This window comes from Callionymus lyra, chromosome 7 (genome assembly GCF_982586985.1).
Source record: "Callionymus lyra chromosome 7, fCalLyr1.hap1.1, whole genome shotgun sequence".
NCBI lineage: Eukaryota > Metazoa > Chordata > Actinopteri > Syngnathiformes > Callionymidae > Callionymus > Callionymus lyra.
In genome coordinates, this window is record NC_141824.1 from 28,332,227 (window position 1) to 28,476,405 (window position 144,179).

Below are 144,179 nucleotides of genomic sequence, written 5' to 3' on the forward strand. Positions count from 1 at the left end.
TAAGATTAATAATGAGTCAATTGACTTTTGGACCAAAGATTGCCTTGAAGATAACCTTTTAGAGAATAATACACTTGAGCCTGCCTCTGTAATTTATTATTATGTTAAAATCATCACAAGAAATTGAAATTCTGTGTTAAATTTTCAAAGCCCATTAAAATAGTTGCTCAAGGTTAAAGTTTATACAAAGCGCGCCATCTAGTAGGCTATGAGAAATGGAAAATCAAGAATGCTTGTCAAGGGTCTGCCCTCTCTAAGTGCTTTATTGTTTTTGAATTTCAGAATAAAGATGAACACAAAAGACAACAGGAATAATTGAAAAAAAAAAACGGTTGACTACAAGATAGGATTTTTTTTTAAGACCTTTGTTCCAGATCTGAACAAAAGTGAGTGCTGACCCTCTTTGATCACCTCAGCTTTGAACTCTACTTTCTCCCTCAGTCCAGCTGGTTCTGAACCCCCTCTGTGTCTTTTTTTGTGTTTAGCCTCCAGCTGTTTTTAGGCCAGCCCTGCAGGTTCTGGGTCAAAACCATGCAAGTGCCGCCAGATGTTGTGATCCTGTCTCTTCTCATGATCTATTGGTGGACTCTTTTCTCCTCTAATGTCCTCATTAAAGGTTATCTGTGGCCATGAGTTGTTCAGAATAAGCCTGAGGGAACTCATCAAAAGTCTCAATCTGTGTTGACTTCTCCACTCGTAACCATTTTCATGTAAAATATGCTATTTAGGGCTTGAATTATTTGTCCACACATCCCATTTTACTCTTCATCCATCACCTTATTGATCAAGCTTTGTGGAACATTAGAGCGCTCTGCGTCTCCCCAGCATTATGATTCCTCGGGGAGAATTAGTTTGGTTTGACTAAGCTTTGAGAGACCATTACAGCGACAGGGATTAAAAGATTACCACACTGGTCTGACTCATTGTTTAAATCTTAGGGGATTACTCACACCTTCCTAAATATTGAATAAAGTAATTGCTTTTGGACGCCATCACAACGATTTGTTCGTTGCTAAATTAAAAGAATAATTGCTTTCAGTTCCATCCGTTTTACAGCAGAACCTCACTCAGAGAATCCATTTTTAAAGACAATGAAAAATAAGTGGGTGTATAAAGGAGGTCCCCTCAATTCTGCTCTCATCAAGCATGGAAATGAAAAATACAGTAATCTGCATTTTATAATGAATTCTCAGCGACCAGTTACATTCCCAACCATGTGGGACAAATAACGGAATATCTTATCTTTAATTGTGTTTTTTAAAATAGCAGAGAGCTGGATGCAGAAAAGTAGTTGCTTTGTCTGCTTTTTGAAGTATTTAGGAAAAATAAAACACAATGTTCTGAAGTTAAAAACATCCTCAAAGCCTGTATATATAAATGATAAACTTATTTCACACATAAACACTGAAATAACAAGAATTCTTTTTTTACACACGTATCTGCTGTATCTATTCCAATCCTCAAATCTGTGGGCTTCTGATGAGATGCTTTTGCAGAACTCCTCAAGAAGAGGGCACAAATATAACTCATAGAAACAATTCATTAGCTACTTGATAAGTTGACATATTGATCCAAACACTGACCCTTGAGGGACAACATTCAAAAACACAATATTGGAGAACAATTTACAAGACATGCTGTAAATTACATAATTTTCTTTTTTTTTACTTTGATCGTTAACTAAACAACTGCAGAAACTAGAATAGTAAAGAAACCTTTGGGATAATCGTGAGATTAATTAGTAAATCTGAAACATTTACATGTCACCATGATGAACAAATTGGTTTAAATAAATGATTGTTGTTTCATGATTAATATACATAATTTCTGTGTTAGTGCAATTAAATAATTGTGATTGATTGTATATTAATCAATCAATTAAATAACTGGCATTGCTTGGGGTGTGAAGCGGATTTGAAGAAAGATAGACTCATAATAACCGTCCTTGCCACACATTTGCTTTCATCAATCCTCCTCAGTGGGCCGAGACATCTCGAGGAATCCCTGTGAGAAGCATCAAAGCTCTGCCGGCTGTGGAGAAGGGTCTTATACAGATGCTGGTCCCCCTAAGGGGCGGCTGACTGAATTACCTCGTTGGGAGGAACTATTTCTCTGTCCTCTGAGGCGGGTGTGGGCGGGAGAATGTGTGCAGACTATCATGTAATTCCTCACAGTGATCTTCCTGTTGTTCTTCGTCTTCAGCACAGCAATATCAGTGTTGGTTTTCTTGCAAAGAGAAAGACACATAAAAATGCAAAGATGTTCTGGACATTTAACCTTTAAAAAGTGGGCGGATGACTAACAGATACTTAGGCTTCTGATCCACGATGCAATTTCTAATATTTTATTTAAGTTTGACCTTGCCGGAGAAGGTCCGTGACGACTCACAAGCATTTAGCTGCAAAAATGTAAGTACAAAACTTTTCAGCCAAGGCTCTGCACCTGGATACCAGATGCAAATGAGGTTATGAAGTCTTTCAATTCTCCTTGTAGATTCCAATTACAGCTGCAAACACTGGGAGTTTTAGATTCTACTCACATTTTCTCTCCCAAACTTTAATTATATCCAGCCATCATTTCCTGTTTGATGATAAACCAGACTGAGGTGACCTCCTGCATTTTGTGGGATAAAAATGTTTCTGTTACACAGCGATCACATGCATGGATTCATGTTGAGACTTCCATGGGTTACCTCTCAATCCTGCTCTGCAGTAGCAGGACAAGATGCAATCGAGCTCCTAATATAAAGCTGTTTTTTTTAATTGTTTTTTGCAGTAGATATTTTAGGACCGAGGACAGTTTGCTCTGCGAGGAGGAGCAGCATGACCTTTCTTTTGCTTTTAAACAATTATCAGTCTGAGGTACAATTCTACAACCATTAAAGTTGATGTGGCACAAAGTGGGTTGCATTCATTTGTCTGCTCTAATTCCGCCATTATAATCCATGTTTATGCAAAAAAGATCAATGAATTAAAACTAAATCTATAATATCCTAAGTTTCCATGCCATTTACCCTTGTAATATTCTCAAGGTCAATGTTACCTGAAGCAACACAAAGGATACCACAAATACAGTTGTTTTTGGGCCTTCAGGTCACCTTGACCCTGAAATAACACAAGGGTGAAAACCAATCAACCCATCTCTATAATATTTATTAAATCAGAATTAGAACATTTAAGACTAGAATTTCATATTTACATTAGTGATTTCGATACATCATTAAAGTTTGGTTTAACATTGATTACTAGCATCACACATATAACCAATATTTGCTGAATCTAAATCAAGGGAAAACAACTCTTTCTACATTCTGCCCCTTGTAGACAGGATCTAAATGTGTGTGTCGTGACAATAAGGTGGAGACAAAGTGAAGAAATATAAATCGTTTTTTATACATTTACAAAACAAAACAACAGACGAAAAGCAGAACCAAAGCTGTCACCAAACCAAACAAATGATCGGAAAACGAGGGATAAAGCAGAAACAGAACAGGAAATCGGAACAATCATGGAAGAAAACAGAAGAAAACACAAAAAGACTTTATAAAATGAAGAAAACAACAAATACTGTGATGTCTAGACAAGTTTTAGGCAGAAAAGAAGAAACTGTAGTAGGAAACTGAAAACGTTTGTAACACACTCATGGATTTAACCCAGAAAAGCTCATAGGCACCAGGGATAAGGGACAAGCTTTTCTCTTCATTGGTTTTGTAAAATCTGAAAGTTTTGGGGCAACCTGGTGTTGTCACTGGGGTCATGATGAATGCTGTATATGGATTCCTGGCAGAGCTCTCTAATGGCTGCTCCAATTCCAGATGGATATTCTGGCAACAGGCACTTTGCTCTATCAATATTCATTTGTGTGGATGCCAAGCGATGCTTGAACCGTCCAGCTGGGAGGTCATATGTGGCCGTGGTTAAGTTTGTGAGGGAGCGACGGATGTAAGAGGTGCTCTGGCTCTTCCATGATCAAACGTGTGATGCTTAAGTAAAGAAGGATTGAGGGAAGTATTGGATCATGATGTCAATAATGAGCAGGAGATTGACACAGTAGGGAGTTATTAATATGAAATATGTCTGGTTTGATGAGAAGTGAATGAAAGAAAAGGAGGAATGTTGGAACTGTAAATTGAAATGGAGTTCATGACTGTGCATAAGAATGTTAAAAGATGGTTTTGCTGATAGTGATTAGACTTTAAATAATATTCAACACACTTTTCTGAAGTTACTTATATAGCTAGATATGTCCATCAAATACAGATAAAAAACACTTGCTGTCCCTCTTTTCCTGCTTTAAATCTGCACAGAAGACATCTGTGAGATGGGCAAACATATTTGACCAGACATCCTAAGGAGATACTAAAATATAACCTAGGAACTGGGTCATCTAATATGAGCGATTTGTAGGAGCCAATTAGTCAAATTTTTGAACAAAATCATTATAAAATGCATTTTTGATCCTCATAGTTAAACAAATAATGCACAAATTATACTTATCCTTTTTTTCCCAAAGTAGTTTTGTTACTGTTTGAGGCATGAAAAACGAATAATTGTTTTTTAACACTTTGAGCAGCCATTTTCCTTATGACTTTAATGTCCACTAAGATGGACAATTTCCTTTAACAATTGAGCGATAAATTAGCAATGACCTTTTCTTTGGCCCTTTGTTTTTTTTAGGGAGGACTCAGAAAACCATGCAAATCATTGTTGTAGAGTAAAAATGCTAAGCAAAGGTCGATAAGAATATGTACATTGTAAGGCAGGCGTATGAAACTCAATCACATAAGGGCCAAAATCTTGAGCACAGTCCAACGGGCCGGTTAACAAAATGTATATTTATCATTTCCTTTGAGTGAAACTCCTTTAACAGAAAATATATGTCTATGAAATGTAATTCTCTTAATCATTGAGGCTAAACTGATCACCATTACCCTTATTTATCAAAGGAATTAACTCCGGGATTTAATAAAATAATATCTCATCTTATTGGTACCACATCTTTTACGAAGCAAAAACACCTAATTAAACTCTTATCAAAGCATAAACATACTCGTCACATTGATTTATTTCATATTTACAACAGATTATCTGTTTTTCGATTTATAATTGCCATTGATTCTTTAGCTAATTTACTGTTCAGTCAACTATCATGCCACATTATGGGACTTGTTTAATTCTAGCTATTGTTTTCTTATGCCCTTTTGACAGAAAAAAAACCTGGACCTTTAGAAATCATCATTAATACATCACTAATTCATTATACATGAATAATGCAAAGAGTGTGTGGTAGAGTTCAGTTTTATTTATATTGATATTCTCATTTATTTGCTCTTTACTAACATTGTGACTGATATCCCTCTAGAGACCAACTAAAATTTGAAAAAAAATGATGCCTTTTTTCTCCAATTATCCCAAACATGTTGTGCAACCGACTTAACTAACAGATGAAATCTTTGCCTCTGTATCTCAGCTCTTATCCCATTAGCTCGCACAAAGAGTCACCTCACATGACCTGTGCTCCTTCAGCTGCTCTGTTTAGTGAATGCAGGTGAAGCTCTTTTAATGATGTACTGCACAATGTTTTCTTTAATCCTATGACCATGTTCCAGTCCCCAGGTCAATTTACATTTCTGTGTCTTCATCAATAATATATAGAACATTCTAAACCAGACCTCGGCTCCTGTATGGGTTGACTACTTCCTGTGAATCAATGGTTAAATTGTAATTAGTACTGGAAACTTTCCTGACTGGTAAAATGACTTTAAAATGTAGGTTTTTTATTTACAATAACATTAAAAGACACATTCGGTACTAGAAAAAAACTAAAGACACCTTTTACACAGATTTTGAATTTCTGTCATGTTCAAATTGCAAATTGACACAGTAGTTAAAGGGATAAACATTGATCACAATGCGTTTGTGTCTTCTCGCCTGGACTACTGCAACAGTTTATTTTCATGTCTTAACAAGAAGGATCTGTCTCGCCTGCAGTTGATTCAGAACTCTGCAGCGAGAATTCTAACCCGCTCAAGTAGAAGAACTCACATTTCTCCAATCCTTAAAACTCTTCACTGGCTTCCAGTTTCTTTCAGGATCAACTTTAAAATTCTGGTTCTTACTTTCAGATCTATTCATGGTGCATGGTCAGGCTCCTCCTTACATCACTGATCTGATCCAGCCTTACACCCCAGCTCGGGCTCTGAGGTCTGTGGATCAGAATCTACTGATAATGGTTCCACGCACACGGTTCAGGACCAGAGGAGAGAAATCCTTCCAGACTGTTGCTCCTAAGCTTTGGAACGATCTTCCTCTCTCTTTGCACTTGATGGAGTCTACTGACTCCTTTAAGAAACATCTTAAGACGTTTTTATTTGTTCAGGCTTTTCCTTGATTTTCTGGAACTCCTGTTGTGTTATCAGTTTTATCTTGATCTTTAAAATATATACTTTATTGAATATTGTTTTGAGTGTTTAAGCGCTTTGTGACCCTGGTCTGGAAAAGCGCTATACAAATAAAAATGACTTACTTACTTACAATCTTATTACACCATCACCCAGCATGCACCCCGCCAACCCTATATAACCTTGTGTATATATATATACACAAGGTTATATATAATGTAATCGTAGCAACAGGACGACTTTGTTGCCAAGTCTGTGCCCTTGAATATTTATTTTCATTTTCCTCCTCCACTTGATCAACTCAGTCGATCTCTCCGTGTTCTTGCTGGCGTTTTTATTTCATACAAGACGGTTTGAAACTCCAGTGCCCTTGAGCAGACGCGGTCGCTGACACCACTGGAGGCAGCAGACTGTCCGCCAGTATCTTCAGCACCAGCTCGGACCAGGCGGACTGAGATCCGTCGCTATGTGAGCCAGTCTTCGGAGGCAACAACACAAGCGAGAGAGAGTGTGTGTGTCAGGGGCACAGGGGCGGGTCCAGAGACCGAACTTGACTCAGGTGTACCGGAGCGCAGCGGAACACTTGGCTGTGGTGAGCGGACACCGACGCGGCGGCTGCAGCTTCCTCTCTATCCGCCGGAGACAACCGGAGAAGCCGCGGCTGCTTCACCCACCATCACCGCTGGGATTGAATCTTTGGAAACAGCATCATGTCTGCGGAGGCGAGGGGGAAAGGTAAGAGGACATGCTAACAGGTAGACACTCGGGTGGATGGATGCATGCGCGCACAGCTGCGGAGACTCTGGAGGAATGTGGTGGTCCAGAGGTCTCCCCCCTCCATGTGCGCCCTCCTCACAAGCCCGGGCGTCCACGCACGCCGCGTGCATGTCAGGTCCTCGTACGAGTGAGCAAAAATATTGACGCCAGATGTTGCGGGAACTACAACCGGACGCACCACAGGCCCCTTTGGTCAGTGATTGTGTTGATGTTCAGCGTGTGGAGCTCCAACACGAACACGAATCTATTTTTAGAAAGCTGCCATTCAAACTTCAGCGTGAAGAGGGAAAAAAAACCTGCAAATTTTGGTTCTCAACTCATCTCACTTACTTCTTTGGGACCCACCATCACTATCAATACCCAGATGTGACACACATGAATGCAGATGATCAATCTATTTATTAGATGTTAAATATGGGTCCTTTCCAAAAAAACAGTAGCTGTTGTGTCATCTCTCTAATATGTAAAAATTTGTCAAAAATCGAGATAGATCTTGAAGTTAATGTTTTGGGTTATACTGTATAATAGGGGTCATCATGTTCACGGACCGACCTTCCGATTAAAAGAGTAAAAATAAATCGAATAGAGAGTTTGTGTTTCACTCATTTTCACGAGATTACAGGTTCATTTTTTAAATAAACTTGACTCCTAATCTTACGTAACACCCGATACTCTAACTGTCATCAACAAAGACAGCACAGGCAGGAGCCAAGGTTCCTGCACAATTCTAAAATGACCTTTTTTCTTCTGTAATCTACAGTGAAGGACATTTTAAGCGAGTGGCTTATATTCACAGCTGCAAACTACTACCTTGTAAGTCTCCAAATCATCAATTCACAAAACTGTAGTATCTTAAATTGAATAGGATTGGAAAATGGAAAAATATTTTGTTGCTCGTTTGCATAATAAGTAATGGGGATTTCTTCAAAATGTTCCCCCCCCTGAATTAGTTATTTAAAAAAAGAATAGAAATGCCAGCAATTGCCATTAGTTTGAGATATAATTTAAAAAGTTTAACCTTATTAATAGCATAACGTGGAAGACAGTAAATGCTGAAAAAGCACAACTTGTGTAAACATATTGTGCCCCATCTTAAGCCCACTGAACACAGTAAGAAATATAAGTCCTCTGCGAGCTGTCTTGTGCAGAAAATGTTTTCCTCTAAGTCGCCATGCCACACTTTAACGAATAAAACTGTCTGAAGATTCATCATTTGAAATGTTATCTATTTTCTTTTTTATTCAGTTTACAGTTTTTTCCAACACCCCCCATTACTAATCAACTATGGTATCATATAGCTTTCATTCTACAGGATTTCCCTGAAGAAAGCCTCTATTGCACACAGTAATGAGAACTTTTCAAAATAGCTTTGAGCTAAATCATGTGCCTGACCCAGCTTTACCTCTTTCCCCCCCTGGTGTTGGCGCTGACCTTTTCCACCACATGCTGATGGTGGAAGCAACCTGTGGGGATTCATAAAATACGATGCTGTTAGTATTATTATTATTCTCAGTTGAGATCGAGGTGTAAACATTATTCTCTCTTGTGTGCTCTGGTGTTTAAATACCTCTGCAGCGAAGTAAAAGTGTGTTTTGACACATGGTTCTGTTTTATAACCTTGTTACCTCCCCTTATTTGACGACCCTATTATCAAACAAAATAATGTTTTCTAACGTACACGTCTGTCTGAAACACCTCATTCATTAGTTAAAAGAGAATCTAATGTGTGGATTTAAGTGTCTCTTAAATTGATCTTAAATAAAAAATCTCTTATAATTAAAATATTTACATTTAGAAACATTTGTTTTTCTGGAAATTAAATCTCCCTTACCCAAACCATGCCCACTCTGCTGTGATTGGTCAACATCGAGGTTTGCTACTATACATTATCAATCCCAGAAGTCTCCACCTCCAAAGGACAAAGTATTAACTAAGCAGACGTGATTACAGCTGGCTAGAGGAGGAGTGAGGCCCATTATTACGTCATTATGGGCTTCACTTCTCGTAACCTCTCATTTGCCGAGATTTCAGACGGAAGAAAACATTATAAAGGGGAGAGGAATACTTAAAGTTTTGAAAAAAATTAGTTGCCCTTTAAAATATCTGATTTTTCTGAAGAGGGTTTACAGATGTTTGAATATATTAAAAATATTGAAAAAAGCCAATGAAAACACTTTTTCTCGTCGTACCATAAGAAGTCAGATGACCATTTCATTTTCAACCAAACAAATGGGTGCTTCTCGCTTAATCGTTTTTTTTTTAATTTTATTAAATAAAACTCCCCAATTCAAGTTCATCTAAAAATGTAGATCAATCTGCAGAGGGCGGGTTTAAAGATAGTCAAAATTGTGGATGTAGAAGTACCAGAAAGACTAATGTTTTTGGGGAGATTAGATTAAGCCAGTTACCCTATACTCTTCACGACAAATGGTGTCAGAACTTTGATGGAAATGAATGTGCATGAATTCTGAATGAGTGAAGGACACAAGAATAGTCGAGAAATGTGGCATCATAGTGGAATGTGCGTATACACCAGAGGTTTGGGGTTAGGTGGGATGTGAAGTGACAGTCACAGTGAGTGTGAGGGAGCTACAAAGAATAATTGAACCCGAGATGAAGTATGCGGCCTGTGATTGAGAAGTACAGTGTAAAGGTCAGTGGTTCGAATGAAGCACATGGGTGGAGAAACTGATGGACCGTGCTGATAGACTGTCACACCAATGAGCTGGCTGTGTTGTCTTGGTGGAGAAGATGTGGTCTGGTCAAGTATTATCTATTTCTACTGCCAATGGTGTGAAAGATGGAAGCTTTAGGTGAGAGGAGACAATGGATGTGGCTAATGAGCGCATGAAGAAGATGATCAACATCAGTTAAGGTGGGTCTACTGAGGCAACATTTGATGGAAAGCACACACCGACGTAGATCATTTTCTGCATTAGCGAATTAAAGCAGCTGAATGTTTCTGAAAGGAGAAGCTAGAGTGAGTAAGTTAATTGCCTGCTTATGTAAATCACTTAAAGCTATGAGCTGTGCTTAAAAATACTCTTCTCAGCACATCTTTATGTTGGTGAGTCTCTGGAAGAAGACTGGAATATTTTGGGCTGCAGGCTATTAACTGCAAATGAAATTCTCGTCATGAACATTTTGTTAGTAGAAACCAGAACCCATTTTCCTTTCCTCACACATGAAACCAGATATCTAGAGAACATTTTTTTTTTACATGTGGCTAAATTACATTATGATAATTGATTTTGTTCACAGCTTCTCTTCGTGCTGTGTTAGAAACAGTGCTGTAGGATGTTGCTCTCTTGAATACTGATTTCCATATTCTCTCTCATATGAGACCATAAGTGTGCAACTACCAGATGAAGGCTGAGAAAATGTGCTGTATGTTTAGTGTCAGTGTGTCACTGAAGACAGTGTTTATGGTTGGAGTCTGATGGTTTACAGCATCTTTTATAGGGAGTGCAACAACATGGCTCGGAGCCCAGAATCTGCTTGAACACAAACGAAGGAGCGAAACGTTGTAAATATTTAGAGGTCATTTAAAAGCTTTTAGGGTTTTGATAGCTGTGGTACAAAATGGGTCAATAATAGAAGTATGAAGTTACTAATTAATATGCAGTTTTACAATGTGTTGAATTTAAACTCTGAACGACCGAAGATAACACCAACATGAACGTAGTTTATAAAAATCAGTTCACTTTATAACATTTCAAGTCTTTAAGTTATTCAAACTCAACTGTGGTGCAGTATTTGAGGGGTATTTGATGAAGATCGTTCCAAAGCGTGTGCACAGAACCATCAGTAGATTCTGATCCACAGACCTAAGAGTCCGAGCTGGGGTGTAAGACTGGATCAGATCACTGATGTAAGGAGGAGTCTGAACATGAATTAAAGGAAACTGGCAGCCAGTGAAGATTTTTAAGGATCAGGGAAATGTGAGTACTTCTACCAGAGCGGGTCAGTATTCTCGCTGCAGAGTTTTGTATTTACAGCAGGTGAGACAGCTCTTTCTTGTTCAGACACAAAAATAAACTATTATAATGGTCTAAACGAGAAGACAAACGCATGGATTATAAATTCCAGATCGTGTTGTGACATCATTTACATTTTTTAATTTGTATTTATCTATTAGCAGACCTTCCCCAGTTACAAATAGATAAGAAATACAAATAACAATTACAGGGTATAATACTATTTTGTTCATCCTGTAGTGAGGTATCCATTGTCCAACAACAGTTTTTCATAGATAGCAAATTTAATACTTAGTGGTTTTTGTAGTTCATTTAATATTTGACCTGATAGAACCAGATCTGCACAGCCTACATTTATATGTGTATAAGTGGGTATTCTTTGTATTATTTACAATTATAATCTGTGGATTCATGGTTTATTATTTACATTGTTAGTTTTAGAAGAGTTGCTCACCAATTTCTCTCTTTTGTGCTGAGATAATCCACCTGCCTTGTTTGATTTTAATTTCACTCCTTACCTTCCTTAACACCTTGTTAATGTTTCCCTGAATATTCTGCAGCAGCTTTAATGCAGTCTGTGACCCCTATTACAGTATTGGATCACAGCAAACATTGTTCATTTAAATCTAATAGCTGTTTGTCATGAGGAGGCACACAAAGACCTTGTCAGGCAGCAGAGATTTAGAGAGCACACACAGCAGCTGGCTCGCTGATATTTAGGGTCAGAGAAGATTGCAGACTAGACTTCAGAAAGCACTAAATAGGAGGTTACAAATCAAAAACATTTTCTTTTCATTTATGAGGGATACCTACATCTCATAAGAACACAAAAAGAGCAAATGAAAAGTAGAAAAGTAGAAGATGGAGTCCTAAAGTCATATATTATTAGTTATCTGATAGGACGTTCTTTGTGACCTAGTTTTGAAGTTTTTCTCTGACCTCCTGAGGGCCTATAACAACAGACTAAGGGCTAAATGTGGTCCCCAGGCCACCCTTTAATACAGAGTCAAATAATTTAATAGTTTTTGGTTTAAACATGTTTACAAAGAAACATGAGTTCTGGCACATTTACGGTGAATGGTAAAGGATACATATACATTTTGTTTCTCTGATATATTTTTTACTATATCTTGGAAGATGCAAGTTGTTCTTATCAATTTGTAAGCACTCCTTATTTTGAATTGAATTTGCTTACATTACATAAATATGTGTCTGTAGTTTTTAGAATGACTTGACTGATCCACACACACGTCTGTGATTCCCATCTCTACATGTATGTCCCACTTGTGGAGAACCTAATTTCCTCTTTTTCCTTTGTCCGCAAGAATTTGGATTTCCTTTTGACTTATAAGATATCGTTCTCAGATGTTGTGGCATCCTCAGCTTTTTTCAGCAGAGCTGTGTCACAGGAAATGATCCAAGTCTTTCTGCTTGCTTCCTTTTCCGTTAGTTTCTATGATTTCTCTCTAGTGTCTCGTCTGGAAACAGCTGGAAAGTCAGTCAGTGTGCATTTATGTTTGGAAATAACTGTTATCTTACACATTCTAAGTGCTCTCAATTTTTGTTGGTTCTTAAAGATCATTCAAGGAAGAAAAATTGTTTCAACAAATCCCTTTCCTACAGCACTTTACTTTCCACGCTCCAGCTTATAATGATAGATGAAGCGAGGGCGCCATCTTGACTTGTACGCATGGCTAGCTGTCACCAAGTGATCGCTTCAGATTTTTTATATTCCCTCCGAATGATTGACGAAACCCTTGAGTGCAGTAAAGAAGCTCCATCACCAGAGTTGTTAGATTTTCATCAGCTACTTACACAGCGATTGGACTGCAGAAGATTGTGATAGTGCAATAAGGAAATCGGGGATTATTTAGCGGGATCACACGGCCCTGCTTAATGAAAAACATGAGGAGTTGTTACCATCTGGGGGGGAGGCAATGAAAAATCAAACATCTCACGCTGCAGAAATGAGTTTTTAATACATTGATGTGCTCCAGCGCAGTAGCGGTAGATTTATTATCTATTGTGCGGCACGCTCTCCTCGATGTCATCCGGCGACAACAGTCGGATTCAAGAAGGGCACGGCGTCGTCACGGGAGACGTGTGGACGCAGCGTCTTTTTGAGAAATCTGCTGCACGGATTCCACGGCGACTGCTTGATGAGGCACACCAATGCAGTGGGAAACTTGGCAAGATAATGGAAGACAGCTTTTGAAACGCGGTCAACCTTTCGAACTGTGCTTGTTAAATACCGCTACGTACCCACGGAGGCTCCACAATAGTTACCTTTAACACAGTAATGAGCTTTGCTGAGATTAATTTGACTAAGCAGCTGCTGTAATTGTACATTCCAAGGTCAGATGTCATCTTGATAACTGTGCAACAGGGGAAATATATGTTCTCGGTCAGAGATTGATAAGTTCAATTATGAATCCACTCCAAATGCTTGGTTTTTGCCTCTGACCCGCCACCCTGGTCCAATCCATAACAACGATTTTCATTAACAGCTGCTACCTGAGCAGAATAAATGTGCATTAGTCTTTTGTTTTCCTTTTCATACACAGTCACAGACAAAAGTATGGGGACCCCTGGTGTTGCAATTGCAATTGCAAAATTGTTTTGGTACACACATGTTTCTTTACTTGAAGTACAATTGGATAACACAAAAAAAGAAGAAGAAAAAAACAAAATTGTACATCATTTTACACAAAAGGAAAAAATTGGGTCGGACCAAATCATTGGCACCCTCAACTTAATATTTAGTTGCACATCCTTTGGAGAAAATAACTGAAACCCATCACTTACTTTAACCATCAACAAGTTTCCTACACCTCTAAACTGGAATTTTGAACCACTGTTTGCAAACAGCTCGAGGTCTCTCAGATTTGAAGGGTGCCTTCTCGCAACATCATTTTCAGATCTTTTCATAGATGCTCTATGGAATTTAGATCCGGACTCATTGATGGCCACTTTAGATTCAATTCTCGGCTCCTCTGTGAGTCAAGTTTTATACACTCTAACTGTCTTCAGTTTGATTTATATATTGCCAGCACTTGTCACCTGCCACAGGTGTGTTTAAACGAAGATCATGCTTGAAATGAAATTATTTACCCACAGTTTTAATAAGGTATCAATGATTTCTAGCTTTTTTCGTCTTCTATTTTGTCTTGTCTCAATGCAGTTAAAGCAAATCCAGTGAATGTGTATACCAAAATATTTGTAATTGCAACACTTTTCTGGGAGAAGTTGTGCCAATACTTTCGTCCATGACTGTTTCTGAGTTCATAATGATATAGCATTTTTCATATTGTAGTATAATACTTCATATTGTCTTCTGAACTGTTTTTCATAATACTTAATAAAAGTTTCAGATTATGATTTTAAATTTTTTTGTCATAAACACTTTAATTAGCTTATTTTAAAATACAATAAAAAATGTAAGTTGATCAAGTTCTTTACATGTCAAATGAAAAGAAGGCTCAGAAGACTCAAGTAAACAAAGTATTGAATATAGTTTTGTGTGTTTTTTAAGGAAATATACACTATACTTGAATTTTGGTGAATTTTAATAGATTAAAAATAGGTGAGGTATGTGTGACCTAACTTCGTATGAGTTTGTGATGATGAAACAAAACATGATTAAGATGAGCAAAGATCAGCTGTGTTTGGAGAATATTGTGACATTTTTGAGTTATTACTAAACATTGAAGATTATTGCAATGCAATATTGAAATACACCACCCACAATCAAATATGTAACTGAATTATTTGGTTTAAAGCCTGATTCCAAGTGCTGCTCTTTTAAGATTTCCGAGGTGATGCACAGCAAGAAAACAATCCTCCCAGTACACTCACTGAAGACTGGCAGGTAAAATGGAATTGTCAGTTTCACCAGTTCAAAAGCACCTGCTGTAAGTGAGTTTAAAATACCTGTGAGTGGGTATTAGATGTGGTGGGATTGAACATGTGACTTGGATGAGGCTTGGGAGATGGGGTAGACAAAGGAGCCTACTTGGTTACTGAGAGGTTAGTGGGTAGGTTGTGCTACAACTTTCGTTTGTTTGACAGTAAAAAACAAATATTCTGGCCTCTTGTACTGAGGTCGACTTCAATGTCTTTCATAATGTTGTTATCATTGTTTTTCTTGATGCTGTCAGCAAGCACATGATCAGATCCACTGATAGTGTGAAGCACTGGGAGTGGGATTAAGCGCCTCTTTAGATTGGTTCTCACTTGTTGAAAAGCCACTCCAGGAAGAGGACAGGATTTATAGATTTTGGAATCCAAGCAGGAGAGAAGAGATTGATTTGTTTGTTTTATAATGAAATTAGGCTGAAGGGAACATTACCCAAAATGTCACTCTCATAAACCATGACTAATATATTATAAAGTCTATAACCCTTTGAAGAATTGGCGGTAGAATGGAATAAGACGTCCTGTGACAGGAAATGTCATGTGGCTGAAGAACCCACATTTTAGTAGCCACTTGGACCACAAGGTGTTCATATTTATTTAATAAAATGTACATGATCAGAAACAAAAAGGAAAATCCCTATGGTACCTGTCATTACACAGTTTCTGGGAAATGTTCAACGCCCTCTAACCAAGCTTAGTTACTTATCAATGAGGCATGAAATCTCAGTAAACTTGCTACCCAAATTTGTGAAGCCCACCATGCTCCCTAAAGGGTACGTGTTGCACTTCCTCCTATTGAAACTCAGCCCCTAAGGGCGGGCATCTGCGCAACATGGTTATAAGGCTTTGCACTATCTGTTCAAACTAGGTCACAATTGGTAATCGTGGGGTTCTATATCCGACTGAATTTCACTTCTAGACAACATCAAAGACACCGGGTCTACAGTATATACCCATAAGAGAGCACCATTCATGCTGACAGCAAATCCACTTAGGTTGTAGGCCACGGTAAGCTAGACAGCATCAGCTACAACCCCTATCGCCACATAGAGGAGGTATGCTCTAATCAAGGGCCAGGAAGCTCAGATATGTAAGCCCCCATAAAAGGACCACTGACATAGACACACGAAGGGGGTATTACCCACTGCATATCCTGCATTTCCTCCACCCAGAGATGGAAACTCCATTCTGCAACTTAGACTCGCACTTCGGTCGCATCGATCAGCGATTCGACTTTGACTTGTGATATGAGATTCGAGACTCTTCACGGACTACTTGTTTGTGACCTGTTCAGAATTTTAAGGATTATATGTTTATATCCTGATCTCCTGGCAGCTTGACACTGTTTTGCATATTGCCAAACAGTTAGCCACCAAGTGATCCAATCTATTGTTGCTTTGAACCACTGTCTGTAAAACAGATTACCTGATCCTGGAAAGGAGAATCGAGATTTCTAAATCCAGATAATTTTAACTGGATCTAGCCTGTATTTATCTTTGTATGGAATCAAAAGCCAACTAACAAACTAGTGTTTGGTTAATTATTTTAGAGAGTGAAGTTTGCTTGTTTATCAATTTTCCCTGACAAACAAATTGTTTTTATTAATAGCTATAAGCAACAAAAAAAAGTGTTGTAGTCCATAACACACTTACTATTAGTAAGCAATATAGTTAGATTGTAGTTTAGATTTATAATTTTTTTTTTTACATTTTATTTATTTAAATTTTAAATTTAAAAAAGCATATAAAAGGTTATAAAAGGTTAACTGCAATTAACCTTTTATAAGTGAGCCAGTAATGTTCAAAGGAATGCTTTTAAATATTTAAAACAAAATGAAATTGCATGCAAGTGGTATCTTAAAGTAAAATATTGAAAAAAAGGACTGCTGCCCATGGTAACTGGACTGGTGACCAAATACTTGAGACTTTCTTGTCACTTGCCAACCTAACTTTGATTGCCATTTCATCTTTTCATCTTTGTTTCCCCTGGTCGTCCAAGCTTTCTGTGCTGAACAAGCGTGCTTTGGCTCTGATTTTCTTTTTTAAATGACAATTTCAGCACTTCAAGAGAACTATCTTCAACAAGAGTACTTTACTAAATCCCTTTTGAACCGCACTCTTGAATCAATCTCATTCAGAAACACAGCAAGCTGTCCAGGTTCAGATACTTGTGTTCACCGACACCACTTTAAAGTAATGTCTTTTCTGGATTTCTTCTCTGCTGTGACACTTGAAAGGGAATCTACTCCCACCCGAGTCGCTGCACTCTGCCAACACCTTCCATGGAAAAAGTCAAAAGTCAGACTGAATATGAATCACTTACATGTGCGTAATGTCATCGACTGTTCTGACCGCCTTTCTCTCTGTTACTCTGACCTGCAGGTTCATCCCGAAAGCACAGTGGAACTCACTGGTGTCTGCAGAATATCGCACAAGAATCTGTTGACAGCTCAGATGAAGAGTTCTTTGATGCCAGAGGTAAGAATATTATTTATCTTATCATGAATGTTTTCACTCTGACTGGCTTTTGTTATTTTCATTTTCTAACTTGGCTTCAACTGGAGCTGAATTCTCAAAACATACCGATTTTAAACATTGTCTAAGAAAAGAGAAATACTCTTTTAGTGTTCAAAAATAATTTAAAAAAAATCCGAAATTTGCAGAATAATTTGATTTAAACTAACGAACATACAGTGAATTGCTAACTCAAAATGTACCTTGGGTGGGGCCTGTTGGTTACTGACTCTTACCCTAAATAGCTGGGACACGGCTCAGTCTACCTTGGAACTCCTTAAGGTAATAAACTGAAGATTATGGAGTGTAAATAATGATTGTCATCACATAACAGCTGTATTTTATTTGTGCAGGCTTTTCCTTGATTTTCTGGAACTCCTGTGTTGTTCTCAGTATTATCTTGACCTTTAAATAAATATATATTTTATTGAGTATTGTTTTGATTGTTTAAGCGCCTTGTGACTCTGGTCTAGAAAAGCGCTATATAAATACAAATTACTTACTTACTAGAGGCCTTTCACTCTCTCAGGTTGTCGGTCTCTTGATCCGTATTTTCAGATGGAGTTCAAACTATAATCCATAAAAAGGGTAATCTCTTCAGTTGAAATCAAGTCAGACAAACCCCACAAATTCAGTGTCCACACAAATGTGCCCCGATACCCCTGAAGAAATAAGACAGCTGTCGAATGATAGAAATCAGCTGTATGTTTCTTTTAGCACAACTAGGCCCTTTATTGTTATTTAGAATATAGAGACTTGGAATGCAGTGGGCAATGTAAGTAAATGTCAGTTGCTGAGAAATGAGTCAACAATCATTCTGTTCTGATTCAGTTGAGCTGGTTTGGTTTTCTGGGGCTTATCCTGGGGAGTAGAAAAAACAAGGTCAACAAAAGTTTTTTTATAATGATGAAATGCAGCTTTTGTTGGTAGAAATGCATAGCAAGTGGAACATGTCTGAATGACTCAATACTGTTATAGTCCAAAGGTGGGATTCACTGTACATCTTAGGCATTTGTGGAGCCCACAGTGTCACTTTTATTTAAAGCAGAGGACAACAAATACATTTTTTTACTCATTTTCTACTCACCTCATGTCGACCAAGGGTTTCAGAGTAATACATTCCCTTTTAGAATTGTAGGCAAAAATGTATGTTCATTTTAATGTAGGGACCAGGACTTGGTTGTCGTCTTCCTCATCCAAAAAGAGACACTTAAAAACATCCATATAACTTTGTCGTGCTTGTCTGTTAGTTCCCTCTTGTATTGAAGCATTGACATGAGAATCAAGACATAGACCTTTCCTCCAAAAAGGAACTGATTGCTCTCAAAGAAATCCCAACGCTTTCTTTATAAAAGTAAAAATTTGAATAGGAGGTAAGTCAAAAAAGAAGTAGCCCTGATGACTAATAGTCCAAACCCGAATTTAAACAAACAGGAACAGAGGAGGGTCAGTGGTGCTCCAGGGAGAGCCAAAGAAAATAAAATGACAAAAGAATAACTTATAACTGAAAACACTGGCACCACCAAAGAATAAACAGTAGGTAAATCAGCATAAGTTTTAGAGTTAGTTACCAAGTCATGAGATGTTATTCTCTGGCACTAAGTCAGGGATCTTCGGTCCTAAAAGAGTTTTGCTCAGCGCTGATTGTGAGATTGCCTGCATCTGCTGCTCCCCAACCTCTATAAAGAGATTCCAAACAAACACAAGAAGCGAAACTACAAAATAAAACACTAAGAACAAAACTACAAGAAAATGGGGGAATTTTGAGTGAACCCTTTAAGTTGAAAAATCGCTGCCAATCAGAACCCAGATTACGCAGTGAGGTATGAGCATAAGCTAATGATTAAATTGAATGCCAGTGTGGCATGTCAGGCATCATACATACCGTAGGTTGAACCCTCCAAAAGACCAATATTAGTTCAATAACCAGTTGTTTCCTCAAACATTACCATCAGTATTGGCTCTAGAGTGCCGCCACTTACCTCTGGCTTTTTCCCTTCCCAAATATTTAGACCAATAGTTCTGCTGTGCATCTGCACAATAGGATATCGATATGTACTTCTTTTGGGTCCTTCTATATACTGCCACTAAGTCTACTTTGAATACCACAATAAAGGAGCAGAGAAGCCACATCAAAAACTGACAATATCTTAATGACAACTGCAATGGCTTATGTTGTTCCAACCATAGCTGATATGGGTGATAGTGTTTGTACACTAGATGTGCATCTATTTGTTTGAGGTTGGAAGAAATAGAAAAGGGGAGGACGATTACCAGTTCTTCAATTCTCATGAAGATACAATTATTGTTTTAGCTTTTAGAAGGGTTTCTGCCATATCCATGTAAGATATGGGAATTTATTCTTCTCCTTATTATTATTATTATTCCATTCATGCCTGTTAAGACTTTAACAGGCATTTCAAATATAGTCCCTAAAGATGTAAGAATGTCTGTCACAGCTGTCAAGTTTCTGCTGTGATTTCACCGTCTCGAAGGTGAGGAAGTTTTGCTTCTCACAAAATGATCTGAGTCAGTGTGTGTTATATTTTTTCATGGAACTACATACTGTACAACATACACATTTTTCTCTCCCTTCATTTGAAAGCATCATTAAACACAATTGATACAGCTGTAAAGTATTGCAATAACTTAAAATAAACACAACATTTTTTTTAGCTGTAACTTGTAGTGCAGACAGAGCCAAGCATCATATAATTATCCAAGATAAAAGAGGCAGAAGTCTTAAAATAAAATAAATTAAACATTGAAGTCTCTAACCCTGTAGAGCAGTTGTCCTTAACCTTTTCCAACTCAGGGCCCACTTTTAAGTCTATTAAACCTCTGCGGCCCGCCTCCGAAGACATAAATACGTTATATTATTATAATTATAATACATTCTCAGACCGCGCGGCCCACAGGTTGAGCAAAGCAAGACCAGCAATAATACATTTCCAAAGCAACTGTCCAAATGTATTAAGGCAATAACCATTATAACTTGGTTATAATCAACAAAAAGGAACATGGTCAAAAAATAGGATAATTTGTAAAATGAATGAACAATTCACAGGATATTTTATGCAATCCCTTTTGTGGTTCATCTGCAAGTGAATCTGTTTGTAGGAAATAACTAAAAAACAATATTTTTAATTGACTGTATTTAAACATAAAATGTACGGCAATAAAATTGGGTCAAACATAGGCAGAGGTCTTTGCTCTCTGAGTGAATCTGAAGTTTCTTATCTTTTATGTTTCTTCTTGGCAGTCCATTGTATCTCTATATCTATATCTATTATTATCGCTCTTCTGGTGTCTGGCAGAAGGTTCCGCAGCATCCGCTGCAAAACAGAAAGATGTAGAAAAAGCTTCTTTTCCCCGGCCATCAGACTGCTGAATGAAAATATGACTTGAGCTATGCACTATTTAAAATATTATGTATTTATTCTATTTATAACACATTAGCACTATTGATAACTTATTTGTATTTATATTTGATATACATTAATTATTATATGCAATATTTATAATGTTATTTATTTATTTTGTTTATACTATATTGCACTATTTTTAACTTATTTATATTTATATTTATACTTTTTATATATATCTCTCTGCTGTGTTTTTAATTTTTGCCAAGCAACGATTTTCTTGCCAGTTTCACTGCTGTGTTTTTCTGTGCAATGACAATAAAAAAAAGTCTAAAGTTTACATATAATCAATAATAATATATGTGCTAACTTTTATTTTACAGAAGAAAAAAAGAGATTTCAGATAACCATACGCAAACAACCAACCATCCACCTGATGAAAATAGCACATTTTCAGCGGCTTTTTATCATCACTGTTCTCTGTGAATAATAATTGAAGATTGAAAAGAGCCATTACCGTCCAGTAAAGCGGTTTTGAGTCCATTAACTGGGTAACCTTGTAGCAATTAAGACAAGGTAATTTAGCATCACAGCCACCACAAATTAGTAGTTGAAGTGCTCATAAAATGGACCGTTGATGGATTTGTCTGGAACGGGGGAGAAAGTTGTGAGGACTGAGAGAACATTTTTTAGTTTGTTTCAGCATTTCTGATCTGGTATTGTCATTAAGTCAGGAAACAATGCGTACAAGTTACTTGAGGGTGTTTAACAACAAATCCTACACAGAGAAGCTATCAATTAAAACGGTGTTGATCCCTCTCAGATCATAAACACACACAACATTATAATATATAACTAGACCAAGTGACTATAATTTAACATTGTGGTCATTCAGGAAATGTTGGATTAGTACTTACACTCACGACTCTACTCATCCGACAAAGCTGACAGCTGTTGGTATCAGCAGCGATGTGCAGGTGTATTAGGAGCAGGTGGCTGCTCAGTCTTTTTGTGTGAGCGTCGTCACCATCAGTTGAATTCCTGTTTGTGTATGAGGGAGAAAATACTAAATACATAATTTCCAATACTCTTACCCCATTAACTCCCACATCTGTATTTTGGGTCATTCTATCAATGGATGGACTTGGTGGGTGGCAGTGTGGAGACACAATCCCTCACCTTCTACAGAAGTTTGTCATGCACACAAGCAACATTTATATACAAAGAGACTTTTGGGGAGATGTAAAAAAAAGGAGCTGAAAGGACTGCTTTTTAACACAAGAGTTAAAAGGAATTCATTTTCCTTGAAAAGGTTGATGAATTGATGCATTACTGATGAGCATATCACACAAGGATGACTATGTCAGGATCTATTTTGGGATGGAACAAGTGGTTCAATTTAAGCCAGAGGGCAGGCATACAATTTTAAAAACATGTTTGTTGGTCCAGAGATCATTCCAAGAATACACACTGATCAGCCAATTGTTTTTATGTATTCTCTTTCATTGCCAGTGATGCAAATCAACACAATCTTGAATTTTTCTTGTATTATTTTTGTCTCATCCAGCAAACAGAAGAGCTCGCAGGTCCAAATGTGTTCCTCATAGCAAATGGAAACAAGCTTGTGGGGCAGATAAGAGGTGAAATGAAACAAAGGGGGGTGGCTTAAGGTCTAAATGTAAGAGAAGACATTTCTGTTGTTTGGAAGAAAACAAATACAAAAATGTAAGAAGTAAGGTTTCTTTCACTTAATGAACATGCACTGTAGACACAAAGCTATGGTGATGTTAAATAAAAGCTTTTTTTTTTATCTTTCATAACCTTGATTTGTATTGCCTTTTATGGCAGGCTTATTGCATTAATAAAAAGGTTAGTAAGGGGTGCTTGTGAAATCAAGAGTCGTGACTGAGAAGTGACAGAAATAATTTCAGTTTAGAGAAACAGTTTTTATTATTCCACTGTTGCCATGGTAGAGTTCTGTGTCTGCTGTAGAGACGAACAGTTCCTTGTTTGTACAGAAGGATGACAGACTTTTATGAGGGGACCAGAACAAGTTTTTAGGAGGTTAAATTATGAAAAAGAGCCTCTATGTTAACAGCAGTCTCTGACTCAATCTTATAGACTGAACAAGAGCTGCCAGAGCTGTATTAAAACAGCAAGACAGATTTGTAGAATAAGTCGGGAAAATTGAAGCAAAGGAATTAGATTTAGATTGTATCTGATTTGATCATAGTTGAGTTAATGGCACAGAAGAACAAATGTACTGCTGAGTTTTTATTTAGTAAGTAGTAACTCATTGTTGTCTTACTGACAACCTACCTAAATAATACCTGATACAGAGATTGTTATAATGATCTTATTTTTTCCTCATTCATCACCTGGTCCTGGTTGTTGCCATTTAATCAGCCATTTCTGGTCTTTTTCAACCACTGCAATCAGTAAAAAAAAATCAATACAGTTCTCAAGTTTATTTACTGATAATTGTTATAATATTTTTTTCCCTGATTTGATTGAGATAGTTGCTTCTGCAACATAATTTAGCAGTGATGAGAGCTACTATGATATCCTACTCTGGCTTTATAACACTTAATTATAATATAAGCAAGGAGTCTCCAATGGTTTTGCACCTCAGAAATATTCAGTTACCATATTATTTTTACGATCTGGCTTCAGTCAAAAACAAAAAATTGCACAGCTGGCCAAAGAAAAACGGTTGCTAAGTACATTTCCCCAAAATGCTAAATCAGGGCTGGTTTCTTTGCAACAATTTTGTCTCAGATAGAGTTTAAGTTTTGCTCAATCTTTCGGTGTAAACACGGTGTTAGCTTGAAAAATATTCAGGTCTTTTTCTAAAAAAAACTACAACAATCAATCCGACAACATTTTTGTTTTTGTGTGTCTGTGTTTGGCCAAGTAACAACTTCCATCATGCAAGGTACTGACTAGGCTCTGGCCTGGTGGTCTAATGCTCTAAATAACACAAGCAATATATATTTTTATTAAACATAAAATTGAGAACTGTAAAGGTTTCAACTTTGGTGGAAAATAAATCATGTTTTACATTGATGAAAAACCCCCAGAAGAGACTGAATTTCCTATAGTTGAAATATTTAAACCTCCTCAACACCACATGGGTCTGACATTGGCCCCTATGTGTTAGAATTTGCTGTCTAATCTTTGAGTAACTTTTAAAGATTTTTCAATCTCAGACCCCCTATTGTCAATACCTCTTTATAAAGATCAAACTCACCAGACAGCCGCACTGACAAAACCTGAGTGAGAATTTCTACCATTAAGAAGTGTGTCCTTCACAATGAATCATAGTTTGTCACTTGGTACTTTAACTGTGCTTATAACTTTTTGGAAAATGTTTTCATTCTGTGCTTTTTAAAGATTTAGTTCAATTGTTTACTAACTGTTGGTGAACAGTAATCGTAAGAGAGGTGCAAGGTCAAGTTTTTTTTTTCGCAGCCAGGGTAATTTCACATCTGAACAACATTATAAAGTTATCCTCTGTGATGAAGCTCTATCTTGACCAATCACAGGGGGTGTGGTTAGGGTAAAATTTAATCTCCAGAGAGTTTTGTACAAACAGAAACATACAGATGAGTACAATAGAGGTCAAAATCAATTTAAGAGACACTTAAATGAACACATAAATTTTGCCTTTTAAAATTGCCCATTAAATTTACAAACATACAAAAACTCACAACACCTACTGGTTGATTCTGTGTGTTCCCATAAAATAACTGTTGTAACTGCCTGGACACTGTTCAGTAAAAGATTGGTCAGGACATAACCCCAACCCTTAGTCGACTTGGATATTTCCATCAGCCCAAAACCATCAAAGGCGATCATTTTTTTTTGTTGTTGTGCAGATGTTCTGTCCGGGAGCATTAATGTGTGAAAGAGCAGTTCAGCAGCCACAGCTGTGGAGAGTTAACATCACTGTAGATCAAATTTGAAAACCGTACACAGCTCATTGCATCATGACAAATTGCTGCAGTGACACGCAGTGCCCCGGGGGCCACAAGACTTTTGTCATGATGGACTCTCACAAAGACAAAGACAGATCACTGCAATGATTAAGAGAATGTTTGTAATTTGTCCACACTGATGTTAATGTTTATTTTCAAGCTGGAAACAGTGCCAACATAAGTCTGAACGTTCTTAAGGTTTTTTTTTTGATGAAACGGCCCTACCCCAGTCTTGATACGTGGTGGTGGTAAAGAAGGACAGACACAGGAATGAGTTTAAGAGAAAATGCTTGTTTAGTTAAATATGCAAAAGTCAGAGACACAACTTACATGATCATGGACGCTTAACAAGCAGAAATCTATCACAGATATGTCTTTGAGTGCCAAGCGCAACGTTCTAACGAAATGGCGGATCTTTTATAGTATAAATATTCAGATAAATACCTCTAGTCATTTGTGCATGTATGATAGGTCAGATACTCTAAACAACTGTCTTCTAAGATGGCCGTGCCACGTGTTGGTTGTGGAAAGTTACCACAGTTTGATTTCTTCTAGAAAGAATCTGTTTATCAGTTGAATTAAGCAGATGTCCTTGCTGGAACCAGAATTGCTTGCATCATCTACAGATTGTTTTGTCTTTTTCAGTGTGTGTGTCAACCTGACCTGAAGAATAGCTATGCACATGGATTCTAAAGAGAGGCAATGATTATTTAATTTGAATTAAGTATGAAATATTATCAGTTAATCAAGTGATTATTTGAAATGTGTGTTAAATCTAGATGATCGATTACAGTAAAGTTATCTTATCCTTACACCGTCTACATGTATTACAAAAGTGTGTTTATCAAAGCCACTAATATATGTTCCATGAGGTCTTTAAATTGTCAGTAGACTTTAGATTGTACTGCTCCTTCTGTCGTTGCAGCCAGACTAAGAGGTGAAGTAAGAGGTAGTAGTGTTGGTGTTAGGCGCGGTAACGTTTGTGCTTGAAGACATTTTAGGATCTTACTACCATTTACAATGTTCCTTCAAAATACATACATCCCTCTGAATCGTGTGAATTGATGTCCTCATTTTGAATTTTGTAGAACAAGATGCATCTCTGACACACTAAGAGGATATGAGGTTAAGAGTTTTGACCTGAAACAACGTTAAAGAATCTCTGAGGTCTCTTTTTTTAAAAAGTGATGTTTCTGAATGTTGAGGCGTGATAACGCCAAACGATAATGACTAAATTCTTAGATGTGGGCAACGATACATTTTTTTTTGTATTTGATTTCATGTATCACCGAATGTTCTGCATTGTGTCTTTGTGTTTGAATACATTCTCTGAGAATACGCAGCAGGAGGTCAAAAGATTATTCTTCCGCCTTTTTTCATTTTTAAAGAATAATTTCACTCCCTGTGAGATCCAATTTTCACAAGTCAGTGTGATGAAACAAGTCTAGGAATCTTAAATGAACCAATATCGTTTCAAAAGGATTCAGAATAAACATTGAACACAAACACATGAAATTACATAAATACCTTTATTGACTACATGAATATTTGTCAAGTTATTCACATTCACACCTGTTTCATTTGGATTCTTCATTCATTCTTTATTCTATTCTTATTTGTTTTTTCAGATCATCCTTCCCTTTTTGTATCAGAATGCAAATTCTATTGTGCTATCCCTCTTCGTGGAGGGAGCGTAGTGTGCTTTAATGAATTCCAGCCAGCTGGGGTGATAGTTGTGGTACAGGTTGTCAGTCGGTTGCATCAACAGACTGTACTGATTTAAATATTTGATCTTTCCATGTTGCATTGTTAATGGTGGCCTCGCTGTGCTGACTGTCAATATTTCATATCGAGGAAAAAACAGGAACATCCCACTAAATATTGTCGGACTCAGAAGGTCAAAACAAGTTTCATGTATCTAGAATTGAACATCCACCCACAAGAAATTGGAATATTTATTTAGGAAAACTATTTTACCTCTTTGTAGGAACATTTCCTGGTATTTACGGATCAGACAGCTGGAAATAATAGGAATTTTGATATTCTGCTTTTTTAAATGTATAATTAAATGCTTGTCTCTTGCATGAGATGTCCTTGTACTAGTAATTTATTTTTTAAACTTATAACTAAGGAAGATTACAGGCCTGAAAATCTTAATTTAACTTAAATATTCCCTCCTACCTGTATATTCTTCAACAATGTTTTTTAAATGATGTCAAGTTTTATGTTTTTTACATTTACTGGTAGATGGGGCTCTTATGCCGTAGGGTGATGTTTTCTGGCGGACAATGCTAGCGGCATACAATCTGAGCCAGGGACACAATATTGAAGGGAATTTTCAATATGAAATAAATACAATGGTTTAATGGTGATGGATCTTCTGATCTTGAATGTTGATTTAGTTTGCATTGTCAACATGAAATCTCTTCACATTTGTGATGCCATATTTGAAGTCTTGCATAGCTGTTATTTTGTAAACCTAATTTGAGTTAGATACGACTCCTAAAATTGGTAATTTTGTAATCTTGTTAGTTGTTAAGAATAAAGTTTTATAAATGATTTTTCTGATGATATTGTCAAGAGGATAAGCAAAACGGGTGGGACGGGTCAAGAAGACTTCGGGTGATCGGTGACATGGCAGTGAAAGGGAGGCTGTAGGAAAGTAATTCATTGACTTTCATGTAATTCCTATTTTTGCCTGGATTTCCAAAAACACATGTTTTTAATCTTCTGTTTGTTTCATTGCTTTGCGCTTTGGTTTTCTATGTACGCTGATGTGAAACGCTGTTCCGCTTTCACACAATTTCACACATTTAAATAAAGCGTCACTTTAATTCTTTACTAAATTTGCCTCCTGGCTAAAGCAGCGAATTGGCAACATGATTGTCACATTGTTTATTGATGGACGTCACTGACATGTTTGCAGTGTGTTAATTCCAAGTGTGATTTGGTGCAATGAATTCCAATAATGAGGGAAAGTGACAGACTAAGCGGAAGAGGGAAGTGACTTAATATTCTAATAAACTCGGGAGAAGCAATGTCTTTGTCGTGGGTGTATATTGTTACGCTGCATCATTCCTCTATAACTAGTGAACAGAATAAAACCTTCACCTTTACAGTGAACCTGCATTTAATACACAGTTTTATTTTAATTTTTCTCTCGGCAATGGTAGTTTCCAGAGAAATCCACTCTATTTTTAGTTTGTCAATATTTTAATGCACGGCTGGCTGACAGACCATGTTTATAGTTTTAATTAAAAGGGTGCATTCAAGACAAAAGAGGTGCCTAGCTGGTTTTTAAAACCATGTGACATCATCTGTCTGCGACCTTTAGAACTCAGTGGATCGATTTGAATCTCAGATTGTAGCAGCAGAGAACATGAAAATGTTTATTTCAAGCAGTCGATCAAAGAATAATCATGGATGGAAATGCAAGGCTGTGGTGCACTGAAGCAGCAGTCAAAGGTTGAGCTGAAGGACAACACTTCATTTTCTATCTGAATTCATCGTGAAGTTCTTGTCTTGCAGCAAGTGTCTGACACAAAACCTTCTGATAAGTAATTACTGACACTTTAGAAACAATTTACTATTGAAAGCTTGAAAGCATTTAGCTGTGCTAAAAACTGTTTTGTTTGTTGCACTGCTTCAGAGGTGGAGTTAACTCAAGCACTGATACTTTCCCTTTCTTTAATAGCATAGATAAGGTAAGGTAAAACTTTATTGATCCATATAGATGGGATCATTTCCAGTAGTACTTACTGGATTGGTTCCTATCTGGGCTTTCAGGGATAGAAATATGCCACTCTGAAGTGACTTACAATAAGCTAAATGGAAACAATCCAAAAAAGAAAAAAAAAACAGAAATGTGTAATGCAGAAGACACTTGGTAATTGTATAAATATTTGATATTATCAGTATTAAACAGAACCATAAAGTTGCTGATATGATTAACTGACTTGAAATCAATTCCGTTTATTTTAACACTAAATTCAAACCTCTTTAACTAAAATAATGACCTGGGTGCTAGACTGGGCAGATTACTTTTTTGTTGTCTAATATAAGGGAAATAAAATCATATAATTTAGATCTGGATACAAACAAAGAGTAAACAATGGTTGATAGCAAAAGTATTCACTGATCTGAAAAAGTGAGAGCAACACCTTAAATATATGGAATTTCACTTGACCTTTAGATACATTACAAATATTTATAACGGCAAGCTTGTGACATTGTTCTCTGATTGGTTCCTAAAAATGGTGTCAAAATTCTGACAATGAATATCAATCTGAAGGCAAGTATGTCAATATGGTGGAAGATTTGGAATAAAAGCACTTTGACGTGGGAAACCCCAGAGTGGGTTATAGCAAGTGGACTGGCAACACTTATGGTAACCTCTCTAAAATCCATCCAAATCAATTCCTATCGTCTTTCTCATCAGGTTTGGTCATGAAATTTCAAGTTTGCTCAGTTAAAGGGAAAGGGTTGTTGAGAGCAGCTTGTATTCGTTTATGAAACGATTTCACCTGTGGTGGCCCACGGCAAAGAATTTGGCAGGCGGTTTAATAAAAATCATTTCTCAGGACATGGTTGATTTTTTACCCTTCCGACATTGATGCCAGGAGCAGCTCCTGCAACATTTTTATTTCACTTCCATGATGTTTTATGCAGAGGAGCAACGATATCCACCATCTGTTAAGGTATTCAGAGTAATACGTAAAGTGAACTGAAAGCCTCACTAAAAACTAAACGATTAATTCTAGTTTGTGTTGAATCACCTGTTTTTATTAGAAATCTCCAGCTTCATCAGCAGTAGGTCCGGATTTATATCCAACCTGATAATTTAATTTGTTGTTGCTGTATGTTCATTTACAATTATGTAATGACATGCTGTTTTATTTAATCATTATCTGGACAAATAGGATTCATCAACATGTTCCCCGATGAGAAATCGGAAATAAACGATTATTAAGGTGTAAGGCGTATTCACATAAGAAATATAAAAGAAATAGAGATTTTGTATTTTTTCTATCTGGTCCATGCATGTATTGTAGCCTGTGTTTAATAAAGAAGTCTTCATTTAAAGTCAAATAAATATAAATGAAATTTAAATGAAATTACTATTACTGTTATAAGAAATAGACTCACTCACATGTGTTGAAGTCTTCTTCTCCAAGATGCAGTAAGACCCTCATCATGACGATGTTTTGAAGTTAGTACTATAGAAAGTTCTCCCCCGTCTGACATCTTGCAGAACGAGAAGTTATGAGAGTGTATTAGATAGAGTCTATTATCACGTAATTCTGGGCTTTTCTCCTCCTCCGGCCAACTGTAATCAAGCCCCACTTTATTTGAAAAACAAGTCTTTTTGGATTGATGACATGTGGGGACGAATATCTAGCATGATCAATGACAGCAAACTGGGTATGGTTAGGGTAAAGGAGGTTTCAGCTTCAGAAAATAGTTTTTAGTGGGTGGGGCTTAAGCACATTTTTCCAATGTAAATATTTTAATTAAAAGCATTTTGTACCAACAGACACATACTTCACTACTCCACTTCCGCTTCCGGTGAGCCTTTGATCGGCTGCTTGAACGTAAGCTCCTGCAATAATTGCCCAAAACAGTCGTTTTAACGACTACTTGTCCGGATGTTATGCTCATATCACTTAAGATATGTCTCAAGCATCTCGGATCTATGATCGTGATGCTCTTTTCAACATCAGAGAGTCGATGGAGGATTATAACCGCGACCGTTACCAACGTCCGGTGAATATGTTTCCGGCTCCGCTTCTCATCGACTCGGACTCTGTGGAATATCGTTTGATCTCTCGGGTACCGGGCGATTTCCACAAGCGATCGAGTCGGTCTGGAGTTCAGGTCAGACGCGCAGTCGTGATTGCTCGGAACAACTCTGACGTCATCGGACGTCATCGATGTTTGATCGACATTCCTCTCGCTGAAGAGTATGACGACACATCAGCGCTGCCGTCTGTCCAGACCTCAACGAAAGGTGGTAAGATTTTTTCATTTCCTCTCTTTAATTTGGCTTTTACTACGGAGTTGAACGTCAGTGACAGCTGGTACCCACGTGACCGCTGTTCGCTTCAAAAGATCCCGCTTTGCGCGCCTGTCAGTGACGCGGCGTCGTCAGTGACGTCATCGGTGCTGAATGTGGGACTTCTTAATGTTCGCTCCATTACTAATAAATCCTTTATTCTTAATGATCTTTTCACAAGAGTTAATTTGGATTTATTATGTCTTTCTGAGACTTGGCAGAGAGAGGAAGAGTTTATTCATCTGAACGAACTCTGTCCAGTAGGGAGCGCTGTCCTGGGGAAGCCTCGCCTCTCTGGTCGTGGAGGAGGTCTTGCTACTGTTTTTAGGGAGAGTTGTTCTTGCAAAGTGATTCAGACACAGGAATTCACTTCTTTTGAGTCTCAGATGATCTTGGTTGGTTCTACAAGACCTTTCTATTGTGTCAATCTACCGCCCGCCTGGTCCTGCGGCGGTGTTCTTGAAAGACTTCAGTGACTTCTTCTCTTCCATTATTCAGATGGAATCTGTTCTTATTCTTGGAGACTTTAATCTTCATGTTGATGGAGTCACATCTTGTTCTGCTAAAGAACCTTTTAACTTTAACAGAAGCCTTTAATTTTGAGCAACATGTTTCTGAACCCACTCATCAAAAAGGCCACATTTTAGACTTAGTTTTTACTCTTGGCCTGGACATTTCTAATGTATCTGTACATGATGTCCATCTGAGTGATCATTCTCTTGTCTTGTTTAACCTGGACTTCATCCCTGAACCTAAGCCTTTGAAAGGTAGGTCTCAGAGGCGTGTCATCTCAGCCGATACTGCAGACAGTTTTTCTGCAATGTTTGACCGTCTTTCCTTTGATGACTGCCTAGACGTGGACAGTTTGATTCACTGTTTCACTGGTCATTGTGTTGAAATACTGGATCAAGTGGCACCTGTTAAATCGAACTTGAAAATTCAGAAAAAAAGGTGCCCTTGGACAAATGAAGATCTCCTGAGTCTGAAGAGACTTTGTCGAAAGACTGAGCGTCTCTGGAAGTCCACTAAACTTGAGGTGCATAGACTTCACCTCAGGGATCTGATGACTTCTTACAATGAGATGGTAGAAAGTGCTAAATCTGATTACATCAGAAAACTGGTAGCAGCAAATAGGAAAAACCCCAAAGTTTTGTTTGACATGATTAATTCTCTCGTGTCTCCTGCTCCTCAAATCACGCCTGTCTTCTGTGAAGCTGACAGCAATGCATTGTTCAGATTTTTCATTCACAAAATGAAATTGATCAAAGAGAAAATCTCTCCCCCTTTGTTTGGAACTCCTACTGTCTCTGAGCCCCTCTCCTCCTCTTGGTCCTCCTTCACTGCTGTATCTTTGGGTGATATTTCAGCACTAGTGAACAAGATGAAACCCTCCTCTTGCTCAGATGACGTCCTTCCTTGTAGGCTTTTTATCAAAGTATTTGATGTAATTGGCCCCTGGGTTACCAATATGGTGAACCTCTCCCTTTCCACAGGGGTTTTTCCCAATGCATTTAAACAAGCCATTGTGGAGCCTCTGCTCAAAAAAACAGGCTTAGACCCAACTGACCTCAGTAATTTCAGGCCTATTTCTAAGCTTCCTTTCTTGTCCAAGATCTTGGAGAAGGTGGTGTCTGCGCAGCTGTCTTTGTTCCTGGATCAGAGCGACATCCATGAGAAGTTTCAGTCTGGCTTCCGTAAACATCACTCTACGGAGACAGCTTTATTGAAAGTGTCCAGTGACATCATGATGTCGGCTGACTCTAGTAAATTCACTGTTCTGGTTCTCTTGGATCTGTCCTCAGCCTTTGACACAGTTGATCACCAGATCCTGCTGAGAAGACTGAGGGATGAAGTGGAACTGTCTGGGTCTGTGTTAGAATGGTTCTCATCTTACCTTTCTGGGCGAAGTTTTAGTGTATCTGCCAATCAAATGAGGTCTGAATCGGCAGATCTGTTGTGTGGAGTCCCTCAAGGTTCTTATCACATTTTTGCTGATGACATCCAGCTCTACTGCTCTTTTGATCCAACTGAGCCCCAAAGGCTGAACAGCTTAGTCAATTGTTTGCTAGAAATCAAACAATGGCTGAGTGAAAACACTCTACAGCTAAATGTGGACAATACTGAAACACCGGTGATAGCTCATGATGATAAGGTTCCAGGGTTGAGTCAGTACTTGGGTGACTTAGGTCAGTCTGTCAAACTGAGCCTGAGAAACCTGGGTGTTGTATTTGATAAAGACATGTCTCTTGTTCGACACTGCAGAAAACTGACCAGAAACGATTTCCTTCAACTGAGAAAAATCTCCAAACTTAGGAAAATGTTGTCAGAACGTGATCTGGAGCTTGTAATCCATGCGTTTGTTTCTTCTCGTCTGGACTATTGTAACAGTTTGTTTTCATGTCTTAACAAGAAGGAGCTGTCTCGCCTGCAGTTGATTCAGAACTCTGCAGCGAGAACTCTAACCCGCTCAAGTAGAAGAACTCACATTTCTCCGATCCTTAAAACTCTTCACTGGCTTCCAGTTTCTTTCAGGATCAACTTTAAAATTCTGGTTCTTACTTTCAGAGCTATTCATTGTTAGGCTCCTCCTTACATCACTGATCTGATCCAGCCTTACACCCCAGCTCGGGCTCTGAGGTCTGTGGATCAGAATCTACTTATGGTTCCTCGCACACGGCTCAGGACCAGAGGACAGAAATCTTTTCAGGCTGTTGCTCCTAAGCTTTGGAACAATCTTCCTCTCTCTTTGCGCTTGATGGAGTCTACTGACTCCTTTAAGAAACATCTTAAGACGTTTCTATTTGTTCAGGCTTTTCCTTGATTTTCTGGAACTCCTGTGTTGTTCTCTGTATTATCTTGATCTTTAAAGTATATACTTTTTTGAGTATTGTTTTGATTGTTAAAGCGCTTTGTGACCCTGGTCTGGAAAAGCGCTATATAAATAAATATTACTTACTTACTTACTTACTTATAAGTACAATAGAGTCCAAGATCTATTTATGAGACACTTAAATGAAAAAATTAGCTGCTGTTTAATCAAGAGTTTAATCAAGATAATACACCTTCATGTTTTTTATACTTTTGGCTGTAGCCTTTCATTTTCTATGAAGTTTGAAATTTGAACAAAATAAACACCCTTTAAACACCCAAAAAATATGTACAAGAACATGTCTGGTTTTCTTTGTTGCCGCATTGTCGTGTCCAACCAATCTTGTCTGACACCAGATTCTTGGAAAAGCAACACGTTGTCATAGCATGATAACCTGTAAAGTCAGTTTCGCAGGCTTTACAAGCTGAACACAAGAACTGGATTGTACATTGATTAAATGTTTTATTTTGTTGGGGTTTGTTTAATTAATTTATTTAAAAAAAATGTGACATCTTGATAAGAGAAACCCAATATATATATTCATGACATGATTTGTTATTATTATTAAATAAACTAGTTTAAATTCCAAAATTACAAGTTTCATGTCATCTTCAGAGTGCCAGGACATCACCCAAAATGATCCCATCATAAAACAGTTTTCATAAATTTGGGATCCATTGATGACAACCTTGTATTTCAAAATATGACTATGCCGAAGATTGATGGAACAGAGCTGTCAGAATCTTTCACTGAGGTTTATTGACACCGTAGAACTAAATTAAAGAAACGATAAACAGCATTAGTTCGCTGAAGTTTAAGACAATTACGTTTTACAAATATATAAAAGAAATAAACAAACCACTTTGGTCTTTTCATCAATCAGGGCAGACTGTGGACTTTCTGGAACAGTTTCTTGTCTCTCTTTCACCTCGTGTCGCAAACAAGTGGGCGATTCTGGTAGCAAATGCAACTAATATTATTCTCAAACAACTGTGTGAATCAAGTGGGGTCAACTGGTGGTGTTCTGTCTCTATTTTTTCCTCACAGTCGATGTTGAAGCTCTCATTAAAGTCATCACACTGCATTTCAAATCATCACATTACTGCAGATATTGATGTTTTCTAATGACTTCGTACATAAATTAAGCACATGATTTGTCCGTTCAATTTATCTGGCTAAGCCTTTGGAATCACATTCTCATGTGCGTGATCTGATGTTAATTTGACTCAAAGTGAAGCCAAGAGAGGGATTTGGTAATAAGCATCCATCAGCATTACATAATGACAGACCTTGCCAATAAAACCTCCGATGTCAGGTGAGGTCACTTCCTGGTTGCTTAAAAATCAGGATATCTATTCTGGTATTCAGCTCTGACACCCACTCACTGTTCGCTGACAGTTTGAAGGATGTTTCTAAATCTCTTTTCCCTTCCCCAGAGTCTCAGGGCTGCAGGCGAATCTCACACCCACACTTTATGTCTCCACCTGTTGTTCAATTAAATCAGGTTCTTTGAGAATACTGCCACTGCATTTGTATTCCTCTTGAACTCCTGCTTGAGTATTTTCAATAACGGATTACTATGGAGGATTCATGTTGCGACTCTCAAACTCTTCCCTTGACGTTGATGGAGTGTAAATCTTCCTTGACAGTCTGCTCACTCTCAGCTCTACCTTGCTCAGATCCATGTATTTTTGGTTCAGCTCATATTCTTCGTACCTATCGGTACATTTGTTTCTTTGGACAGTGGATTCTTGCTTAGAAATATATTTCTAAAACAGAAAATGCTGTCGGCAAACAACATCGGTATCTAACTTTAACTCTGTATTGTGATCCTGGTTTGTGAAAGAGTTTTACAAATAAAAATGACTTACCTACTTACTTACATCTTATCTGCGACAGAAGAGAAGCAGCTATAGTGAAACGGAATCTTCACAGCAAGAAGTGAGACCCGCCATGATTAGCCAAGATTAGAAATGAGTTCATCAGAGGGCCAGACTAAGATGGTTTGGACACATGGAGAGGTAATAGAAAGGACGTTGCACAAAGAACCAATGAGTTTCCTGGATGTGGTTAAGAAGACTGGTGTAACTGGGGAGGATAAGATAAAGATAGAGTGTGGTGGAGGAGGTGGACTGACTGTGGCAACATCTAATTGGAAAAGCTGAAAGACAAAGAATTGTGTTAACGTGGCAGAAACTCTATAAGTAGTCTCAGCATATTTTTTAAATATCTGCACAACATCAGATGACACACACAGTTGGTCTTCAGCACACCCCTTTCTCTTTCTCAATTTGCATATGCTTGTCTGCTTGTGTTTAAATTTGCAAGCATGTTCAGCTCTCATTACCACAGACACATTGACGAGTCTGTCTGTAGGAGCGAGTGACACCGAAAAGTGGGGGCTGGGGGGGTTTGGGTAGAGGAGGTAGCCAACAACCAACTGTGACAAGTTGACCCACAGCTGTATGATCCAAGTGGACAGGCTGAGAAGACGTTGTCATTTAGAGATGCCAAGCAGAAAAGGGAAAGGAAGACCTTGAATACTGAATGATTCACTCTGCCTCAACGTCTCTGATATTCAGTGGTGACCATTTTTTGGAAAGTGACTACTGTGTGAGTGTGTATTTGTTTGTCTTCATAAAACCTGTATCAGACTAATAACCTGTTGCTGGGATGGACGACAATTTGTGAGACTGTTAATGGAATAAGCAGACCATAATGAATCAAGCTATAGCTTAGTTTACTGGATTTCCTGTTGCATTTTTTTTTTTTTTTTTAATTAAAAATTAAATAATAAAACAAATAATATATGAATAAATAAAAACTGGGCATTTGTAGATGAATTTAATTTGTAGATGAATTGACTTGACCATCTACCGTTAAGTAAGAAGCTGATCACCCATTTTTTGTCATTCATCATCATTTCATTTATATAAATTCAAAAACGTTACGTCGCTGTCCTCGTTCCTATTTTGGTGTTTAGTGACTTCAGTTAATGAGATTGATTCAAACTAGTGTTTCATAGCTAATTAATAATGCCAATTGATTTATTATTATCCACATACATTTAATAGTTTCCTTTTTACCATAAATCAAAGGTGTTGCTCCAACTTCAGGTATTCTTACCTAGAGGCAATTTTAAAGTTAAAATCGACCAGAACTAAGATTTTCTTAAAGTAAACCTTTTTTTATAAGGTCTATAATCACTTCAGCATAGAAGGGTTACTAACAGATTAGACTTTTTTTTGGTTTTGAAATGGTTTCATCCTCTTACTTCAGGTTCAAGAAGTTTCCTTGTATTTTGTGCACTGTAGTCCAACATTAAGGATCCATCCCCCACCCTAAAGTTTAAAATAATGTTCAAATATTATTTTAATATAGGTTTATATATCCTTAATTTAATACAGGTACATGTATTCCTGCTCCTTTTCTATAGTCTAAAATTAAAAACCCTTTAGTCAAGAATCAAGAAACTATATAATGAAAATTGTGAATACAGTTGTAGTCTGTAGAGCTTCAATGAAGAAAGAAAAGTCTGAGAGGGTTTATAATGTTTTCAAATCTTATTTAGTCATGAATAAGTGTTTCAAGGGTTGCCATACCCTAAGTAGGTGTGTAGAAAAAGGCAAGAGATAAAAATGGATGAAATCTACATTTGACAGTCAAGAACGTGTGGATATTCAGTTGTTTTTTGTTTCAGATCATCGAACAGCTAGAGGACATTGTTGGCATAAGAACGCTCATGAGATGCATGAAACTGACTTTATCAACGATCAGCAAAATGGCGATGGCTTCTACTGCACTATAATTCACTCTTCATATTGTGTGTGTCTCAGCAGATGTCATGGAAGGAAAAAGTGCCATTTTGCTCGGAATGAGTCAGTGGAACTCAAACGACCTGGTGGAGCAGATAGAAACTTTGGGACACATGGAGGACCACGCACATGGTACGTTTTACATTTGGGCAGCGACAGTTTCGCACACACAAAGAGCTGCAGCTATTATAAGGCTCAACAAAGTATTTCATAGAACGAGGAATGGGATAACTGGACTGTAAGTGGGCTTTTATCTTCTCTCCTTAAAGTTGCATGAAGCTCATAAATATGTGATTATGTTAGATGGAACAAAGTATCGAGGTCTAGTTATATAACAGGTCAGCTCTGCAGACGTATCGAAGATGAAAATAGATTTGACAGGTTGACTTTTTTCATTGTTTCTGTTGTTCTTTAAGATGTATCGTACATGTCCTTGAGCTGAAAGACCTGAGGATGAAAGATGAACAATTGTTGGCTGAGTGGTAATTGTTCATTTCTTTCGGTATTTTCTTTGGACCTTTAGAAAAAAGTAACACAATAGCTGCCTGAAAATAAAGTATAACGTACGAAAGTAAGTAAGTAAGGAAAGGTTAGTTAGACATTTAAAAAAAGTGAAATTATTAATAAACACCACAGTATAAAAACCCATTCATATATAATAATAATTCCTTGGAATCTTTCCTGAACAAAAAGGCGTCAGGTAAGGAATGTGAAATTGAAAGGTTCCTGTATGTTAAGCATGAACGATTTCCTGTCTTAGAATAATGCTTCTTAGCACAAAGAAGAAAAGAATCAAACAGCCGGTTGAAGATGAACATAAGGATAGTTGAGATAAAATGCAAATGTTGATGTTGAATCAGTTTTCGCTCTCTGCTGACAAGCCTAAAGAACTAACTAATTTAACGAGAATGTTTTCCTGATGTAAACTCATAGCTGCATAATTTTGAAATGCTTTTCACACTTTAGTTTCAATTAATAGCTGGAAAGACGAGTATATTGGGATAACTTCAAAGTTATTTTTATTTCCAAGGTTTTTGTTTTTCTATCCTGCTGCTTCAGCTAAGTAACATTTTTATCATTTTAACAATAGTTTGTGACACTAAATCGTACAGCGGAAAAAAATAAAACACATGAGTGTGTTTATGTCACAGTGAATATAATTCAGTTTTCAGAGGAATTGATGTGCCCAAAAAGGCTTTTTTTTATTGCCGCTCTGTGCTTCTGCAAGTTTTATTAGGCTCATTAAGAGGGTTGCTGCGAAGGGAATTTTTCCTGTAAAGTAGTTATCCTAAACTGCGAGATTAGAGTAGAATAGTGCTTTCTTACCATACCAACTGAAATAACTGTATTGCCTGAAATCAAAGTTGAAAAATAGTGTGATTGAGTGAATCTCAGTATTGTAACTAAAAAGTACAATTTATTTATATATTACCTTTCAAGGTTATGTGTGACCCTAGACCAGGGGTAGGCAACCTGGTCCAGAAAGAGCCGCAGTGGGTGCAGGTTTTTGTTCCAACCGATCAAGCATATACAGTTTAACCAATGAGGTTTCAGCTGAACAAGCAACACCAGACTGACAATCAACTGATTACACTCCTAACACACCTGATTGGTCAAAATGTGTCCTCTTGAATGGTTGGAACGAAAACCTGCACCCACTGCGGCTCTTTCTGGACCAGGTTGCCTACCCCTGCCCTAGACCATAGATGCCCAAGAAACCTCAACTGACTGCTCTCACCGTGCTTCTCACCCTATCTCTAAGAGAGAGCCCAGCCACCCTTTCGAATTTTGGCTGTTTGTACCCACAACCTTGTTCATTTTGGCACTACACACTGTTCCTGACATTACATACAAAGAGTATGGAGATAATTGGATATTTTTTACATGTGTCTTTTAGACAAAGAAAATAATCCAACCCCTTAGTCTACATTATGATGAGTGATATTTGAATAGGGTGAGCGACTATTGTTTATTTTTGATCAATACCTACTCGGTGTGGTCTGTAGTCATTTTTGTTATGTATGTACGTATATTTTATAACATTTTTGCTGGATATTGATTATTGCTGTTTTGTTTGTTGCACATTTACCAGGCTTCTTGCTCTCATTAGCAATTGCACAATATAAAAATAATCTCTTTAATTATGTGCTCATGGTTCACAGCAGGAGGTCGATCCACTATGTTAATTGTTATTTAGCTTAAGGTCGCACAGTTTCACAGCTACAGAGATATGCGAATATACGAATATGAAGGTTGTGATTATGCCCCACAAACAAATTCAGTCAACAGCATTTATTCTTTGATCATTTTCTTACCAAAATCAATATGCTTGTAGTTTCTAGTGTTTAACAGCAGTTTAATCCTGTTTGCCGAAAGGAAGGCTTCTGCTGTTGGTTTTGATCACTGATAAATGGAGTGGTTCTTGTTGTAAAGGTCGACTGTGTGCTTTGGCAGACGCTTAAAATCGCTGTGATTTGGAGAGATGTTCTCTGATCCTGCGGAGATAAAAGATGCAGCTCCAGCTGAGATGTTCTGCTTAGTCATGTGGGGATAACCAATAGGGTGTGCTGAATATTTTACATCCTTCTGACAAAGTAATGACTTGAGAGGCGCTCGGCTGTTAACGTCCACTCTTAATAGTTGTTTTGATGCTTAAGGAAAGCCTTACATCAGCACAGCAGTTTTAGACCCAGTAAGGGAGCATCAAAACTGACTGAAATATTCAATATTATACCAGCATTAGCCACTGGCCAAGTTGGCTAACAATGATTCATCACCAGCCGAGCTGTAATCCTGTTTTAGACTTAACAAAGCTTCTTTTGAAGCTGGTCATCTCAACCCTCCGTGCCTCTCTCTGTGAGGATGTTTCATTGTTTGGGTTGGACCTTATTGTTTTCTTTTGTTTTGAAAAATGAGGGCTTTGAAAAGTCCACATATTTTCATAAAAAAAAAACTCTGAAGATACACAATGGATATTTTAAAGCTGGCCCTTTGATACATTTTTATTTGAATTGTGTTTAGGATAGTCTGAAAGGATGTGATGACCTAATTTTCTTAACCATCTGACGTTGTACAATGATGGGAGTCCCTCTATGGTCTTGGAATATCATCATATGGGCTGCTGGGCAGGCTTTATGTCTGAGAAACCCAGGAAGTGATGAATATCTATCAGATATAGGCAGATTTGGTTCACTCTACAGCGACGATGTAAAGGTGAGTCACAGCCTTGGGGAGTAGTGAAGTGACCGCAGTGCTCTTCTCTTCAAATGTCATAGTTCAACTCCCCTCCCTTCCCTCTTTTCACTGAGATATTTTTTTAATCCTTATTAAATCACGTGAAAAAATACCTTTTCATGAACTGACCTGATTTCTTATATTTGAATGCCTTTCACCTTTCTATGTTGAAGCTATGAGCCTCTGCAGCTGCTCCACAGAGCAGCACTACTTCACCAGTCAAGTGCCCTCAGTGAGCATCGAAACTCTGCTGCAAGTGACTGCAGACACATGTCACTTAAAGGAGGTAGAGACCTGCAATATTGGACCGACCAGTGCTTCAAAAGCTGGCCTCTAGTCTGCGGGCTTGGATTAAACACTGGTATCATCATGGACAGCATTTTAAAAAATAATTTGTGATTAGAAAAGCACTAATTAATGTTTGAATCTTTTCACTTGAAATAATGAATGTCTATCCCTTGTAATATAAAAGAGTCTGTGACAGGCTTATTTACACTTCAGTCACGTCTCATGTGATACAATTGTGACAAAATGTTGTACAGATAACTATGAGAATAACACGTATGGGAGAGAAAGTATTGAGATCTCTCATGCAGAGATAGAGCTCTGCTTCCTGGTTCAGTCAGGCTGCTGCTGATGACGGCAGTAGGAAAATGGAATATCTATGAATATTGAATTTATTCCATCGGTTAGAATTGATTTAAAGATTTATTAGGAGCAGATAAAGGAAGACTCCCACTTGTTTTCACCTCCCCTGCTACATACAGAGTGCTTCATAAGTCTGTTAGTGAAGACTAATAGGAAACAGAGTCCGAGGTAGAGCCGAGATCCTTACACAATCAATCATATTTTTGCCAGGAAGGTCGGAAGAGCACGGATGTCTCATTCCTCATTCTTTACCTTATTTCTTTCCTGACACTGGGAGTCAAATGTCGTTGGTCTCCGCCGAAAAGAACAGTTTGATCCATTGGTGGAAGACTTGCCTTTCAGAAGTCTAACCATTCTTTGAAAGGAGTGATGGGAACCATCAAATAATCCAGTTATCTCTGTTTGTTATGTTTGTATTGAATGGATCCACAGGTATTATGAGTAAGGATGCCCCATCTTTACAGCATTAGGCTTATTCACCATTAAGTGTAACTTAGACAACAAGCAATCACAATCGTTTTTTTTTCTTTTTTTTGTTTAAGCCCAGCGATGTACTTTCTAAGTGAGTTTCAACATGAATTCTGACCTTATTGAAATTTCATTCCGAAAGAGGTGTTGTAGTGCAGCATATCTATTCAGATCAAGCATTTATTCAAAAGAAATTGGTTGATGTAAACTCAGCTACTGGTGTTTATGTCACATGTCTGTGTGACTAGATGATGCTGAGAATATCTTCTGCCCTTTATGAAGCTTTTTACTTTTCAATGCTCACCTTTTTTGCCATTATATTGAATGGTAATGTCTCGGTCACACTGGATGGAGAAAAAAAGTGTGTATTATAAAATTCAATGCAATTCCAGAGCACACAGGAGCAGAAAAACAAAAATTATTAATTTGATTTTTGTTTGTTCCATCAAATCCATTCTCTCAAGTTCTCTTCCTGAGGGGATTTCCTTGCTCATTAGCGGCTTGACTCTCCTTTGTTTGGCAATTGTGTCTAAAATTTACTGTTCAACAAGATGTGCATGTTTGGAGGTTATTGTCCCAATAAAATTGAGAGAAACAATAACGTTGACGTTTCAAAGCACTAATCGCTCCCTGTGTAACAAGGCTTATCTGTCCACATTCCCCAAACTAGGATTTTGTCATCTCTTTATCTGCATCCCTTTAGGCTGATGACTCTGTTTCAGTTCGTCTTTATGTCAGACAGATTGAGTTGCTGGGGATCCATCGAACCTTTCTGTTCCTGAAAACCTTGTTGCCTTTGTTGAAATATGTGGTTATTTACTAATTAATTTACCTGAAAAAAGGGAATCATACGCCCGTGCTCTGAAATCAAACTAAAAACTACCGTAAATTCCGGACTACAGAGCGCACCCGATTAAAAGCCGCATGCTCAAATTTTAGAAAGAAAATCAATTTTGTAATTATACAAGCCGCACCGGATTTTAAGCTGCAGGTTTAAACAGCCAAAAAAATGAACTACCGGTAATTCACGTCCATTTCTTACACTTAAATAAATAAAGCACTGTGTTATTCTTCTTAAGCATTGTTCAGATATTTACAGTCCGAGGAACCAGCGACAAAAGCACGAGGCAGGTGGACAAACTGTCCGTGTCCTTCAACCGGGGAATTATTTCTTCATCACGCCGGCAACACAGATGAGTAGTTTGCTTTTTTCCACCTGATTGTAACGCAGTGATTGCGCGGATAAACGCGACTTCACGGCGGGCCGTCCTGCGTCTCTGCGCTTCACCTAGGATTCACGTAACGCAGCCTTTTTTCTGGACAATAATGGACTTGAACATTGGACACTGATCGCGGGGATTTGACTGTGGGGTGTCTTGGGTGTTCGTTGTTTTGTTCATGTTTGATTGATCCTCCTTTAAGGAGCGCTTTTTGTTAAATGTTATTAAGTAAATATATTTTGATTAACTTCTATAACGGCTTCATGTGTGGTCAGTGTTGTTATAATTAATGCTGTCACTCTGGAGCGTCACCAAGTCCGCACCAGAGCTCCGCCCCATGAAGAATGTGTGTGTGACGATCTCTCGAGGAGTTATGTGAGAAGGTCCGTTACAAAACGTCAGAGGTACTTCATCCATATTTATGATTTCATCTGGCCCGATGGAATTCTCCGCTATCTTTGTTTGAGTGAATGTGCGGAATGAAGTAAGTTTCTCGTAGTTGGGAGGGAGCTGCTGACACAAAGTTACTCATTCATTCTATTGGTCTACTGTTGCTGAGCAAAATGTTTTTCCCGCCACGAAAATAAAAAGAACAAGCCGCACCGTAGTATAAACCGCAGTGTTTAAAGTGTAGGAAAAAAGTAGCGGCTTGTAGTCCGGAATTTACGGTAATCCAAATTCTGTACACAGTAAGTTTTATGATTTTATCTGTACGCAGTATATTTTCACTTATCAACAACTGTTCGCCATTATTATTTAATCCCCAGTTTCATGTTTTTCATCTTTGCAAGCTCTAAACTAGCTAGTTGTAAATGGCAGAGAGGGATTTCTTATCTTTCTTATGTTTCTTATTTCCTTCTATGTTAAGTTATACTCAAAATATGAGTTATCAAAGTGATATATATATTTAGTTGTTTACTTTGTCTGCATTTTTCATGGAAATGGACTGTGTTATAAATTCTCTTTCCTCTACTGCTAAAATGAGTTTTGGATCAAGTAATTGATCTCATCAATAAAGTGAAGCTCATTTTAATGGTTCCAGACGAATGCTTATCTTGGATCATACAGGTATATACTTCTGTCACTTGTTGTGACTTCAAGCAGGTTTTGATCAGATTTTGTGTTGGCTGATGTCTGTGTTTCATAACACAATATTTCATACCAGTATTGCTCCTTCTCCTTCTTTGTTCTCACCATTCAAGCGTCTTTCTCAGCCCAGATTAATCACTCATCGCATCACTTCCATACTAACATCCCCCTCAAATCGATTCATCATGCTGTCTTTATTTCCGCACGATATCTTAATACATTCCTCTCAGCACGAGTCACTGGCAAAGTAAACAATTTTGCTCTCAATAGATGCGAGTCACACGAATGGAAACACAAGTAATTGTTTCAACTGAACTGCATCTGCTTGAATGATCAAACGCTGGTCGCTATCTATATTTGATCTTAGCTCATCCGTCTTCTCACACAAGGATCTGTTCTGACACCATTATATGGCTTTTGTGTGCCTACAGAGTTCTTTTGTAGTCGCATTATGAATTACATGAACCAGTACATTTCAATCTTGATTCTCTTTATCTAGTTTTTCTGCTTTTGTTCAATCAAATTTTTTTTTCTTGCCTCATTGTTTTAGTGATAATCCAATACTTGTTAAATGTACCTTCCGTCATGAGCTAGGGAACACAGAAAAATCGGTGGTGTTAATTAAACTCCCACAGTGTTCATTTTTAACACTTTTTCTGAGTTTGTATAGTTCCTACAGATTTGAGTTAAAATTACACTTTTAAAAGTGTTACATTTTTAGCATACACAGTGTTATTTTTGACACATAAGAGTATTTTTAACGCTGAAATTGTGTTATTTCCTTTCACAATGAGTGTTAATTGTAACATGCAGTGTTATTTTATTAAAGTGTATATTAAACTTATGTCACCCAATCTGAAATGTAGTCACCTGCTAGGCTACAGAAAGTTATCATAATTTTAAATGTGTGACCAGCAACAGCGATCAAGTAATATCATCATTCAAACATACATACTGTACATACTGTACAAAAAAAAACAAAAAAAAAGACAACTTCCCAGCAACACAGGCATTAGCACGATAAGATCAGGCACAGACAGATCAGGCACAAGTTAAACAATTACAAAGAAATTGATGGCACAATATATTGGCTCTCATCTCCACCACAAGCACTTAGAAAGTCAAAGGGCTTATTGAGCACAAGGCCATCTGCTTTAACAACATCTCTGTCATTACTTTCAAATACTTTGTACGTATCAAATTGTTCATTAAAATGGTCAACCACAAGTTTGTTTACAAGGAAGCAGATAACACTGTCAACAACAATATTTTTTTCTATTCTGCAAAACACAGACATGTCATGTTCAATCTCACTGGAAATTATTAGTCCTGCCCTGTACTCTGTCCCACTGATTGTAACCCAGTTAGTTGCATTGATGTCTTGCGATACAGACTCAACATGTCTTTAGCCAACACATCTCCATAATCCTCATTGTCCACATTAATAGATTTCTTTGGTCCATTCTCAATACCTTTTGAATGTGATGTCTCCCAAGGACATGCAAGACATTTGATGATTTTGGAAGAGATTTTGTGATGTTTTTGAGGTTTATTTAGAAGAGGATTTTTTAAAATCCTGTGTTAAGCCTCACATCTCATGCTCCTCATATGTAAACGTGTTCCAATTTTTCGGATACAAGATGGGTATTGTATCATAAAGTGATGTTTCGGAGTCAGGTTTCAATCAGGATACAGTGCTTTGAACAACTCATGGTGTTCCATTATCAAATGCTTAAGAAGTACAGGTTTCAATCAGGATACAGTGCTTTGAACAACTCATGGTGTTCCATTATCAAATGCTTAAGAAGTACAGTCATGCCAAGTGTAACCAATGGAGAAAATATAAAATTAATTATTTGCAGTAAAAGCAGCAGCAAGAACGAAAGTTACGTATGTAACTACGGTTCTATGAGTCCCGGATGACCGCCAGAGGCGGTGCTTCAAGCACTGAATGTATCCATCTCGCGCATGCGCAGTTCGAGTTTAATACCAACAAAGTCACCTGTGACCCCTGATGACCCCGGAAGTGGTATAACTTCCGGTGACATCAGAGGATCTGTTCCTGCAGAATCTTCTCGCGAAAACACAAGGATTCTGAGTGACAGAACGCTCTGGCGGTCATCCGGGACTCATAGAACCGTAGTTACATACGTAACTTTCGTTCTATTTCGTCCCTACTGACCGCCAGAGGCGGTGCTTCAAGCACTGGATGACCCATAACAACAAGGTCACAAAGAATCACAGTACGTACCTCATTGAGGGGAAGCAACAGAGTCGGGCAACAGGACCACACCTAATGGATGAGGAGTGGTGACGTTCACCCGATAGAACCTGAAAAAAGTGCTTGGTGAGGCCCAAGATGCTGCCTCACAGATGTCCTCCAGGGGTACCCCGCGTAGGGCTGCCCATGACGTAGACATCGCTCTGGTAGAGTGGCACCTCACCCCGAATGGCAGGGGGTGACCACTTCCTTTATATGCGTGGGTAATCACATCCACGATCCAGTGAGACAGTCGCTGTTTGGAAAGAGCAGAGCCTTTCCTAGGGCCACCATAGCAAATGAAGAGCTGGTCCGACCGTCTTATACTTGCGGTTGCAGCTATATAGGTTCTTAGAGCCCGCACAGGGCACAGCAGTCCCAACCTGTCTTCCCCTTCCGGGGGAATAAATTGTGCCACTTGAATGGGACGGTTGAGGCTCGATAGTGACAGAACCTTTGGGAGAAAAGCCATATTTGGCCAGAGGGTAACCCCTGAGCCGTCTGAGCTCCACCGCAGACATGACTCACTCACAGACAGGGCATGTAGTTCCCCAACACGCTTCGCTGAAGCGATGGCAAGGAGAAAAGCAGTCTTAGCAGAAACCCACTTCAGCTCTGTCTGAGCCAGGGGTTCAAAGGGAGGCAGACACAAAGCGTCGAGCACCAGGTGCAAATCCCATGCTGGGGCGCGCTGTGTGCGTGGGGGGCGTAATCGCCACGCGCCCTTTAGAAAGAGGGACACCAGTCTGTGGGACCCCACTGTGTTATCATCTACCCGAGCATGTTGAGAGGAAATGGCTGCTGCGTATACCCTCAGTGTGGCAGGAGACCGGCCACTGTCCAATAGTGACTGGAGGAACTCCAGAATCTTTGGGACTGAACAGTGCACAGGGTCCTCACCCCTGTCTGAACACCATGCAGTAAACAGTTGCCACCTATTTGCATACTGCAGCCGTGTAGAAGGCGCCCTGGCATTTAGTATAGTGTCGCAGACAGCATCTGAACACTGCGTCAGAAGCGGGTTGGGCCCTGCAGCGGCCAGACCCATAGTTGCAGGCGAAGAGGGTCGGGATGCCAAATCTGGCCCTCTAGCTGAGACAGGAGATCGTTCCTGTCGGGGAGGCGCCATGGTGAGCTGCGGCAGAGCCTGCGCAGCAGTGGAAACCATGTTCTCCCTGGCCAGAAGGGGGCTACCAACAGCAGCCTGTGACCCTGCTGGAGGACCCTCTGCAGTGTTGAGAATATCAGAGGTATTGGGGGAAAAGCGTAGAGGAGACCTTCTGGCCAGTCGTGCGCAAGAGCATCCTGGCCCAGAGGACTGCTTTCCTCCTTCAGGGAGAACCAGAGGGGACAATGGGTCGACTCCCTTGTGGCAAACAGATCTACCTCTGCTCTGCCGAATGTGTCCCAGATATTGAGCACCACCTCTGGGTGAAGCCGCCATTCCCCCGATGGGGGCTTGCCCCGAGAGAGCAGGTCTGCGACCTGATTCCGGTCCCCGGGCAAATACATTGCTCTTAGGCTGGCCAGGCGTGGAGCCGCCCACAGCAAGAGGTCCCGGGATGCTTGCAACAGCTGTGCAGACCGGGTGCCCCCCTGGTGGTTTATATGCGATACGGTCGACACATTGTCTGACCGCACAAGCACATGTCGCCCTCTCAGGAAGGGGAGAAAGTAGTGCAGGGCCATATACACAGCTCGTAGCTCTAGAACATTGATGTGCACCGAGCAGTCTCGAGCAGACCACAGCCCCTGGGCTGTACGGTTTTGCCACACTGCACCCCACCCTGAGAGGGAGGCGTCTGTTGTGATGGCCTCTCGGCGGAATGCAACCAAACCCATCTGCACGCCCTGGAGGAGAAAACCTCTCTCTCTCCATGGAGCCAGAGCAAGAAGGCAACGGTGTGAGACCTTGAGTCTCCTGTGCCGGTGCCACCTGACATCCAAATGAAAGTCGTTCAGCCACCTCTGAAGGGGGCGTAGCGACAACAGCCCCAAAGGGACCACGGTGGCGGCAGCCGTCAGTTTGCCTAGGAGTCGTAGGAACTCCACGTAATGCAACCACGTGCCCCTGCGAAAGAGGGGAAGGAGGCGGAGGATGTCGTCCACCCGCTGTGGTGAAGGCCAGGCCTTCATTGAAACTGTATCGAGAGTTATCCCGAGAAAAATTGTCCTCTGTGAGGGAACTAGGCAACTCTTTGTAGAGTTCACCCTGAGACCTAGTCGAGACACATGGGAAAGGAGGCTTGTGGTGTCCAGGGTCGCCCGAGACCGGGACGAAGCACAGATGAGCCAATCGTCTAGGTAGGGCAGGATCTTCATGCCCTGCGACTGCAGGGGCGAAAGGGTTGCCATTACAACCCTGGTAAATACCCGTGGCGAAAGGGAGAGGCCGAACGGGAGCACCCTGAACTGAAAATGACGTCCCTGAAAGGCGAACCTCAGGAACCGTCTGTGGTGTTGTGCTATGGGCACATGAAAGTAAGCATCCTTCAGGTCTATTGAAGTAAACCACTCCTGCCTGGAGACAGTGCGCAGAACCTCTGCAGGGCTGAGCATGTGGAATCTCAAGACTTTCAGGAACTTGTTGACTCCCCTTAGGTCGAGGATAGGGCGGAGTCCGCCATCTCTCTTTGCAACCAGAAAATAAGTCGAGTAGACCCCTCCTGGTTGTAACAGGGGATCTATCTGCTCGATTGCACCCTTGTCCAGGAGGACGGACAACTCCTGGGTGAGGGTTTGGGCTTTTGCCGGGTCGCATATGATGGTCATCTTGACCCGGCCAATGGTTGGGGGCCGGCGTCGGAACTGAAGCTTGTACCCGTTGGTCAAGGTGGAGAGCACCCAAGGGTCCCGGGTGGAAGCAGCCCAATAGCTGAGCTGCTGTTGGGAAAAACAGCCGACGGCCGACCCCAATGCCTCAGCGCTGGGTCCCCCGGCCTCGAAAGGCTCTGGGGGTACGACGGACAGTATGTGGGGCCTGAGGTTGCCTAGAGGGCAGCCGCTCAGGGGCTCGAAAGGTCTGTGCCGCCTGCTGAGCAGGCTGTGGGCTTGGGCGCTGAGACCTGAGGTAGCCTCTGGGGTAAGCCTGTGGCTGAGAACGGCGCTGGGGGGGAGCTGAAGATCCCCTAGGTCTGCCCGGAGGAGGCCGACTCCTGCGAAGCCCGGACAGCTGCTGTTGAGTCTGTCTGGCTTGGACAGTTCGTTCAAGTGCCTCTAGCGCTGCAGGTCCAAACAGTTCCCCCGGTTCCACTGGAACACTGCGGAGGGTTCTCCTGCATGCCTCTGTCAGAGGTTATTGTGCCAGCCAGACCTGGCGGCGAGCCTGGACAAGAGTAGACATCAACCGCCCCAGCTCTCTAGACATCAGCGCGAATGCCTGCAGGGAAGCGTCGCTGAAATTATGGACGGAAGCATCCAGTGGGGTCTCCTGTATAGATGCTGATAAAGCAAGCATCAGGTGGGACATAGAATTACCTATGCGTCCCATGCGTGCCGCTGCGTCATAGGTTTTGGAGAGCAGGTCATCTGTTACCCGACACTGGGAACGAGGACACCTCACATCCGGTCTCAGCGCCTCATCGGGTGAGACAATTAACGCAGCTATTGCCGGCTCGACGGCTGGTATGCGGCCCAACCCAAACTTGGGTGCATCCTGCATGGCTGCCAGGGTCCGGGCGTCTGAGTTTGCACGAGAGAGGGCTCTAGAGTCCCTCCAGCATGCATGCAACTCTCTCAAATATTCGTTAGATGGAGGCACAGTAAAGTTGACGGGAGCTGATCCGCGTCTGAAAAAGGCACTGGCCGAAGCTGGCTGAGCCTGCGGGATATCCAACTGCAGGCGAGCCAGGGCCGTACGAATGATGGCCCCCATAGAGCCGTCTCCAGAACCGACAGTAGAGCTGTGGGCTGAAGAACGGGAGGCCGCCGCAGAGGCGTGGGAGGCTACACGCTGTGGTACCACCTCCTCTCCATATTCGGCGAACTCAGTGGCTGAAGCTGCCATGGAGATTATATCTTCCTCCGGTTCCAAGATGGCTGGAGGAGGAGCAAGATCACCCAACTCTCTTTCACCAGTCCCAGACTTGAAGGCCAGGAAGAAGGATCTCATTTGATCAACTTCCTCCGTTAATTGGTCCACCTTGGAAGCAAGTCCGGACTCTCTAACCTTCTTCCTAGAAGTGGGGCCTCTAGTCTCAGCAGCCCGCCGTTTAGATCGGCGGGATTGAGCTGGAGTCTGCCGCTGGGCTGAGGTTAACTGCTCGGGCAACGAAACGAGGCCCAACAGTTGCTCTACCTCAGCAAGTCTGGCAGCCCTTATTCCCCGGCGCATGAAGCTGCAGTTCATGCAGGGATCTTCTGAAAGACCTTCCCTCAGATGCTCGAGACCAAGGCATGAGGGGCACATATCGTGGCCGTCTTCGGGCTGCAGAGAAGCCATACAGACCGAGCAGGAGTGGCCGCCAAGCATGTTAGCAACAGGCGAAGGCCACACAGAGAAAAACAACAAACGCTGGGAGCGGGGGCGAAAGCGCAGCCTTCACCAACGAGTGTTTACATATATGAGAGGAGTATACAAACGCTGGGAGCGGGTGCGAAAACACAGCCTTCACCAACGAGTGTTTACATGTATGTGAGAAGTATTACAAACGCTGGGAGCGGGTGCGAAAACACAGCCTTCACCAACGAGTGTTTACACATGTGGGATGAAGTAGCACAAATGCTGGGATAGGAAGCGAATACGCAGTCGTCCCCAACAAATATGAGGAATCCACTTCGGTAGCTGAAGGCAGCAGTACAAATGTTGGAAGAGAAAACACTGTCTTGACCAACAAATGTAAGGAACCAAGAGTGAAAAAGTTGCACCGGCACTCAAGGGCAGTTTGTACCGATATATAAACAAAGAATACAAAGCCGGGAGAGGGAGCGAACACACTTCGTCACCGAAAGAAATCAACTACAACCAATGGCGAGTACAGCAGGTTGTACTGATATTCAAAGATATATAATGAAGAGTACAAAGTCGGGAGGGGGAGCGAACCCACTTAGCCACCGAAATAAATCAAATACAACCAATGGCGAGTACAGCAAGTTGTACTGATATTCAAGATATATAATAAAGAGTACAAGTCGGGAGAGGGAGCGAACCCACTTCGTCACCGAAATAAATCAAATACAACCAATGGCGAGTACAGCAGGTTGTACTGATATTCAAAGCTATATAATAAAGAGTACAAAGTCGGGAGAGGGAGCGAACCCACTTCGTCACCGAAATAAAACAAAATACAACCAATGGCGAGCACAACAGGTTGTAATGAAAAGAAAATTGGTACTCAGCCAAACGAAGACGATCTCCGGACGTTTCCACGGCGAACCGCTACAACTTCTCCGGGTCGAAAGTTCGTTGCAGTCTCTGGAGGGCGAAAGTTTCGCAGCTCCGACAGAAGTCGCGTGACTACCGGCAACGAAAGAGCTAGTCCTTGAGCTAGCTCGGTGACATGCTACTTGCGCAGCGAGAAGATGAAAAGGAACAGATCCTCTGATGTCACCGGAAGTTATACCCCTTCCGGGGTCATCAGGGGTCACAGGTGACTTTGTTGGTATTAAACTCGAACTGCGCATGCGCGAGATGGATACATTCAGTGCTTGAAGCACCGCCTCTGGCGGTCAGTAGGGACGAAATAGAACAGTTTTGGTTTCCTTCTGGTACGATGTCACCAAAAAGCAGAGGAATGTTTCTTACAAGACAAAGGGTCTTAATGGAATTGAGCCCTATATTTTTGCCAGCACTGTCCAAGTTAATCCTTATAGGTCAAAGGCATAAAAACAGGTCAGGTTTCAACAAAACATTTTCTGAGAGATATTCCAAAAGAAAGAGCTCAGACTGAGCCACGCCTTCAAGAATGTCATGCATATGTCCAAAGAAAAATTATGGCTGACACTAAAGAACTGTAGGCTGTTAAGACTCGAGTTATTTTTTTAAACCAAACAATTGGCTCCTTTCTACGCAAGAAAGGGGTCATTCTTGGGGTCATTCTCATTGTAAATAATCTTTTACTATCAAATATAAACGACAAAAATAACATCCGCTGAAAGACTCTGTAAATCCCAGTATTGCCTGCATACCCAAGTTGTCCCGAGTTATCTGACATATGGTGCCTGGCCCTTTTCAGCAGAAAATGGCAAATCAAGGCCACAACTCTCAAGTGTTTTGATGTCATTAATCAGTGGCTCTAGAATAAATTTATATCCATATTTTTCAAATCTTCAATGTCAAACAATGCAATCAAATTAATATTCATCAAGGCAGAGTTGAACTTTGGTGGCAGAGTTCTGAACACAAAATACAGAGCATCCATTTACACAACACCCCATTTCTTGTTGAAATAATTCAATAATTTACTTTCAGTATTAAAGTTAATAAATGGGTTTTCAAAAGTCTCCAGGTCTTTTTCCACTGTAACTCTTACAGGATTATCTTTAGGCACAGCAGACAGTCAACAACAATAAAAATGTATAGTGTCAATCCTGTTCCTGGTTATACCTACAGCAAGGATGTATGGTTTTCTACCATCTTTTCCACAAAGGTGTTCATTCAATCTGCAGCATGACTGAAAACAAAAAGATAACATCAACACCTTACAATGTAAAGTTTTCAACTGCTCACTTGGATCTGTACACCAGAAAAGTTGCGTTATTAACAAGTCATGACAAAGTGTGTGTGTGTGTCAATGTGAAGACATTCAGTCTAGTCCTTTTGTTTGACTGTGTTTTTCCACACATTTCAAATCAAGTTAATACATATAAAATACCGGAAACAGGATTAAAAAAAAACCAACATGCGTACCTTCTGAAAGTGCAACATTTTGTCCACTGGATCACTGGAGCTTATCTTGATCCTTTTCAGTCCAGCTGTGGGGTGGCAGGAGATGGAGAAGGAGCAGTAGAGAAGCAATGTCACTGTCCCAGGCTATGATGAGTAACATTAGGTGAAACAGAACTTTAGTATCAAGTTAGAATGCACAAAAAAATACAGTATATCATATCAAGTAGCTTAATGGTGTCATTGTTCTCTGTCAGTTTCTCAGCAGCTTTTAGAAGTCAGCCCAGCTCAACTGAGTCAGGCCTCATTGATAACCTTGGTTATGAATGAAAGTTGTGTCCCACTTCTCAAGCATCTTGGAGGCTGTTTTCAGCTCCAAATTGCAGAAGGAAGTCTTGAAGTATTGATTCAGCTACTGATCATATAAGCATATAAATACACAAAATTAATAAAGGTTAGAGTATTGTACTTACATTCAAGCAAAAAACGTGTAAATAAATGAGATGGACAACCCACTAGCACTTTGACATCTAAAAAACGTGGAAATGTTTTGAGAATCATTGTTTACAAATATTAGAAGATAAGAATGTCAACACTATTTTGATAAACTGTCATCAGCTATCATTTGAATTAAAATCCCAAAACCACTGTCAGTAAAACCGAGGTGTTTTCTGGAAGTAATCTTTTTTTTTTTTTACATACACACAACACATACAAGACACAACTTACATTGCCTTTGGGTAAAAGGGATCCTTTAGTAAAGGGAAGAGTGTTATAATTTCCAGGGCATACTTCTACTTATGTTTACCGGAAGGCATCCTCGTTTAGAAACAACATTACAAATCAGTCACCTACTTGCTATGTTAATTCAATGCAATGTATTTTGAATATCCACTATAATCTTTCTTAATATCTATCTAATCCAACAATGTAAATTACATGTGCTGCCCTTCAGAACCTCTTTTGCAGCCTCTGACTCAGAAACCTCTGTTGTTGGCCTGGATGCACGTCTGCCTATGGGAATCCTATGTTCTATTCAACTGGAGTGGTCATTGTCACTTGAAAAAGTGATGTGTTGGTATCCGTGAGGGAGGTTGATGTGGAATGATCTGAAGGAAAAAAGTCTAAAAGAAACAACATAACTGTGACATGCCTAAAATCTAGCATTTGGTGGTTTCCCAGACACTGGTCAAACAAAGCTGTTTTTGCAATTAGATACAGATCTTTCTTTTTAATTATTTTTTTGATAAACTAATTCGTTGTAGTAGTCAGAGCAGAGAAATTACACCTCAACTGATATTTTATGAAGCAGAAAGACCTTGAACATTGAATACAACTAATTTTATACTGTATACCTTCCTCTGAAATTCCATCTTGTGTTGTTGGATTTGGACCAGGATCAATCTGTATCTCAAGAATGATGTCTTGCTCCGGTATCTGAGCTGGGTAGTAAGGGTTAATAGATTTCATGTGATCAGAATCAAGTTACAAAAAAGAACTACTTTACTAATCAAATATGAGATGAAAGGAATACAGTTAGATTATAAAGCGTTATTGATTTATGTATAACAGAAATGTACCTACCTGTACCTAATTCTGTCATGTGCTGTCAGGCATAAATCTGGACTGGCCTCTATCAGTTCAGAAAATATCTCTTCCTCGACTACTGTGTTTGTTTTAGGACTAAACGATTAATCGCATTTGCGATTATATCGCGATAATTAAAAATGAGATTTTATAAATGCGATGCTGCAAACTGTATTACGTACATTTCAGAATGTTTAATGCCTAAGAGGAGCAGTATGTCAGCTGTGTGGGAGTTTTTTGGTGTGCGTGTGCATGTGTGTGTGTTTGAGTTTGTGTGTGTGTGTGTGTGTGTGTGTGTCTGTGTCTAATGCAAAGTTTATTAACTTGAACCTTAACACAAGTCAGATTGTATGAATAAACTAAATTATTTTATGTTACATGACATTCAATAAAGGGCTCACCACCTGTCATCCCATGGGCTCACCCCCTGTGGGAAACATCTTAGGAGTCGGGTCCTCTGCCAACTGGGTGGCGGTGGAAACAGGGACGCTCGGCGTATAAGACCTGGGCTGCATCGGCTGGCTCTGGGGACGTGGAACGTTGTCACCTCTTTTTGGGGTAAGGTGCCTAAGTTGATGCGGGAGATGGAGCGTTACGAGTTGGATCTGGTTGGGCTCACCTCCAAGCATAGCGTGGGCTTTTGAACCCACCTCCTGGATAGAGGCTGTACTCCTGTGTTGCTCATGGTATGAGTTGCAGGCGGGTGTGGGGATACTCACAAGCCCCCGGCTGAGCGCCTGTATATTGGAGTTTGCGCTGTTGGATCAGAGGGTCCCCTCCCTACGGCTTAGGCTGAACAGAGGTATAACTCTGACTGTTGTTTGTGCATATGCACCAAACAGTAGTTTGTACAGAAACTTGGAGAGGCGTGATTGGGAAGAACGGTTTGCCTGATCTTAACCCAAACAGGTCGTTTGTTGTTGGACTTCTGTGCTTGTCATGGCTTGTCCATCACAAACACCATGTTCAAACATAGGGAGACTCATAAGTGTACTTGGTGCCAGAGCTACCTAAACCGCAGGTCAATGATCAATTTTGTACACATTTCTGGACACCCGGGTGAAGAGGCAGAACTGTCAATTGACCACCATCTGGTTTTGAGCTGGCTCTGATGGCTGGGGAAGCCTCAGGTATGTACCCAAATGCGTAGTGTGGGTGAACTGGGAACATCTGGAGGACAAAGCTGTCAGAGGAGTTTTCAGCTCACACATCCAAGAAGCTTTTTCCGACATCCCTGTGGAGTTTGTGGACATCAAACTTGAGTGTTCAAAGCCGCCATGGCTGAAGGTCATCAGTTTCAAGGGGCTATAACCCAAGGACATCTTGTTGGACACCAGATGTCATGGAAGCCGTCCGACTGAAGAAGCAGTCTTATCGAGACCTAGTGTCTTGGCGGACCCCTGAAGCAGTTGCAAAGTACCACCTAGGTCGAAAGGCTGCTGTTCGGTTGTTGCAAAGGTTAAACAGCGGGTGTGTGAGGATTTTGGAGAATCCATGGAGGAAGACTTTCGGTCAGCCCCAAGGCGCTCCTGGAAAACAGTCAAGCACCTCAGAAGGGGGAAGCAGCAGAGTGTCCAAGCTGTTAACAGTAGGGATGGAATTTTTCTGACTTGAACTGAGGATGTTGTTGGCCGTTGGAAAGAGTACTTGAGGAACTACTCAACCTGGATGTCCCACCCTCTCTAGTGGTGACAGAGCTGGAGGCCAATGGGCAGGCTTCATTGATCTCTTGTGCTGAAGTCGCTGTGGTGGTCAGAAAGCTCCAGAGTGGCAGAGCTGCAGGAATTGATGAGATTCGCCCAGAAATGCTGAAGGGTTGTCTTGGCTGACTCGGCAGACAGAGGATCAATGCAGGTTTTGTCCTGGCCGTGGAACTACGGACCAACTCTTCATTCTCTCGAGGGTGCCTGGGAGTATGACCTGCCAGTCTACGTGTGCTTTCTAGACTTGGAGAAGGCATACGACTGAGTGCCCAGGGCGAAGTTGTGGGAGGTGCTTCGGGAGTTTTGAGCGGGAGGCTCTCTACTGAGGGTCGTCTGATCAATGTATTCCCGTAAGCAGGAGTTGTCTGCAAATTGTTGGATGCAGATCGAATGTATTCCCGGTGAGAGTTGGTCCCCGTCAGGGATATGCTTTGTCTCCAATCCTGTTTCTGGTTTTCATGGACAGCATTTCGAGGCACAGCTCTGGCAGGGAAGGTCTGTGGTTTGGTGGCCTGAAGATCCGATCACTGCTTTTTGCGGATGATTTGGTTCTCATGGCTTCATCATGCTGCGACCTCAAGCTCTTGCTGGATCGGTTTGCATCCGAATGTGAAGCTGCTGGGATGAGGATGAGCACCTCTAAATCTGAGGACATGGTTCTCAGCAGGAGAAAGATGGATTGTTCTCTCCGGGCTGGGATTGAGCCCTTGCCCCAAGTGGTGAAGTTTAAGTATCTTGGGGTCTTGTTCTGCCTTGTCCCCACCCTCACCTACGGTCATGAGCTTTGGGTCATGACGGAGAGAACGAGATCTCGGATACAATCGGCTGAAATCAGTTTCCTTCGAGGGGTGGCAGGCGTCTCCCTTAGAGATAGGGTTTGAAGTTCTGTCACTCGGGAGAGACTCGAAGTAGAGCCGCTGCTCTTGAGAATACCCCCTGGGCACCTCCCTTGGAGGTGTTAAAGGAGCATTCAGCTGGGTGGAGACCAAGGGGTTGATTCAGGATGATAGAGTGGTAAGGGCAATAGGTCTTTGCAAAAAGGTTGTGGGACACTTCTCCCACAGCTAGAAAAAAAAGCTGCCATGCATGATGCACAGAGAGAGCTTAACCTCCCAGAACATAACCTTATCACTGAATGTCCAACAAGTGGACACTGACTTGACAAGGTCAACTAAAACTTAAACGCTCACCTACCTCAATGATAAGTACAAAGACCCCAGCACCCAGTTTCTTTTGGATGTTGTGTAATTTCTGGACCCCAGGTTCAAAACCCAGTTTATTACTGCAGATAACATTCCTGTCATCAAGACCAGACTGAAGACAGAAATTATGCAGTCTGCCAGATGTGCATACAGCCAAGTTAGTAAAAATGATCCCTTTATTGTGATGATTGTTGACTTGTGTACTAATTGTATTATTTATCATTTTTTAGGAGAAGAGGTCTTGTACTGAAAATACTCAGAGTCCTCAATGTACACAACCTTTGTCCCCGCCACAAGTGCTCCCTCAGAGCGTCTTTTTAGTATAGAAGGGAATATAGGGATTTGCATCTGCTCTTCACTAAAACCAGCAAAGGTTAACATGCTGCTTTTCCTTGCAAAAAAACTATAAGATGATTAACTGTACTGAAGAATCATTCCTCTTTGCAGTTCCATCCTCATTTTAACTTATGTGTGCACTTTAGCATTTCTGGTTTTATTGACTGAAGAGCAGTTATTTTTTTTATATTTATATTTTAATTGTTTATTTATAGACGGTGAATTTAAGTGTAGACCTTGTTTAAGAAGTTCAGTCCATATGCTTATATTGTTTCATTTTTAAATCTTTGTTTTTACATTTTTGTCTGCACTACTCTGGCTTGCGCTATTGTTGTTATTGTGTGATTTTTAAAACTTGTGTACACTCTTTTGGAAGGATTTTTTTTATTTTGCTGTGAATGTTAAATTATAATTGTAATTATAAATGTATAATTAAAGTTACTAAATTTCATAAGAATTCATGATTTATTTGCATTTATTTTTTACAATTGCCTTATAGTAAGCAATGTTATTTATGTCTAATTACTTGTGCAAGAGAAGGAATGCATGGAAAAAAAAAATATTGCATATGATATCGCATTCGCAATATTGAGAAAAATAATCGCAATCATTTTTTTTCAATAATCGTTAAGCCCTAGTAGGTTTCATCAAAAGCATCAAGTTTGATAGCATCAGGAAGCCCAAACTTGTATTTGACTGTAAGATAACCATAAAAACAGATGTAAAATTGATACCCAAATTGAAAACCAAAATAGCTGTACTAAATACATAAATCCTTGTGGTTATTTGTTGTGAACGCAACTTTGAAAAGGCCACTCACCTTGAGCAATGAAACCAAGAAACAGTAATTGGGTGTACTTCTTGGTATTCTGGTACTTCATCTTGAGCAACATTGCCACACCTTTAGACTGCACCTTGTAGAATAAGTGGAGAGATGTTGCTGTTAAACAGACTTCATCAGGTTTTAATTTTTGAGACTGAGACAAACAGTACTAAAGCAAAACAAACTTTGTTGCTTGTGAAGTTTACCATGTTTTAACGTCCAAAATGGAGCAGGGCATTTGTAAAGTTGTCCGCAATTCTTTATCTTATGAATCTCATCATCTTTACATTGACTATAAAGCTTAAACAATAAATATAGGGCTCTTGGAAAAGAACAGAGCTGGACTCCATTCAAAGGGCCCTAAATCTCATCTCATCTGCCTGGTGCATGTGCCTTGCCATGTCTGACTCAAAAGGTATATTTTTCAGTGAGTATGAGCATGAATAACAATGTGTAACTTAGTTGCGTATTTGTGCTAAATTATAGCCGAACGAGTGATGCCCCGGCCTAATTGAATGACATTGTTGCACAGTTTTACCTTTGATAAAACATTCACCTTTTGCGTTAGTTAATCGACCTCAAGTCACCTTAACACATTCAAAAAAATTTATTTTAGCTTTGCACTTGATATTTAGCCGGATAAATAAGTTACCACTGGATTACTTTGACATTTTTCTCTTCCGCTTCCTCTCTTTTATCCTTTGAGCGGCTGCTACGAACGTGAGCTCCAGTAATATTTGCCAAAAACAGTCGTTTTAACAACTACATGTCCTGTTATTATGCTCATATCACTAAAGCATCACGGATCTACGATCGCGATGTTTCTTTTAACATCAGAAAGTCGATGGAGGACTTCACTCGCATTCCTTTTTTCTGAATGATCTCTTCACATGAGGAAAAATGGTTTTATTATGTCTGTCTGAGACTTGGCAGAGATAGGAAAAGTTTATTCATCTGAACAAACTCTGTCCACTAGGCTGCGCTGTCCTGGGGAAGCACTGCCTATCTGGTTGTGGGGGAGGTTTGGCTGTTGTTTCTAGAGAGAGTTGTTCTTGCAAAGCGATTCAGACACAGGAATTCACTTCTTTTGAGTCTCAGATTATCTTGGTTGGTTCTACAAGACCTTTCTATTTTGTGTAAATCTACCGTCCGTCTGGTCCTGCGACTGTGTTCTTGAAAGACTTCAGTGACTTCTTATTGTTCATTATTCAAATGGAATCTGTTCTTATTCTTGGAGACTTTAATCTTCATGTTGATGAGATCACATCTTTCTCTGCTTAATAACTTTTAGCTTTAACAAAAGCCTTTAATTTTGTACAACATGTTTCTGAACCCACTCATCAAAAAGGCCACATTTTAGACTTAGTTTTTACTTTTGGCCTGGACATTTCTAATGTGTACGTAATGTCCATCTGAGTGATCATATTCTTGTCTTGTTTATCCCCCTTGTTAAACGCCAAAGTTTGTTTGAAATGATTAATTCTCTTGTGTCTCCTGCTCCTCAAATCTTCTGTGAAGCTGACAGCAATGCATTGTTGAGATTTTTCATTGACAAAATTAAATTGATCAAAGAGAAAATCTCTCCCCCTTTGTGTGGAACCCCTGCTGTAACTGAGCGTGTCTCCTCCTCTTGGTCTTCCTTCAGTGCTGTATCTTTGGGTGATATTTGTAGGCTCTTCATCAAAGTGTTTGATGTAATTGGCCCCTGGGTTACCAATATGGTGAACCTCTCCCTTTCCACAGGGTTTTGTTTTCCAATGCATTTAAACATGGCATTGTGAAGCCTTTGCTCAAAAAGCCAGGCTTAGACCCGACTGAATGAGTAATTTCAGGCCTATTTCTAAGCTCCCTTTCTTGTCCAAGATCTTGGAGAAGGTGGTGTCTGAGCAGCTGTCATTGTTCCTGGATCAGAGCGACAACCATGAGAAGGTTCAGTCTGGCTTCCGCAAACATCGCTCTTCAGAGAGAGCCTAACTGAAAGTGTCAAGCTGAGTAGACTGAGGGATGAAGTGGGACTGTCTGGGTCTTTGTTACAGTGGTTCTTGTCATACCTTTCTGGTTTCAGTGTATCTGCCAATCAAATGAGGTCTGAATCGGCGGATCTGTTGTGTGGAGTCCCTCAAGGTTCTGTTCTGGGTCCTTTATTCTTTTTGAGGTACTTGATTTCCCTGGGTAAAATCATTCAGAGATTTCCTGATGTTTCTTACCACATTTTTGCTGATGAAATCCACCTCTACTGCTCTTTTGATCCAACTGAGCCCCGGAGGCTGAACAGTTTAGTCAAGTGTTTGCTAGAAATCAAACAATGGCTAAGTATAAAAACTTTGCAGCTAAATGTGGACAAAACTGAAACTCTGGTTATTGCTCCTGATGATAAGGTTCCAGGGTTGAGTCAGTACTTTTGTGAATTAGGTCAATCTGTCAAACTGAGCCTGAGAAACCTAGGTGTTGTATTTGACAAAGACATAAGCAAGAGTATGTTTATGGTGGTCATTGGAAAGTTTTATTTTAGTTTGGCTCATTGACATGTATTTTAAGCACTAGGAAGAATACTTGAAGAAATATTAGATTAGGAACTTCATACCAAACCAGCTATAAAAACCCAATCATTGACAGAAGTTCTTCTTATTTTTTTCTTTTTTTTTGGACGTATGGATGTTTGAGAAGCTTGTGACCAATTTTAGAGTTCAACAAGACAGATGAAATATAAAAAAGTATAAATAAATGTTACTGAATACAATTTCCACAGTTTTACAGTTTTACTATGGCCACATTAGAACAGGCATTACTTTTCCCGGGTTTTGTTTTTAGTGGATAACTCTGTTATGACCCTAAATGAAAACATGCTAGATCATTAAAGTCATTAAAGTAGGTATTTAAGCAGGGTACTTGTTTAAAAGCCATTAGCTCTCGAGAAACAGTTGAAAATATTTTTGTTTATGTTAAAGCATGTTCATCACACTCCATCCCAGCTTTTCTCTTATAGCCTAAGGTGTGACTAGGTGTGTTTATAATGTTGCACTCTGAAGAGATCACGTCACGTAATTACTGTAATACTGCAATGCTTGATGGATAAGTGAATATTTAAGACAAACATGGCCTCTCGGCTCCTCCATGGCTGATCGTTACACTTTCATTGATCCAACAAAGATGTTTACTCTGCGCTTATGGTGTTTATGTTCTGTTGGAGTGGGTGGAAGCTGCTTGGTTGTTCTCGACAGAGGAACTGTGTCAATAGCTTCTTAAGTGTTGCTCATTAAATCTGATGTCATTACAGTAATGCCTGTAGCTGTTGCTCCAGCAGGGAGTTTATCAAACCCTCTGTTTATGAGACACATTATCAGTCCACTTAAAACAGAGATGAACCTTTGGGAGTTTTTTGGGCATAGCATCAACTTTGCTTGAGCAGACTGAGTCAAGAACATTAGTTTAAAAGGGTGTTGGGAGCAAATGTTGTGTGTGCGTTAAAGTGGACTGATCAGTAATTGTAAGGTTGGATTCATGTGCTCTCCGAAAAGCTGTTTAAAAATTAAAGCTAAACTCCTTTCAAGTGATTACTAGGTCAGAAAAACAGTTCAAGACAAAGAACGGCCTGTTAAACTGAAATCCTGGACGTCTGTTGTTTTTCCATCAAGTACAACTTCAAAGCACTTATGCTCTCTAATCAATCCCACGCTGTGTTGTCCACTCACTTCAAATTATTGAACACTTATTTGAAGAAAAGAACTGTCCAGTGTCCACTCTGCAATTGGGTGTGCTCAGCTTATCAGCATTTGTTGTTTATATGTGTGGGAGGTGTTGTGGTGCAGTCAGGACTGTCAGGATGGTGATGAACGCAACATATGTGTGTTTCTGACCGTGTTGGTGCGTCATGTAATGGTGCTTGTTAACTTGTTCAAGGTCAAAAGGTTTGTCATAAGTTGTGGTTCTGCAATAGCAGATTATGACTCCTTTTCAAGTCATTTGCAGCAACTAGATGTACACAATAACACATACAAATGCCATTGAAAGGTGCACAAAATACTAAATTACCTGTTAGCTCAAACCTAGTTGGCATAAGTGTAACTCTTGGTGTGGTCCAAACAATTGTTGTTAAAATTCAAATATTTTTACCATGTAGGTTATAAAAATGTATTTAATTGTGTATTTATTTAATTGTTTTAATCCTCTAAACTTATTTAAACTCTAAAATATGAAAAGTTGAGTAAGAAAAGGAAAATATCATTGTTTGTAACAATTTGGTGTTTTTCTAAAAAATGATAACAGCGTACTCTTAAATTAATTGACAAACAACCTAAAATTAAAGTTCGTATAAGTAAAGGAAAATACCATTATTTGAAAGGACCATTAAGGGGTTCCTGGGGCAGTATAGAGGCAATGTGAATAAGATCCTGGAGGAGTAGGGGAGCTTCACAGTTCTGAATGAGTTGAAGGGGTCTGATAGAGGTTTTTTTCATCCTGACAGTAGACAGTTACATTTGGGTCATTCTAGGACTGTTTTGTCAGATGGTCAACTTGGTTTATTCCTCCAAATATAATATTGTCATGTCATGCATCACTACATGCATAACTGGTCTGTGTGCATATGTCATATTCAATATTTTCTAAGATAACTTCTCAACTTTAAGGCCATCTTTATACAATGTTAGAGAACATTTATGTATATTTTATAACTGAAGGAAACTTTGTCGATTTCAATTTGCAAGGGTCAGAGTGATTGTTGGTAGAGAGCAATCTGGTGCTCGGCTGGAGATGATGAATGTAAATGGGTATCTGAGTGGGTGAAACCTAAGCTAGGAAATATTGCGGCAAGTAAAAATGAAAACAGATGGAGTCAGACTGTGATGCTGCATGTCCGCTTCCCAGAGAATGACATTGTACATCATAGCTGCACAAACATAGTGACTCACAATGTGGATCTTTACACAGATCAATAGATCAATATTTCATATTTCCTCATCAACTGTCCCTGTGTAGGACTTTCATCTTCTATGTCACCGTGGTCAATTTACTCTTACTTTGGCTCCGATGATGACTAACCCAGACAGAGAGATCCGTGTTTGAATCTGGCTGACCGGGCTCAACACGAGTGGACGTTTGGTATTTTACAGTCCCAGAGGTCCTGCAGAGGTTAGGTCAGTATCTGAGAAAGAGCTCAGCAGCAAATTAAATAAATACCACTAAGCTTCTTAAAAACCTGAACTAGACCTATGTGAGGATGAGAGAAATGATGTCGACAGATAATAATCAACAATCAGAGGCTAGAAGATAAGGTTTGTGTAATAAAAGAAAATATGCTTTGCCCAAAGCGTGAGCCACTGTACAACATGATGAAGAGAAGTGAGCGTGTCAAAGTCTTGTAACAATCTTTCCTTACTACTGCTGAACGCAGCAAATCACCAGCCAACACATTTGTTCTGACAATGAGACGTGTGTTATCCCTAGCTCTTTCATCGCCCAAGGTTTGACAGACTATTGGCCTGATAATTTTATTCATTGAAGGTTCATATCTTGTCAAACTTTTCCTTTTCAGTTCCAAGTGCAAATGACAACTTCTCCATCCTATTGAAAAACTAGTAAAGCTTCCTCAGTAGAGGGCGATTCAACTTTTAACTACTTTTTAATATCAATATATTTAAAGCATGCAAATTTATTTCTGGTCTCCGCTGTTCAAGTTTTCTAACCTTGCTATATTTTGAAGGGAAAGATTAATACCAACATTTTTTTTGTGAGTTGGATCCTTGCCTCAAAAGCTTTGATTCCAGTGCAGCTCCAAAGGCTATGCCAGTGGTTTGCTCGTATGTACCCTCTAAATCTCCACGCATTAATTTGGTACACTGATAAAATATCTTATCTTTTAAGCATCATAACTTCATCACTTTGAGGATTGTCCGAGTTGGTTGTGTTATGATCAACAATCTGTAAATAAAGTAAGGTCTCCCCTACATTCATTAGTATCCCTTTTATGCCCTTTGTCTGATCCCTTGTACCAGAGGTTCTATGAACATGGCCCTGTCTTGTTCCTCTTTCCAGGGTGAACCAGAATAGTTAAATCTCCATTAACTTTAATCCTAACAGTTGGTTCTTCAAACAATCATTTGTTTAATGAATTTCAAATTGTGACAAAATGTATATAGGAATGACCATCTTACAGAGTCAAATTCCTTTTTCACGCTCAGGATCAGTGTTTATTTATTTGGGATAGTGTAGCAGTTACTACAAATATTAATAGTGAGTTGTTGTGGGACTAGAAACTAGGTTCGTAGGAAGAGCAGTAAATTGGCTAAAATAATGATTGACAAGAGAAAACACCACAGACCAAAAGTTTAGTTTAGATTGCCGGCTTTATCTAATGAGAATGAAAATATTAGTTAGAAAATGGATTCTTTAGACATTTACAGACATGACATACATACAACATAGGAAAACAAACATTCGCATAAATGCAAAATGAAGAACCTGAGTTTTACTCAGTTACCTTTTAGATTAAGAAACCTTTTTGAATCCTTCAGTCTCTAGTTAACTTAACCTTAGTTAGTTTCAGTAGTCTAGTTATTATTTCAGAGCTCTTTTGTATTCTAGTTTGAATTGTTATCCAGTAAGTTTGAAGTTATTTTGACATAACTAGTTTCTTTCAAGTATTACAACCATGAACCACAGGGCATCTCACAAAACCCACATGAGAAAATGCAGTTGCAATCAACATTTCAGTTCAAAACATTCAAAATATGCACCATAGTATGAAACATAAAATAATAAACTGTTCAAGTGTCTATTCAATCAGTTTTTAGTGCTAAACAGTCCGTTAGCAGGTAAAAGGGAAACCGTTACCCTTCCACACAACAGCACGAAGCAGTCCACGCACTGTTCACGTAATCCAGAGGGGAAAATGCGGTTTAAACCGGAACAGTCTTACCGCGGTCCTGGAGAGTATTCCTCGGCAGGGAAAGGGGGGAAAAACTTAAACAACGGGAACGCGATGTCCACTCTCCCAAAACACGAGAGAAAAGTGTCTCTTCCAACGTCAAAAACATACAGTTCAGTCGTAGCTCCTAGTTGGGTTAGCTCGCCATCCACTGTTCATGAGCACGCGCTGGGTGCGTGATCTTCAAAATAAAAACTTTTCCTCCGCGAATTTCGTCAATGACTCAAAACTAAAACGGTAAACAAAACCACAGTCTATCGACATAGACAGAAAGGTAAATAAAACACTTGCAATAGGAACATAAATCGTCAAAACACGTCTCTGCTCTTTTCTTAACGTTTTCTTCTCCGGAGTTCTACACGAGCGAGTGCACCTGCTCTCACTTCCTGGATTTGATTCCGCATCACCAACTATCAGCACTGGGATTCGCTAATGGATATCAACCTCTTAACCAATGAAAAACAACAAAATACCACGCCATGAAATAATGTTTTAAATCGTAATTATCCATTTTTAGATGTTTTAATGTCAGTAATGTAACTTATTTAAATGATGAATTTCATGTATTTATTTATTCTAATTTATTAACTATTTATTAACCTAAGGCTAATTTCGCCTGGGTTACAATTGTCTACTTATGTGCAATGCTATTCTGATGCTGACTGAATGTGTATATGTCAAACGAAACCTGATTGATCCTCATGGATTAGTTCAGGTTTCAATTCTTTTTGACCGTATGGAGATGAAGAATTTAAAATCAATGTTACTCTTACTAGACGGTACTTACCATACATCATGTTATCTTTTCACACCTTGGGAATGAATGAAATGATTACCACGCTCCATGAGTGAGTTACAATTTTCTAATCTAAAATACAGTTAAATGTTCTCAGGAGTGTTGTAATTAGCTTGTCCTGTATTATTTTACACCATCTTGTGGTAAATCCATGTGTCACCAGAGATTTCCCTTCTATAAACCTTGTTACTGCAGATGGAAGTTCTTTCTCTTTTATTTTTGGTATAAGCTTCTAATTTTGTTCATTTTAGCTTTGTATCTTTATTAAAGATAAAAGAATCAATCTCCTGGTCATTATCTGTTTGACGTTTGAAATAGAGTGTTTTATAAACATTTTTAAAACAATGGTTTATTTTTGGCTGATACATTTCCACTTTGTTAGTCATAATTCAATTCAATTCAATTCAATTTTATTTAAAGTGTCATATCATAACAAAGTTATCTCAAGACACTATACAGTTGAAATAAGACTACAGTTGATTAAGGAAAAATAAGGTTTCTTATTTTAAGTATGAATCTGTGCATTTACTTTCATCATTTGTATGACAGGAGAATCTATAGTATAGGAACATATGCATTAAGGAAACTCAACCAATTTAGCCATTTTTCAAATTTTATTAATCCTTCTACCCCAAATAAACCAAAAACAATTGAACAAAACTGAAATAAAAAGGAAAAAACTCGATCACACATTTAATTCAACACTCAACTTAAATGAGTGCCAAAGAAGGTTCTTGTTGTAGCTCAGATTCTGACCCTGAGGTGTACCTCATGTTCCTCGTCTCTTGCAGCCTCTTTTATCCATGTCAGTTACTGCCTCTGTAGCCATCTTGACAGACCGAAGCAGCATTATTTTACTGGAGACACTGCACTGATCTGTCTGTCGATCTTACGCCGTCCTTTGTCAAACATATAGACCTAGAAAACTGATCAACAAACATGGGTTTGTGAGCATAAATCTTAGCTCCCATTGTTTTTTTCCAGCCTGTAAGCTGACTTTGGTAGTTGAGAGTATAAGAGACACATATTTTTCCCAGTCTGATGCTAAAAGACAAAAATATAGGCTATAAAACTGTTAAGTTTGTGTTGAGTGCTCAAAGTAGTTAATGTATTGGATGTTTTGAACATCCTGGTTAAAGTTTCAAAGAATCATCCCCTGTGGTATTTCATTCAGTAGAAAAATAACATTTTCCCTGTTGACTTGTTGTTACTTAGCGACCAAAATAGTGCAGTATGTTGCATCCCTTGTGTGTGTGGGTATGTTTTAGACAAGCAGGCGGTTTGTGGGCAGGGAGCACAGAAGAACAGAGCTGACAGTGCACGAGTCTGTGAGATCCTCCCTTGACAGCCTGTCCCAGACAGGAAGGCCAAAAAAACAAGGAGCCAGCCAAACTCCGTGCCATGCCAGCAGAGAAACAAGCTAGAGAGGGAGAAGCACAGGAATAAGATGACACTGCGTTCAAAAGATTCTGTTTGGCCAGGGGCCGGTGATTGCTGCGTCATAGACAAATTTTCTTTTTTTGTGCTTTTGAATGGTCGAAAGTTAATTTCAATATTGGCTGTCTAGAAGAGTGAACTTTGGTGTCCATATAGAAGTTCAGCTTCTTTATTCTGACAATAACTTCTGAAAACATAGTCTGTATTCAAAAACGTGTTTCTTGTCATTCCCCCCACAGAGGGTCTCTACCAGCTCGGCAGTAAGCGCTGTATTCCACAGAGCAGCATCGAAGGACTGGAGGACACTGAGGTGAGTCACAGTCTTGAGCCCTAAACTGACCCTTGATGGACCTGAACCCAGGCAAACAGAAATAACTTGGGAGTGTGTTATAAACCTTTAATTTATGTCTTGATATCTTTTTTCCTTCAGCGGAAATGTCAGACCCATGTGCTGCTCCTGGTGGTTCACGGGGGCAACATCCTCGACACAGCCGTCGGAGACCCGAGCACAAAGGCCGGCGATGTGGCCACCCTGGCATCTGTGCTGGACAAGGTCACACAGGCACACTTCCAGGCCGCCGCTGAGCACGTGATGATAAAACTCGTGCCATGTCCTGCTGTGTGCGCCGAAGCCTTTTCTCTGGTGTCCAAGTGAGTCCCGGAGTGTTTCATTAACTTATTTGTCGCGTGTTACTTCTAGAACATTCTCTGTGGTTTTGGTGCCACATTCAACCCACAAATTGATGGCTGCAACTGAAATTTAGGATAAATTATTTTTAATTAGGAAATACATCTTGATTTAAAGCTGATCTCTGGTAGTTGTATCAGTCTTTTCTGAAGCTGACACTAATACTGCACTTGTTTCCCTGCTGACAGTCGGATGTGAACTATATTCACCATCATCTTAGTATATAAAACACATCATTGTTATTTCTGAGATCAACTCTTGGAGACATTTTACACTTTGAGGTTTTAACTGAGTCATGCAAATCATTATTTTTGCTCTATTTCTATGCACTTGCAGAATAAGTCTTTTTTTAAGAGTTCAAGTACAGTGTTTGATAAAAGGAAGCTGTGAAAGGAAGATGAAATCCTACAACGTTATTATGTATTAAGTTAAATGTTATTCAAAAAGTCTGTGTGTTTCTGTGAATTGTATTTGTTTGCAAAACACGTTCTAGTATTTATTAGTCATTAATATTTCAACAAATTATCATGGTTATTGACGAAAATAATCAGACAAAGACTGAGAAGGTGAACAAGTGGTCTTGGTAATAACACAAATGTTTGCTGATGTCATGAAACCTCTCTTCTTGCTGTTGTCTTTGTTTGTGGAATAGAGTCATAAAATAAATGGATTTAATATATATATAATATAATGACTTTTCAATCTATTATCTCTGTCTGGGAAAGTGTTGCTTCTCTCCATGTTCTTAAAGACACCCCAGATGGAAAAACTTTCTCATGCATCTTGGAACAGTAGAGATGAAAACTGTTGTTGTTGCCCTGATTCATTTCCACCATCTGCTGGTTTCGATTGCTTTCAGAAAATAATTTGTTGATGGCTGTGAAAAGTGATATGAAACAAAGCATAGACGAGTGATGGCAATGAATGTTGAATACATTCAAATAAAACGATGTTGGTCCCAAAGATTCCATAACATTTGTCGCTTTAGTAAATCTAGTGGATTACATAAAGTATCATTAGTTAGTGAGTTCTTTATCTTTGTTCTTTATCTTTGTTATAGCTTATTTGTTTTTGGTCACCCTCTTCATATTTGTTACAACATCATCCCAAAATGTGCTGGCGATATCAAAAATGATCATAGAAACCTGTGTATCCTGGGATGGACGGTTGATGTCAGGGTTTTGAACATAAAGGGTTGTACGATGATAAAAAAGTTTGTATTTGGTGCAAGTTATTCAGTCATTAACTTGTTATTGAAATAATACAGATGTCTCAGGGGAGGTTTTTGATCTAAAATTTATTTCCAAGCATCACAAAGATAGGAAGTGTTAATTACTGGCGCAATAGTCTTTGACTAAACGAATCATTTGAATGTGACATTAGATGCTGCATTTTAGAACAGTTGATTAGAGTTGTCTAATAAAATAGTTGGTTATGCTAGTGATAGTTTTCTTGTAAGGAATTGTTAAAGGCCTTTGTATTTGTTTGTGGTTTTAATTCTGCAGGGTGCTTGGTATGCATAAAATATTCATTTATCTCAAATAAGCACTCTTGGCAAGCATTTATTGCAGATGTTTATTGGAGGCTTATCTTTATAAAAGCAGCAATTGATTCATTGCATGGAAGGAGGAACTTCTTTAAATTCGAGCTGCTGAAGTGGAACTGATGTTTTCTTTTCATACTTAGTATACTGGCCTTTTGTATTTGACTGCATCACTTAGCTATGATTCTCACTAATCGGCGTGGATGACTGAACGTGTTGGCAGTCAAGGTGAGACTACGCTGTCACTTTGCATGTGTGATTTGGCGTTAACAGATGTGAGGAGGAGATGGGAAACAAACCAATGAGAGCGCTGGAGGTCTCTCTTCTGAATTATTAAACATAACAAGCTCCCATGGAACTGTAGTCAGGACAACACACACGCACAGGCCACCAGATGCTGGAGCCCACCTGCTATCATGAAAGTGTCGAGGTCAATGGAGCAATAAGTCATAATCATATATCCATGCATGGAAAATGCAGGTAACATTACACATTCATGTTTAATGTGTGTGTGTGCATGAATAGTTTGAATAATAACAATGTCTTTATTATTATACTATTAAATACTATTATTAAACCACCTGCTGTGATTTGAATGTCTATAAACTTTAGACATTTTAACTTTAACTATAGCGTTGCAAAGATGAATATTACAATTACCATGGTAAATATACATATAATTGTTTATATATACATACAATCAAAACTTTACATAGTATTCTTATTAATTCATAAAATATTCAGACAGTCAATCTCAACAACTGTAGGAATTGTTAAAAAAAAGTCTCATTACAGGAAATTCTGCCATGATTTTGTACGATGGGATTGATTCACATCCCACAATAGACACTCACACTGGCTGCTATGCCTTTGTTATTAAGCTCTAATGATGCTGTTGGACTTGTGGGTGTGTGTGACTGTGTGTCTCAATGTAAACATACAATAAAAATTATTCATGTTTTCCACTCCTCATGTTGTGAGCGGTTCCCAGAGACAGAAAGCTGTCAGCGAGGGCTGTAGAAACATAGATGTTCTTAAGATTACACTGGAAATCAACTGCGGTGGGTCATTATAGGTTTTTCTGTTTCAACAGCAAAAGTCCGCAATCGAGCTGACATTGACCCTTTAAAGATAAAACTTCTTGACTTTTACACAAGAAATATAGAACCTTTTTAATCATTTTAGTTGTTTACTTTTTAACAATGCAATGTACAGCTAGGTAATCCCTCTATTTATGAGGGATTTTGTTCCAAACACACAACCCACACCAAAGCAGTCACAGTTTGAGGCAGATGGGCGTCGCATCTTGCATCGCGGTGAATCATTCCCAAAGCGTATTTCTGTCTTATGAGGCTGTTCTTGAGTTATGAGGCTGCTCATTGTTTCACTCAATGACCCTATTTCTCGAAATATCTGGCATTTTTGTCTGTTGAACTACTTTATACTTACATCTTCATTGACATTTCACAGTCTTGGAAGCCATGTTTATGAAGGCTTACCCAATTGGACAAGCACTCTACTAGTTAGAACCAACTCTCTTTGCCATTGAGTATATTGAGTCAGAGCCCTAAAGATCCACCTGGTGTCAATTAAAACAGATTTGTTGTTTTGAATATCAGGATTAAACAAATTAACTGTTCTGTTTTAGTTAACGGCCCAATGGGCAATGTCCAGTAATCCTGTTTATAAACTGTAAGTGGTGTCGCAATAGTGTTTTTTTCTAAATAAACAATACACATTTTACTTGTAAACAAATAGAAATAAATTATATTTTAAGTGCAACGCAGCCTTCCGGGAGAGTCCTTTCATGGATTTGCATTAGTTCTATTTTTTAAGCAGCAAAAATAACTGATAATAATAAATATTTGAAAGAAAAAAATCCAAAGAAGAGAACGACGCTAACAAATCCAGAACAAAAACTGTCCTCTGCAGTTCACAGAGGACATGAAAATAGAATTATTTCATCAGTAGTCAACACATTTGAAACATTAAATGGAGGGTCTAACAATGGAAATGAAGTAAGCATAACTCTCTCAAAGCAAGACATTTGCTAGTTTGCTGCCAGCTTGAGGTAAAATTTGTATTTTCTCCATGTACCTTTATAGATTTACTCTGAGCACTCCGTGTCCCCCAACAGCCCATAGATGAAGTCACCCCTGCATGGACTTTTAGAGCAACTCGTCAGTATTATTCAAATGAAGAGACCCAGTGATGCAGCAGTGGTGAATAGTTTGGCCATTAAGAAGTACGGGAAGCGCTTAAACAAGAATCTGACTGACTTCAGGGTTTGACATTATATGGTGAAGGGCGGGAGGACAAAATAATAGTCTCAAGGTTATACTGCATGAGATGAGGCTGATTTCAGATTTAATTGGCTCATTCAGGCTCGTCTTTTTCTCCCCAGAGTCTCTAATAGATTTTTTTTATCATGGAATTATCACAAAACCTAGAAGATCACTGATTTCTCTCTCTGGTGTTAAGTAGCCATCAAAGCGTTTTTTTTCCAAAAGTAACACATGTTTTTATGTAGAAACATTTTTCTTTCTGTGATTCACTGTGCTTTTAGTAACATGGAAAGCATTTTTCTCTTAATGCCACTCGACTAATGAGCTTTGGGTTGAAATTAATTGTATAAGTGTCTCTTCTTATGAGAAAGCGTCTCAACCTGGACACTCAGGTTTCTGTTAATGTATCTTTTCTCAACAGCTCAAAGACATTATAATTGCTTCTCCTGCTGTTCAACGCCGACAAAAAACTTTTTTCAGCACTGAGCAAAGCAACACGATATAAATACATTTGAAATAGGGAAGAATCATCATTAATAAACAAACAAAGGCTGGTCCACAGCAGAAGCAGTCCAGATATGATTTATAGATGCATAAGGACTATGAAGATACCGGATATTGTAGAAGAAGAGAGGAGAGTGAACCTGTTGTTTTTATTATGATGAATGAATTCAAATAAACATTCACGACCAGTTTAGATGAGATTTTTGTGTTGAACTGTCCCACAAACACAAATAAATGATCTGCACAGATGTGGACAGAGCCTACTCACATCCTTGGTTGGCGATATGTGCAGCGTTGTTTTTTTTAAATGAGGCCAAGGTTACACGATCTGCCTCTCATTGTGAGTCTGAAAACGGTTGCATAATACATCTGGGATGCTAGTATACACCCATTTCTAATGGGTGAAGCCTGAGAGAGGTCATCAGGTGGTCCCCAACCTTCACTTGGCGTTTCGACCCTTAACCACAACACCCTTCAGTTGGTGGGTCTGCAGTAACTGGCCAAGTCGCTACCCCTCTCCCCGAAGCTTCCAGCTTGTGTTTTCTCTTTTGTGCCAGAGCCAACAGGAGGCTCTTTCAGACGCTTCTCCCAGCCTGCGAATTGCTGCTTTTCTTAAGTGGCCTCTCAGGCCAACCTTGGTCAATAGATCCCACACTGATTGAGCTGGGAACCTTCGACATCCCACTTCCACCGTCATCATTTATGCTTTCCACCCCTTATCCCGGCAGTCTTGGACAAGTTGCTGGTATTTGGATTTTTTCCTCTCTGCAGCTTCCTCACAGCCCTCCTCCCAAGGCACTGTCAACTCCACCAGGATGATCTTCTTCCCCTCTGGAGACCACATGATGATGTCTGGTCTTAGAGTGGTGATGAGACCCGCTTCTGGGAAATGCAGTGCTGATTGCAGGAGGTTCTGCCTGGCTTGACTGTGGACAACAGGTCTTTGACCTTCTTTCACAAAGGTTATGGGGCCCAGCAGTGGTCTTGCTTTGGTTGGTTGCTTCCTCCTCCTCTCTTGCTCCAGGATATCTGCAAGCACTGCCAACACCTTGTCATGGCGCCATCTGTATCTACCCTGGGTTAAAGCAGTCTTGATGAACAAACAAAATTGATAGTTCATAAACAGGAAGGACTGAATCACATTTTCACCATGTGACCAACCGGCTTGTTGATTCAAATGGTAATTGATGTGTTCATTGCTTAGAAGATATATACATACACCAGAAGACAAAAAGTCATATATTATTAATAAAGTAAAGCGTCACCTATTCATAGCTGCTTGTATAAGATAGAATATAAACCCACGCAACAGATTCAAGACTTCTCTATTTGTGATTTTATGCAACTTTTCTGGCAAAAAAACATGTAAAGAGGTGTTGCTTTTGTTGCATTGTATCTGTCTAAAGACCAAGTATTTACCATGATTGCTCTTTGATAATAGGTGTTATCATCAGATAGTGGAACAGTGGTCAGTGCTGAAAGAGTGAAAAGGATTATGTGACCAGGAAGGATGATGAAGACCGACTCTTGGGATCTGTTTGGGGTCTAAGGATCTGCGGCTCTTTTTAATTGTATTTTAAAGCATCAAAGAGATAAACATTAATCAAAGATTACACCAATAGGGAAATTAAATGTGTTTTTCAGCTGTCGACATACGGTCTTATTTAACTGTTTATTGCTGTTCTTGAAAGTGTACCAGAATATTGTTTTGTTTTGTTGTCATTACATACCTAATTGTACTGTGTTTAACATTCTCCAGTTACTGCATTGAGCCCTAGAAAAGGCCTGGATGTTTCAAACATACGCAGAGCAGGTTTATATTCTCTGTATTTCTCATGTGGTCGTCACTCTGAACCTCTGACTTTAGCCATGAATGCATCAAGAAATTGAATAGATGAGACCACTCGATAGTGCCTTGATCCTGGGCCACAGCAACACACACTTTACAGTGCAATTTTTACTGTTTTTACTGCGAGTGTTTTTTTTGCAATCTTCCCCTCCAGTGGCTCACTTTCATCTGCTGCCACATTGTAGAACAACGTGGGACAAGCTGCTGTTTACTTTTTAAAGATCGTTTTTCTTTGGTTCAGAGAGTTGTAAAGGGTGAAAGTGGTCTGGCGAATTTCCTCTGCTGTTTACTTTGACCACAGATCAGTCATTTAAAAAGGGGACAACATTGTGAAATTACTCTGTTCGAACAAGTATATAAGTCTCATGTCTCTCTTTTTTGCTATATCACATGGACAAACTGAGAATACTGAGCCTTGAGTCAGTCTTCAATCAGGCAGCACAAGTCACTCGCAGGGATTGTAAATACTCCACTGGCCTCTTCATGGTGATGAATACTAACACTTGCGTAGCTGAGAATTATGCATTGTAAATAATTACCTGCTGTGTCGAACAGTGAAGCAGGTGTTGACTTACTGTTCCCGTCGTTGTGACTCGTGAATCCTTCAGGGTCGCAAGGAGTCACCTGAATATTTATGAAGCTTTTGAGGTTCCGAAGATTCTGCTAATCACTATGTTGTTTTAGAAGGATTTAATTGTCTGGTGTGTAGCTGGTTAGATTGAACCGAAGACACTTAAACTCTTGCATGGATTGACGGAGTTTATGGATGTGGTAGAGGAGGACAGGTGTGGCTGGCAAGGATGATCAAGGTGGAAAGTAAAAAGACCATCTTGTTACTTTTCACATACATCTGAGCTCAATGATGGGGTCTTTGATGCCAAATACAATCCATATGTTGAAAGCGGCTGATTTATGTGGGGGTTCCACAACAAACACCTCAAAAGCAAATAAAACTGTAGTTTTGACAATCAGCAACAATTTGTGTCGCTGTATGTATAACGGACTGGAAATGATCTACACAAAAAAAAAATACTCAAGGCATATGTTTGCCTAACATTTAACATTATATAGTAGAAGGGGATGGACAGTCTTTAGAAAATCTGGCCCTCAGGAATCGCAGGTTGATTAACTGCGCTACAATATCAGTCACGGAGGAAGCAACGTGTTTTAGGCGGCTTCACTAAGTTACGACATGTTTCATTGGATATATTTGTTATTTAATTGAATTGGCGTGTTGACCAAAACAAACAACAAAAACAATTTTGTAGACGTTATATTGCTTTTAACTCTAAAATATAAACATGACTTATTGGTGCACATAGCACTACAGTCGTCTGGGAAGAGAGTCTTACTATTTTTCATTTACCTGTTAGCGTGAATGAAGAGGGCTTCATTTTGGATGTCAAGAGTTGTTAATTTTGTTTTATACCAGCTGGACAGGTAATCAGGGGTGTCGGGCAACTGTGGGCAGTCACACACTGTGACTCAATGCAATCCGAACATTTCATTAGTTTAAAATAATAATAATAAATAATAATAATATTGATAATTACTATTATTTATAAGGTGCCTTTAAAAACACACAAGAACACAAGGAAACCATGCAAACAGATGAGTACAACAGTAGAACAGGAGTTTTAAAAGTTAAGAGAGGTTTGAAAGTTTAAAAGGTTTTAAATGAAAAAGCTACAGAATATGAAAACTATAAAACTACAATTAACAAATAACAGACCTGCGATTATGAATGTCTGGTGGGAAGGCAATGTTGACACAAGAAGATGATCTGATCGTCCGGCTGGGATTGTTTTTGTGGAGAAGATAGGTTGGGTGGGGAGGGCAGGGTTAAACTAGCAACCTTTGAAACACCAAAGGCTGTTTAAATTGACAATTGACCAAGCCAATGAAATCTTAATTCCGTGGTCACCTACTCCCACCTGGATAAAGGAAGCAGTTCAGTGAGGATCCTGTTTCTGGACTTTTCTAGTGCCTTCAACACCATCCAGCCCACTCTGCTCCAGGACAAACTGACACAGATGCATGTGGACCCTGGTCTGGTCTCCTGGATTACGGATTATTTTACTGATCGACCACAGTATGTCAGGTTGGACAGATTGATCAGAAAGATCACCTGGACTTACTGGTGACAGTTGCTGAGAGGACATCACTGAACCATGCAACTGTCACCAGTGAGTCCAGCTTCATTCCAGGAGCTTCTTGCAGCTGAAGCTTTGGCATGAAGCTGGATTCACTTCTGATAGTTGCTGAGAGGAGATCACTGAACAAACTACTGTCCATCATGAATGATGACAGTCATCCTCTCAGCACTGTCTTCAGTGAGCAGAGAAGCAGAATGAGTGCACGAATGCTCCTTCCCAGGTGCAAAACAAATAGACTCAAGGATTCATTCCTCGGGCTACTAAATTGTACAATTCTGAGTTCGGGGGCAGAAGTGGAGTGAAAGTATCATGATGTTCTGTTCTATGTTAATCTTTGTATCCTTTGTCTTTGTTATTTTTCTTTGATCTATGTTCTTTATATTTATCTTTAGACTAAGATTGTATCATCTTGTTCTTTCCCTTTATTTCTCTTTGTTCTTGTTCTTATTTTATTTTTATTTTATTTTTATTTTTTTATGAAAAAATGCTGTATTTGCTGTGGCTATTGGAAAAAAAACTATTTAACTAATAAAGTTCTACCTTACCTTACCTTAGCTTATAAAGAGTTGAGATTTCACTGTGAAATATGTAGAGAGAGTGCATTCATCAATAAGAAGCTAAATGGAATGCAACTCACCAACCTGAACCAGAGATTGAGGGTGAAGTGTAATGAACCTTCACTGTGGCTTTAGCTGGCAGAGAGATAACATCTGATTTCATCTTCCCTTCTCCGGATCATTTTCTGAGAACAGTGTGGTTCATTTTTACAATGAACTTGTATATAAATGTATTAATTGTATTGAGGCTGTATGCCAAAACACTGTGCTTGAGAGAGTGACTCTGGAACACCACAGAGGTGATGCTGTGTAGGGAAATGGCTACTCAAGGGGCTTCAGGTGCTCTTCACATAATGTTCCTGCCACTAGAAATCACAGCAACGTCCCTGGAGCTGACCCCTTCCATCACCACTGCTGCTCTAATACAGCAGCTTAGAAATAAGATGACTGGGATTGTTGCAGCTCGAGAAGGACACTCAGTTCTGTTTACGTACATGCAGTTCTGGTACACAGAGAAACATAGACGGCTTATTCTAGAGTCTGGAGAAGTTTGTAGAAAAAAGCATTGGAAATGACTTCATCTTCCAGTTGATTCTTTAAGTACTTACAATCCGAAGATTCATAGTGTTTTCTTCATTTTATTTCTTTAAAATTCATTTCGGGACAATAAGTCTGATTTTAATTTTCAGTCCTTCTGTCTGATTGTATTTTTCTCTATGGACCTCATATTAAATATAATATTAAAGATAATGGAGCCATATTTCTGTTTTACATTTTGCCAAATCCATGTTTATGTCCTTCCTACCTAAAAGTTATAAGGTAAGGTAAAACTTTATTTAAATTTTTTTTTCCAATAGCCAATACATACAGCAATTTTTTATAAAAAATAAAAAATAAATCAAAATAAAATAAGAACAAGAACAACCACAGAGCCAGCCCTCCTGATCAACCTTTCCAACCTGTTGACACTCCTCCTGGACACATTCCCACCACAACACACCACAGTATAGAACAGGGCACTGGCCACCACAGACTGGTAGAACATGCAGAGGAGTTTCCTGAAGATGTTAAATGATCGGAGCCTCCTCAGAAAATATAGTCTACTTTGAACTTTCTTATATACATGGTCTGTGTTGCAGGACCAGTCCAGTTTACTGTACAGCCCCACACCGAGGTACCTAAGTTGTTAACTATCTCTATCTTGTCGCCCCCAATTGACACTGGACATGTCTTTGTCATCGACCTCCCAAAGTCCAAGACCAGCTCCTTGGTCTTTGAGGTGTTCAGCTGGAAGTGGTTCCTCTCACTCCAGTCCACAAAGTCATGTATCAGACTCCTATACTCGTCTTCGCTGTTGTCCCTGATGCATCCAACAATGGCAGTGTCGCCAGCATACTTCTGGACGAGACTCAGCTCAGATTTGTAGCAGAAGTCTGAAGTGTAGATGGTGAAGAGGAGAGGGGCCAGTATTGTCCCCTGAGGTGTTCCTGTACTGCACACCACAGTGTCCGACGTGATGTCCTTCAGCCTGACATACTGTGGTCGATCAGTGAAATAATCTGAGCTCCAGGAGACCAGACCAGGGTCCACATGCATCCGTGTCAGTTTGTCCTGGAGCAGAGTGGGCAGGATGGTGTTGAAGGCACTAGAAAGGTAAAAAAAATACAGGATCAACAGAATAGGAGTTTAGAATGATGGAGGACACATATTGATTATTTATCGTCGTAGAAAAACTATTTTCTTTAAACGGCCAATTAGTTTGGGTGACTGAAAAAACTGGTGGGAGCTCGATAAAACCAACACAACTCTTGAACTTTTTTAAACTTGAATTTGTATATAGGTTATACAGTTTATCTTAATGTGACAACAACAGCCTCATTGTATTTGACTTTTACACTCTTCAAATTAAGCTTATTAAAAGCTTAAACATTTTCTCGTTTGTTATAGTTTACAGTTGTTGCGATAGGCAAACTTTATCAATCAAAGCCAAACGATATTAAATAGTTAAAAAAATTAATGATCCTAGATCTGAATGTCATAGAATCAAGATGCCCACGGTCCAAGACGGACATTTTAAATGGCAACTAATATAAAAACCAAAATCTCCTGACTCACATGTTTCAAATGTTCAAGTCTTCCTCTCCACGATGCAGTAAGTCTCTCATCATGACGATGTTTTGAAGTTACTACCATATGTATTTCTCCCTCATCTGAAATTGTAATGTGGGTGTGGTTGAGATAAACAAGATTTTATTTCTAGAAAAAATAAAGTTTTCAGTGGGCGGAGCTTATACACAGTTTCTAAAAGAAAAGAGAGTTTTGTACAAACAGAAACATACTGATGAGTACAATAGACAATAATTCCTCGATCAATTTAAGATACACTTGAATCAACAAATGAGTTGACATTTATTTTACTCACTACAATTTAGTGCTTTTGTCCTAATTTCCAAGATAAGTTACATTGTCAATATTCTCGTAGAAGAGTACAGAATCATAAAAATATTTTTTTGTTTTTACTGTCCAAGGTCCATGTGTTTTTAGTTTTTGTGGCTCACGTTCTAAAATGTCAAGTGGCACTGGTCTGTGAAAGCCGCTTTACAAATAAAAATGACTTTCTTACTTACTTGCTTAATTGCTAGCGGCTAGCTTGCTAGCTTGCTTACTTACTCACTTACTTACTTACTAGCCTTCTCACTGTCATAACATCACTTGCGGACCAGTTTATCTAATTTAAGCACAGTCAAACTTCTCACCTCCTCTCAGTGAACCAATTGCTCCAGGGCTGCACATATTTAGTGAGGTTTTACCATAATCATGTGTACAGATGGTGATGAAATTAATGGAAGTATTGTACTGAAAGGCATTTATAACTCTTGACTCATAAATGTGCTCATGGGTCCTCACTCTTGTTTTGGTGGTCATACTGCAAACATGCTAAATGCTACTGTAAAGAGTAATAAATTAAGCAGAGTTGAGATTTGAGATGTTTTTTCTAGATAGGATAAGCTGTTGAGTGATTTGAAGTGTCAAATCCTGTGAGAGGATCCTCACTTAAGGGTAAACAAGAAAAGTTGATGTTCAACTATTTTCCTGTATTCAGTAAGTTTAGAGTTGAAAACTTGATTTGGAGTGTTTTGTGGTATTTAGAGCAATAAAACAATAGGACATGAAGTTATCCATCCCTTGACTCAGCAGACAGTGACTTCCATCTGAGTACATACAACTGAACATTTACAATTCAGTGTTATAAAGTCTCGATGCCACTCCAGAACTTGGTTTAATCCTCGTCTGACCTGTGTAAAACTTTCTCGACCACTTTGTCTGGAAGCCTGTCAATTGACATTTTTCAACAATTTGAGAGAAAATGGATCCTTGCCTGACATAAACTGATGGATTTCAACACGACATGGTTGCAGCTTCAGGATAGAATGCGGGACGCTGACATCCTTCACTGTTTCCCCCGCTGTCACATTAAGTGTTTGTTCTGTACTCGCACTGTCAGTTGCACGCACATGCACATCCATTAAAGCCAGACTGAAAGGAAATGACATGACCTGCAGTAGCTACATCTCTTCTCCCCAGATAGCATCATTCCTCCTATCTCTCCATTGCAGGGTTTATCAACGTCTTCTTTATGGATAGATTTCTCCAGTTGATTTATGTTGAAGTTGAGGTGAAACCTTAAAATGATCCTTAGAATATCTCAACTCAACGACTAACACCTCACTATATGTAGTTTGGGAAAGATCGAAGCCTCTTCAAGCCAGTGCTTGATAGATTAAAGATAGCTGTTATGTTGAAGGCCAAGTTGAATGTATTTATTTTTTAAGAAAACTAGTGATGTTGATCAACAATTGTTGCTTTTTTATCGACTTTCCTGTTCAACTGTTGAAGTGCATTATGGGACTCGTAATTGAGGACAGGTTTCTTTATGTAGACAAATCTACCTCACACATTCAGTCAATCAGTCCTATCTTGCTATACAAGACCTGACACAAATATTAGAAAAAGTTTTGGCTTTTTTACTACACAATGATGTTTATTTTATCTTTAACACAAATTTGAAAGTGATATTCAAAGTTCATGAGCTGTAATCTCCAAGTAAAATCTCCAAAACGAAAAACAACATTCAATTATCACAACAGTCTCTAGTGTAGCTAAATCTTTAAGAATTCAGCAATTCAGCTCAAGAAAATCACTAACTAAAGTAACTAATACTAGTAACTAAACAATCTATTATTGGACTGCAATATAGTCTACTTTATGATCACCATAGGACACTTTTAGCACCTCAAAAATAAAATCTTTACTTACAAACTTCATCCACCTTTTCATCTTTGATTCAAATCTCACCTCTATCAGTCTTCTCATTGGTAATTGACATTTATAATAGCTTTTGTTGCACTTTAAAATAGTATTGTATTTAGAGTTTTTTTGGTTCTCATGAAGTGACTTGACCCCAGGTCTTGAGTTTGAGACCAACTCGACACAAACCCACATAATTGTAGACCTCATGAAGCTTTTTGTCTTTTTTCAGTTTAAATCCATACAGCTACGACGAGAGCTGTGTGTCCAGCAGCGTCGACCATCTGCCTCTGGCCGCCCTCCCCCTACTCGCCATCGTGTCACCACGCTACCAGGATGCAGTGGCGACCGTCATCGCTCGAGCGAACATGGTCTATCACAGCTTCCTGCACTCAGAAGATGGGCAAGGTTTTAACGGCCAGGTATGTCCACATATTCACTGTACAACATGTTTTACTTTCTCTTGGCATAAATCAAAATCCTCCATCTAAACCCACCATGATCATCCACCCTATTAACCTTTTTCCTGGTACTTTCATCTCTAACTATCCTCAATCAAGTCTGAGCTCCCTCATGCTGTATCTGCTGTAAAACTAGGAAATATTTTCTAAACTAGATGAACCTTGATCGTGAAAATGCCATTGTACCAGATTACCGCATTTCTAGGTTATCGCATTTGAAAAGCTCTAGATTGCCGTTTTTAAATATCTAATTTCTGCTTCCCTTTATTGAAAAGTGGTTTAACACTCAAACGTTATAGTAAACTAACCTAAAATGTTTATATTTAATTCAAAAGCATATTGAGAGATTTTGTGTGTGGTATTAAACTGTATAAAAATGTGCATGACGTTGAATATGTTTATACATTTACTGGTTTATTACTGAGTCCACATTCATCAACTGTCATTCCTTCCAATGGGTTTTTATTGACATATGTGTGCAACATGTTGCAGGTAGTGTCCCTGAATGAGGCTGATCATGAAGTCAATCATAATAATATCAATCATTTGGACTTTACCTCTGATTCCCTTATCATGATTTGCTACTCCAGGCAAGAAGCCTGTCTCAGGAGCACACAGAGACACTCAACCATTATACTATGCTTTTGGGAAGAAACTAGAGTGGCCAATGCACACACAGGAATAAAGTATAAAAATCCATGCAAAAACAATAAAATAATAGGTACCCTTAAGGTAGAAGAAAATCGGCAACCTTCATGCTTTGAAGGCGCCATGCTAATCACTATGTGATGTGCTGTTTCCAAAGGAACCTTTTCATTAATAAAGTATTATCTATTTATTTAAATATGAAACTAATCATGTTACTATGATACAAATCACTTCATTTATGTGTCAAATATGTGAAAAGTCACGCACTGGTTAAAATTCTGAGACCGTCTTCTCCATCTTATTTTTTATCTTCCCCTCTTCAAGCCCATCAGTAATTGGAGCATGTCCTAGAGTAGCATAAGGAAAAAAATGGGGTTTAACTGGTTAAATATTCTAATCCATTTTACTTTTTTCCAGAAGTAAAGGTGGATTTTTATTTTGCAAAACACTCATTTTCATTATTTCATGATATAACTCTTACACAAGAACTCTTCCTACTCTTTGTTTTTTGCACCGATTGAAGAGGTGGTGGTGTCTGTTCCGCTTTATGCATTGATGATGTATTTCCTCTTCAGGTTTGCCTGATGGGTGACTGTGTAGGAGGTGTTTTATGCTTCGATGCATTATGCTTCAGCAACCACCAAAGACCCGGCAGCCCAAACTCCAGCAGCAGGAACAACAGCACCGAGAGCCTGAAGGTGGGACTATCAGAGGAAATGCTTCTTGGTGAAAATGAGTTTTTCAGCAATGTCTAGCGTATAGACATAACTGAAAAAGCAATGAATGATATCCAGAAATATTTTAGGTGTTGGTTTTGTAAGCAAATAAACAGAAATGTATGTTAAATACATATGAATTCATGTTTTTAAAAGGCAATAGAAGATCAATATATTAAATGTATTAAAATATTATTAAATATGGTTCACATTTAAGCTTATAGGATTAGATATAGCACTTGGATAATCAGTGCTTGGTTCAAATTTAAAATTTGACTTTGCAAATCTTTAACTGTGACTGCATCCAAGTTTTCAAACCGTCCTGCTGCTCGGTGAGAAAAGATGTTTGTTAAGATTACGGGTAATGCTTTTGGGTTATTGATTCTCCCGCTTCTGCAAATATGGCTGAAGCTGCAGGTGACGAGTTGCCATGGCAATGACACCGCTAAAGTACTTTCACCAATTTAATCTCATATTTGCCAGTTTTACTCGGCTGCCTGTATTGACGATGTGCTAATGTTCTTAGAGCAGGATCTTTTTTCACTTTTCAGATTTAGCCCTGTTTTCACTTCTGATTCTCTCTTCGTACTCTGACTCAAAAGGAGTTGTTCGTCACTCGCTTCTCTTCCTCCTCTCAGGATAACTCCGGTCTGCTCAAAGAGTCGAGTCCAGGTCTGAGTTCAAGCAAGAGACTCAGTAAGAGCAACATTGACATTTCTGTCCCCAACGAGGGTCAAAGTCAAGGTGGACTGCCGCTCAGTCGGAAACAAAGTGACTCTTATGATGGAGACAGTTCGTCAACAGGCCAGAACAGCTTTTTCTCCAGGTGAGGCAGCACTCATTTCAGATATTGTTTCCCGAATGAAGAACTATACTGTACAAAGTGATCCATAATAATGGCACTATAGAACTGGATCTTAAAATTTAGGGTGTCTACTTTGGTTGTGTTTGCTAAATAGTGAATGGTTCCTACTCATATTACGTATCTCTAAGTAGTAAGTATAAAGTAAGTCATTTATATTTATAGAGCGCTCTTCCAGACCAGGGTCACAAAGCGCTTAAACAATGAAAACAATACTCAATAAAAATATATACTTAAAAGGTCAAGATAACACTGAGAACAACACAGGAGTTCCAAAAAATCAAGGAAAAGCCTACAGAAATAAATATGTCTTAAGATGTTTCTTGAAGGAGTTGGTAGATACCATCAAGCGCAGAAAGTGAGAAAGATTGTTCCAAAGCTTAGGAGCAACAGCCTGGAAGGATTTCTTTCCTCTGGTCCTGAACCGTGTGCGAGGAACCATCAGTAGATTCTGATCCACAGACCTCAGAGCCCGAGCTGGGGTGTAAGGATCAGATCAGTGGTGTAAGGAGGAGCCTGACCATGAATAGCTCTGAAAGTAAGAACCAGAAGTTTAAAGTTGATCCTGAAAGAAACTGGAAGCCAGTGAAGAGTTTTAAGGATCGGAGAAATGTTCTTGTACTTGAGCGGGTCAGAATTCTCACTGCAGGGTTCTGAATCGACTGCAGGCGAGACAGCTCCTTCTTGTTAAGACATGAAAATAAACTGTTGCAGTAGTCCAGGCGAGAAGACACAAACAAATGGATTACAAGCTCCAGATCATGTTGTGACAACATTTTCCTAAGTTTAGAGATTTTTCTCAGTTGAAGGGAACAGTTTCTGGTCAGTTTTCTACAGTGGTGAACCAGAGACATGTCTTTATCAAATACAACACCCAGGTTTCTAAGGCTCAGTTTGACAGACTGACCTAAGTCACCCAGTCTGGTTCTCTTGGATCTGTCCTCAGCCTTTGACACAGTTGATCACCAGATCCTGCTGAGAAGACTGAGAGATGAAGTGGGACTGTCTGGGTCTGTGTTACAGTTGTTCTCATCATTCCTTTCTGGGCGCAGTTTCAGTAATCTGCCAATTAAATGAGGTCTGAATTAGCGGATCTGTTGTGTGGAGTCCCTCAAGTACTTGTTCTGGGTCCTTTATTGCTGTACTTGATTCCCTGGGTAAAATCATTCAGAGATTGCCTGATGTTTCTTACCAAATTTTGGCGGATGACATCCAGCTCTACTGCTCTTTTGATCCAACTGAGCCACAGAGGCTGAACAGCTTAGTCAATTGTTAGCTAGAAATCAAACAATGGCTGAGTGAAAACACTTTGTAGCTAAATGTGGACAAAACTGAAAATCTGGTTATTGCTCCTGATGATAAGGTTCCAGGGTTGAGTCAATACTTGGGTGACTTGGGTCAGTCTGTCAAACTGAGCCTGAGAAACCTGGGTGTTGTATTGGACAAAGACATGTCTCTTGTTCAACAATGCAGAAAACTGACCAGAAACTGTTTCCTTCAGCTGAGAAAAATCTCTAAATTTGGGAAAATGTTGTCACAACATGATCTGGAGCTTGTAATCCATGCGTTTGTGTCTTCTCGCCTTGACTACTGCAACAGTTTGTTTTCATGTCTTAACAAGAAGGAGATGTCTCACCTGCATTAGTTAAAGAACTCTGCAGCGAGAATTCTGACCAGCTGTGGTAGAAGAACTCACATTTCTCCGATCCTTAAAACTCTTCACTGGCTTCCAATTTCTTTCAGGATCAACTTAAAAATTCTGGTTCTTACTTTCAGGGCTATTCTTGGTCAGGCTCTTCCATACATTACTGATCTGATCCAGCCTTACACCCCAGCTTGGGCTCTGAGGTCTGTGGAACAGAATCTACTGATGGTTCCTCGCACATGCTTCCGGACCAGAGGAGAGAAATCCTTCCAGGCTGTTGCTCTTAAGCTTGGGAACGATCTTTCTCTCTCTTTGCGCTTGATGGAGTCTACTGACTCCTTCAAGAAACATCTCAAGACATTTTTATCCGTGCAGGCTTTTCCTTGATTTTCTGGAACTCCTGTGTTGTTCTCGGTGTTATCTTGACCTTTTAAGTATATATTTTATTGAGTATTGTTTTGATTGTTTAAGCTCTTTGTGACCTTGGTCTGGAAAAGCGCTCTATAAATATTTCTTACTTACTTACTTATATTACATTATATTATGTGATATTATGTAATTTAATCTACGTTGTACTGTATTTTGTGAAGTTATATTATGTTTCTACTTTACATTACTTTATATAATTACTTTAATCATTTTAACTTTAAGTAACTGTGTTGTACTGTATTGCATGGTATTGCATGGTATCATTATAAAACATATTTTATTGTATTAAATTGATGTATTGGATAATTGTAAGTTTTATTGAAGGAAGAAAATGGATAACGTGGGACCATTATTATTTTATGATTTACTATATCAGTCTCATAAACTTGGCAGGCCACACACCCAATAGTAGCGGACCAGCGTTTCATTGTAACAACCGTGTGTTTCAACCCTCCAGTGTTCACAAATGTTTGATTCTTTGATCCAAATGTTGCACACCAGATATCAAGTGTATTCCCTTGAAAGTGTCACCTTGTCTCGCCTGTCTCTTTATCAATATTTGCAGCTCGACTGCCCAGCTGCCTCCCCACCTCTGTAGGTCTATAAATAGCCTGTTTGTGTCTGAGCCAGCCAGTGTGTCTCGAAGAGTCGCCCTGCAGGGGAATTTATTTGGCTAAAGGGTTTATGTTGTTATGTAGCCGAGCTCCGATGCAGCATCGCCGCTGAGACACGACAGGCTCACATCAATCCACTGTCTCTCTTCGTTGTCTTCATTAGGATGCGCCGCACACCTTTCATTTGTAACACTGATGTGTGAGGGAACTGACCTCTGAGCCTTTGTTTCCTCTCGGTACCACTGGTCCATCTCTGTCACAAAGACCGCTCATTAAAGGTCCCTTTTTCTCACACATTAGCCCTCCGGTTTGACTCATGCCTTCCCGCTTTTCTCTCAATAGCACACGTTTTTGTCTCCACTCACCTCCCTGTGGCTCACATTTGGGAATTTTCTGTGAGATGATGAGCGAAGAGAGAACCTGGAGAGTCCCACAAAGTAGTAGAGATCTTAGTTTAACAGCAGAAAAACTGAAGCCAACATTCTTAAGACTGGCTCGATACTATGAGATGACAGTCTCTGTCCTGTCATGCATTTTCTGCATTGTCTACAAGTTTCCCTAGTTCAATTTTCACATGTAATTGATTCAGTTACAAAACAATATAGACACAAGACACTTGGACTTTTGACCCCGTTAACTATCACTCTCTGCTGTATACATGGTAGCTGCCACTTATTTATAGACACATTGGTCTCTTTCTCTGTGTCCTAATATATACGTATATATATATATATATATATATATATATATATATATATATATCTTAGCTCTGTTGTTACTGATTCTCAATCATGGATCCAAACATTTCACTGACATGTAGACCACAGTCAGGAGAATAGCATAATTGCTGCAACAAACAGATTTTTGGAATCGATTCATCCTGAATTCTGAAGTAAAGATGTAGCAGGCTCTCTGGGAGTGGGAGGCGGAAATCAATTTCCTGGATCTGATTGTTTGATGCCTCTAGCCGTTTCACATGAACAGTGTTGTTTGTTTCAACGCAACATGACAACAAATTTCCCACTCAGGGTCTAAAATGTGGCGTGTTTACGTCACGTTCTGAAGCAATCATCTCTGAGTGGTTCCAAATCATAACCACCTGCAACCAAGCGGCTAGAGTTTACTTCATGTTTTGCATCGTGGGTCTGAGAGGACCAGAATTTAATTTATGCTGTATGTCATGATACATGTATATTTGACAAATAATAACTAGATTTTCTTCCAATTCCGATAAGCTTAAGCGTTAGGACCACCTGCTTACTATGATGACAAGTTCCTTTTGCAAGCAAAGCCTTTTAGATTCTTTGGAGTTCGTATTCTTCAGTGTATAAATTGATCTATCTTTAATTAACATGTCCGGTCTGGTTCTTCACACATAATAAACTACAAAAGCACCCATTGAACTCTGCTAAACGCCTAGTTTACACCCATAATTTCTTTGACTCAACGTTATTGCACAATATTTACTTTTTTTAATTAATGACATTTTAACCATAAAAGTGTCATGAATGCCCATTAGTTCAAATGCAGAGAACCACCTTTGGCAGAGATAAAACAAATAATTGTTAGCTAATATAAATTTTCATTTCACTTTCTCTTCTATGGTGTTTAATAGATGGGATTGGCATCTCATTGAACCAAATTGAGTCACTCAGACAAGAGTAATTAATTCATTAATACTACCGACTCCTTCAAGAAACATCTTAATTATCCAAGTGGTTTCCCTCTCATATGAGAGGCTTTTTTGATTCCAAATGAGCATGGGTTAGGAGTCAGTATATATCCTGCTAGGGGCAGGAACAGAGAACAATAGAGAGGAGTGTGAAAAGAATGTATGGACTGAAACTCATCAGTGTGCTGAGGCCTGGTGAGAGTCGTTAATACCAGGAGAGGGTCGTTGACCCTCACTGTCCAGCAAGGTGTGACCATCACATGATCCCTGTTGGAGACTTTTATAGGGAGAGAGCTCAGAACTCCATTGTAAGCAGCTGAAAGGTTATTCCTCAAGTCATCACCTCTGTTGAGAGAATGTGTTTCCAGTCTAGAAAAGAAAGTTATATGGGTAACCTGGGTTAGTGTGAACAAAGAACAAGTTAATACTTAAGGGATCATAACCATAACACCAGCACATCTGATCAAATAACCTCAAGTTTGAGGCATGTGTATAGACTGCATAAAAGCTGTGTATACTCAGTCATGGAAGCTTAAAACCCTAAAAGTTTAAACAAGCCAAAATGTTTCTGCGTCAGATTGTCTGAAATAAAAGAATAAAGTGCATGATCATGTGGGGACTCATGAGAGTTCAGCCATTTATTTCCACACACATTTTTTATCACCCTACATTTATATGATTAATTTGAAATACCATGGATCAGTGAGCTATTGGCGGAAACAAAATTTCATTAATAACATTTGCATCCTGGTTCAATAAACTCGTTCTACTGGTCTTCTGCCCAGAGCATGAATACTTTTTTTCATTTTTATGTAATGTCTCTTTTTTATTTTATTCATCTCAATTTATGAATTGACATGTGTTTCATTATTTGTATTCTGCACTGTCATCCCCATAAAAATAAAGTCATTTGTTATATTAACTGTGACACCTATTAATTGTGCCTATTCACTGAATCAATGGCTAAAAACCAACCACACATGCATTCACAGTTAGATTACTCACCCAATTTTATTTTTATTTTATTTTTTCTCTAGGGCCCCAAAGTCTTAATCTTGACCTACATGTAACTTGTCTTTGTACTGTGTCAATGGTTTACCTGTAATGTATAATGTCTTGTGATTTATGTACTGTTTTGTATCACCTAACTAAGGACAACGGATGAAAATTAGCTATTGTGCTAACTCTGACATAATCCTCATACATGTTGCCCACAGTCTGATGAAGGAGGGTGTGGAGGTGCGTGGAGGCAGCAGCACAAGTTTGGTGTTGAATCCGGGTCGATTTGACTTTGAGGTGTCAGACTGCTTCCTGTTGGGATGCCCACTTGGTTTGGTGCTCGCCATGAGACGGACCGTTCTGCCAGCTGTCCAGGGTGAGTCCCAACCAGTGACTGAGCGAGGCTCATGGTTTGTGAGGCACTGACTCCTTTAGAGTCAGATTGTCAAATGAATAAATGTAAGCTTATTCGTTTGATTTGTGGTTATTTCATAGCATTAGCTGAACTCATCCTGTCAATGTCGTCCTCAGTGAGCCATCTCCATCCAGCCTGCTCACAGATCTTCAACCTATTCTTCCCGTCCGACCCTTCGGCCTCCAGACTAGAACCGCTGCTGCAACCTCTCTTCCACAAGCTGCCTCCGTTTGCCGTGCCGCGATATCAGCGCTACCCACTAGGAGATGGACGCTCTCTGCTTATAGGTAACCAACAAGTTTGTATGTCTAGAAACAGCCAGATTAATATGTTGTATTGTAATAGCTCAATTCTAGTTAGTTTGGAAGTGTCACCTTTCAGGATTGTGCTGTAACCCTGAATGTTACAAGAAGTACCAGATAGTGTCACACATTCAGGCATATTTAAGCCCCATAAGGTCTCTAAAAGAAAAAACAGGAATTATTCTTCATTTTCTCAGGCAAAACGTCCTTCAGGAGACAGACGTGTGAGATAGTATTCTGAATCCTGTGGTGATGCCTATGGGGAAATCTGCTGTTATGACTCAGTTGTTAACAGGCCGCTGATTTATTTGAAGCATGTTTTTAGAAGACAGATATCACCTGCTCCCCCTGGTCCTGTTAACCACTAGAGGAGGACACGCTATGAGAGACAAACCACTGAAATGTTTTTGATTCTTTTTCATAACACAATGTTGAATACCATAACAATTATTGTCTAGACTAGACTATCTTCTGATACACATCTTTGGAACAGATCTAACAAACAAAAAGTATGAAAACAAATTACCTAATCCTTATCTGATATACTGTATATTTGTTCAATTGTTTTAAAAATGTGTTTCCTGCTTAAAAAATACATACAATTAATAAAATTTAAAAAGGTCAAAACAACAAAGTGACAAACTCAGCAGTCCACAGATAAAATAAGGCAAAGCTTGAATAAAAGCACAAATAAAAATGTCTTGAGATGTTTCTTGAAGGAGTCAGTAGACTCCATCAAACGCAGAGGGAGAGGAAGATCATTCCAAAAGTGTCATGTTCCGAGAGTGCAGAAGACCCAGTTGGAAGGAAAGTTAAAAAACAGTTTTTAATAAATCCAAAATGGTCCGTTATAGGAAAAGACAACAAAAACAGGATGCGCATAAAACCTGACACTTAGGAGAAACAGCCTGGACGTATTTCTGTCCTCTGGTCTGAAAGTGAGTGATGGATTCTGATGGTTTTAGGTAGAAACGTAGTTGTAGTTTGAGAATAACAAAGCCTCTGTTCTCTGTCTAGAGAAGGTGTTTGAATTTTCTATTTAACTAAAAAAACGAAGATACAAGTGTTATAGGACTGCAAAGTAGAGAGCAATGGGGTTTTTAGTTTGTGTCGTCTCGACCGTAGTCATATCCTGTCTATCTTTGTGCCAATCAGTGTCGTCTCTGGTGCCGCTGATAGTTGTGGGTCATGATTTTTTTGATGGTTTCTTTGTGTGTGTTCGTGTTGAGTGACTAGAAAGTGTTTTTGTTGTCCTGGTGCAAAGGACAGGTTAACAGTTATGTAAATAGTGTTCTGTTCATCATTAATAATTTGTTTTATCCTGTATGATGTATTTCCTAGTATAATAAAATGTGTTTACACCTTCTATCTGAACCAGGAGCAAAATAAACACTTACAGTAATGATTATTCATCATTTAATGTCAAAGTGTTTATTTTTACATTATATTAATATGTTTTAAGATTAAACCATTTTTTATACTGTTTCTTTCATGGTATAGGCAGATAAATGTACTGACACAAAGAGCCACAACAAGAACATTTTTCACCAGCTTCTACTGTGGTCCATGTAAACTAAAATCTGAACAATACATTTCAAAATGTTGCTTTGTATCCACATCATGGTATGAAGTTCTTTGCCGAACCTCTGGTGATCTGATAATTGAATCATGCTCAGCCAATCGCAAATCAGAGCGCTGAACCCCTTTCAGCGGCTTTAGTGCCACTAAAGATGATGGAGTGTGAACACTGAGGCAGAAAGTCGAAGTTGCAGCAACAGCAAAATTTAATTAGCTGTTTGCATTTCTTTTCCATTGATCTAGCCTGCATGCTGTCAAATTATATGTTCAATTAGGGAGCGCAACTGTAGAGAAAACACACATATTGTTTCTTCACTGTAACTTAATAATCAGCTGATATTATGGCAACAATGCAATAAGACCTGAGTTTTAATAAATACTTTCATAGAGGGGAGAAGCCGTGGTCATTGATCTGAGATTCAAATATACGGCAGATATGACTGTTGGCAGACTGTCATTGTTATTGATGAAATTGATTATTGTGATGTCTTTAGAAACTCATTTTAACGTTGGCGGGCCGTGCATTTCACACATAGGCCTTCAGTGGCGCAAGTTTGAATGAATCCACCTCTCAATAACTACTTTAAGGTTATTTATACAACACAGGGATCTAACCGTGTACAGAAAGCTCTAACATGACCGTACGACATGACCTAACATTACCGCAGTGCCCAACTTGCACAAGCAAGAGGAAAGCTATGAAATTAAGAGAAAAGTCTATGAGGAATAATTTAATACATATTTATGAAAAATAAATAAATAATTGGAATTCAATTAAAAAAAAAAATTAAAAAAAATTCAATAACAACAACAACATAAGCCGCACACTTACTTGATGCTGAATACACCAGTACTGACCTGGAGGGCCTAGGTAACATCATGGTCAAATCTCACACACGTCAATATTTTATCTTATCCATGTTTATTTAAATGGATAAATATTTCTTCCTTCCCTCATGACAAAGACATCTCAAGGACTCACTTCACAGCTGTCCTCACTTCATCCTCGTGAATCATCTTTCTGTCTCTTTTCTGGTCGTAAAATGGTGGCACGTCTTCATTTTTTATATTTTTCTCACCTATTAAGAATTCAGGCAGAGGTTTTTTTAACTCGAGCATTCAGGATCCTGTCATAGCCAGTGACCTTTCTTCTTAGCCGTTTTCTTGTCTTTTGTGGACTTCCGCATTTGTAAAACCAGGCAAATTATTGATGAGTCTGATTTTTGTGTGCACTGTCAAATATTCATCATTCGGCTAAGATTTGCCACTGAAGAATGGTGGCAGCTGATGGATCCTGCTGAAAAGGCTAATCCTCTAATAAATGTCTTCATTATATTCGCTATAAACCAGATTAGGGCAGAGAGAGAAATCCCTCTCGGATTCTACCTCACATCTGAGAGTCTGAATCTGTATTCTGCTGCTGAAGTCAGGATATTATTATGACAACTCCAGCAGGAAGCGTTGAGGGTTAATCTGCTAGTAACAGGGTGCATTGTGTGTAATAAATGGTTCTATTTTCGCTGAGTGAAAAAGGAAATGCAAATATAAAGCCTGTCAAATTGATCAACAAATATATAGAATACAGAAGGAGCAGTTTTAAATGAGTGTGTAGTGTTCCCCAAACCTGAAACATCTTTATTTAACATGATGATATTGTTGTTATTTCAATGATGCTCTTTTCTGGTTCTTGGTCTAGACGACGCGCACCTTAACAGCAGTGGGTCAGATGAAGTACTGAGAGACTTTTTCAATTTACCAGGAAGATAAAACCAGATGCTGACACAAGAGCCTTTATTTACATCATTGCAGTCACACTATTAATTAACATTAAAGGATGACTTATGTGAAAACCCAACTCACTTGACTTACATGTTTCAAATGTTGAAGTCTTCCTCACCAAGATGCAGTAAGATGTTTTGAAGTTATTACTATATAAATTTCTCCCATGTCTGAAATCATAGCGAACGAGAGGTTATAGGAGTGCATTAAGAGAGTCCATTATGATGTAATAATAGGCCTCACTCCTCCTCCAGTCAGCTGTAATCATGTCCGCTTTGTTTATACAACAGGTCCCTTGGAGGTGGAGTTTCAGGTGGCAGTGCCATTAAACTTGCTTGCAAAATCTTGGACACCGTTAAAGTTTTGCTGTTTTCTTAAAAAAAAACACAACAATCTGTTTCTGTTTTGATGAATGCTGATGATCACGTAATAACTTAATAACTCACCGACATGTGTCGAGTGGAAAAGGGTAACTTCAGGTTTTAAGCGTTTCCCGAGTTGCTGATCATATTAAGCATTAAAGTGCCAAAAGACTGAACACAAAGAAGGCAGTATAGAATGAAATAAAAGGAGAAAAAAGGTCAGGTTGGTGTTAAAATCAGTTCCTCTGTCCTGAAATGTTTTTTAGTCCCTAAAAGTCAATTGGATTGAACACTGCCCTGAGAATAAGTCCTTGTTTTGATACTGAGCACTATACATTTTTCTGATAACACATTGCAAATCGATGCTCAGCATAAGTCTTTTATTAGGCAACATAACAGCCCTGATTCAACAATTGACGCCTGTACAATCACCTCACTTTCCTCCGCTATTTCTCTTTTTCTCCACAGCCGAGAGCATCCAGGGCCATCCAAGTGTGTTTCTCGATGGTGAGCAAACTCCTGGGGCTTTTAACTTCTCTGAGATCAACCCTGAGGAAGCGACACAAGACAGGCGACGGCGGGCGAGCGTGACCAGCGTGGAGAGTGAAATGTCGATCTGGTCGATCGGTCAGCTTGGAAACACCGTTGCTAACAGTGAGTGGGAGGAAGTTAAATTCATAGCTCAGTTTTTTCACTGATGAGTGCACTTGGACTTGGCAAATATTGGGGTGATCATTTCTAAAAGTACACTCAATCCTGTTATATTAAGCCACAATTTTACGTAATTACTGAATTAGCGGAGAATGTGTAGTGAGTCACAGCCACAGTGATAAAAAAGGTCTGTCGACACCTGCTGCTCTAATACTGTGAATGTACCACCTTGTCGCAATGACTATATAATATATTTTTGTTAGAGTGAACATTTTGTCTATTCGAGGATTGAGACTCAATGGACAGTCTGTTGGTATCTCATGGCCATCGTGTAGTAATTCAGTTTTGTTACTTGTCATCTTTTTGATAAGGGACAAAATGAGACTCTCACATTGTAAAATGTATTCTAATGATAGATTTAAAAAATGCAGGCAAAATCTTACAAAAAATACATACATGCTTACACATTTATTAACACTTCTGCATGAGTGACAACTTAAATTCGAGCTATCAAACTAATAATAATAATATTGTAAAAATAAAGACCATCTATTTACTTTCAGACAAATTACATTTAAATAAATGTTTTAATTAGCTTGAATTTAAGTGTGTGTTTGTAAAAATGATTTCACTAAAACATTTATTATTTGATTATAAAGGATATTCTTAACTTGTTGTATTTTTATTTTTATTGTTGATTAAGTGGTTCAGATTTTTTATATTTTTGTTGTATCCCTTTTTTCCAATCACGATGGAGTTTGTTTGGGAAAAAGTTGGATTACATAAAAAACAGAAGGAGTTTGTTTTAGTCAGTAAATATGTTGTGTTTTTAATAATGTAGGTTAATTAACATGTTGATCAAACATTAAGTAACTGGTAGCCTGCTGTTCTGAAATAATATTACACAAACCCAACACAAAATGCAAAACAGAAATAAGACTTTCTTAATACTAAACTTAGCGACTCAAAGCTGTCAAGCATGTTCTCTACACCTACCATCCCACCCATTACCTCATCCAACGCAAACTCCAAAAGTAAAATCTCAGGTTATGTTGTCAACATTTGCCAAATCTACACCAGGATTTATGGTGTTTCTTAAAACTTTCATTAGCTATGGAAACATACAATTAATTCAGGATGTTCTTTTTTGATCATGGAAAATGTTTTTCTATCGAGTAGTATTCTAAATGAATCAATGAAAATTAGACATTAGAAGCAATATGCTTTCTTTTTCTGTGGCTTTCAGCATCACAGGATATGTAGTCAAATTCCTTGCACTTTGTCTCCTAAGGATCCAGTTGTCTTGAAAAGCTTTTCAACATAAGTGCATCTTGTTTGCAGTTCTTTTACATGATGCACCATGATGCATTACAATGTGCTTTAGATTCTGCTCATTGGGCGGATAGCTCTGTTCTTGACTGAACTATCATCCCAGTAAGCCATCTTCTGGGGAGAAGGTATATCTGTATCCCTTGTAATGACTACCTGGTAGTGGGACCTTTTTCTTTTCAAGCAGTCGCATTAAGCTATGGCTTTATGAAAAGCAAGTAAGTAAGTAATTAAGTCAGTAAAGGTTATTTGTAAAGCACCTTTCTAGACCAGGGTCACAAATCGCTTAAACAATCAAAAACAATACACAGTTCAAATATATACTTTAAAAGGCCAAGACAAATAAGACAAACACAGGAGTCCCAGAAAAACAGGGAAAAGCCTGCACAAATAAGAATGTCTTAAGACGTTTCTTGAAGGAGTCAGTAGATTTCTCTCCTCTGGTCCGGAAGCGTGTGCACGGAACCATCAGTAGTTTCTGATGTAGAGGGAGCCTGCCCACGAATAGCTCTGAAAGTAATAACCAGAATTTTAAAATTGATACTGAAATAAACTTGCAGCCAGTGAAGAGTTTTAAGAAATGGGGAAATGGGAGTTATTCTATTAGAGCGGGTCAGAATTCTTGCTGCAGAGTTTTGTAAAAACTAGAGGCGAGACAGCTCCTTGTTGACACGAAAATAAACTGTTACAATAGTCTAAATGAGAAGACACAAACGCATGGATTACAAGCTTCGGAGCGTGTGCTCACATACTAAAATGTGATTTTTTGTTGGTGGTCCACGAAATGTAAGCTGAAGAGATAAAGGCAACCAGTTAAAGGTTTAGTTCACCAAAATTTTAAACTTAACTAATTTTCTACTTACCCTTATGTCGACTAAGGTTTGGAATTTCAGAGTAATCTGTTCCTTTTTAGAGTTATATGCAAAAAGTGTACATCCATTTTAATAAGCAACATTATCCCAGTGGACGAAGTTCCTCCGAAAACATATACCTCCATACTACTCGTCTGTAATGTCCATCTTGATTACATTGAAGCCTTGATGAAAAGAATTGTTCCGTACAAAATTAAACAACTTTATATTTTACGCTTGTTTGTGGCAGAGGTTTAAAGAATAACGGCGATATAATGTGCAAGTACTCCGAAAGTTCATTGCAGGCGCTTCCAGAGCGCACACAGTCTACTGTCTACACTTCAAGATATTTATCCAATGTACTTCAAAAACTTTAAAATTCTGGTTCTTACTTTCAGAGTTATTCATGGTCAGGCTCCTCCTTACATCACTGATCTGATCCAGCCTTACACCCCAGCTCGGGCTCTGAGGTCTGTGGATCAGAATCTACTGATGGTTCCAGCCTAACAGTTCAGGACCAGAGGAGAGAAATCCTTCCAATCTGTTGCTCCTAAGCTTTGGAACGATCTTCCTCTCTCTTTGCGCTTGATGGAGTCTACTGAATCCTTATAGAAACATCTGAAGACATTTTTATTTTTTGCAGGCTTTTCCTTGATTTTCTGGAACTCCTGTGTTTGTCTCGGTGTTATCTTGACCTTTAAAGTACATATTTTATTGAGTATTGTTTTGATTGTTTAAGTGCTTTGTGACCCTGGTCTGGAAAAGCGTTATATAAATAAAAATTATTTACTTACTTACTTACGGTTTATATCGCTTTTTATTATTTTATTTCTTCTTCTTATTATTGATTCTGGACCATTGTTCCCAGGGCCTCTTCTGACAATGTCACTAAGGAATTTTCAGAATATGGACAGTATGCTAAAGACTCTTATTCTGGATATTCATAACTCAATTATATCAAAACCTCTTCACAATAAAACCAATTTGACATTATTTAAAAAGAAAGTGTATGTTTACACTGTAAATTCTTTTGTTCCAACGTATCTACCTACACCTAAGGCTTCTATTCCAGTGGCCCCCAAAGAACATTGTTAACACCATCAAATAAAGTAAAGCGTCCAAACTGCAATTAATAAAAAAACATTATTGGATGAAGGAACAGGCTGAGGTGCTCCTCTCCAATGCCGCTGGTCCATACAGCATTGCTCGGCCTGTCAGGTATATAAACATTGTACACAAAAAACAGTTCAATGTTCAGGCAGTCCAAATCTTTTTTTAAATTAATTGCAGTCTGGACGCTTTACTTTATTTGACTTACTTTGTTGGATGGTGTTAACAACCAGGTAGGTTTAGGTAGATACATTGGAACTGCAGCAACATGTTTCCAAACAGGAGCCGAGAGAAAAGGAGTTCATAAGGAGTCAGGAAAGGAGAATTATATTACTGAAAATATGCCAAGACTGGTTGTCGATGTAAACTCAGGTGCTTCAAAAGCTGTGCTCTGTTGACAATATTCTTAGTTGCATTTTTCGGCCGGTGGCATCGAGCTGCTCAGCCGAGAAAGCTTGGAAAGATTGAATGAAGGAGCAGGCTGAGGTGCTCCTCTCCAATGCCGCTGGTCCATACAGCAGTGCTCGGCCTGACAGGTATATACAAAATGTACACAAAGAACAGTTCAATCTTCAGGCATTCCAAATGCTGTATCCAGACATAAGCCTTCAACACTGCAGTTAGGTTCATTAGTGGCAAATGGTAGCTGAGGTAGCTGAGGCAATGTGTGAAGAGCCAGAAGTACTGGATGATGATGCAGAGGTACCAATGAAAGGCGAGCAGAAAACCAGCTGAGATAAGCATGCAGACGCAGGGAGACACTGTGGCAGAACATGTGGAAAGGGGCAGAAGTAAGATATGTTTACTGGCAGGTCAGACGGTAGTGAACAGTGAAAGACTTGCATGGATAGAACCAATCTGGTGAGGATGTAGGAGCTTTATATGCCAGATTGATAAGAGATGAGATGTAGCTGTGCTGACAGCTGCTGGAGTTGGGCTGATGAGGTGGGCGTGGCTGATAGGTGCAATGAAGCAAAGGCAGGGAGATTGGAAAATACTGACGGCAGGATGGAAATGGGGAGCATGCAGCTGTGACAGCCAGTGCCTGGTCAGGAGACGGGATCAACTGGTGATGTTCTCCTGGATGTGAGCTCCTTAAGAAAGAGGTGGCAATAGCGCACCTCCCTCCCTCTGTCAATGGGAAGCACAAACACACAAAACAGAAAGGAAGCAACAAAATAAAACTGATCATAATCAAAAACCCATTTGTTCATTAATATGAAACATATTTTCATATTTTACATACCTTTGCTTGTTCCTTTACTGAGTGTGTTGATAATGATGATGATGATAAGAGTGATGATTGTGGCAATAATGTGAATTACTTTCATATCTGATTTTTGTGTACTAGTTTCCAGCAGGTGGTGGGGGTCCAAGAGGCTTGACTACGCTCTCTACTGCCCTGATGTGCTGACCACGTTCCCGACAGTTGCTCTGCCGCACCTTTTCCACGCCTCCTACTGGGAGTCGACAGATGTGGCAGCATTTGTTCTCCGGCAGGTAGGCTGAAACTCAAGGCGATACAACAACAACACACATTATGATAGCATTATTCTTAAAGGTTGATTTTAAGTTAGGGAGTTTGATATACACAAATACTTCAACCACAACTAGCTAATCAGCTTCTCTTGGATGACAAATTTTAGGAAAGATATCTTCCAGTTTTACCAAATATGAGCTTTTCCTAAAAATATCAACCTAAATCCAAGCTTGACTTTAATCCTCTACATAAACACCTTCCTCAGTCCTTAACCTGTGTTTTCTGGCTTCAATTTAAGTGCTTAAAAAGAAAACAGGCATTTCTGTCGCCCATTTAGAACAGAGAACAAACATTTACAATTCTGTTTGCTAAGAGTTTTAAGTAAAGATAATAATGTGTCACTTGTAGGTCATAAATCCTACAGACAAAGTTGTAAACAAACCTCAGGAAGGTCCCTGTCGAGACATTTGCATACGTATCCTTATAAATAAAAAGTGAAGGTGAGTTTGAACTGCCTCTGGCATTATTTGCATACTTTGTTCTCAAATAACATTTCGTCATTACGTCCACTTTTATCTTAATACAGTAAATCACCGATATGGAAAATGACAGGAGTGAAGTTAGTACTTCAGTTCTTGTCCCTCGTTTACTTGTCTTGATGAAATCATTCATTTGATATAATTATTTTAAACTTTAATGTGCATTATTTGATCAGAGGAAATGTATGTACGAGCTCACTTTTTTAATGCTCTTTGGAAAATGAATGCAGCGTCCTGATGCCGTTAAGTCTTTATGACAGTATGGATGATGTCAGTTACATAAATGGATCACCACCTGAGTGAAGAACAGTTATGAAGTGGTTGGTGCAGTCTCACAGCACTGAGAAACCATCAATAATACATGGCATTATATGAAAAGCTATCCAAGCTAGCCACTGTTGCCTCAGGGTAGATGAAACGACATCAGAATGCAACAAAGTTAGTTTTCCCATCCAACTTGTCCGGATTATCTTCCCTACCTTCTTTCTCTTCCTTACCACATCCATTACATTTATTGGTTGACCTCTACCTTTCCCTGGTGTTACCATCTTTGACCTTTTTTGTCATCAAATCTGTGTTCAAACCGTCTATCCTCTATTCATCCAAATTTCTTTACTCTGATTTACCTCATCTTTTCCAGTCACTCCCAAAGAAACCACTGTAACTCTACTAACTCTGACTTTAGTCTTTGTGTCAGAACTACTGTCTCTTAACATACGTTATGGCAGCTCTCACTCCTGTCCTATACAACTTCTCTTTCACTCTTGCAGCTACTCACGATACATGTCTTCTCTATCTGTTCTACCTTGTCTCACTATTTTTGATACTCCGGATGATTGTCTCCAAATACCTGGTTTGAGTCTTCTCCTTCCCCCATTCACTCTTTGCTCCTACTGATCTTGAGAAAAGGGAAGGCTTTTTCTCGACATCCTACTTCAATCTCTTCCTTACTTCAAATCACTATATCTTCAGCAAACATCATCCTCAATGAAGGCAGCTCTACATTTTGTTAGTTATCATGATTGCGCAAACAAGATAGAGTCTGGTGTCATCCTTGAATAAACTTCAGAAAAACATTTTGTATAATATTAATACTGTGCACATTACTGTGCCATAATGAAATTCACATGTGAATATATTGACAAGTCCTCAACATCAGTCCATCTTTATTAATGATGAATGGAGTGAATAATAACACATAAGCAGTCTTTTGAAAATATGCACAAACTCTCAGGAAGTCAGGATGCAATGGTGACTCATGCTTGAAAAGCCTCCAGTGATATCAGACCTCTTTTATAGTTCGGCCTTGATGATGTATCATTGGCAGGAAGTGAGACTGTGCACGACGCACGGAGCCAAACAAAGAAAAGGTCACAAGAGACATTTGGTGGAGTTAACGGACATCGAGGCTTTAAGGATTCACCTCACACACCACCGTTGAGCAACTGGCCAGCAGGTGTCATCACAATTATATTGAGCATGTTAGACACCGTGACAGCAATTCCATGGCAAATATGCAATCCTGCACTTTTGGATGCTATTATTGACAAAAGTAAAGGGCAGGACTGGCAGCTGCAAAAGTCAGATCAAAAATCATTGAGTGGGTTAAGTTCTGCAAAAGGGCTTGACTTTGTGCAATTGGAATTCTGCCGTGATGACTCTAACCAGAGAAATGTTTGAGTGACTTTTTTAAAAATTATAATTTAAAATTCATTTTCAAGAAGTATGAAAGCATACTAAAAGTGAGTTACATGAAGCATTGCAAGATTAAAATACTTATCTTTCCTGCACTTTCTTACCTCTGTCATGCACTAGCCTACTCTGACTTTTTAACAGAAGCTGCTAATTGATTATTATCTATTTCAAGAACTATGTTTGTATTTATCTGTCCAGTTGATCTGTCCAGGTTAGCTTGTATGTTTGGATTTAAAATGCTGAAGTGTTGAACTTCTGGATAAAATCCAAATCACTGTAATTAATTTTAAATACTTGCGTTTGTCTCATTCCCTCCAGCTGAACATGTTAAAGGGTAACTTATGTTAAAATCCAACTTTCCTTACTCACTCACATGTTTCAAATGTTGAGTCTTCCTCTCCAAGATGCAGTAACTCTCTCATCATGAAGATGTTTTGGCGTTATTACTTAAAAGTTCTCCCCCCCGTTTGCAATCTCTGCGAATGAGAGGTTACGTGATAATGGATTCACTCCTCCAGCCGGGCTGTAATCACATCCCGCTTTGTTTATACAAACAACCAACACCATACCAACACATCAACACAGAATTACACATTAGTTGCCCTTGAAGCAGACTTGAATCTCAAACTGTAGTTTGAATCAAAAATTGTATTTAAAAATGGGCGACTCTGAGGCGCAACCGTGTGATTCTGGTCGTTGTTTAGATGCTCTCCAGCACTATATAAAACAATTTAAGTGCATAGCCTGGAACTATTCTATTAGATGGCGTTTGACTGTTCTAGTTAGGCTAAACCTTCAAGGAGTTTTGGTCATTTGAAGTGTCAATATTTTCAGCCGTCAATAGAGGCTTAAACCAGATCGATGCTAATTAGTCTTGGTTTTTTCCTTCTCAGCTCATGCGTTGCGACTATGTGAAGACACAGGAAGCTGACAATCTGGACTCTGCTCCATTCTCTCCCTCCAGCCCGAGAGAAAAATGGCTCAGAAGAAGGACACACGTTAAACTGCGGGTATGAAAGTTTTGACTTACTTTACAAGTAACTTTACAGCACATTAACTCCTAAGAGTGTGAATGTTCATGTCCCTCTAAAGCACAATCTTGACGTCTAAACATCCTCACCTTCACTTTGAGAAACTTAAGCTGGCAGACTACATCAGTTATTTGATTCTGCTGAGACCTTCAGTGCTGAAAAGTCCAGTCACAAACCAGTGAAAGCCTCTTTCATCCTAAAGACAACAATTTAGCGTTCGTGCTCCTGCTAAAAATAGGCTCTTACAAACAGAGCGCCATAGAAACATTTTCCTATTTCTTTTCCACATTATTCACCTGTCCTTGGCTTAGTTTAACATTTCTGATGCGATGCCCTAATGAAAGTATCCACCATTTGGAACATTATGCAAAGGGTTTATAGGGCTGATTCAATGTGAGGTCCGGCAGCCAATCTGGTCTTTTCTGCCTGGTGATAAGTTTTTGTCATCTGAAGGGTGAGACAGTATATATGACGGTTAAGTTTTCCCCTCTTGGATCTTATCAGCTCACCTGAAGGCCTTGTTTCACATTTATTAATGCAAAATGGGATGTAATATGTTCATTTGTGGTCTTTGTCTTGGTTTTAGTTTTTATCTGATCGTCGGTGTCCGGGTGTTTTTTTCGAATAATCTTTCTAAAACATTAATCATTTTTTAAGAAACAGATGTTTATTTTTCATTTTCCATTTGTATCCAGAAATGTTTTCTATGGAAATAAATGTAGTTTTGAGTGATTTGTTTCTGAATTGTTTGGCTTCTACAGCTTCAACTCATGCAGTACGCTGCAAAAGCAAAAACAAACAACTATCAACATTTTACTTTTTGTGTTCAACGAAAACTCTCTTCTGTAGAGACAGTATAATTCTTCTGACATCCTACTCATGACGCAGCCTTACTTTGGCCCATTTTAATTTGATATGGAGGCCACAGACAGTATAAATCTTGAATCATAGAACTGATTTATGAAGTGACATCAGCGCCTTGGCTTAAGTATTGACTTCTCCAGTTTTATACAGTATGCCTGATCAAGAGTAATCTTTGGTATCTTGAAGATCAAACATGCAAAAAAAGCTGTTAGAAAGCGATACAAACGTTTACTACGAAACTCACATTTGATCAGAAAGCCATAAAAACAATATAAACGATGATATTTATTTTATATACAGATGTATATTTTATTGATCATATTTCGTAAACCTGCACCTCTAGCCTGTTTTCTGGTAAATATGTCATAGTATTAAAGAGATTACCCATAATATGCTATTTAAATGCAACGCTACCATAAAGCGCAGGTTTAAGGATTAGGGTTTATCTGACGGCTTAGCTCTGAGGTTGTACGGAATGGTGTCGTGTCGAAGAGCCAGAAACAATGAAGCGCGGAGGAAAGTTCTTCATCTTTTCCAAAGTCTTAGAGTGCTTTGAGTTTAGGTGAGATGTTGAATTACTCCTGGTCATCTATGGTTTTTAATCTCTTTCACTTCGTCTTACGTCTTGTTTCGCTACAGAATGTAACGTCCAACCACAGGGTGAATGACGTCATCGCCACAGAGGATGGCCCGCAGACCCTAGTGGGTCGATTCATGTATGGACCGCTGGACATGGTCACTTTGACTGGAGAGAAGGTAATTCTCATCGGTCCTCATCCAAAGGTTTAAACTAATTACCCAAACTGATCTTTTCTTCTGTAGGTCGACATCCTACTCATGACGCAGCCTCAGTCCGGCCGATGGGTTCATTTCGACACAGAGGTCACAAACAGCAGCGGCAGAGTCACGTACATCATCCCTAAGAGCAAGAAGCTCAGCCTTGGAGTGTATCCCATTAAAATGGTGGTGAAGTAAGCATTTGACCCAGAGAGAAAATCACATGCTGCTCTCTGGAATTCTATATGAAGACTGTATAAAAACCGACCTTGAAAAGAACCGTGTGAGGCAACGTCTGGAGCTCATGCTGCTTTGTGTTTTTTTTTCCCCTTTTTACTCCTTTTATCCGCAGGGGGGATCAAACAAGTGCAGAAGCCTACCTGACTGTGTTGCCACGGGGCATGGAGTGTGTGGTCTTCAGCATTGACGGCTCCTTTGCTGCCAGTGTGTCAATCATGGGTAGTGATCCGAAAGTTCGCCCTGGAGCTGTGGACGTGGTCAGGTCAGACTCACTCTCCAGCTGGTCAAACTTAAGTCTGAATTTAAAATTCTGAGCACCTCTTTGGTTTCCTTCAGACACTGGCAAGACCTTGGCTACCTGATTATCTACATCACAGGACGTCCTGATATGCAGAAGCAGCGTGTGGTGTCCTGGCTGTCGCAGCATAATTTCCCTCACGGGATGATCTTCTTCTCTGAAGGATTAGTTCATGATCCACTGCGACAGAAGACCATTTTTCTGAGGAACCTCATACAAGAGGCAAGTCTTCATCATACGCCTTCTAGCATGCTTAATGCTGCAGCACAGAGAGCATCTTGTATACATAGCATAAAGGAAGAGAAACCACCTTCAACCTGTTGTGTTCACATATGTTAAACACTAGAACCTCCGCCTGGGCGATAATGAGGATACCAGAGAGGAATATTCACACTAGTGTTTAATCATAGAAACACAGATTTAACAGTCCGGAACCAAACCAACGAACAGAATGTTATAATTCCAGTGTTTTTCTGTTGTTAAAACTGATTCTTGGGTAAAAGTTTAGTTTTATCTCACATCAAAAGTCACTAATTGCTAGATTCTACTAGCAATGTTTGATTTTATTGTTCACTGTGCTGATCAACAGGCTCAAAGTGATAGTTCACCCAAAATTCAAACTTCACTCATTTTATACTCACCCTCATGTAAACTAGGGTTTTGATTATATTCAGGGTAATCTGTTCCTTATTAGAGTTATATGCAATGAAGCAAATGATGCTCAGTGGTCTTCATTTTAATTTTCCTCTAAAATTAGACACACTAAAAACATCCAAATACCTCATTGGTGCTCGTCTGTTACGTCCCTCTAGTAATTAAGTAAGAAAACGGTATTTGTAAAGCGCCTTTCTAGACCAGGGTCACAAAGCGATTTAACAAACAAAAACAATATACAGCTAAAAGACAAACACAGGCGTCCCATTAGATTAGAAAAAAGCCTGGACAAATAAGAATGTCTTAAGATGTTTCTTGAAGGAGTAAGTAGACTCCATCAAGCGCAGAGGGAGAGGAAGATCGTTCCAAAGCTTAGGAGCAACAGCCTGGAAGGACTTTTCTCTTCTGATCCGGAAGCATGTGCACGGAACAATCAGCGGATTCTGATCCACAGACCTCAGAGCCCGTGCTGGGGTGTAAGGCTTGATCAGATCACTGATGTAAGGAGGAGCTTGACCATGAATAGCTCTGAAAGTAAGAACCAGAATTTAAAAATTGATCCTGAAAGAAACTGGCAGCCAATGAAGAGTTTTAAGGGTAGAGTTTTGTATTAACTGCAGGCGAGAAAGCTCCTTCTTGTTTAGACACGAAAATAAAATGTTACAATAGTCTAAACGAGAAGACACAGACGTATGGTTTACAAGCTCCTGATCGTGTTGTGACATCACTTTCCTAAGTTTAGAAAGTTTTCTCAGTTGAAGGAAACAGTTTCTGGTTCTCAAAAAACTAAAAAAAGTTTATTTTTGAATATAAATTCTAGCAGAAGTTTCAAGAACAAAAAGCGATACAGACAGGAAGTACTAGACTGTATGAGCTCTAAACAGCCACCAAATCCAGTATTAAACAGGCAAGGAAACACGTACAAGGAATATAAAAATAGGACAGAAAATATGGAGTTCAGTCAAGGGGCAGAAAGGCTAAATTCCTGAATCAAAGAGAACACAAAATAAGAGACGCAGAAACAAAGCCAAATACCAACACCAGGAGACATTATGGGCTGATGGTAGAAATAGCACAGGTGAGATTGAAACAACTCCTTGGTGGAGGTGTGTGCTCTTTCATCAATAAGCGTTTGTCTGGCAGGGATTCATACTTTGACCTCTTAGATGTCTGACTTGTGTCGCTGCAGTGTCACATCAAGATCAACTCTTCCTACGGCTCCATGAAAGACATCTCTGTTTACAACATGCTTGGCCTCAGTCCCAAACAGATCTACATCGTGGGGCGACCTTCCAAGAAGCACCAGACCCAGTGTCAGGTACTTAAAGAATCATTTTCTTTGACACTTTGTTGAGTTACTATTTTGTTCCTTTATCTTTTGAATGCTGCATGCAGTTCCTGAGTGAGGGCTACGCTGCACACCTATCTACCCTGCAGTTTGGCCACAGAGCCAGACCCAAGAAGTCCTCGTCTGTCCGTATGGTTCTCAGGAAAGGCTCGTTTGGTTTGTCGGCAAAGTCAGACTTCTTGTGTAAGCGGACCCACCTACGCAGGACCATGTCTGTTCAGCAGCCAGACCCACCCTGCACAACCAACCCCAAACCAGAGCGAGCCCAGAGCCAGCCGGAGTCAGACAAGGACCATGGTGGAGGCAGTGGCGGGCAAGGTGTGTGGGGGAGGGCAGCAATGCACAGAGGAGACACCACCCCATGACGGCCAACAAGGCGGTTGGATTGTGATGGAACAGAGGAGCAGAACGATGAGGTCTTTGCCCTGGTGAGATTGAAATGTTGCCCCCTTAATAATTATAGGTTTTGGGGGAACATCCAAACTGAAAAAACATGTTACTACATTTAGCATAACCAGGTAAAAGTGTTTCCAAATGTCACTTTAAATATAGAATTGTCTTCATATTTGAAGACAATTCAAATAATGTTTTAATGATGATTGAATTGATGCTTCTGGTGTCTTTGGACACAGCACAGATGTTTAACTCTCTAACTTACTGTTACTTTAAAGCATGTGTCTCACGAAATATACCAATGGTGGCCATTTAATGATCCAATCTACGTTCAATTGTACCTTGCCTTTAAGTAACAAACATTTTACTTTTGTTTCACGGAAGACTACCGACAAATCTAGTCAGTCCAAATTCATCTTCAAATGCTGCTAGCAGAAAAGTGGCACATGAGGTCTTTGTAGAATGACTTTTAAGAATCGGACATGAACATGCGATCTCTTAAGGCTCTGAGAGTAATGCAACCTTTTACCTCTTCTACTTCACTCTGTTTTTGCTGGAGCTTTTAAAATCCTGAGGATACACAAAGGTTGACACAAATTCAGATTGATTTTCCTGAGGGTTGTCGAGCTGCAGCAAAGTCAATAAATATCCATCTCGATTAGATTATGCTCTGTAGTGTAGCTGAACTGTAGTCTTTTGAAGTGTTATTACTTTTATAAATAAACCCATCTCTTAGTCTATGGCGTGAAGGAGAAAACGTGCTCAATAAGCTGAGGCTAAAAATGAAATATCTTAAATCTCATATTTCTTATCCTTAGATGTTGTCAGGGACATAGACATGTTTGACTATGTTAGCATTTTGACTTAAGAACACAATTAATATGTCAATGTATTAACCAGAAGCTGCTGTCAGGTGTAAATATGTTAAAAAAAAGATTCAGCACTGGAGTCTCACGCTTATACAGTTATGGCCTCCATTTTTAAAACAAGACCTATTGACCACCACATATGTTGATGTCTGCTTTCTCTCCTTCATAGAGTCAACTCTAAACTGCTGTTGTGTCTCCAGGACTATAAGAGCCTCCTGAACATGAGCTCTTCATCCTCTCCACCTGTTACTGCTTGTTTACGATCCACCTGCTGAATCACGTCCTCACGTCTCTGTACCTGAACTGTGAAGCGGATGTTCTTGTGGATGTAAATATATCTTCACAGGGGAACTGGGCCAAGACCTTTTCAGGACCTGCTGCACGACAGATTACAGACACGTCGACCCGCTCCTTGTAAATAGTCGACATAAATCTCTCCCTGAGCCTGTGGACGTGAAGCCCAGTGTCGCCTCAGTCTGGATCCATTGATCGATCTTCTGTTATGAATGATATACTCTGTCATTTAACTGATGTGGATTTTCAAATGGCTTCTCTCCTGACAGGCGCCTCAGTCCGAGTGACTGCCAGCTGAAGCCTCTATTGTCGTGTTTGCACTACTAAAGTAAAAAGCACTGTTTTTAAATGCCATTGTCCTGTCCATGTATTTAAGTTTGCAGGACTGAACATGTTTACAGACAGAATACCAGTTCTTAGTGTACATTTGTATCGGCAGAGTAGTAGCTTGCAGGATGTTGTGTAGTAGAATCCCTCTGGGTCGTGCTCGCTTGAAACAAAAGATTTGTGACCTCCCGTTTTGTGACCTTGAGTCTTACTGTGGCCGTGCTGAAACTCTGTGCAAGTTCAACTTATTTTTGTAAGAGTAAATATTGTAAATAGAAATATTTTCAGCGTACGTTTTTGGAGAGTTATGTTGTAGATTGATTTCTGCCTTAAATATATAAATATATATATATTTAAAATATATATATATATATATCTTGTGTGTGGTATTAGAACTAATTATAATAATTTGACAAAAGCCAGTGTTTTGTTTTTTTTGTCCTTCCTGCCATGACACCAGAGTTCAGTTTTAAGGTATGACATTTTATTTCCTTAAAGCACACTGCTGACAATGTAATTTATTTCAGATTTCTTTAAGTGATTGGTGTAATTTCAAACATTTGTGACTCAGAAGGTCTCTCTAGAGGACAGGTGTGAAACTGAAGGGCCACATGCCAAATCTGGCTCTCCAAGTCATTTTATTTCACCTGCTGGATTGTTGGTTTCAAATTTAGTAGATAAAGTTACTGTTGAGATTTTGATCTATAAAGATTCCAGTAAAAAGTTTACGATTAGAGACTTCTAATAAGAGTAAATCTTACGTTTGATGAAGTAGAACAAACTGAAATGACCAAGATAGTTAAAATATTTTGGCCTTTTGTATGACTGAGTTTGAAACCCCTGCTCTGGAGTCTATGAGTGTAATGTGACAACCAAACAAAAACACAAACACAAATCTTATTGTGTAAGTATAGAGAGCACAACAAATATTCCAGAACATTGCAGTTACATTGTTCAGTCATTAAGGGGAGCCAGAAACTATAATCAATCTTACATTTTGCTTCTAATAGCTACAACAAGTCTAGTTTTTGTTCATTTAATTTTTCACAGTTGCTGAAAAAAGAAACATTTTCCAACTTTAACATTATTTCTTTTTAAATATTAATGTTACTTTTTAGGCCACCCTTGCTGATTTTCAGCTAGTCACACCAGGAAATTCTGCCATTACAACTTCAGCATGTTCATGTATGGAAACTCACAACTTCCTGATACTGCGCTGTTCTTTAATGTTGAGAAAACATGGACAACCCCAACAAAAAAATAAAAATAAGCAAATATTATCTTGTCACATTCAATGTAAAAGCTGTTAATGTTTGTTATTTTCCCCTAAAATATATAGCTGTACTTTTCTGCCCTAATATTATGTTGTATCATAAACATTTTTGACACTGTTCATGTCATTTGGAAGAAAAATGAAATTTGGATTATGTTGCAATGTTCTCAAAGTGGAAACATGACAGTTGGCGTTCTTGTATGTGTAATTACTGTGAATGAGTTGTGGCCTCCCCAGTCGACACAGAAGTGGAGGTGTTTGGTTTCAAACTAATCTCGCAGTGTAGATCGCGAGGGAAATATCTTTAACCCTCGTCTCTCTTCCTCCCTCCCAGTGCAAGTGATCCAGTAATTAGCAGTCTGATTGCCGGGACTCTACGACTCCCTGTTGTGACGTCCCTTAATTGCAGTTTGCTGAATGAAATTACTAGGTAATGGTATAATATTGTATCTACATTTTAAAAGAAATGAGCTAGAATTCGAATCTTACTGTCCAGGTGAGTCATGTTTATAAATGCTGTTTAATTTAATTAGAATGTTGAATGAGGTTAAGCAGGAACATTTTAATATTTCATTATTAATTATTATATTATTATTAATTATTCCAGCTTCATAGGCCAAAAAAGTTTCAATTGTTTTCCTCTTCAAATGATCCTATTTGTGGTGTCGTTACTCTTTTTAACATGGAGAAAGCTTCACATTTGTATGAAACGTGTGCCTAGTTTGATTATCAAGCTCTTTGTTTTAGCACCTGTTTTAACGTTAAAATGTCAGACTATATGAAAGAGACTTCACCTTTTGATTCCAGGGGGAAATTATGACATGCGGCGGCGAGGAAGTGTCAGGAGCGGAGGATGAGCAAATGAAATCTTCGAATTGTAGAAGTCTTCAAGGATCAGTAGGAGATAAAATGTCAGAGAAGGTAAAAGTGTTCAGAAATTTAAAGGGAATCTTTTTTTTGGGAGCTAATTATTTCTGTGTGCATGTGCATGTCCTCCCTAAACTTGTGTGGGTTTACTCCAGTTTCTTCCCAAAGCTCTAAAACATACTGAGGTTGACAGAGTTTTCTAAATTGTAGGTAGGTGTGTGTGTGTGTGTGAATGTTTTTATGACTCTGTGTGTCCTGCAATGAACTGGTGAACTGTTATCGGTAAACCCTGTGTATCACCCTAGGCAGCTGGGATGGTTTCCATCTTCCCCCGTCCAAAAAGTGGAATAAGTGGTTGACAATGAATGAATTTTCAAAACAAATCACACCACCATAGGAACACCTCAAATTACTGGCATGATCTAAAACCTTATTTTCCTATTATTTGATTTTAACAAGAAATATTTCCATAAAATGCTAAATAACGTGAGCTGCTTTGTAAAAGTGATTTTCAGAGGTGAGGTGAACAGTTTGTTGCTAACTTATGCTACATGAAGCTTTGCGTCAAGTGAACTAGAAAAAATTCTGAAGCAAGATAAAAAAAAAACAAAAAAACATTTTGCTGCCACATTAAACCAGTGAACAAAACATCGCGATGCATTTAGTCCCTTCCTGGAACATGAAAAAAATAATGGAGGAATTCATGTGAGAGAGCAGTTTAACAAAATGTCTTGGGGGGGTAGAGTGGTTCAGATGACGCAGCCAGAAATCAGCGTCAATGCTGGATTAAAAGTGACAGGCTGGCTACCCAATAAATTAAATACCGGTCAAGGTCAAGACAACAAATAGACAAACACAGGAGTCTCAGAAAATCAAGGAAAAGCCTGCACGAAAAAAATGTCTTGAGATGTTTCTTGAAGGAGTCAGTAAACTCCAACAAGCGCAGAGAGAGGAAGATCGTTCCAAAGCTTAGGAGCAACAGCCTGGAAGGATCTCTCTCTTTTGGTCCTGAACCCTGTGCGCAGAACCATCAGCAGATTCGGATCCACAGACCTCAGAGCCCGAGCTGGGGTGTAAGGCTGGATCAGTTCAGTGATGTAAGGAGGAGCCTGACCATGAATAGCTCTGAAAGTAAGCCAGCGAAGAGATTTAAGGATCTGAGAAATGTGAGTTCTTCTACTAGAGCAGGTCAGAATTCTCGCTGCAGAGTTCTGTATTAACTGCAGGCGAGACAGACTCCACACAACAGATCCGCTGATTTAGACGTCATGTGATTGGCAGATACACTGAAGCTGCGCCCAGAAAGGAATGACGAGAACCACTGTAACACAGACCCAGACAGTCCAACTTCATCCCTCAGTCTTCTCAGTAGGATCCTTTGATCAACTGTGTCAAAGGCTGAGGACTGCACACAACACAGAGACAACAATGAATGGTCGAGTCACTGTAATCTATCTAATCTAATGTTCAATTGAATTTTTCTTATCTGTTTTTGTATGTAACAGTGATAATGGAGGCTGCTGCCGGTTAGCAGTCAAAAATGAAGATGCAAGGCGTTTAAGGGTTTATTGGACCCTGCACCATTTTAAGTGCACCTTATACTCAGAAAAAAAGATTTAATCCAAAAAGGTAGTAAAAGTTATTAGATTTTTCCGTTACTTTGGTTAAAATTTAGAACAAGAGTCTTTGTCTGAGAACAACTGGAATGGCCTTGCTGTAATGGGATAAGGAGGTGTTTGAATGAAGACAGAGCCCTCTAGTTGTTATATAGCGCCACTTAGTGTATCCAGTTACAACCCTCAACAACACCTGTTGAAAAATGGTAAATATATGTGTGTATATACACTAATGTTTTGGGGTCACCCATACAATTTTGTGTTCTCCATTAAAACTCACCCTTGTATTGATCAAAACAGTTGCGGAAGGAATAGAAAATATAGGCAAAACTGTGACAAGATTGATAAATAAATGATGATTTTTTTTGGAAAATAATAATTTTGGCATCCTAGCAGTTAATTTGTTGAGCTAATCTGAATAAATTCCACCCCACGCTTCCCGAAGCACCGCCCACAAGTTGGATTTACTTGATGGGCACTTCTGGCGTGCCATATAGTCAAGCTTCTCCCACAACAGGTCAATGGGGTTGAGATCTGGAGACTGCGCTGGCTGCTCCATTACAGACAGAATACCAGCAGCTTCTTCTCTAAATAGCTTTTGCATAACTTGGAGGTGTGCTTTGGGTCATTGTCCTCTTGTAGGGTGAAACTGGTTCCAATGAAGTGCTGACCACAGGGTATAGCATGGCGTTGCAAAATGGAGTGACAGCCTATGTTGTACAAATTCCCTTTTACTTCGTACAAATCTCCAGCTTGACCAACACCAAACATCCCCAGATCATCACATGACCTTGCTTGACAAATGATGTCAGGCACTGTTCCAGCATCTTTTCACTTGGTCTGCACTGTAATTGTTATCTATGTGTGATCCATACACCTCAAACTTTGATGTATCTTCAATGACTCTTTTTCTTCTTCTGTCCAATCTCTGTGTTATTTTGCCCATATGTATCTGTTCCTTTTGTTTTGAACTTGTCTCCTTGTTCAGTTGTGCACTGGGTCCTCCCTCTTCTTTTTCTACTCTGGTTTGAGCCTGTTTCCGGCTCTCTGAAGGGACTAGTACACAGCGTTGTAGGGAATCTTCAATTTCTTGGGTTTTTGTCGCATTGAATAGCCTTATAGGGGACGACTTCTTCGGGACCATGATGATTGTGACGGCTTTGAGGGATATGGGGACAAAAGCTTGTATCAGTGAGGAGTTGAAGATGTCACCGATATCTTCTGAAACGGACCTAGAGGCTACCATGTGGCCTGAGGCTAAAGTCCACTTCCAAAGACACCAATGGTTCCTCACACATTGATAATTACTCATGCAGCAATAATCTTTCCCAGATCGTAAGACTTGAAAAAAAAGACAAAATAAAATAAGACATTTTGAGACATATTTGATGTCTGCTAAATGAGCTCACAGGCGGTGTAAGTAGTAGCACTGTGAGAACGATTGAGACTCTGTCTCAGCGGTGGGAACATCAGAGAACAGCATGTCACATCAAGATAAAAATGACTAAGCTGGATTCAGGGACACAAGCAGACAAACAGAGAGAGGTAATAAAGTGAGAGAAGAGATACAGGCCAGAGGGACGCGGTGATACAAGGTGATGGTCGACTCAAGCACAAAGGCAGGAGTCGTGTTGAGGGAAATAATATGTGACTGATACACATCAGCACCGCAGGCCACGTCTGACAAGGTGATTGAGTTTGTGAAACTTTGGTTATGGAATCTGACAGACTCCATTATACTGTATAAGCAGAATATTGGATGATTTGTTATCATTATTGAAAGTTCACACAGGTGTGAAAGCAGCGGCCGGTCCGCTGTCATTGCCTCGGGAAAGCTCCAGGGTGGTGACGACTGAGACTGACACAATGTCTCTTTCACACACAACCTCCCTTTAAACCGAAAATGAGCACCTACGACAGCGTGACTCTTTCTTGTTATCTTTAGATTTCATCATAAGCCATGCTTCTTAAATCACCATTATCATGTCGCCTTCAAAAACATTTAGCAGGAATGGCTCAATACGTTGAGCAAGTGTCTATTGTACTAAAACAGGGTTTTAAATGTTTGTGTATATTTATAGTGCAACTCAGAGTAATATTATGAAGACCTACGAAATAAAAGCATGGTGCCTCATGGATTAATACTACGGTAACTCTTCGTACTTTATCAACATTTTGACTTTTGAGGGCAAATAAAACTGGTTATATGTCAGAAAGTAATACAAGGCGCACTGTTCATTTTTAAATAATTTAAAGGATATCCAACTTCTGAAAATAGGTTAACTGAATGAATGTAATTTATTTTGGATTTATTTAGTACCTATTTGTTGTGGGTCTCTAAGAATGGATTTTTTTTGTCTAATAACTGGTGGTGTTTTAATGGAGAAAGAACCCTTGATCGGTTATATATATCTATGTGTAACCGGTCACACAGCAGTTACAAGCCTTTGACACCCCTTTAACCCACTATAAGCCTTTTAGTCCGCCGTTCTTGTTATTCTTGTTCCTTTTTGATGTAGAATGTCAAAAAATATGTTAATGAGGGGAGGAATCATACACATTTTTTGAGGATGATGTTTGTTCTAATTCATTCAGAAATATCTAAAATTTGTTAACATATTTGATGTTTGAAGAGCTGCACGTGCAGGACCAGGTTTGAGTCTCAATCATCAAAATCCAAACATGTTGTCCATCAATGAAATTTAATGAGAATAATATGTTTGCTCTTCCTAAGAGGCACTAATTGCTTCTTCTACCATGTGTGTATTCAGAGCATCATGGTGCCTGCAGTTAGTGCAGGCATCTCCATATTGCTGACACATAGCTCTGCTTTGGAACGACCTGGAAAGTATTTTTGCTGCATGAGTGATTATCAATGTGTGAGGAATCATTGGTGTCTTTGGAAGTGGACTCTAGCCTCAGGCGTCCAGATCGACATGGGAGCCTCCTGGTCTGTTTCACAGTTGAAGAGCTGTTAGACGATGGAATCTATGAACTAGTTTTCTTCACGCACACACACGTATGCGCGAACACACGCACACACGTTTTATGATGACAGAACCTTTTATTGTAATGCGACAGTAAATTGTAATACAATTGTTTTCTTGTTTACATAATACAGCACCAGTACGCCCCCCTGCAGGTAGGGGTTCTCTTTGTGAGCATCTTCAGTGGATATGCAATGAGATTTTTAAAAAACAAAAAAAAGATCCATATTTAGGTGGAAAAGAGCAAGAAACGTAATATTTTGAACTTGATGTGTGAATTAATTCAATGACTTGTATCCTTTGATCTTTAAAAACACCAAAACTTAATGTTGGCCTGTTAATATTGCATCACAAAATGTGATCCAGTGTTTAAAATAAAGTGTACAGACATGTTGTCAGATTAAAATAAGGTTTTTTGTTTATTTTAAAATTAAATGGTTTCATTGTAGAAAAGCTTTTGTACAAATACCAATTGACTCTTCATAATAACGTAGGTCAACTTCATTTAATTCCCCAAAACAGAGACCTTAAATGGCAAAAGCATCGCGGTTTGTGGCTGATTAACAGCACTTATTTGGTGAGTTCAGTGACCAACAGAAACGGCAGAGAGAACGTCAGGCGGTAAAATCAAGATGCAATGACAGCATTCACAGTCACAGGGAGACAGAAAGAAGATTCAGGGAAGTGGTAACCCGAGGTGCTGGTGGACCTCAGGAAATAAAAACAAAAACCGTCCCAAGCCATGTCAATGCCCCATGCCGTCACTAGGGTGACACAGTAGGGGGGACATAAACGTCGGTTTTAGACGCATCGAGTCCCCCATTTGATATTATACAGAGAACCCCCCCGAAACGTCAAATTCATGCAGACCGTTTAACATTTGACGTGTCGCTTCGTTGCCATTGTAACGTGAATTGACGTGTCGGTGTGGTCATCCGGCTACCGTAATTGTAAAACTATGAAGCGCACTTGAAGTGTTTAATGTCGACAGTACGATTCTATTCCCAATTGTGCTTACCGACCTTGCACCAGTTTGAGGTTGCACACTGCGCCCAAATTGGTAAAAATGCTTAATTTGTATTTTTTGAAGCTTGGATTGTTCATGCATTGTGGAAGTCAAGAGGCTCTCGCGGAGTAATACATGCTTAAAAGGTCCTTTAAAATTAACTATATTGTATATTTTTGGGTTTTACAACACAACATTTTTTTTATGAATGAGTAAAAAAAAGTCTGGATGTGCTATTTTGATTAATCCTCTTTATAATCCGGTGCGCTTTGAAAATAGACCTTTTCATTGAGATTGCGTTTATGGACATATGTTTTTTTTTTATTTGGCTGCGATTATGAGCGATCTATGTGACATTTGTCAACACTAACACGATCCTGCAGAGGTGACGTAACACACACTAATAAACAGGAGTTTAGAAAAACACATTGACAAAGTCATGATCCAGTTCTTGGTTAAATGTTAAATTTATTTAACGTGAAAAATGTGCATTTAATCTGTATTTTAGCTTTAATTTTTACACACCTCAGACGTAGAATCAAAATAAAAATAAAAATCAAAATATGCGTATAGCGGATTTCTATAAGGTCATAACTGTACTCCTCCGCCGTGCAAGGAATGTTCTCCTGTCACACCGCAGGAATAAAATGACATATTGTGCTCGTTTGTTGTTTTAGGTGCGCCATGGAAGAACACGCCGTACAACAATGTCAATACTTGTCAATTGTTTATGTGTGCTTGTATAAAGACCGAGTTCAGTTTTGTAGTTTAAAGCGTCAGCTAAAAAGTCTTTCAACTTCCGCACTCCACACGCAACTTCCTCCAAACCTCCGGAACAACCAAGTGTTGCAGCGTTTTGTGCATCACACTTCTGCAGTAACTTGACCGAACAAGGTGCGGGTTACTCGTCTATTGAGGTAAGACATTATTATTGCTTTAATCAGAATCAGAAATCCTTTATTTGTCCCGCGAGGGGAAATTCAGTTTAAACAACAGCAAGCGCAATACCTCAAATAAAAAAATAAAAGACAACCAGAAATAGAATAATAAAATGAAAAGAAAGATCTAAATAGAATAGAAAAAAAATCTGCCCTATATTATATATACAAGTCAAATATATTATATATATATAAGTCAACTCAGGAATAATGTTTCATTACCTGTAATGTAACTTTCTGTGGTGCGTTAACACGAGAGCTAGTTCGCTAAAACACTGAATAGCCTTTTAAATTATAATGCAACTCACACACATATTTTGTTTGTTATTTTGAAAGGAAGAAAATACATTAATATTCCAATAAAAAGTTTGCTATATTGGTAGGTTATGGTAGGTGATTTATTTGATTAATATTCAAGATTTCATTTATTCCAGGCTCGTCTGCATATTAATACAGATAACCTATTTAACGTATTTAAGTATATAAGTATAAGTTTATTTTTACCCTTTTGGATGAGGGATTTGATCTGTTGTAGTTTTCTTTAAATACTTGCTGGTGTAGTCAGTAATTACTGCTGAAATAAATTCATAACTTTCATTTGTTTCAATTACAGTCTTTTACAGTTATACTACACGAATCCACCTGTAACGGAACATGACGAGACAGAGGTAGTCTTTGCTCTTGAGGCTGTCATACTTGTATACTTTGTCTGAATCTGCAAGTCCCATTCTAGCATTTTGCATTTTGACTACTTATAATGAAACATTGATATTACAAACTTTCTTCACTCCTGATTTAATAGAGATGTTTCTAAAAGAACTCCAGAAAACATCGACTACGTGGTAGAAACTCTAGGATCTTCTGATTGGGCTTCTTCAAACTGGAGCAGAGGAGGAACAACACATTTTCAACGGTGTCTTAATAGTGAATGATGATGACGTCACAGGTTCTGTGAACTACATCCACAGCTAAATTACACAAAGCGAGCTGCATGAGGAGGGATTTGAACTAACAGCAGGGCCGGGTCTAGGCAGGGGCAAGAGGGGGCCTGGCCCCCTCAAATAAATGTTGTGTCCCCTCAAACTAAATCCCCCAAAATATATTAAATTTCATATATTTTTTAATTATCTCATGCTTCTCTCCTCCGCTCCACTTCTTAATGTCTTAATGTCTTGCTTGCCACCTCAAATATAAAATATATCAAGTTGTTTCTCATGTCATGTTTCTCACCTCTGCTCCATCTCCCCTTTTCGCTCTGCTCAGTGTATCGGCCGGCTGCCGGTTCAATGTGAGGGAAAGCTGTCTGCCCAACTTCCAATCACCCTTTAATATGCAAATGAGCTAGTGTCTTCTAATAGCAGCTTGCAGCAGTAAACTGCGAAGCAAAGGAGCTCTGTTAAATTCGGTCATAGTGTTTTGTGTAGTGACATACTTAATTGCTAATAACATAATAAAAACAAGAGTTAATATTTTTCTTCAAAATCTTTATTTGCTCAGTCAACAACAACAACCAAAACCACATAACCAAATTCTTTTAGTAGCTAAGCTGTAGCCTATTCTCCTAGATCAGGGTGTGTGGGCCCACAGTCCCTGTCATGTGTCACAGCACGGGGAGAGAGCACTGTCCGCTCCCTTCCGCAGACTGAGCACAAATGATCTGTGCGTGCAGACCCCTAAAGAAAGCCCCGCCCCCACCCAACTTCTGCAATCTGGCTGCTATTTTACAATCCCATCTTCACTTTTCCACTCCTGTAAAACTTTCAGCAGACTTGTCCCAACCTTGTGTATCTCATTCTCCTCAGGGACTCAGCCTTGTAAACAAGTGACATACAACACTAGTGTAGAGATTGCTTGCATTCCATTCTGCTGATCATTCTGAGGTTACATATACAATGTATCCGTTTTTCAGAGCTTTTAAAAAACATACTCCTCCTGCCCCTACCAATGGAGATCATGGTGGCAATGCTCTAGCTAGCACCTCAGCAGCTAGCGCTGCACCTACCCCTACCAGTGTTGTAGCTAGCAGCGCATCAGCTAACGTTAGTAGTGGTTCTGCTGCCTGCATTACTCCAGCAGTAGCTAGCATAACACCAGCAAGTACTACTTCTACTCTACCTCTTCCTTTCCCAGCTGTTCTTACAGTTAACCCCAAACTTCCCATTTTACCCAGTGACTTAACCACCATTGCACCATCTCAGCTATTATTAAGTAGCTACCCAAAACGTGCATTTAGCAAAAAACTGAGGTCGTTCAATCCTGCCTGGTACCGAACACGACCATGGCTTGAATACTCTGCTGAACGGGATGCATGTTTCTGCTTTCCCTGTCGCAAATACAGTACTGTGAATGAGAGGGATGTTGTGTTCACTCTGACTGGTTTCAACAACTGGAAAGTTGCACTGGAAAGTGACAAAGGGCTGCAGAGGCATGTGTCCTCCCACAACCATGTGCATGCTTCTACTCTCTGGGCTGAGCACCAGAAGAGAGAGGCTACTGGGGGAAATGTTGACACATTATTGGTTGGCAAGACACAGGTAAAGAAAAAACGGTACTATGTTAAGAGTGTGGGCAACGCTGTGAAGTTCCTCTGTGTCAATGAGTTGAGTCTACGTGGAACAACGGAACAAAGGCATGATGCTGCAGGTCATGATGATGATGATATTGCTTCTGGGCTTTTTCTTAAGTTAATGGAATATACCCTTGAGAAAGATGAAAAACTAGCCAGCATCGCCAAGGGTATCCCAAGGAATGCATCACATACAAAATGAAATTATTGACACACTGGCAAACATAAAAAATAAAAAATGAAAATGCTGATGCTGTGGGTTTTTGCCTCAAGAGTGATGGGAGCAGGGACAGGTGTAATGTCGAAAACCTGTCAGTTATGATTAGGTTTGTCAGTGATTCCCTACCCGAGGAGCATCTCATTGGGTTGCTTGACCTCAACCAACTAGATGCACAGTACATAACCTCTGAGATCCTGAAGTGCCTCTCTGATGCTGGTTACAGTGCTGACAACATTCTGAGCCAGTGTTATGATGGAGCTTCAGTGATGAGTGGGGTGAGAGGAGGTGTTCAAGCTCTGCTCCAACAGAAGCTGGGAAAGTATATGCCCTGTACTAAATGTACTAAAAGATTTTTTGATCTGTCTTCTTCCTTGTACAACTTATTTCAGCACCACTAGAAAAAATGATGCTCCTAATCTTAGGAGGCTAATTCAAATCCGATGGACTAGCCACTATGAGGTGACACGTTGCATTACTGAGAATGAAGATCAAATAATCACTGTTCTGTCTGAGGTGGCAACGGATGATGATGCTGCAGTGGATCTGTGCACTGAAGCATCAGGCCTGCTCTGCCAGATTAAGAGGCAGCACTTCTTTAAAATTGGCAAGTTTCTGGTGCAAGTGCTTGGTCTACTGAAACCAGCAAATGCCATACTACAGTCTCAGTCTGTGGATATGTGCAGAGCCTCAAACGAGGTTGGTACAGCACTAGATTCTTTGAGGGCCATGAGGGATCACAGCGATGAGTGGGGAGAGGGAGATCACACAGCAGTTGGGGATGACATTCCAGCAAAGAGAAGGAGAACAATGAATAGGCACCTCAGTGACAGTGTTGTAATTACAACAGTGGGCCACACAGACACAGATGACAGTGTTCCCCCCATAAGACACTTAAAAGACCTCTACTAAACATTCTGGACCGGGCAATTACCGAGTTGGAGACAAGATTCTGCCAGAAGAATTTGGAGCTGATGAAGGCCACGTCCAGCCTTGTGCCTACATCTGGCACATTCCTCCATGAAGCTCTGTTGCATCCTTTGGTTGAGCTGGCTGGCACTGATGCAGGATGTCTGAATAATGAAATCCTGGTGGCAAAGCCCATGTTGCTTAAGGAATGCCCCAATGAACCAGATCTGTCTTCAGTGTGCAAAACCCTACAGCACTACAAGGCAGCATTTCCCTTGTTGTACAAGTTATACATTACAGCACTGGTCATTGGGGTTTCTTCAGCTGCATGTGAGAGCTCTTTCTCCACACTGTCCCGTGTCTTAACCCCCTTTCGCAGAACTATGCTATATCACAGAAAGAGGAACCTGGTTATCTTGGCCCATGAAAAGTCAATTACATACAAGCTGGACATGGACGAATTTGTGACGAGGGAGTTTGCCAAGGGAAACAGGAGGCTGACGTTGACCTAGAGACCTAGGAGAACTTAACTAAAATTAGTGGCCAGCAAAAATGCTGTAGTTAGCCAACGTTGTTTGTATTTTCTAGGCTAATAGCCTTTGTTTTATTTGTTTAATTTTTATTTAAAAAACTAAACAAAAACATCCTCCTAAGGGTGTTATAAAAAAAAAAAAAATACAAAAACATCCTCCTGAGGGATTGCCACCTTATCGTGGTCAGGAGGTTTGAGTGCCTCAGTGACCCTAAGAGCTATACCAACAGAAGCTAGTCTTCATAGGGACACCCAAGTTGGGCAGGTCTTAGGGTAGAGGCCTGACAAAGTGCAGTCAGTTTAGGTTGAGGGTAGGACATACAACTAACAACCCAAGTTCATATATGGTTAGTCTAACAACAATAACTACAATAAAATAAGTATAAAATACTATTATAAAATAATATAAAGTCAGTCACACGATGAATTTCTTCCATATAACGCACGTTCCATTCATAATATTATATATACATGTTTATAATTCCTGCACGTTTTCTTTTTTATGAATTGGTCGAAAATAAGTAATAAAAAAAGATTAAGTTGTCACCAAGGTGAAATGGTTTGGTCTTGATTTCTGAACGTGAGTGACAGCGTTGGGGGATGGGGTCTCTGATAATTGTTGAGTGCCAAATAAACAGAGAGAGATGGACAGAAAATGTCATGTGTATGTTCCTTCCGGTTTTATTTTGAAGGTGTGTTTCCGTGTTTGGTACGTGTCCTCTGTTTTGTCTTTACAGATGCTGGCAGGTGCGCGGCTGGGGATGATTGAATGGCGGGTTCTTCCCACTCATAAGGAGCGTCTCTGACCGGAAGAACTCGCCAGAGTATTCAGTTTCCTGACCAGGTTGGCAACTCGATATCGCTCCGCTCTTAAGAATCTGAACGATCTGTTTTTTGAAGCCCCCTGACGTTGTCAGCATTCTTAGTTGCTCACGTGAGTCTTTTTCCCTTTTGTTTTAGTTGCTGTTCGAGACCCTGATCTCCAGCCGTGTTCCTGCCTGCGTAAAGGAGCTCCGCCGAGCCCTCGGTTCCCAAGGAACCAGACTATGTTCTCTGGAGGAGGTGACGCGGGACAGTCACGCAGCGCTCGTCCAGCTGTCAGCTGCTGTGGGTGAGCTCACTCTTCGCTTGGCCCCTCCCGCACCTGTTGCAGCACTCTGTGCGCGCTCCGACTGTCTCACCTGCTCACACTGAAAGACTGCCGGCTCTACGCGAACCCACGATACCCACGCCTGAGCATTATAGTGGAGAAGTGGGCGGTTGTGCACGTTTTTTGCTCCAGCTTCAGTTAGTGTTTAGTCAGCAGCCCTCCTCGTTTTCCACGGGTCGCGCCCAGATCACGTATCTGATAAATCTCCTCCGGGGTAGAGCAGCTGACTGGGCTACTTCACTGTGGGAGTCCAACTCTCCGGCTCTAGCGAATTATGACGGTTTTACTGACGAGATGCGCCGGGTTTTCGACCTGTCACATCGCTCTCCCGCTGCGTCCTCTCGCAAGTTACTTAGGTTGAGACAGGGAGATGAGTCTGTGGGGCATTACTCGGTAGATTTCCGTATATTAGCCGCCGAGAGTGGTTGGAATGAGCCCGCACTTATAACCGCGTTTACCCAGGGGTTAAGTAGCTCCGTCAGGGATCAACTCGCCACACGGGAAGAACCAGAGGGGTTAGAGGCTCTTATCAGCCTAGCCATCAAAATCGATAATACGTAGGTTGAGGGAACGCCGCAGGGAGCATGGCAAGGACGTGTTCTCTCCACCTTTTCCTATCTTTGACTGACCAGCACCTCAGTTGACTCCTGCGACTCCGACGCCGCCACCCGACGAGCCTGGTCACCTACTACGTGTCTGCCCAAGTCGCACTAAGGTTAGTGCTCGGGTGGGACACACCAGCTCTTCGCATGACCCCACTCACCGAATCACTTTACCTGGACTATTGACTGTTGACATGACTTCGACTGCAGAGGTTGTTCTGATCGACTCTGGCGCTGACGACAACTTCATTGACCGAGACTTCGCCCTGTCCCTTAACATTCCCCTGGTTAGACTAGACGTTCCCCGCCCGGTCTGCGCCATAGATGGCCGACCGCTCCTTGACGTGACTCACCAGACCACTCCCCTTTCCCTCACTATTTCGGGTAACCACTCTGAGGTCATATGTTTTCTTCTCATTTCATCTCCCTCTTCTCCTATAGTTCTTGGTCTCCCCTGGCTTCGTGTCCATAACTCTCACTTTGACTGGGTGAACTCTACTGTACTTGGTTGGAGTCCTCATTGTCATTCACAGTGTCTCCGTTCTGCGCCCACTCCCTCTCGTCCTCCGCTTTCCATTTCTCCCCCTCTTGATCTTTCCTCCGTTCCTCCGGAGTATCACAGTTTGGGTGAGGTTTTTAGCAAGGAGAGGGCGCTATCCCTACCACCACACCGTCCCTATGACTGCGCCATCGACTTACTTCCTGGTTCTCCACTCCCCTGTAGTCGACTGTACAAGGTTTCTCGTCCTGAGCGTCAGGCGCTCGACACCTATATCGGGGAGTCGCTGACGGCCGGTTTGATTCGCCCCTCTTCTTCGCCTCTTGGTGCAGGGTTCTTTTTTATTAGTAAGAAGGACAAGTCTCTGAGACCCTGCATAGACTACAGGGGGTTAAACAGCATAACCGTCAAGAACCGTTATCCCCTCCCACTCATAGATCCGTCTTTTGATCCACTGAACAAGGCCAGGGTCTTCACCAAACTGGACCTTCGAAGTGCGTATCACCTAGTTCGTGTTAGAGAGGGCGATGAGTGGAAGATGGCATTTAAGACTCCCCTAGGACACTTTGAGTATCTAGTCATGCCGTTTGGCCTGACCAATGCGCCAGCGGTTTTCCAGAGACTCATAAATGAGGTCTTAGGGGACTTCTTGAATGATTTTGTGTATGTTTATCTTGACGATATCTTGATCTTTTCCAGTTCCCGTGAGGAACACATCAGCCATGTCCGCCGCGTTCTCCAACGGCTACTAGAGAACCGACTCTTTGTCAAGGCGGAGAAGTGTGAGTTCGGAGTTCCCACCGTGAGTTTTCTGGGCTTTATTTTAGGGCAAGGTCAGCTGCAGCCAGATCCCGTGAAGGTAGAGGCAGTTTCCCAGTGGCCAGTGCCTGTTAGCCGCAAGCAATTGCAACAGTTCTTGGGCTTTGCGAACTTTTACCGTAGGTTCATCCGGGGTTATAGCCAGGTAGCCGCTCCACTAACCCAGCTTACCTCCACTAAGATTCCTTTCATCTGGTCCGCCAAGGCGGAGGACTCCTTCAACTGGCTACGCTCGCTGTTCTCCTCCACCCCAATCCTACGACACCCTGACCCGGCCCGTCAGTTCATCGTGGAGGTGGACGCTTCGGACACCGGCATAGGAGCAGTGCTGTCTCAGAGGTGCGCCAAGGACAACAAAGTGCATCCCTGTGCTTTCTATTCCCGGAAACTGTCTCCAGCTGAGCGCAACTATGACATTGGCAACCGGGAGCTCCTGGCGGTGGTGGCGGCACTTCAGGAGTGGAGACATTGGCTGGAGGGCTCAGAGGTACCTTTTCTGGTTCTGACGGATCATAAGAACTTGCTCTATTTACAGGAGGCCAGGCGCCTGAACTCCCGCCAGGCCCGTTGGGCCCTGTTTCTGGGCCGATTTGACTTTTCCCTGACTTACCGCCCAGGAGGTAAGAACATTAAGCCTGACGCCTTATCCCGATAGTTTGCTCCTTCCCAGGAGGGTCTTGCGGATGAGACCATCCTCCCTAAGCGGTGCTTTATCATGGCGGCAAGCTGGGATATAGAGCGGGTAGTTCTGGAGGCTCAGGAGTGTCACCCAGGACCCAGCTCTGGACCGCCTGATAGACTCTTTGTTCCGCAGCCAGCCCGTGCGCAGGTGCTTCAGTGGGGACACAACCACAGGGTAGCGTGTCACCCGGGCGTTTCGAGGACACTATCGTTTCTAAGACAGAAGTTCTGGTGGCCGGAGATGGCACGCAATGTCAAGGAGTTTGTGGCTGCCTGTGCCACGTGTGCTCGCGGAAAGTCCTCTCGTCGCTCCCCCGCTGGACTCCTGCAACCCTTACCTGTGCCGAGTCGCCCCTGGTCGCACATCTCAGTGGACTTTGTTACCGGTCTTCCTCCATCCATGGGTAGGACGGTAATCCTTACGATAGTGGACCGCTTCTCCAAGATGGCTCACTTCATTCCGCTGATCAAGTTACCGTCGGCATTGGAGACAGCGGCCATGCTGGTCCTACACGTTTTTAGACTCCATGGCATTTCCAGTGGACATCGTCTCAGATCGTGGACCCAAGTTCTCCTGGCAAGTCTGGAGAGCTTTCTGCAAGTCCCTGGGGGCTAAGGCCAGTCTTTCGTCAGGCTACCATCCGCAGAGCAACGGACAGACGGAACGGGCTAACCAGGACCTGGAATCAGCACTACGCTACGTGTCGGCGCGTCACCCCGCCTCCTGGTGTCAACAGATCCCCTGGGTGGAGTATGCCCACAACTCCCTGACGTCTTCAGCCACTGGGATGTCGCCCTTCCAGGCTGCCTACGGATATCAGCCACCTCTCTTTCCCTCTCAGGAGAGGGAAGCTGCGGTTCCCTCTGTCCGGGCCCACCTACGACGTTGTCGTTCTGTCTGGCACCATACCAGGGCTGCTTTGTCCCGCACCGCCATCCGGAATCAACGCCTCGCTGACAAGCACCGTGTGCCAGCCCCCGTTTACTCACCTGGCCAGAAGGTCTGGCTCTCCACCCGGGACCTCCCCCTTCCAGTGGAATCCCGTAAGCTGGCCCCCAGGTTCGTAGGTCCCTTCGAGATTGAGAGGATCATCAATCCCACGGCCATGCGCCTCAAGCTTCCCCCATCGCTCAAGGTCCATCCAACTTTCCACGTCTCACTCCTGAAGCCTGTCGCCTCTAGTCCTCTCAGTTCGCCAGCCGAGCCTCCACCTCCTCCACTCATCATCGACGACCATCCCGCATATAGAGTCCATAAGATCCTGGAGGTTCGCCGTAGAGGTCGGGGTTATCAGTATTTAGTGGACTGGGAGGGCTACGGTCCCGAGGAGCGCTCCTGGATCTCCCGCTCACTCATCCTGGACCTCTCCCTCCTCCGAGACTTTTACCGGGAGCACCCGGAAAGACCGGGTAGAATGCCTGGAGGTGCTACCTAGAGGGGGGGGGGGGGGGGTACTGTCATGTGTATGTTCCTTCCGGTTTTATTTTGAAGGTGTGTTTCCGTGTTTGTCCTCTGTTTTGTCTTTACAGACGCTGGCAGGTGCGCGGCTGGGGATGATTGAATGGCGGGTTCTTCCCACTCATAAGGAGCGTCTCTGACCGGAAGAACTCGCCAGAGTATTCAGTTTCCTGACCAGGTTGGCAATTCGATATCGCTCCGCTCTTAAGAATCTGAACGATCTGTTGTTTGAGGCCCCCTGACGTTGTCAGCATTCTTAGTTGCTCACGTGAGTCTTTTTCCCTTTTGTTTTAGTTGCTGTTCGAGACCCTGATCTCCAGCCGTGTTCCTGCCTGCGTCCCGAGCGCCTGTCCTGTTTTTGTTCCGGTCCCTCCCGACCGTTTTTTGGACATTAAAAGACTTTTTGTTCCGAACGATTCTCCGAGGATTTATTCACTTCCGCGTCTGGGTCTCCTGCCGTGTTCGACTCATGACAGAAAAAGGTCAAAGCCATCAGGTGCACAATTTAGGAAAAAAAGAAAAGAAGAAGAGGAGAAACGAGCCAAAGATAAAAGGTATGCTATATTTTCTCTATCAAGGTAATGAATGAAGGGCTAATTAATGTTAAAGGTTATATTTGTTTGTTAGCCTTCTTGTTATGATGCTGGCTATGCTTATATACCAGTAATTGAAATCTGTAGATATGCCCAAATATGCACAAATAGCTAATTTGGAAATTCCGCCTAGAAATGACTCTACTTAAATCTCAATAGTTTTGATGTGCTTACTTTATTAGTATCAATATTGAAACATGTAATGTTTAGATGTTGTTGCATGGCAGGGCAGAGGGATTGGGCTAGCCTTGCATAATTACAAAGGGATATTCACTCTGAAAATGCAAAGTTTTGTTAAGAGTAAGGAAATTTGTTTATTTTTGATGTCTTTATTTACTCATAGCCAACAGCATATACGCTGATGCTAATTTTTTAAGAGTTACATATTGTAGTCTACAGTCTTTTAATGTCAGTTTCAATTGCAATTTCAGGGGCACTATTAAAATACTTTGGAGCATCCTCAGCCGATGGTCAGGATGAGACACCCACCTCCCCTGAAGACCTGCCATCTACCCCATCTGCCTCTTCTGCAATGGTCTTCACCTGTCAGGGTGGGCTACCATCAGCATCGTCAGTTCCAAAAAAATCAGATATTGACGATGAAGACATTGTTGCTCCAACTTCGACCCAGCATGAGCCTTCAGGTGAGTTTTTGTATGTTTGTGTGTGTGTGTTTGTATAGAGGGAGTGGGCCTAGGCTACAAGACAACTGGGCAACTGCAATTTATTGTCACTTTAATATTTCTGATAATTTCTGAGTAGGCCTATGTGTTATGTTCTACTGCCATTTACTTTGAGTTATGTGTTGATAGTATCCTTCTATCAATTTGTTGATAGAAATGCCTGGAGTTGGATCCCCACTCAGCCCCACTGAGGATGAGCCTCTGTCAACAGACCCTGCTAACTGGCCCTCACCACTGACCGATAGGATTCGGACTCAGCTGGTTCGAAGAGGACCAAGTCAGGTGCCACAGGACTTTGTTTTTCCCAGAAATGAGAGTGATGGAAGGAGTTGCCATCACCAAAAGATGGCAAGAACTTGGTTGATTTATTCCATGGGTAACAACAGCCTCTTTTGCTTCTGCTGCAAATTAATTTAACAAGTTCAGGAATGGCCAATTGGAAACATGCAAGCACTTACCTCATATCTCATGAAAACAGTCCAGAACACCTAAATTGCATGAAAGCATGGAAGGAACTGGCAGTCAGGCTAAGAAGTGGGGAATCCATTGATAAGATGGAGATGACACTTCTGGAGGCTGAGAGGGTTAGATGGAGAGCAGTGCTGACACGTCTCACTGCTATTGTGCAGTCACTGGCAGTTCGAAATTTGGCTCTCAGGGGACACACAGAAACACTGTTCGCCCCATCAAATGGGAATTTTCTAAAAGAGGTTGAACTTATGGCCAGGTTTGATCCCATAATGAAACATCACCTCAGCCGTGTTCAAAGAGGAACGGCAAGTCACAATAGCTACCTGGGCCATCATGTGCAGAACAAACTAATTGATTTGTTGAGCAGCAAAATCATATGCGCCTTGGTGGATGACATCAAGCGGGCAAAGTTTTTTTCAATAATTCTGGACTGCACCCAGGATGTAAGCCACACAGAACAGTTGTCTCTGATAAGCCCCACATCAGGGAACATTTTATGGGATTTTTGGAGGCTGAGGAGTCCACAGGCCAGCATTGGCATCAATGATCTTATTGAGACTTGAGGAGTTGGAAATTCCTTTTGAAGACTGCCGAGGTCAGTCATATGACAACGGGGCAAACATGAAAGGAAAAAATAAGGGGGTTCGATTCCGACTCTTAGAAAATAATCCCCGAGCTCTGTTTGTGCCATGTGGGGCGCATACATTGAATTTAGTTGTGTGTGATGCTGCTAAGGGCTCTGTTAATGCTATGAGCTACTTTGGTGTTCTGCAAAAGCTTTACACTTTATTTTCAGCCTCCACCCAAAGAGGGGCCATATTGAAGAATCATGTGGACATCACCTTAAAGATGTGGACGGAAACAAGGTGGGAGAGCAAGGTCAAGAGCGTTGAACCCATGAGGTACCAGGGGGCTGCTGTGAGAGAGGCATTGATTGAGGTGAGGGACAAGACCAAAGACCCTGCTATAAGGGCTGAGGCCCAGTCTTTGTCTGAGGAGGTGGGGTCATACCGCTTCAGCATCTGCACGGTTGTTTGGCATGACATCCTATCGGCAATACAGCACGTCAGCAAACTCATGCAATCTCCTAATATGCATGTGGACCTAGCTGTGAGTCTTTTGAAGAAGACTGAGCAAAACCTCCAGAACTACAGGGAAAGTGGTTTTGTGACAGCACAGATGGCAGCCAAATACATTTGTGAAGAAATGAACATGGAAGCTGTTTTAAAACCAAAAAGGTTGAGGTCCACAAAGTGCCACTTCTCTTATGAATCCCACGATGAGCCTTTCAGTGATGCACTAAGAAAGTTGGAGGTTGAATTTTTCAATGTTGTTTCTGATGCAGCCACGTCAGCCATCAAGGAGACGTTTTCCACACTGGAAATTGTGCAAAACAAATTTGGGGTTTTGACAAATTTCCCAAATCTTGCACATAAGGAGCTACAAGTTCAATGCGAGGCACTGGGCACCACTCTGTACTTTAAAGGGCACTTTGATTTGGACAGTAGAATGCTCGTCCAGGAAATCAAGAACTTCCCTAAATTGCCATCAACAACAATGAGCCTTCTTGATCTTATCATTTTCTTGCACGATAAGGATCTATCAGAGATCTATCCCAACTTTTGGACTGCTCTCAGGATAGCACTTACTCTGCCAGTCACTTTAGCTCAAGCAGAGAGAAGTTGAAGTTGATTAAGTCATACCTGAGGTCAACCATGTCTCAGGAACGTCTCACTAGCCTTGCTGTTATCAGCATCAATCACACAGTAGGGGAGCAGACCTCCTATGATGACATCATTGATGATTTTTCATCAAGGAAGGCCAGAAAGGTCAACTTTTAGCCTGCGTGTTCTGGTCTCATTGGAACAGTGTAATATATATATATATATATATATATATATATATATTTTGAGTGTGTTATTTGTGTGATGAAGGATTTGTGCTATTAAGAATATTGTTCCTATATTTTATTTGTATATTATTTTTTTTATTTCATACATCTGATATATTTTGCAATATTTATGTATATAGAATACATTCAGAAAGTTTATACTGTTTTGTGTAATAAAACACATCGTTACTGTAAGATATTGTGGCATGTCTGATATCTGTCGCGGTCAGGGGGGGGTATGTTTTTTAGCTTTTTTTGCATGGAAGTGACCTACAATAACTGCCCAAAACTCCAGACCTGCTTGACATTAAACCTTTCTCTCTGTGGTTCATGCACTCATGTGTAGTTTTCTGATAGTACAACAGCAGTCTTGAATCACATATCAATAACATAAATATGTATATTTTAAATTCAAACATGTTCTGTGGGTCTCACAAAGATTTTAGATGTGTTGTCTTTTATTTCATAGTTTTACTCTAATTTACAAAATGGCTCTTCAGTTGCTATTTTAAACAATGACGATCTGTCATGTCATCATCATTAGTAAGTGTCTTACCCCCCCTACAGGCTGGACAGTGGAGTCACTGCAGGAGTGGGGCTCCTTCATGAAACTGATTGTTCCTAGTACACTGATGAGGTCTCTAGAGTGGTGGGTGTACGAGTTTGGGTGATTTTTTGCCGGTATGTTTCTCCTGACAAATAATGCAATACATCAACATTGGGTCATTATACGAAAACAGTGTTTTTTGTGTCCTGTCTATTTAATAGCTTTGCAGAAGTCTAAAGAATATTTGAAAAATGATATTGTGTACTAGAATGTCTTTGCTGTTTTATAATGTACTTGTCCATCCATTAATCAATCCATCAATGCGTTCACTACATAAGGACATAACTTTCTCTCTTCCTGGATATGCTATGAGGGGCATTCATCAACAAATCTACAAATCAAATCTGTTGGTCTCTGACAGGAATACTGGGCGGAGATGAGCTAGCAGCTCAACATGTAGCAACCATGGGGGCCTACATCACCTATATGGTATTGTTTACTGGACACTAAATGCTTAAGAAATTATTATTACCTCCGCAATATTCCTTTTTTCTTTTAGTTTCCCTTTTCTGTTCAAGCTGCAACCTGTGCTCGGGTTGGCAACGCCAGAGAAATTAAAAGAGCCATTCTCACCTCTAAACTGTCCTTCGGTCTTGCTTGTAAGTAAAAAAAAGTATTTACTTAACGAAAGATCGTTATTTCCTTTTTTTGTTATTCTTTTCTTTTTCAGTCGGATTTGCAGTAATCAAAGGTATCATTCTTATATCCACTAGATCGGTCTCTCTGAGCTGGGGACCGGTGATACAGGGAGTTTGAAATAACAATTTGGCCAAAAAGGACGACCTCCTGGGCTGGAAATCTGACTTAAATACAGCGAGTTTCCTACAGCTCAGGACCATTCTGTCCGGGACTGTCAATCTGTGAAGTCCCTGGAAGAAGGGGTACGATAGATTGTTATAAGAAGCTTGTATTTTCTTTGATTTGAAGCAGTGAATAAAGAGACCCGAATGTACTCTGGATTGGTCATCTTTCTCCACAAATCGAAGTATAAGATCCTGGACGGAAGTGATGTTGTCTTTGATTCTTTTAATGTCTACTGTGTCCGTCAGCTGTTTGATGGACTGCTGGTTTGTTTTGTAACTGGAGACTGTACCTTGATGAATGAAAACAGGTGTTGTAATTCTATCTTCATTGCATCAGTTTCAGCGTCTTCATGGGAACAGGTAAACAGATAATTCTGGCCGTGGATAATTTTGTTGTATATACTTTATAGGAGTCACCCTTTGTGTCACTTTGACATTTGTGGCCAAAATGGGAATTATTGGTAAGGTCTGGGGATCTGAGCTACAGTGTTATCACTGATTATCAAATGTTATTATTGACCATTCTCTATGCAGGTTTTTGGCTCGGGCTTCTCTGTTCTGCATCTTAACAATCCATCTTCTACATAGTTGTCATTATGAGCTACAACTGGATCAAAATGACTAAGGAGGTAGGAAGGAATTCAATCCAATTTTGAGTTTAAATGTAATAGTTTCAAGTAATTCTCTAATTATTGTCTTCACACTTTAGTCGGAGGAACAAGCTCAGAAAACCTTAAACATGGTTCTTCTAAGGAACGATGGTGCATGTGGTGACCAGGAGGGTGTTCATGTAAGTTTTATGATTGTAATCATGTTTTTGTGAGCTCACAAAAGATCAGAGAAACTCTCCTAATTGAAAAATCTGCAAAATGACTTAAAAAGATGGTAGAAATGTACCTACTCTGGTTTGTATAAAAGTGAATATTATTAATGACATATTGATTATGGATGTTTCTCCTTTACTTGTGTTTCCATGAATCATGCCGAATCATTGAATAATTCACTTTTTTTTTCTCTCCCAAGCCTGCTGATGGCCTTCAACTGATGAACACAGCAACACCAAATGTCCACATAAAGAAGAGCGACGAGCTCTCGCTGACCCAGTCAGACGAGGATTCACAACGATCTTCAAACTCGCGTTTACGTCTGTGGGGATATTTGTCCACATTCTTGTTCCTTTACCGGAACCCGTAGTATGGCTGACTGGCCCCACAGCGGAGTTAGGCAACTCCACACTGGACTGGACCAACCCAACAATCCCAACAACACTATGGACAAACACCCAATAGAGAACACTGTACTGCACATTGACGTTGAAAGAAGTATAAATATTTATCGGCAATGCACCAAATTGACCTTTGAACAGCTGAACGTAACAGCTTTGAACTGTGCCTCTCACCCAGTTATATACGGCCAGATAAACTTCTGTGATAAGATTCTGTGGACCGACAACATTAAACATCTGAATGTGGTTTCAAGTCTGGACCCGGCTATAGAAATGTATTAACGTCCTCCAAAATATTTATCATTAGACTGACATCATTGGTTGCTCATTTTATTCCTGTAACTTATAAGCAGTTAACTTGTATTGATGCAGTGCGCTTATTTTCAAGCGATATTTAAAGTTGCATAATGGAATATGAAGGCGTCTTCTTCTTCATATTTGTACAACAGATGTTTAATATTTCAAATAAAGCAAGAACTAAATGTGTGGCCATGTTCTTCTCTCCGTACATTAATATTTAAGCTTACAATGAGCTTATAAAAAAAAGATAAACAGTTTTTTAACGTTTGGAATATTTTAATTGCATTTCATAAGAGCAAAAATCTTCGCTACACTACACTCTAACAGCAAATTACAGTGAACAAGTTGTATATTTAGAGTAATAAAGACACTGCCACGATCCTTACCAAGAATGTTTAGAGATAATGCAAGCCTAATTTTTTTTTCTACACTCTGGCACAAACACAATGCAACACTACATTCTGTCTCCCAACTGTCACATCCAGACTGTTCTTGGCCTTTTTCCAAGGCAGCTGTAACAGCATCAACATGTTTCACTTCCTGCAACACACACAAAGTCACCAGAGAAAAGTAAAAAAAAAAAAAAAGAAAGTTAGCAGAAGGAAGCTTCTTCTTGAAGACCTGTGTGACATGGATTGGAAGGAACAAGGAAAAAGGTATTCTGCTCCAGCTGGATATGTCCCTGGATTCCTGGCTCCTACAGAGATGAACTTTACCACATGTTGTGTACGACTGGACCTCTGGTAAGAAACTGACCGGCAGACAAATCAGATAAAAATGTTTCGATGTGATTAGAATTGCCTCATGGGTCTACTTTAAAAGGTACATTTGAAGTTGTTTTAATGTCCTACAAGTAGAACTTTTTTTAAATGAGCCATTTAATTTTACCGCCCAGCTTCTTTCCCGAATCCTCAATTACCTGCTTCCATTTGTGGTAACGATGTTCTGTGGGCGTCTGGGGAACAAAGCTATGGCTGGGCTATGGACTTGCAACAGCTCTAAGTGTTCACTGACCAAAGTAATGAAGGCAGCAGCAGTTTTTATATTCTCACCTCATTAATTTCAGACCATAAATGACTGTAGCAACAGGCTATGGACTTGGTCTTGCATGTGACACCTTGGTGTCCGAGGTCTGGATATTCTCTTCCTCATCCAATTGTCATTATCATGGTGTGGAACGGAGAAACCCAGGCGCAGAGGTAATTTGCAGAGACTTGGTTTAATTCAGTCGGGAAGGCAGAGGCGTAGTCATACAGTCCAGGAATTGGCAACAGAAGGCAAAGCAGGGGTAAAGCAAACTCGGTGTCAAGGGGCAGAAACAGGTCGATAATCACAACAGGCAGGAATAGAGTCTTGGTCGGGACAAAGGCAAGGAGACAGGGTAGGAAGCAGGAATACTCAGCGGCAGGATACAGGTACTGGAAAACGGTGATGACAAGACAAGGACGTGACAGAGAGTGGAGGCTTAAGAACACAGGGGAGCAATCAGCAGCAGCTGGGGGCGGGACTAACGAGACACGGCTGGGTTCAATTACTACTCAGACGGGGGAAGTAAGACTAGCACAGACACAGAAGGGAGCGGATTTCACAATAAAACTGGAAACACAAGGAGGAACTTGTAGACTCATGACAGACATCATATCTTGTGTTTCTATCATGACTGATTTGCAAATTGACCTTTCAAGTTTTCTGATTCCTCGGTGCCCTGCTGAGAGAGTTTGCCTTCTGCCTCCTGTTAATCTAATCTATCAAATGTTCTCGGGCAGAGGTCACATGTTGTGGGCATTGTTTCCTGTCTCACCGGCTTTGTTGGTCCTTGTTCTTTTGTATACTATTGAAGAAGAAGAACCAAAAGGGTTGTTGACTGGAATAAGTGAAGCCCAGAACCAGGTCAACAGGATGTTGGATTTTATTAACCGTGGGACGAAGCCCAGCAGGTAATTCACAAGCAATCCACACGAAACATGAACCACCTCCTTGGTACGCCCATGCATTTTCCACAGCGAAATAAAACATATTTAACAACCAAGACATTAGTTACACTTTATTTCTTTATTAGACAGACTGGAAACACACACACACACAGTTTTTTTTTATAAGTAACAGAATCTCTACTACATCTGCAATGTTTGTTTGTGAACGTCTACACACAAGGGGAGTCTGTCACGTATGCTGCTACTGATTTGCACTTCAAAGTTTTGATTTTCGTTCAGTGAACGAGGATTCACGTCGGGTAATTCGCGCGACACTGATTCGTTCAGTGAACGAGGATTCAAGTCCGCTGAATTGCGCAACAGTGATTCATTCAGTGAACAAGGATTCATGTCCTGTGATTCGCGCGACAGTGATTATTTCAGTCAACGAGGATTCACGTTCGGCTTAAAAGAATCAAAACACAGAGTCACTTCCATCGCTCAAACACAAGTCTTATACTTTGATTTGTGGAGAAAGATGAACCATTCAGAGTGTGTACAGGTTGCTTTATTCGCTGCTTCAAGTCAAAGAAAATACAAGCTTGTTAGATTAAAATTATTATACACTATGCGTATACGCCATACTTAAATTAATGCTAAAAGAAATCAAAATATAAAGTATAAATTACTCGCTTCATCTAAGAGCTTAAACGTTTGAATACACATTCACAATCAACATTTCACACCAGACTGATTCACACTGTTTCAAGACAAGCTTGAAACAGAATTAGAGATACGACACCGGTAATTTCAAACATCTGTTTATCTGCCAATCACACCTTAAATCGTAGATAAAAGAACGAAGCAAGACACATCAGGGAAAGGGGGGCTGGAAGGCGGAAACCCTTTTCTACACATCGGGACCTTTTCTGCCCGAGGCTATTGACCTGTACAGTCGCCGGGAGAAAGTGTGTCCGATCAATCGTAAAGCTTGTATTTTATTTGACTTGAAGCAGCGAATAAACGACCCGTGACACACTCAGATTGTCCATCTTTCTCCACGAAGCGAAGCAAGAACCGGGACAGGAAGTGACGTTGTATTGGAGCCACGTAACGGACTCCGTGTTTTGTTCATTTTAAGCTTCAAATAACAATCTGACAACACCAACTTCTCCTGGCGACTTCACAGATTGACAGTCTCGGGCATAACTTTATTTTTATTGGGTTGAAAAACAGCATCGGCTCAGCATGTGAACAGGAAAAGTGTGGATCTGATGTAGGCTTGTTGTTTAGACCAGAGAAGCATATCTCTTACACTACTTAAGTTAGTTAATTTACTACATTAGTTAATTTGATTAAGAAATTAAAAACAGTAATATAAAACCCAATAACAGAAACATGTATTTATTAATTTTACAACGCTTATTCTCTTATGGGGTCGCTGGGGCTGGAGCCTATTTCAGTTTATACAATTCAATTAAATTAAATTTTATTTAAAGTGTCTTATCATAACAAAGTTATCTCAAGACAATTTACAGTTTAAGTAAGACTATATTCGAGAAAGGAAAAACAGATCCAGCAACTCAATAATGAGTAAAGCACATTGTAGCGTTGGCAAGGAAAAACTTCCATTTAGAAGTCAGAAACCTCGAGCAGAACCAGACTCATTGTTGAAGGCCTCCTGCTGTGACCGTCTGGGAGGAAGGATGGAGGGGTAGACAGATGGAAGGAGAGACAAGTGAGGGAGGATACAGTGAGAGAGAGAAAAAAGGAGAGAGTATAGAAGAATCCATGGAGATGCTGGAGGGAACTCTGGTTGCGATGACATGGTGGAGATCCTAGATAAGATAGAAGATAAGCAGCTCTGGAGGTGGAGCCCTGGGGTGATGAATTAAATGCAGAAAAGGAAGGATATACAAAGGAAGGATATAAAGAGCTCGATAAACAGAAAGGACTTATTCAGTCCTAATTATAGGCTTTATCGAAAAGTAAGGTTTTAAGATTGTTGTTAAACATAGAATAGGTGTCTGCTGCTGGTTCCACAGCACAGGGCTTGAAAACTGAAGACCCTGGCTCCAAATATACATTTAGGGATTTGTGGTATAACTAACAGATCTGAGTTTAAGGATCGTAGGGTCCTAGAGGGTTGATAAGTTTGGATAAGATCTTTAATGTATTTTGTTGCTAGGCCATGTAAGGCTTTATTTATTAAGAGAAGGATTTTAAATTGTATTCTAAATTCTACTGGAAGCCAATGTTAAGAGGACAGCCCAGGGGAAATGTGGTCGCGCCTCTTAGTCAGGACACAAGCTGCAGAGTTCTGAATGAGTTGAAGAGTTCTGAGAGACTTTTTAGAACATCCCGACAGAAGAGAGTTACAATTAAAAGGATCAAAACACGGAGTCGCTTCCGTTGCTCAAACGCGACGTCACTTCCGTCCCAGGTCTTATACTTTGCGTCATGGAGAAAGATGAACAATACAAAGTGTGTAACGATTTGTTTATTCGCCGCTTCAATTCAAAGAAAATACAAGCTTTCAATTATGATCGACCGGACCCACGATCTCCCGGCGAATGTACAGATCATTAGCCCAGGGCAGACTGGTCCCGATCTGTAGAAACATCGCTATATTTAAGGCAAATTTCCCGCCCAGGTGGTCGTCCTTTCCGGCCAAATTGTTCTTTCAAGTTGCCTGTGCCACCGATTCCCCATTGAGAGACATCTTAATTTGTTTTCCTGTAATCTAATTATTAAAATGTTTACGAGCGGGCGTCACTTTCTTTTCCGTCTTTCGCTCCCCCTTCTTGCTTCGTTCTTTGATCTACAATTTAAGGTGTGATTTGCAGATTAACAGATGTTTGAATTTACCGGTGTCTTAACTCTTATTCTGTCTTTAAACAGTGTGAATCAGTCTGAGTGGAATGTTGATTGTAAATGTGTAGCCAAACGTTCCCTCATGACATGGGGGAGGTGGGCTGTGGCTGTTGGGGACGGTCTACAGTTCAAAGATTGGGGGCTGTTCCCGGGCCGTTCGCTGGTGTTTGGGGTCGGCTCTGGTGGTTATCTCGCCTGCCGGGTCCTGGTCTCCCGCGGGTTCCTGCCGCGGCTTGGGCCCCTGTGTCTGGATCCTGTTGTGCTAGGTATGTGCCCTCTGGCCTGGCTATTTCAACCCCCCCCCCCTCTCCCCTCTATATATCTTCACCCGTCACCGGAGTCTGTATACCTGTGTATTGTATACATTTGTCCCAAACCCACACCTTTTTATTTCTCTCCCGGAGCCCCAGGGATCCACCTCCAGAGCTGCTGCTGATCCAGGATCTTCACCACGTCATCAGATCCCGAGTTCTCTCCAGCACCCCCATGGACTCTCCTACACTCTCCTCTTTTCTCTCACTATATCCTCCCTCACTCCTCTCCTTATCCATCTATCTGCCCCCCCATCCTTCCTCCCAGCCGGTCAAAGCGGCAGGCCGTCAACAATGAGTCTGGTTCCGCTCGAGGTTTCTGCCTTCTAAAAGGAAGTTTTTCCTCGCCATTGCTCACTGTACAGCTCACTGTACAGTGTTTTGTTTCTTGCTCTTTGTTGAATTGCTGGGATCTATTTTTCCTTAATCAACTGTAGTCTTTATATTTTTATTATCTTTTAGCATTAATTTAAGTATGGTGTATACGTATATAATAATTTTAATTTAACAACTCCCCCTGTTGACGTTTCTTTTATAGGTCACGTCATAAACAAAAAATCCAAATTTCTAAATCAATTTTTGTTCCGCAGCAACGTTTTATCAATTACCCATTTTAACAAATAGTCATCATCTTCCAAACAACATATCATCATCATGTACTTGCACACGCGATATGTATAACCAAAACTATAATAGTCTGCCTGCAATATGAATTTTTAATGTGTGACACAAGGCTCGGCCCCATTCAGAAGTGGTCCATCTTTCTTTCATCATGTGTCTCAGTATTCCAGTCCATCATCATCATCTTCAGTCGGTCTGACTGTTCTTCTTCTTCCTTAGTCGGTCTGACTGTTCTCCTTTGTCACCAGTCGGTCTGACTGTTCCTCCTCGTAGTCTAGCCGGTTCTCTTCGTCCATGTCCCGAGCCCAGTCCCTCATCTCCAACGTCCTCAGTGTCCATCTTCTTCAATTTACACACAAATAACCTTCTTTCAGTGGTAGCTCTGACCATGTACTTATCCGCATGTTTCTTCCTATAGGGGAATTAGTTGATGATACTTCTCTTTTGAGTATGTCTGTCTACTCATTCAGGTCAGGAAATCCTGCGTTCCCTTGACTTGATTTTTTTTATATCGTCCACTGATTTTCACCCTGGTTGGAGAAAGTAAAACACACATCCACTGCTCTTCTGCCTGTTATCTGGCAGTATGAGCCGACCACAATACATCTTCTTTTACCCCTTTTGTTCTGTTGTTTGTATTTATTTTGCATTTTCATTATTTCCATATTAGATCTATTTACATTGTTTCCCTGTCACTGTCACCTGGTCAAGTCACCAATAATGTCCACTGTTCATTCATTGCTCATTCCATTCATACATCAACCTTCCCAAGAGGACACATAACATCTTTTTTTATGGTACCTGTCCTTTGGTCTACTGTTGACTGGGCATCTCATAGATCACCCTGATGGTGGTGTGACCGTTCTGCACTGGTGTTAGTGCCACCAGCTGCTGTGTCCCCTTTCAGGTATCTCCACCTGAATGCAAATTCAAACCTGGATTCTCCATGACCTTTGTTAGGTCAGTCTTTAGGCCTCCTTTGTCTCCTTCAACAATACCCCGCAAAGGAGGACTACACATTTTGTTAAATAAAAGCAAAACAAAACAATTTTTTTATACTCATTATGCAAAAAACGAGACGACGAGTATATTCCAACTTTGCTTTTCATTTAAATATATCTTTTTACAACAAAGTTGCGGCACCCAACTCGCAAGAAACACTTTTTTAACCAAAATAGAAATGAACACGCTTGAATACTTATATTATAATATCCAAAATTCTTTATTAAAAAGCATGTGATATAAAAATCACAAGAAAAAACACCTTTTTAAACCAATATAAATTTAAGATAGTTTTCTATAAATTTCTTGAAAAAACACGCTGCATTAATCAAGAAAGTCTGTTTTATTTAATCATAATATAAGTACTACCTATGCAGCGTAACCATACTCAAAACTTTTTAAACAAGAAAGATGTTTTTAAAGAAATAAGTCCATCAGCACTCTCTGGGTTCAAGCGATCTCAGAAAGGGAGATATAGATGCCTCTATACCCTGCCAAAAGAGCACATTTTGCCACTCGAAATAATCCCAAAGCCAATTTTATTCAGTCTATAGTTACTATTTAGACCAAGAGCAGAAATGGAACAAAAATAATACAACTAGCTATCTTTTTTTTGTCTTAGAAGTGGAATCATATACAAGCCATTCAACTCACACAGCATCAGACATCGATTAACTTAGCCAGACAAAACTAAATGCAGAAATGTATAGAAGAGGTTTTCTGCTTACCTTATTTTGGGCCCGTTCGTTTGGATGAGAAAGCTTCCTGCTCCTTGTCCAAAACTCTCCACTACAAATCCGTCGTAAAGGCACCATTTAAAAGGATAAAAACACAGAGTCACTTCCGTTAGATTATCTTTTAGCATTAATTTAAGTTTGGCTTATACGTATATAACAATTTTAATCTAACAAATTGTATAAGGTACAATGACGTACATTGATGAATAACAAGTTTTTCTCCATGCCTTCCCTAAGTTGTGTTAACTTGCTAAGGAACCTGGGAAAATAATAAAAAGCTTTTGAGAGGGGTTGAATCCGATCACATGGATGGGTGTGAAGTGTTGGTCGCCCTACCGGTGAGCTGCTTTGGACATTTCAGGTGATGTATTTGGACACACCCATAATTGTAAATCTGACATTGTCGTGGAAATACTTCTGAAAAGCAAAGAGAGACGTTGCTGGGCCAACAACAAGTGATGCAACTACACTGATCCGCCACTTACAAGTCTCCTTTATTTTCAGACAATCGTAGCACAAAATCTGCAAAAATCTGTGACTTGTAAGTCTTGCAACTCATATAACAGCCACTAGATCAGCGATCACAGTCAAGCCATTAGACACGCAATGACAGAACATTAGGGTAGCCGTGAAGAAGAATGAAGAAATTTCCAAGAGAAAACAACTCTAGTAAAATGAAAGTAAAAGAAAGTAAAATGCTTAATCTTTTATTGTACAAATCTAAATGTTTTCTTTCTTGTTTATGACACCCCGGATATATTAAAGTTCATGAACTGTAGTCTGCCATGTAATGATACCGGTCTCTGTGGCACATGGTAAATATCAGTGGCTGAGACCCAGAAGTTCCTTGTTTGATTCCTGCCTCGCCCTTTGGCATTGATCTTTCTTCTTTTTTTTTTTTTTTAATAATTGTCTTGCAGCTACAGCAGCAAACTTGGCATTCATTCACTTGTTTATTTTTGTTCAGTGTTGAGGCATTATTTATATATTTTGCTATTTAGCCAACAACATAAAGTCGCCAATAAAATAAAAACATTTGAAAGTGCCACCACAAGTAACATACCTAAACTTACAAATATGTTTGCTGTGTTATGAAACCAAAACTGTAGAAATCTATAAAAAAAAAACTCAACTTGAGCACATATATATAGTACATATACTGTTTAATACATTTCTGGGAAGATGCAAGTTGTTCTTATCAATTTGTAAGCACTCCTAATTTTGAATTCAATTGGCTTACATTATATAAATATATGTTTGTAGTTTTTCTAGAATGACTTGACTGACACACACACACACACACGTCTGTGATTCCCATCTCTTTTTTCTTCGTCCACACAAATTTTGATTTCCTTTTGATATACAAGAAATTGTTCTCAGATCTTGTGGCATCCTCAGCTTTTTTCAGCACAGCTGTGGAAATGATCCAAGTCTTTCTGCTTGCTTCCTTTTCCGTTTCTATGATTTCTCTCAAGTGTCTCGTCTGGAAACAGCTGGATAGTCAGTCATTGTGCATTAATGTTTGAGAAGAACTGTTATCTTACACATTCTAAGTGCTCTCACTTTTTGTTCGTTCTTAAAGATCATTCAAGGAAGAAAAATTGTTTCAACAAATAACTTTCCTACAGCACTTTACTTTCCACGCCCCGGCTTATAATAATAGATGAATCGAAGGCGCCATCTTGACTTGAACGCATGGCTGTCACCAAGGGATCGCTTCAGATTTTTTATAGTCTGAATGTGCCCGCTGCTGTTCTCTTGAAAGGAACCCCGCTCTGCTCCGCTGTCAGTGACTCTGTGTCATCAGTGAAGTCATCGGTGCTGAACAGTTTTTCTGCTATGTTTGACCCCTTTCCTTCAATGACTGCCTAAACGTTGACAGTTTGATTCACTGTTTCACTAATCATTGTGTTGATATACTGGATCAAGTGGCACCTGTAAAATCGAACCTGACAATTAAGAAAAAACAGTGCCCTTGGACAAATGAAGATCCCCTGACTTTTAAGAGACGGTAAGGATATGACAACTATGATTAACTTATAATCTTTCAAATTTAATTCATATTAAATAATCATTGCCTTGCATTGAAATCCAGTCACTGCAACAACTCAGGTTGACAGGCCCAGGTCAGATAAAGCCTTTCACACACTGAGAAAGTTTAAACAATCTGGTAACTCCCAGCAGAGTCACTGCACCTGTTATTAAAGTTAAACACAACGTCTGCACACAGACCCCGGTCACATCAGCCCGGGTCTCGTACTTCGATTTGTGGAACAATCCAGAGTATGTTCGGGTCGTTTATTTACCACTTCTAAGCAAAAGAAATACAAGCGTCCTTCACGATCGACCGGGCGTCCTCCTTTCTGCTACTCAACAAATTGACAGTCCAGAACAGAATAGCATTGAGCTGTAGATTTAAATTCATGTTACAGAACAGGAGGTCGTGTCTTCCGGCCAAATTGTTCTTTCAAGTTTTCTGATTCCTTGGTGTCCCGCTGGGAGAGCTTGCCTGTTGTCTCCTGTAATCTAATAATTCAAATGTTCCCGGGTGGAGGTCACACTCATTATGGGCGTTGTTCCTGTCTTCCGTGTTCCCCCTGGGTCTCGGGTTGCATGTCCTGTGACAGGAAACGTACATCGAGGAACTGAAATTTAAGTAGCCACTCGGACAACAAGGTCTTGTTTCATATTATT

At 40.0% G+C, this 144,179-nt stretch overlaps 1 protein-coding gene across 3 annotated transcripts; it reads left to right on the plus strand.

Annotated features, from left to right (window-relative positions):
• The first annotated feature begins 6,829 nt into the window (after positions 1-6,829).
• Positions 6,830-109,662, plus strand: LOC148076031 (membrane-associated phosphatidylinositol transfer protein 3-like). Of its 3 annotated transcripts, none has more exons than XM_087795255.1 (20): positions 6,830-7,135; positions 17,451-17,546; positions 37,682-37,792; positions 68,451-68,521; positions 68,642-68,862; positions 82,334-82,523; positions 83,786-83,908; positions 84,565-84,752; positions 90,366-90,523; positions 90,679-90,849; positions 95,052-95,237; positions 99,876-100,024; positions 103,132-103,248; positions 104,773-104,889; positions 104,956-105,104; positions 105,263-105,412; positions 105,487-105,670; positions 107,292-107,420; positions 107,498-107,878; positions 108,882-109,662. In XM_087795255.1, the coding sequence occupies exons 1-19, from the start codon at positions 7,111-7,113 to the stop codon at positions 107,813-107,815; spliced, it is 2,853 nt and encodes a 950-aa protein (XP_087651381.1). In that variant the 5' UTR covers positions 6,830-7,110; the 3' UTR covers positions 107,816-107,878; positions 108,882-109,662. The 3 variants fall into 3 exon arrangements, with proteins under 3 accessions (XP_087651381.1, XP_087651382.1, XP_087651383.1); XM_087795256.1 differs by having other exon boundaries at positions 108,913-109,662; XM_087795257.1 differs by having other exon boundaries at positions 6,831-7,135; positions 37,685-37,792.
• Positions 109,663-144,179: the final 34,517 nt, after the last annotated feature.

What these genes read in the sequence shown, in the direction of transcription:
- LOC148076031 (XM_087795255.1), top strand. Translation starts at nt 7,111, where the DNA reads ATGTCTGCGGAGGCGAGGGGGAAAG. An exon ending in ACAGCACCGAGAGCCTGAAG is followed by an intron (nt 83,909 to 84,564) that starts GTGGGACTATCA and finishes TCCTCCTCTCAG; the next exon opens with GATAACTCCGGTCTGCTCAA. An exon ending in CAGCATTTGTTCTCCGGCAG is followed by an intron (nt 100,025 to 103,131) that starts GTAGGCTGAAAC and finishes TTTCCTTCTCAG; the next exon opens with CTCATGCGTTGCGACTATGT.